The sequence below is a fragment of the Gallinula chloropus genome (genome assembly GCF_964237585.1).
Source record: "Gallinula chloropus genome assembly, chromosome: 2".
Classification (NCBI taxonomy): Eukaryota; Metazoa; Chordata; class Aves; order Gruiformes; family Rallidae; genus Gallinula; species Gallinula chloropus.
The window spans coordinates 111,166,772-111,310,328 of NC_140086.1; the positions used below are offsets into that span (position 1 = coordinate 111,166,772).

The 143,557-nt window shown below is 42.3% G+C and overlaps 5 protein-coding genes across 8 annotated transcripts in view; 2 read left to right on the plus strand and 3 right to left on the minus strand.

The window, feature by feature from the left end:
* Positions 1 to 13,390: 13,390 nt before the first annotated feature.
* Positions 13,391 to 17,181, minus strand: LSM5 (LSM5 homolog, U6 small nuclear RNA and mRNA degradation associated). 3 transcript variants are annotated; one of them, XM_084280337.1, is made up of 5 exons: positions 17,032 to 17,181; positions 16,043 to 16,138; positions 15,795 to 15,822; positions 15,145 to 15,217; positions 13,391 to 13,508 (listed from the first exon to the last, which is right to left on the minus strand). In XM_084280337.1, exons 1-5 carry the CDS (start codon positions 17,075 to 17,077, stop codon positions 13,476 to 13,478), a joined length of 276 nt encoding a protein of 91 aa, XP_084136463.1. In that variant the 5' UTR covers positions 17,078 to 17,181; the 3' UTR covers positions 13,391 to 13,475. The 3 variants fall into 3 exon arrangements, with proteins under 3 accessions (XP_084136463.1, XP_084136464.1, XP_084136462.1); XM_084280338.1 differs by lacking the exon at positions 17,032 to 17,181 and adding an exon at positions 16,308 to 16,476; XM_084280336.1 differs by lacking the exon at positions 17,032 to 17,181 and having other exon boundaries at positions 16,043 to 16,241.
* Positions 17,182 to 34,055: 16,874 nt separating this feature from the next.
* AVL9 (AVL9 cell migration associated) lies at positions 34,056 to 71,097 on the plus strand (the record flags this gene model as incomplete). Its single annotated transcript, XM_084280186.1, has 16 exons — positions 34,056 to 34,148; positions 48,728 to 48,848; positions 51,128 to 51,213; positions 52,913 to 52,984; positions 53,629 to 53,718; positions 54,055 to 54,121; positions 54,791 to 54,831; positions 55,935 to 55,973; positions 60,544 to 60,613; positions 61,228 to 61,772; positions 64,593 to 64,727; positions 65,518 to 65,737; positions 66,919 to 67,036; positions 68,014 to 68,067; positions 70,087 to 70,175; positions 71,003 to 71,097. 16 exons carry the CDS (start codon positions 34,056 to 34,058, stop codon positions 71,095 to 71,097), a joined length of 1,935 nt encoding a protein of 644 aa, XP_084136312.1.
* An 8,592-nt stretch (positions 71,098 to 79,689) lies between these two features.
* KBTBD2 (kelch repeat and BTB domain containing 2) lies at positions 79,690 to 93,121 on the minus strand. The gene is made up of 4 exons (XM_084260447.1): positions 92,999 to 93,121; positions 85,549 to 86,078; positions 82,574 to 82,739; positions 79,690 to 82,161 (listed from the first exon to the last, which is right to left on the minus strand). Exons 2-4 carry the CDS (start codon positions 85,716 to 85,718, stop codon positions 80,626 to 80,628), a joined length of 1,872 nt encoding a protein of 623 aa, XP_084116573.1. The 5' UTR covers positions 85,719 to 86,078; positions 92,999 to 93,121; the 3' UTR covers positions 79,690 to 80,625.
* Positions 93,122 to 107,742: 14,621 nt separating this feature from the next.
* Positions 107,743 to 113,898, minus strand: RP9 (RP9 pre-mRNA splicing factor). Its single transcript, XM_084279871.1, has 6 exons — positions 113,644 to 113,898; positions 112,427 to 112,457; positions 111,551 to 111,680; positions 111,139 to 111,230; positions 109,612 to 109,673; positions 107,743 to 108,491 (listed from the first exon to the last, which is right to left on the minus strand). Exons 1-6 carry the CDS (start codon positions 113,838 to 113,840, stop codon positions 108,269 to 108,271), a joined length of 735 nt encoding a protein of 244 aa, XP_084135997.1. The 5' UTR covers positions 113,841 to 113,898; the 3' UTR covers positions 107,743 to 108,268.
* A 17,220-nt stretch (positions 113,899 to 131,118) lies between these two features.
* The window catches only part of FKBP9 (FKBP prolyl isomerase 9), a gene marked incomplete at its 5' end in the record, with an annotated part of 19,492 nt that continues 7,053 nt past the window's right edge, over positions 131,119 to 143,557 (plus strand). The window contains 7 exons of one of the 2 annotated variants that reach the window (XM_084260851.1): positions 131,119 to 131,372; positions 135,172 to 135,317; positions 136,189 to 136,378; positions 137,071 to 137,222; positions 138,470 to 138,659; positions 140,736 to 140,881; positions 142,131 to 142,317. In XM_084260851.1, the coding sequence (XP_084116977.1) occupies positions 131,119 to 131,372; positions 135,172 to 135,317; positions 136,189 to 136,378; positions 137,071 to 137,222; positions 138,470 to 138,659; positions 140,736 to 140,881; positions 142,131 to 142,317 (1,265 nt within the window). The remainder of the gene's footprint in view (positions 131,373 to 135,171; positions 135,318 to 136,188; positions 136,379 to 137,070; positions 137,223 to 138,469; positions 138,660 to 140,735; positions 140,882 to 142,130; positions 142,318 to 143,557) is intronic. The other variant, XM_084260852.1, reaches the window with a different exon arrangement.

Below are 143,557 nucleotides of genomic sequence, written 5' to 3' on the forward strand. Positions count from 1 at the left end.
CTCTTTTCTCTTTTCCATAAGCACAAGAAGATGGGGTTGGGAATAGAAAGGCTTAGCTTTTCTTCTAGAACAACCCCACCTCCACCTTTTCCTCAGTTTTGGTGTGTGGTGAAACTCAAATTGCACATAGGCATTATAATTCAATCTTTAATTACGTAATCCTATGCATGTGGGTTCTTGCTGTTCCCCACCCCTCATCAGCACCACCAACAATCTCTAAATCCAGGATTTCCATGCAGCCCCTTCACTCCAGTAGTAGGTGCTCCAGACACCTACTACAGAGGCCCTGTGCACACCACCTAAAGAACAGCCTACAATTTGTGCCTGAGCTGGGCCATCTCGGATTTCAAGAGGCACAAGACAAATACTCAGTTTTGGTGAATCACCAGCAAAAACCTGCCTTACAGTCACTACACCGACAGAGTGGCAGGAGAGATACTACAGGATTAAGGACTGAGAGTGAATTATTTTCCTGAAATGCAAATTGTGGTCTGTCACAAGACATGGAGTTCTGTTTCTGTCTCTGCCTGAAACAGTCTTCTGGTGCTGTCTTTCAGCCTAAAGGAAAATAAGCGTTGCAGGGTCACTGGCTTCCTCACGATTTTTTAACTCTTTGTTAGATTTGCCTGACTATAAAAGACTGAGGTGCTTAAGGAAGCAAAGGTAATGCAAGCTCTGTGAAAGGGAGCCTTCATGAGTTCCCTCGGAGGAGCGAGCCGCTTTCTGTCAGGAGCTACATTTCATCCCTGGTCGAGGCAGGCAAAGCAGGACCAGCAGATGCACGACACCAAAGTCTGCCCCCGTACAAAGAAGGGAAGAGTAACATCGCTCAGCAACCAAAGAACACGTGTGGGGGAGGAAGACTAATGCCGGAGTGGGGAGGGAGGGAGGGAGGGGAGAGAAGGAAGTGCACTCACTCTGCTCCATCAGCAGCGCAGCCATTTTAATTACAGTTATCTGGACAAGTATTAAAACATACACAGAGTATAGTGCCTGCTTTTGAACAGGCTTTCAGGCAGCAAAGCCAGGTCCACAATGCAAGGGTGGACGGGGCCTTCACATTCTTGCTTCATCTGCTGCTTTTCTCTTTCCTCATGAGGGGAAACTACATCATCCACCATTAGGCTAATCTTCCCCCCCATCCCCAACTTACCAACATTGAGGCTCAGTTTTACACCTACAACTGTTCTATTCAACCAATACAAGTCCTCTGGACAGCACCATTTCCCTGGACTGTACATCCCTGTAGCACTCCAGCTTTACAGCTACCAGCCTTTGAACACTCACAAGTCACTCAAAGGAGTATTCTAAAGTTTTCAGCAAATGGAAACTGTTTACACGGATTAACTTTTCATTTTCACTGAAAACTATTTAAATAATTGTTTCTAGCCTTTGGCCAGCTTTCTAGAAGGTTCCTGTGTGAGGTGAATGATTTGGAAGACAACAAGCATTTAAACTGCTCCATCGGTGAGTGCATAAATACATTTATTTAGAACAGTTACTGCTGTTGTGCTGTTGACTTTCCTTAAATACCTGATTTTGAGCTTGCTGTGGGCCTTCCCCCATCTACTGCAGAATAAGTTTCAAGGTGAAAAGTTAATTCCATCTCTAAAGTTGGAATTTATTAGACATTGTAAAGCCCAGGGGAAATCAAGAATTGTTTCTAGGTCTGGGTAGTTTAAGAAGTCCTTTTCCAGGAACATGCAGGCCACACTCCAAGCCCCTCTTCCCCTCTAGACAGCCATTTCTCATTCCCCTGATGCCCAGATGCCTTCACTACGATGCCACGAGAAGGCAGCAGGACTTGACACCTTCTCAGCAGGGGTAACATTTAGACACCTAAAATAAGCCAAGGCCGTTCTGGAATATTTTTTAGGGGAAAAAAAGGGTCTTTAGCCACTTATGCAAACAAGTGGGGTTACACAACTAACAGGACTTTTTTTTAAAGTGGCATCTTCTGATTCTTTGGTCTGACAATTAGTTTATAAATCAGGAGGTTGTAAGCCGTGATTTGTGTATTCTGCATATCTGTTTTCCTGCAACATCCCATCCCTATGTGTGCGATTATATTCTCCACAGTTGTATTAAATTCAGAAGCCACGGTGATCTCAAATGTTAAGAATGAAGAGTCATTTCCTCTAACACAAATCGCTGTGAGCACATTATACTCAGGAGAGCAGAGCCTCACCATCCCTAAGAATACAGCTGCTGTCGTGGCTTTGCCCCAGCCCAGACCTGAGCACCATGTAGCCTCTCGCTCTCTGAGAGGGGGTGAGGGGCAGGAGGAATTAGGAGGGGGGAGGAAAAAAAAACCCCACCCCTAAACCTCACAGGCTGGGTAATAAGGATAGTTGGGTGATAGTTTACTGGGAGAGCAGAGAGAGATATAAGAACAACAGTACTTGATATCATAATATACAAAACTGGTGCTACACGATGCAGTTTCTCACTGAACCACGCAACTCAGGATGTACAGCTCAGAGCCATCCCCAAAACAGAACATCCCCACGTGTCCTGGAGCTGAGTGCTCCTCCACCCACCAGCCCCCCTTCATGCTGAGCTCTTTGGGCTAGTTTGGATCACCTGCCCTGGCTGTGTCCCCTCCCAGTTTCCTGGGTGCCCCCCCACCTTCTCCTTAGCAGGGCAGTACGAACAACTGAAAAGTCCCTGACTGCTTGGCAACAACCAAAAACATCCCTGTGTTATCAGCACTGCTCCCATCCTAACTCCCAAACAGGGCATTCCACCAGATGCTAGAAGAAAATTAACTCTCCCCTAGCTGAAACCAGGACAGCTGCATAGGTTAAATAATAAATCTTTGCTAATAGTAAACTGTCGATATACCCTCTGGCAGATACTCATTTACATATTTAGCTACACAAGCCTCAAATAAGACTGTTCTGTGCATGCAATTTCAGACAGAGAACACAAAAGCCAACACACATGCAGCAGACAATTAACATGCTTGGAATTAAAAGAACTGGCTGAAGATGGAGCATAACCAAAGAGCAGTGAAGAGATACTCCAAAGACAGTTTTGTTATCAGATGTTTTCCTACTGCTTTCCTCTAAATGTTCATATTTGTAAATAAAGCTTTTGTGCTCTTGTCTTCCTGAGCTTCCCACTCTTGGTGAACTGCGAAACATCAGTGAAAAACTGAAATACCACCCTCATTTTACACTATGCTATTAAAAGAAAACACCACCATGTAGTAGTTTGGTCAAACAGCATTGGTAGTAGTGGATGCCTTTCCTTTGCAGAAAATAAATACTTCAAGGTGCTGGCTGTCTTCTGCACTAATTTCTCCAAACATTTGCAGAATCCAGCATCAAGTCATTTGAAGCTCTGTATACACAATCTAGAATGATTCACTACTAAGTATGTGAGTATCAGCTATACATATACATCAAATAATGTGTATCCAGTATGACTAGACCACAGAAATTCAGCTACTTCTTTCCACTTGTACAGCCATGATGTCCTTTTGGTTCATCTGGAACGATTACCATAATATGCAACAATCACAATAAGTTTGATTTAGAAATTGCTTGGCACAAGCCTCTTGCATGACACACTGAAGGGCAGAGTAAATAACAGAGTTCCTTTTGCCTTCAAATGCACTAGCATTTCCCTTTCAAGATTGCCTTGCTGCTTGGTCTTTGATACAAGCCTGACTGGGGGCAGGGAAAGCAGCAATGCATGAGGTGTAATTAAACCGAGAGACCCATCCGCTTTGTCACTTGGGACCATTGCCATAGCAAAATGCTTTTTATAGGCAGCAGCCTAAGAAACACATGCCAATTATCTGAACTAAAGCAGATAACGCTGTGCCTGAGCGTTCACGACACCATCCCATCCTCTGGGAGACTCCAGCGTGTCAAAGAAGTAAAGAGAAAGATAGGAGAAAAAGAAACATAAAAATCAGGTGCAAGTAGAGGGTCGTCTCTTCTTCGTTAGGCAGGAACACGGATTAAGTTAAACCAGCTCTGCCCTAAAAGGACCCAGCTCTAAGGCCCCAGAACCAGTTTTTACGCTCCATCCTGCTGTAGCTGCAGAGGACAACCAAATCTTACCAGAGAACCATAGCCTACTTTCAGCTAGATATTTAATGTTAAAGAGAAAACATTGTTATAGGGATCTGAGAGATGTCAATCCTGTAAATTACTCTTTTGCATCATTTTGGTGAGCAGCAAAAATCCCTGGAATTTGTTTGCTTTTCTTTAGGTCAGCAAGGGTCTTAGCGCTAGCATGTAAGGCAGAGAAGCTTATAGCATATACACCTACCCTCCCTAGGAGTAATTCCCTTTTAATCTCAAAGGGAAGCAACTTTTCCCCAAGGTACAGCTAAATCTTTGCAAGAGGAAACTATTAGCTTTAAATTTGGTGTGAATTTCAACTATTTATAAGGCTTAACAGTATGGATGACTTCAGGAGGAAACAGCAAAGGTTTTCCACTTTTAAAGCTGCCCCTGCTGTTTGCATAAGCTGCTAATTTAACTCTGGAGCAAAAATTACATGCTCTTTGAGTATACATCTGAGAAAACACCTGTTGACTTCATGTGACAAATACCTTCCCTTTTATCCAACCTGAAACCTCAGGAATAAGCACAGTGACATTTTATGTGAAAAGCTGACTTCGGTTTAATGTTCAATCCTTTGTGTTCAGTAATAGATCCTTCAGCTTGAAAAGCACATCGGTTTTCTGTAACACAGATAACCAGGGCTTACACAGTCAGACCATTCATTTACAAGGCTACCAAAACAATCACAAAAAGACCAAATCCCCTTTGCTTACACAGTGAGCCTCACTTCAAAGTGCTATGAAAAAAATCACTTTTTCTCTAAAACCATAATCCTTTTCTTCCCCCTGAAACAGCCTTACAGCTTAATCTTTCAAGTTACTTTTTCAAATTTTGATTTTTTTTTTCCTAATGAACAGCAGCCCAGGAAAACTCTGAATTGTTTAGGCAAAATAGGTATTCGCTACATTTGCACTTGATCACCATCCCATTTCTTCCCCACAGGTGAAGTGTAACCAACGTACTCCCAAAAGCCATACAGAAGGAGAAAGCACAGATTCTGCTCTGTGTAGTAACAAGCAGGTGGAGGAGCTGCTACTGCTTTGAAAACTCTATCAGCTCTGCTGTGCCGATGTTGAAATGAGAAAAAAAACAGCCCTTATTGTTTCAATATTGAGGTCCACATTTTCTCATTTGCAAAGCAGATCCCTTGCTTTAGGAGTCTGGCCAGAATTATCTAGAACAAGCATTATTTTAGCATAGGAACTGTTTGTTAGCTGATAAAACAGTCACTATGTCTTGATTGAAAATACCACATGATTTCAATGCATTTCTGTCTCAAGGGACCCAGTTTCATTTTATTTTCCAATAACACATTCTTATCTCATTCATGTTCCTGACTTTGAGATGAGTAGCATACAATTTCTTCAGTGTCTACCTATCACACAGGGAAGCCAACAAATTTCTTTTCCATGCTTACAAGCAGTTCACTCCAGTCATTAACTGGCCCCAAACAAGGAGGGAAACACAAAACGAGCAAGAAATACAAGAAAGACCTTTAGTCTTAGGCAACCCAGACAAACTCGTGCAACTTTCTCCCCAACTGATGTGAAAAGAATGCTGTTTGGCTGCTGCTCAAACTGATAATGCACAAATTATTTGCCAAAGGCTAAGGCAGAACAGCCAGCAACTTTGGAAAACACTTTGATACCAAAAATCAGACGTTACAGCTCAAGATCTGAGGAAACAGCATCAATGACTAAGCTAGCTCTAATATGGAAGGCACTGTAAGCAACAGTTGTGTAAGTCGTTAATAATTTATCACGGCTCTCTTTCAAATGCTGACATTTTCCATGACTTGGATTATACCTATTATTAGGAGACCATATATCACCTATCACACAAGCATAACTTTGTTGCCTTTGAAATAAAAGCTGCTAGACAATATACAACAGAAGGTCACACAAGGGAGGGAAGTACACGGTGACTTTGTGGTCATTTTGGAATTGGGCACCTGACATTAGTTTCCAAGTCTCTCTCCACATCATTTCACCACCTTTCGCTAAGATCCAGCAGCAGTTCTCTCCTGTGCCTCAAGCTTTCCTTTAGTCAGCTAAAGCCCACGGAGCTGTGCTGAAAACTTGAAGACCAGTACACCAGCCCCATGTCCTGTTTCTGTTATGTCCCTATCAGGTACTGTTTCTTACTACTTAAAAGGCCCCATGATTCCTTGTCACACATCACACTTGAGTTGGTACATCTACACATTATTTTTGCAGCATTGCATTTCAACAGGGTTGCTGTTGAACCCTGTACTGCATTTCAAGAGGGGTTTAGTGTAACCAGGGAGAGTCTACATAAAGTCCAAGAAGGTGCTCAGTGATCTACAAAAGTCTGGCCTCCAAGTAGCAATTGCAAATCAGCTGCTTAACCCAGAAAGGGGAATACTGAAGAGAAATAAGAAGTTTTAAAAATCTACAAGGCAGCTATAAAGAGAAACATGTATGTACATCCAATGCACTGTAGGACACAGAAAACAGGGCTTAAATTACAACCTGAAAAACCTGTGGTATGTAGGAATCTTTGGAACAGCAGTAATAATTACAAAGTGCTAAGAGTAAGTTGGACAAGCATTTGTCAACAAGGGTACAGAAACCTGATCATTCAGCTTCATTTTTGTTTCCCTCCTCTGGACATGCTCCAACAGGTCCTTGTCCTTCTTGTGCTGAGGGCTCCAGAGCTGGACACAGTATTCCAGGTGGGGTCTCACCAGAGCAGGGCAGAGGGGCAGAATCACCTCTCTCAATCTGCTGGCCACACTTCTTTTGATGCAGCCCAGGATGCAATTGGCCTTCTGGGCTGCAGATGCACATTAGTAGCTCATGGCCAGCTTCTCATCCAAAAGTACTCCCAAGTCCCTTTCCTCAGGGCTGTTTTCCAGCACATCATCTCCTAACCTGCATGGATAATGGGGATTGTCCCAACCCAGGTGCAGGACTCTGGAATGCAGGGGATGAGCCCCACCCTGGGAAAACCACCTGCCTGAGCGCAGTGTCTCCCCCTGCCAGGCATATTTAGCAGGAATAGTAGATACATGCTCAAAAATGCAGAAGAACTGACTGGAGCAATCCGTAATTGGTAGACCAAGGACTCTGCAACAGCATGCAACCCAGATCAACATGCATCTATGGGGAAGGGATGTTCAGAGAGATTGTTCTGATTAAACAAAATACACAGCAAGGGCATTGCAAGGTACTTGGAACATGTTACTCATAAGCCACTGAAACAATGTCTGCAACAGTCAGAACATTGGCAAACCAGTGTCTGGAAACCAATATGCACTGTCTGTTGCCAGTTGCAAAACAAAGACATTGCCATCAGCAGAAGCGCACAGAACACTGTAAAAGAAGCTTTCAAGCATCACACACAAGACTGTCATTCTCAATACAGTTTACGAAGTTATACGATTGTAAAATAACTTGTGAGAACGAGAATCCTTGGATTAATTTGGTTTTAAAATTACATTTTGTTTTGGTGCTTTTTATTCCAAGTGTTTCAGAAGTAACTCCTGGTAAAGCAGTTCTCACATACTGCAGATACACACGCTGTGTTTCTCCCACTGGGAGGCACATATAAAAATACTCTTATCTATATATGTTAGAACGACTGAGGTCACAGGAGAATCTGTATTTTTCCACCCGTGAAAAGGAAGGGGCCAGGTGCTTCGTGCCTCCTATGTAGCCAGGACGTGCAGTTGCCTGGTAACTTGTTCCAAGCTACTGCATATTAATCACACATACATGTAGGAAGACAAAGCTGACCAGTTTATCAGCCAAAAATAGTTTACAGCAGCACAGTAGTTTATAGCAATTCAGGAAACTTAACCCCAAATTTAGTAGAATTTAGGTATGTGCTGTATCACTTGATTGTAACTCTTATAAATGAAAAGGAAAGGGTACGACGAAGTTATTTGTATGTGACTATAGAGCATAGAAAAGGCATAGTCTAAAAAATCCAAGTATGAATTATTAGCAATAGTTACCTTTGCCATATGGCATCATGTAACGTCTCAGGCTCAACAAGCATAAATTGATAGACCATCATGACTTGAAAATTTTACAGAAGTTCTAATAGCATACCCAAAACGGACTCGTTTCAGCGTTTGGGCTGTATTTACTGTCTTCAGTAAATACATATCTTAATTCTAACACAGGATAAACAAGATCTACAAAACTCCTCTTGAAAGAACGAAACTGTTCCAATTCTACCATTCACTCCTATTTAACATATCAAATCGTGTAAATAAAAGTAACTTTGGCCAACCCCTCCCTCCAGCCACAAACCATAACCATATACAGCCCTTACATCATACTACACAAGATCCTGTTCTGTTCCAGCCATATCATTCTTATAAGCTTTTCAAAATCATCTAAATCAACAGGTTTTTCAGGCATAAAGGCAGAATCCAACAGCAGTTGAACATCTTAAAACCTTCAGCGTAATACTTCCAATCACTGATGATGTCTTTATTGTCCTTAATGAGCTCTAGGGCCTGCAAGAAACACTGAATTGGTGAGCTTTGGTTCTGTAACATCACTCTCCCAATAATTTCCAGATCAAAGATCCAGTCCCCCGTTAAGATGATCAAATACAATTTTGATTTCAGATGACAAGTAATCACAACACCGCATTAGGTAGAGTATAAAAACTTAACAGGTTCAGAGAATGCATTAGGTTCTATGGGAAGGTCCCTTCCAACCTAACCCATCCTATGATTCTCTGATTCTCAACAAGTTTAGGTCAGTGTATTCTGCTGAAGTCAGTGACATCAAATGCACTACCACTTGAAAGAAATCTTTCAGTGAGCCTCAGACCTGGAAAAATACCTTGAAAAGTGTCCACTATTTTTAATAAAAATACTCTGTATTTCCCATGATCTCTTGACATTGAAGAGCCAGGTCAGGTTCAGATTAGATGTTAGGAAAAAAAATTTTCACTGAAAGAGTTGTCAGGGCCTGGAACAGGCTGCCCAGGGAGGGGGTTGAGTCACCAGCCCTGGATATGTTTAAAAAAAGGGTAGCTGAAGTACTTAGGGATATGGTTTAGCATCAGACAAGAATGATTGGACTTGATGATCTTAAAGGTCTTTTCCAAACTTGTAATTCTGTGATTCTGTCATTCTGTGAAAGTAAATGTTCATGTCTTACTACTGCTAAATATACTCTTACTTTACATTGATTTTAATATAAAAGGGGCAACTGATTTTCACAGCTACTCACAAAAAATTAAGCAAATAAGTAATTTAAACCTTGGAAAAAAATGTATAAAGATTATCAAAACTCTTAAAATAAAATAGCTACATTTACCTACTAATGTAGGAAACTATAGACAAACTTCAGATGACCAAAAATGCAAAGGATAGGCTAAAGTAGAAAAATTTTTTACAAATTATGAGGCAATTAAAACAAAAAAAGAGAGAGAACAGCTCAGAACACTGACAGACAACAGACTTTTTATCTCCACTTCCTCCATCCATCTTCTTTCCTTAAAAAAAAAAATTCCAATTGTGAAATATGTTGTCAGTGATGTGGTAGAAGCCAGAAGTTTAAATGAATTCGGAGAGGATTGGCTGAATTCTAAGATGTGTGCCAACACTACCATCATAGAAAGGCATCAGAATCATGTTGAAATGCAAACAGCTATTTTAATAGCTACACAATCCACTAAATTTCTCTTTAACCCTGCAGTATATTTACAAACATTGGAAAGGTTACTGCATTGCAAGGAACTCAACTTAGAGCACTTTGTTTTGAGAGCACTGTGGCACAGCAGCTGGTGGCAGTGAAGTCTGGGCAACTTACGCATTCCAGCTGGATGCAAAAACAGTTCTGAGGTGGACTGCTGACCCTACCCAGCATTTGCAACTGATGTAGGAGTGTGTGACAAACTTGACTTATTTGCCCTTAACCGATGGTCTACACATCTTAAAATAATTCTTGAGGTGGGGTACTGGTTTGACTACCCTTCATACCAAACCTTCCTTCAAACGTAGGCTTCCGTTCTTCTCAGGGTTATTGTGTGAGCAGAAGACAAACCTTGCATAACCACTGAAATCAGTGGGTAAATCAGAAGCTTTAGCAGCATCAGAAATTGGCCTCAGATATCTTACATAAAGCAAATGTTTTGTTATTCCAACCTTTTTTTAGCAAGCTTTAGCACTGTTGCACCACATGCTCACAGTCACACCTGTTCTTCCTGAGGCCGCCGCGCAACAGCTTAGTATTTTAAAAACCATCACTGTAACTCTGTACTTGATACAGGTTTAACCCCCCCCCTTAAAGTCTGATGAGAGAGCAAAGCTGCAAGTGCTACAAAACCAGGCAGACTTGCTTGTTCTTGCCAAAGAGAAAGCAATGCAGCATTATTAAACAAAAATACTATTGCCTGTCTTTAGGTATCCATAAAGCTATGAACACAAGCTGTGTGATGGCTTGTTAGCATCAGCATTTGAACACAGACGTGAAAAAATGTTCATCAATTAAATTCCTAACTGTATGAACTAATTGCTGGCGAAACATTTATTAAAAGCCAACTGTAAACTGGAAATCTCTTTCCATATCACACAGTAAAAAGAATTGGTGCATCCTGAAAAAAGCTGTTAGGCAGGGAAAGCCTGTACAGTTAGTTACAGGACAAGCAATTAAACATCTAGCATTTTGATTTCTTTATTTCACTAGTGTGATTCCTTTTTTATTAACCCCATTAGAATAGTTAGACAAACATGGAAACTTGGGTTACTTTAAAGTCTTGGTAGCGCTGAAATACAGGTGAGCAAAATGACAGATGGGGGAGAGCACTTTGCACTTTAGACTTCCTTACACACCGGCACACACGTCTGTAGCCCCTCCATGACTGCCAGCAGCTCTCTTAACTCTGCCCGCAAGTAAACTGGAATAGTAGGTAGAAAGGGACCACGTCCACACTACAACAGTTAGCCATGGAGCAAAACTAAAGATTGCTGCAGCCAGTGCCATCCTAAACACCACCACCAAAATACTGCAAGGAGACAATACTGTGCATGCCAAAAGCATGAAGAAACGGTTTTCACTTGATGGTTATCCTGCTCTAAACTTTAAGTATCATAAGCTCTTAGATATTTTTAAAACATAAGGTTATTATTTTAAATGTCGTACTTGCAGTGGCACCCTAAGTATCGTTTTGGAGAGCACCACAGTGTCCACAACTTCAACAGGACTGTGCAGAATGATTAAACACTAGATTTCTACAGGAGGAAAACCAAAACCGACCATCCCTCACCACATTGAAAAGCTTATTACCTGCACTTCCAAAGCAATAGGCTACAAAACTACTGAATGCAAAGTAAAACAGACCCATTAGGAGTATTTTGTATTCTCAGCTGAAACTTAAAAAAAAAAAATCTTTCCTTCTGTATTATAAAGGATTAACAGCATTTGGACACACAGGAACTGTCTTTAGAGTGATGTCTGCAGACCTCCAAGTCATGAATGAAAATGCCTCCCTAAAAGATAAGTCTTAGCACTTCCTCTGGAAGGGTGAAAAAAAAAAAAACACAGAGAAGGAGGAAGTGAAGCAATAGTAAGATTTGAGGTTTTTTCCAGAGATGGCAAAACCCTGAGACAACAAGATGTTTGTGCTGTCAGAATAAAAATCCAAAAGGAAACAAAATAGTTTACCTTTCCCTTTGCGAAGTTGCTTTTGAGTCAAGACCCGCTCTTCTCTCCTAAGCATGAAAGCTCTCCTCAGTTTAAGACTATTTTCAAATTACTGAGTGAAGTAGAAATTAAGTACACACACTGCAACATGTATAGTATCTCAGTGACAAGAAAAGCCCCAACACTATCATACTTACACTGGCAAGAAATCTTTGATGAGTTCTGATGAAAAGACTCAACTTATTACTAGGAAATAAAGTGTTTGGGGCCAAAACAAACAGATGACATTCCAACAAACTGCAAGTTAAACCCAGGGGTTTTAACTGATGTATTGGAAAAAGCTTGAGAAGGAAAAGACAAAAGTTAAAGAACATTCAGGAGTCAATGGTGTGGATTGTCACAGTGCAATCTAAACATTACAACTGCAGAACACGCAAGTCAAAAGCAGCATGCACCCTGGGAGAGTCTCTTTCCCCTTCAATAAGCTAAAGCAAGATGTTCTCACTATACTTCAAGCTTAAGACACAGCTAGCAGAAGGAAGCTTTTCTGTCAGATAAAGCAAGGCAAAAAGATCTCGTATTTCCTTGCAGTCTCTTGCCTCTGAGGCCCCTTCTTAAATTCTTCTTTCTTCTTCTGGTGATGGGGAGGCAAAGAATGTCCTCTCTATGTAAGCCCATACTGCACCCTGCTTGTTTACAGTAAGAGCAGGCACCTGTGATTCCTCTTCAAAGACATTCACACACAGAAAACAGTTGAACAGTGTATTACAAAAGCATCAGCTGCAGAGGATATGATTTAGAATCAGGTATCATTTTGTTCATGTTGACAAAAATAAAACCTGCAATTCCTGATTTTATAAAAATTCTGCTATAGAGTTAGCTGCTGTCAAGGTTTTATATTACAGATCAGATGCAGCCAGAAGGTTGACTCTAAAATGTCTGCTTGGAACAATTCAAGTAGGCACGGGCAGCTCCCAGCCCATTTAAGTATACACAGCACCACTTAGTGGTGAAAGTCATCGCCATTGACATGAAGTTTTAATTTTTCTTCTCCCCTTTCCACCAGCTTGAGCCCGAAATAGGTCTGCTCTGCCTGTCCTCGCTTGCCAAATACCATTACCATGCCTCTGCTGTAAGACCAAGCAAAAAGAAGTCCAAGAGAGCTGAACATCCAGGCCAGCAGCACCAAAGGCTGTGGAGCAACAGGAACAGATGCTTTCAGAATAACTTTTAGAACTGCACAGCGCTCTTAACACATGCTCCCTGGTGCCACTGCCCCCAGCAGAGTTTAAACACACAATTCAGCCTAGTATTTGTCTGTACTCCAAAGAACAGCAATCTCTTGGCTCACCACTTGTATTTTTTTTTGAATACACTCAAGTCATAAAAAAAATTCAACAGATGCAGACAAACTGAAGACTGACAGCAACCGAAACATAAGGATTCATTTTCCATTCCATCAGCCAGTTATAACACTACCTCTAACTGGTGCACATACATAACAGAACACAGCAACTAACAAAAAAAAAAGCCTTTTATTCAGAACAGATTGGTGAGTCTTCACAAAAAAGTCATGATTTCAACTTACAAAAGTCAACATAAGCGATGCACCTTTCCCGAGAAGGAAATCCTTGTCAACTCCAAAAGTGTGTAAACAGAACAAAACCCACACCAAACCCCACCCATACCCCAAAAATCTCTATTTAGATTATATATATATGTATATATGTGACATGTATTCATAGATGACAAGTGTATCAATTTACACCTCAGGTCCTTCTCCTCCAGGAACCAGCTATAAAAGAATAAGAGTTTTGTGTTAGTGCCATAGATTTGAGTTTTACAGGCCTGTATGGGACAGTTCTTGCTTTACAACATCCTAGCAGATGAAGACTTTGCAGCAGAACACAAAAATGGTTTCCAGATTCAGTATTATCTCCCTCTCCCAACAAAGGAAGTCGGTTACTGCCAGAGAAGCGCATGCCAGAAACAATCTCCAAAATGCAAAGAACATTTAACAAAACACAAAGGAGATCCCAGCTAACATACATTTTGGGTATTTTGTCTGTTATCCACTTCAGGGAGATGATTCTGTCTAGAAACTACAAAGAGCACGCTTCCTTACGCAACAAGTTTCTCCAACTGCTGATTCTTCCCCAGACTGTTGCTACATTGGGAAGTTGGACTCCTCTTTCCAACCTGTATTGCTAAGCAGAGCCCAAAACCTAATAATGCTCCTGAATCCCTTTACAGGCAGCAGGGAACAAGTGTGCACAGCATTTACCTGTGAAGGAAGTGTATAATGGAACAGCTGCTTTTTGGACTGAAGAAAGAATCTAAAGGCATCTTCCTGATGAAGGAGGATGCATCACCAAAAGGGACACCACAAGATCTAATACAGAATCCTATCTATGTCTTGCTGAAAATCTTCACTCTAAGAATCACTGCCCTCTGCTTCAAGGAGCGGTACACCAACAGCTTAACTGGATGGTAGCAATTTTACCCCACGTGGGAAGTCAGAACATGCATTATCCTTTAAAGAAGAACCACCAAAGCAGAAAAAGGCTTAGAAATTAGGTCAAGATGGCCCTTGCTCAGACACACAGCAAGAGGCAAGGTACAGAAGACAGCAAAATGGAGGTTAGCCCTGATTCACAAAGAGCTGACTTAGACTCAGGTCCCACAAAAATCAGGAACATCCTTATGCAAGAAGTCAAAAATTTGCAGCCATCTATGTAAACAAGCAAAAAACTGCCATGGTCTGCTTTTGTGGTATATAGGAAGTTGCATAACTTGGCTTTGGGACATATATCACCCTATGCTTCAGTACTGCTCTGTGCACATCAGTGCATCGTAAACTACAAATCATGGTGCTTTTAATTTGGTATAATCCAACACACTTCCAGATCCTTTTTCCAGAGCACATAAAAGGTATGGGTCTTGGGGCATCGCATGATTATCATCACCACCACATGACTCAAAAATTGTAAGCACTCAAACGGCTGCAAACACATCTACACATGCAATAATGGGTGAAATGTAGATGTGACCCCCCCCCCCACACACACACACACACTGCTGCAGGCAAACACTCATGAGTTCACAGCCACTGTATGAACCAGCCTGCCAGGTGCATAACACATCAGTGACTCCCTTGCACACCTGAAGGCCAGAAAAATGCATCACCAAAATAAAATTCAGGCCATGCTCTTTTGATGTTAAGTTTTGTAATGGTAAAATGAACCAATCCAGGCAATAGGATCACTTTTCCAGCATCATGCATACACACATAAACCCCAGAAGCTACTTCAAAGTACCTTATGTAATGGAACTGTCTGGAAAGCTGGGTGTGAAGCAGTTCAACTCAATTACTAATTAACTTAAAGGTACAGAAAATGAATGCATGCAGCCTTTTAACAATGATGACTTACCATTGTTATGTTATTTCCATTTAGCAAGATCTGGTCTAGCTTTGTGATTCTTCTGCCCTCGGGTGTAATCTCACTAAAGTGGTGTTAAAAAAAGTAAGTAAGAACACAAAACCAGTATCAGTGATACTAGCTTTGATTGCAAAACATTAAGATAATGTTTCCTGGAAATAATAAATGTGTTAGCCACACTACAGAGTAATCTTGATAAACTGACCACCTAGGTAAAGAAAAGATCCTTATATATTTCTGCATAAAGATACATATTCACCCTCCTTATCCTGGCAACTTCTTGAATACCTCAAATACTCAAAATAGGTTCCAAAGAGCAATGTGGCATGACATAGTAATAAACACTTATCCTTTCATCTGCTGTTTATATCTTTACCTAGAAATACCTTAAGGAAACATAAAAGCAAACTAAGTACTGTGAAGTTCAACACACAGCCCACGCAAAATTTAGGAATACCAATTAGGAATCTGACTGTAAGTCATGCAACGACTACTCTATGACACAGCTGTCCTGAATAGGTCACAACTGAAGTCCGTGGTATAAACTGTCCAGTGGCAAGTATTCCAAAAACAGAAAACACAATATTTTCCCCCATTAAGTCAAACTTTAATAGGCACAAGAGGCAGAAAATAATACTTACAATTCTGTAACATCTTCTAACACCATATCTGAAAATCCAGTTTCAAGGAAAATAAGGCCCAAAACTTTAAAACAAAAATTATTTTATTTTACACTGAACTGTGATTTTATCTGTAAAATAAAATAATCAGAATAATAGTACAATTGATCCATAGAAAAACGACCTATCCTGTGTCACCAAACCTCTTGACAGTAATAAATGAATTGAGCTGGAAGCATCCAGCCCTAAACTGTTCCATCAAAGGATACTGACAAAGTCATCGAATCCAAGAAGGGTTCCCACAATTTCTTTATCGCTCTTCATCACAATGTGAATGCGTGAGCCTATGCATTTGTCCACAAGTTCTGTAAACAATAAACAAAACCAACCCCAGAACGGTAAAAGAGGTCGTTTCATTGAACAGACACTTTTTGAAGGCAACAAACGACACTGTGGCGACAAAAGTAATTGCCACGGAACTGGGAAAAAAACCCAAAAAATAAGGAAGAGACACACACGCGCAGCACCCCTTACCCCCAAATGTCCTCGCAGACTTCCCCGCTGCTATGACATGAACAAGGTTCGGAGGCAATAAGCCACCACGCTGCAGGAACGCATCCCTTCCACCGAGAACAGCTCCTCCTCCCCAGCCGGGCTCTGCCCCCCACCCAAACCGCAGCCCAAGACCCGCCTCCCCCGGCACTTCGCAGCGCCTCTACGCTGCCTCGGGCCCCGACCGCGCCGCTCGCCGGGCCTGGTGCGGGCCCTGAGCAGCGAGAGACCCCGCGGCCTCAGGCAAACCCCCGCCTGACGAGCCGGGAAGGCCGCCCCGCCCCGCGCCGCCCGCACCCCCGGGTGGCCAGGGGAGGGTTCCTCCCTTCTCTCGGACGATAACGCCGGGCACCATGGGCAGCCCCCCCCCACCCTACCCCCCTCCCGAGCGCGAAGGCGAGGGGCGCCGCCTCCCACCTCCAGCCTTCGCGGGGCCGCAGCCAGGCCCCTCGCACCACCGTCCCCACTACCCCATCCACCCGCTCCCGCCTCCACACGCGCACCGGCGGCCCGGGCCTGGCGGGGGAGCCACGCCTCCCCGCCTCGCCGCCTCCATTCAAGCTTCCCGCCGAGCGGCAGCACGGCTCCCGCTGCACCAAGGCGCCCGCCAGCCGCCCCTTCCTCCCCGCCCACCCGCGAGTCACGGGGCGGGAACCCCTCCCCCGCCACCGGGGCAGCGCGGAACCGTCGCGGCGGCGCCGAGTACCGAGCGGCAGGAGCTGAGACGGGTTAGTGGTCGCGTTCGCCGCCATGTTGGATCCAGACCCGATCAATCGCTACCGCTCCCGAGCAGATATGACGGGCCGCCTGCAGGGACCGGCCCGCCAGCCCCAACGAGCGGATTGCAGAGCCGTCTCCCCGCCGCCCGCCCCGCTCTTGTTTCCTTAGGGACGGTGGGCGGGCGCTGCCGTGGGAGCACCCGCGTCTCCTGCGCCGTGGATGCTTCCAAAGAGAGATTTAACGGGGAAAAGCCTTTTCCCGCTCCCTCCTTCTCCCGCCGGCGTTTCCGTGGGCTGTTGGTACACGCGCGACCGCTGGGCCCGGCAGCCCCAGGGTGTCAGGCCGCCCTGAGCGTTCTTTCCAAGTGCAGGGGGAGGGTTTTTATATCCCAGGGTTGCTCATTAATTTGCGCCAGGAGGGGCTGTCGGAAGCCCTTTTGTGTGCACACAGCTGGCTTGGGGGCCCTGGCAGTTCAATCACGCTTTGCTTGCGTGGTGCTACGGTATAAAATCAAACTGGTGTTTCAAAACACGGTATAAAATCAAACTGGTGTTTTCTGGAGTCATTTCGGAAGAACCGAGTCTGAATACACCCCATCCCCAGCCTCCAGAAACCTTTCGGAGGCTGGAGAGCTGCTGGTATCACAGGGCCGTGAGCTCGAGTCCCAGATGTGGTCAGTTCCCAGGTAACTGAACACTCAGACTTTCCGTTCCTGAAGTGGAATACAGCCTCTGACCTCAGGAGATGCTGCTGCCCTGCTGGGCTCCGTGGAGGGTGCTTCACTCGGACCCAGAGCAGATGTAACCACGTTGGACTTGCCACAAGGCTGGCGAGCCTCCCTGGAGCGCAGGGAGCATGAACTGTGTGAGTCATCACAGGCAGGACACATGAGCGACGACAAAACCACGGATAAAACACAAAGAGTAAATTTATTTTTGTGACCTCACCAACTGGGGGACCCCCGAAAGCAGCACCCAGGCAGGGGCACATGAGCGGGGATGTGGGCACTGCTGAGCTCAGTCTGTGCTACAGCACTGCCGACCCTGCTGTTTGATCCTGTTTCTCAGGGAGTCGAGCAGGTGTAGCTCACTTCTCTGCTCTGATCTTCTCTTCAGCAGGGCATGGATTTCAAGCGCGTCTAACAGGGTGCCTCTAAGTCTTCCATAAGCTTGTGTTATCTAAACACAGATGTTCTACTTGTCAAGCACACAAGGATAAACAACAATTAGTATGACATAAGTATTTTTCTACACCCCAGCTGCAAGTCACTTGAGCGTGTTTATAACCCTCCTTGCCAACCTTTCCATTATTATCCGACATTCAAACCGCCTTGCTCAAGGGACCACGTCTGTCGGGGCTGGAGAAGCTGGAGGTGTCCATTTGGGCTCGTGGGGTGTATGGCAGGGTAACTTAATACAGAAAAAGGAATAAACATACCCTACAACAGTGTTTTGGATTGGGGGTCTCAGCCATCCATCCTGCCAGGGGATTAATCTCCTCAGACAGCCAGGTGCCACCAGTAGCTTGTTTCATTTGATGCTTGAAATCTTGAAGGTGTTGAGTACGTCCTTTACACTGGCTGTTTCATCAGCTATGCAGAAGCAGCACACACCTTCAAAATGGGAGCAGTGTTTTCTTGCCGAAAAAGGATGCCATAAAAGACTGGCCACCACCAATCGATGCTGTAAAGTTCCTTGGCATAAAGCCATTATCTACCCAGAAGGAATAACAATGAGGAACATAAATATCAAAAGCACTTAGCATAGTATAATTCTGTAATCCAGCTACTGAAGTTGGCATGCCAATAAAACACGTCAAATGATGTGCAGCTGTTAATCAGTACAATACAAAAGGCAGATGAGCTAGTGGCAGTCAAAGCTAACCAAATCTAAGGATTTTTATATGATCTTGCAGAAATGCATCCAGGGCATGTACTTGTAGTAGAAGATTACATGGCATGCCGAGACAGCCTGTGATAGGGGAGGAAAATTACGAATATTCTGGACATTTAATTAAAAAAACCTGCTTGAGTAAAATACAAAGTCCAGTGTTGTCAATTTTTAGTACTGGTTAGCTTTCTTGATTGTCCCTACAACATCCCATTCATTCTTTCAGTCAAGCCATTAACTTGGGGTGGCAGGCAATGTGGAATACCCAATCTATCCCAAGCCCTTGAGCCCAGCCTCAGACATATCCACTAATGTGTGTTCTTTGGTCACTTTATATTTGGTGAGGAGGTCCATATTAAGAAGTTGTTCTAATGCCTCAGTTGTGCTACGTAGATTAGTATATTTTGTGGCTTTAGCAAAAAACAGCCTTAGCACTGTATCCACAGCAGTGAATGCATATCGACAGGGGCAGGCAGCCCACGTAATCAGCCCATGTAATGTCATTCAAGTCCCACTGACCCCATTTTAGCTTTCCCCACAGGCTATATAATGTTCTTAAATGGAGCTGCATAGAAATAGTAGAGTTATGTGCATGTGCTTTATAAACACGTAATGGCATCGGGGCTCGATTGTGAGCAATGTCCCATGTGCGTGCAGTATGAGCTGATCGATGACCACAACGTGTACGTGTATTTATAGCTTCAATATGTACTCTGGCGGAGGTCATATCATCTACTGACCTACAGGGGCACCACGCAAAGAGCAGGGAACAGCTTCAACAGGGAAACTTGGGGGCGGAGGGGCTGTGCCCACAGGCACACCAGTCAAACCACCACGTAGCACTACCCTGTTTAGAGATCCACCAGAGCTGGTGACTATCTAGTGATGGCATGTGGTTTGACAGTACTTATTTATTTTTTCTCCCTACTTTTCTTACAAAGCATGGTGCTAAGGGTATTGTCCAAATGCCTCTTCAGCACTGACATGGGGCATCAACCACCTCTCTGGGAAGCTTCTTCCAAGGTATGACCACCCTCTCAGTAAGGAAATGTTTCCTTATGTCAGGTCTGAACTTCTGACGGATGCAGCTTGGAGCAATTCCAGTATGCCCTGGAAGTGGGTCGCAGGAAGAAGAGCTCAGCATCTCGCTCTCCACATCTCCTCTGCAGGAATAGAGAGCAGGGAGGTCACCCCTCAGCCTCCTTCTCTCCAAACTAGACATGCCCAAAGTCCCAAGCAACTCATCAGAGGACATGCCTGTCAGCCTTTTTCCATTTCTGGTACCCTCCTTGGGACACCTTCAATTACTTAAACAGTCTTTTTCTTTTTGTGGGGCCCAGAGTTGCACACAATGCTCAAAGTGAGGCTGCACCAGTGCTGATTACAGTGGGATAAACATGTCTTTTGACCAGCTGGTAATGCTGTGTCTGATGCACCCCAGGATGCAGTTTGCCCTCTTGGCTGCCAGGGCACGCTGCACTGCTGACTCCTGCTGAGCCTCCTGCCAACCAGCCCACACCTCTCTGCCTGCCCTTCCCCCCTCACCTCGTGGACTAGCAAGTGTCCCCGGGGGGGGTTTTGCCTCCTCCACAGCTTTGAGCATGGCCCCTTGCCAGGGCTTCTTTGGGCCCTTGTTGCTCGGGCCTGCTGCTCATGCTCCACAAAGGTGGCCCTCGTGCCTCGCATCCGGGGGGAGGAAGGTCTCTGGACTGTCAGATCCAGCTCCAAGGGAGGCTGTCTTCTTGTCCTCTGTAGCACTGAGCACAGCCCCTACTCAGGGCTCCCCTAGGCCCTTTTGGCTAAGTTCTTGCCTGCTGCTCTGGCACCTCCAAGGTACCAGTCAGGCCCTGCCTCTCTCGGGTTCTCTTGCCCATGGCAGGTTCATAGCGGGAGCAAACTCTGCTCTTCCCTTGGCTCCATTTCCCCAGGAGTTCTTGCTTGTGCAAAACAGCCTGGAAGTGCCTGGAAGGGCTCTGGCCTTGCTGCACCATCAGGAAGGAGCTGCTGCTTTTCCCCTCTGCCTGTGGGCAACACAGGCCCAGGGCAGGCACTTTCAAGGGAGCGTTTTTCATGTGTTACTGGCCAAGAAACACAGCGGAGCAAGTTTGGGAATGCCAGAAGGATGCTTTTGTCATCACTGGGTGCCATACTTTGAAAAGTATCCCATGGTACCATACAACACCTCCACTTTTTTGACTTCTTTCATAGTCATCATTGTCTTCGACATCTTTGACATCTTCATTGTCTTTGTTGTCGTCTTCCTCATTGTCTTCATCATTGTCATTGAGCTCATCATCTTCATCATCATCTGCATCATCATCTTCATCTCCTTTCATCACCTTTGTCAACGTCATCTTCGCCATCTTCAGTATCATCATCTTTGTTGTCTTCTTTAAACATCATCACCGTCTGAGTCATCATTGTCTTCTTTCATCTTTGTCATTGCCTTCATGTTCTGTCATCATTTTTGTCATTGTCTTAATCTTCTGCTTTCATAATCATCATTCATCGTCTTTGTCTTGACCTTTCGTCATCGTCTCTGTCTTTCTTTGTCATCATTGTCTTTGCCTCCTTTTTTTTTGTCATCGTCTTTGCTCTGCACACTTTTAGGTGTTTCTCCTTGTCCATTTTGAATCTACAAGGTACAGATACAGAAGTTGGGCTGATCAACCTGCCGGCAAGGAGACGGATGGGATCACACGCACACAGGCACGTTCTCCTCAGCCTCGACTACAGCCACTGCAATACAGCTTCCGCTTGTGATGCAAGATGCTGCATGCGACCCACGGGAAAAAAATCACAGGCAACCAGATTTAGAAATTAGAACATTTCTCCATTAGAACATTTCTCCATTAGAAAATGACGTGTGTTTACAGCAGACTGTTTCTTAACTACACATTAATTAGTGGCTGCTTCCAGCAAAGCCCCCCTGACCCCGGTAAAACACGATCTCTATGGAACATAAAGAAACATCACTCTGCTGCCTTTAAAGAAAAAGCATCACTGAACTCTACATGGAGAAAACATTGCACTCCTACCTACTGCCCGTCACACGCTGTAAAGAGCTGCAAGGGAAGGGCTGATTCGCTAGCTGTGCCAGAGGAAACAGTTGGGTATGCAAGCCACAGCAACAGAACACGGGTACCAGCATTAAACCACCAACACACAGAGAGTCCCTAATAGAGCACCCAGTGGGGCACCCAATCGGGGCCAAACCCAGCACTGAGGTGGGAGGTGTCTAATGATGAGAGAGTCAGTGCCAGAGAGAATGCACCTCCCTCTGATTCAAGGTGAGAGCATCCCAGTCAGGACCGGCACTGGAAGTAAGTCTGGACTGGCAATAAATCCAGTGTCTTTTCACAATAGAGGGGCACTGCTGGGTTCAGCACTTCCCTCTCCTGAAGGTGGATCTGCCTTTTTTCTAGTCCAAACAGTTAACAAATTAGAGTTCACAGTGTGGAAGGGGTGTAGATGCTCTTCCCAAACAGAGGAGGAAGCTGGGGCACACAAGAAGGATTTGGGGAAGGGAATTGGGCAAGTCAGCAATACTGAAAGGACGGTACCTGGTGGCTTATGCTGAAACTCTCTCTGCTGCATTTATATTCACTACCTCCTTCTGGTAACGGTGGTCTGCAGACTCAGAACAAGGATCACACAGAATAAGGGATGCAGAATTTGTGGTTTGCAGGTACTTATTAATGAATCAATGGGTTAGAAGTGGTCTGGTGTTGGAGAAATGGACGAACCCCCCCGTAAGCACTGTTCATTAAAAACATACAAGGGACCACTGCAAACATGCCAAAGTGTATAAAAAGTGAGCTACTTTTGAAACTAGATCTGCTTCCATGAGATGAGATTTATAGCTGTAGTGTGACATGACTGTTTCATTCCACAGTTTCTCCTTGGAGCACTGTTTTTCTTCCCTCAGAAAAGCAGGACCTCTCCAAAGTCTCTCCAAAGAGCAAGGCCTCTAAACGCCACCTGCAAGAAAATCCTAGGTAAATCACTTTCAGGGATTGTCCCTTCTTGTTCTTGGGCAGGGCTGTAATCCTTACAAAGGCAATACAGCGTTTTGAACACTCTCACACTCCTGCTTCTTCTCTTCCTTCCTTACACCCCAGCTTTGCCCAGGGAAACAGCCTGCTGAGGTGGTGGCTGCAAAAGAGCAGCTTGGAGACAGCTTGGAGAACTGGAACAGCACAGAAATGTGCTGCTGCTCCTTGGTATTCATCTATGGAGCCACACCAACCCTCATCTGCTGGCACAGCAGCCACTGATGAAAGTATCTGTAGTAAAACTTTGTAAGTGCTTTGCTTGCAGTTTGGAGGTCTTTTTCTTGGTGATTTCTCGTTCTCTTCCTGCAGCCTTCCTCTGCCTTTTACTGACTGGGAATTGCATATCTAGGAATGCCTTTGGGTGCTGGGTGGAGGGCTGGCAGGTGGGGCTTGGGTGGGCGGGGCTCCAGCGGACGGAGCTTTGATGGGCGTTGCTGATGTGGGAGGGGCTCGTGTGGGTGGAGCTGCGGTGGGCAGGGCTTCACACCAGGCATCACTGCCACCTCACGGGGCTGTCACCCGGCAACGCAGCAGTTACCGTGTCCCTGGGCAGGCTGCTGCCCTGTCCCGCAAACAGAGCTGTTGCCGGGGCAGATGGAAGAAGACATCTCAGAGGATGTCCTCAGGAGCTACTGCTGGAATTCCTCAGGGAGGAAGACCTGGATGAGGCTATACTGGAGGTGCTTTACTGCAGCAGGGCTACCCTGGAATCTTACCTGATGGATACAAATCTTGCTTCAGCCTTGGGGAACAGGCAGAAGCCCCTCACAGCATGGAAACCATCACCTATTCCTGGAGGTGCCTGAGGCTCTCAGGCCTTTTCCACTGGAGAGCCATGGCCAGCGCCAGGGAATGCCTTCTGGAGATGCTACACCATCCTCACCTGCCATCGAGCCAGGGGCAGCAGCGCAGCTGTAAGAAATGGGATGTATGGAAGTGGCAAGGCTCCTGCTGCTTTGCAGCGCCTGCTGGTGTTCCCAACGAGCGCAAGGGAAGGACACTTGTCCCCGAGGTCCATCAGGCCGGGGACACCTGGCCACTCAGGGCAGCTCCTGAGATGGCTCCAGGCTGAGGGAGAACAGGGCTAGGGCATCTCCTGGGAGGCGTGACCAGCCGGTGGGAGGAGGGAGCCGGTCTTGCGCACATGCTCAGGGACTAGCTGATCACCAGCTCTGCTGCTGGGGTCAGGAAGGAATTTTCCCCCGGGGTGGACTGGCACTGGTCCCCGGGGGTTTTTTGCCTTCCTCTGCAGCACTGAGCAGGACCCCTTCTCAGGGCCCCTCCGGCCCATCTGGGCTGGCTCACTGCCTGCTGCTGCTCGTGCTCCACAAATTGCCACAAAAAGGGCACAAATTTGGCAGAATTCAGCTAAAAAAAAAAAAAGGCAAAAAAGGCAGAAATTGGCACAAATGGCACAATTTAGCAAAAAATGCCATAAATTGCCACAAATTACCACAAAAGTCACAAAAAAGGCACAAAATTGCAAAAAATGCACAAAATGGAACAAAAAAGGCACAATTTTCCAGAATTCAGCACAATTGGCAGAAACTGGCACAAAGGAAGGCACAAATTGCCACAAAAAAGGCAAAAATTGCCACAATAATGGCATAAAAAGGGCACAAACTAGCACCAGAAAGGCACAAACTAGCACCAAAAAGGCACATATTAGAACTAAAAAGGCACAAATTTCCGCCATTCCTCACAATTTGGCACAAATTGGCACAAAAAAGTCACAATAAGGGCACAAATTGGCACAAAAATGCACAAATTGGAACAAAAAAGGCAAAATTGTCCATAGTTTGGCACAATTGGCAGAAATTGGCACAATTCAGCACAGTTCGAAAAAATTGCCACATTTTGGCACAAAAAGGCATAGAAAAGGCACAAATTGGAACAAAAAAGGCACAAATTTCCACAATTCAGCAGAATTCAGCACAAATTGGAACAAAAAAGGCAAAAAATGCCACAAATTTCCACAAAAATGGCACCAAAAGGGCAGAAATCAGCACAAATTGGCAAAATTTGCCACAAGTTGCCACAAAAAGCTCATAATTTGTAAAAGAAAAGCAAAAAAGGCAGAAATTGGCACAAATTGGCACAATTAGTCAAAAATTGTCTCAAATTGCCACAAAAAGGGCACAATAAATGCACAAAAATGCACAAAAAAGGCACAATTTGGCACAAAGTGGCAGAAAAAAGGCACAAATTGCCACAGTTCTGCACAATTCAGCAAAAATTGGCAGACATTGCCACTAAAAAGGTCACAAAAATGGCACAAATTGGCACAAAAATGCATAATTTGGAACAAAAAAAGGTACAAATGTATACTATTCTGCAAAAAAGGCACAAATTGGCACACAAAAGGCACAAATGGCACACAAAAGGCAAAAATTCCCAGAAATTGCCACAAAAATGGCACAAAAAGGGCAGAAAAAGGTTCTGCAAAAATTGTCACAAATTGGCAGAAAAAGGCACTAAAAAGGCACAAATTGGAACAAAAAAGGCACAAATCTCCACAATTCAGCACAATTTGGCACAAATTGGCATGAAGAAGGCACAAATTAGTACCAAAATAAAGGCAAAAACTGCCGCAAACTGCCGCAAAAACGGCACAAAAAGGGCACCAAAACGGCACAATTCGACACAATTTGGCAAAAATAGCAGTGAATTGCCACAAATTTGGCACAAAAAGGGTACAATTCAGACCAATTCAGGGAAAAAAAGCTAAAAAGGTAGAAATTGGCAGAAATTGGCACAATTCATCCAAAATTGCTGCAAAAATGGGGGGAAAAAGCACCAAAATGCACAAAAAAGGCACAATTTGGCAGAAATTGGCAAAAAAAAAGAGCACAAATTGCCACAATTGAGCACAATTCAGGATAATTCAGCAAGAATTGGCAAATGGCAAAAATTGGCAAAAGGCAAATGGCAAAAGGCAAATGGTGAATGGCACAGCCAAAGACAAAAGAAAATGGCAAAAGCCATGACAGTACACAGTTGTCATGGCAAAAGAAAGTAAGAAAAAATAAAATGAAATGACAGATGCATAATTGTCTTGGTGTTCTTCAAATATTTTTTTAGAACTGACTAGCTCTTGGCATTCCAGGCAAATCACGGTCTCATCATTACTAGATTGATAGTGAGCAGAGGGAATAGAATAGCGTACAGTAGCGTGGAAATGAATGGAAAGTTGGAATGAAATGGAATAGAATGGAATGGAATGGGAATGGTGTAGAATAGTTCAGATGGAAGGCACCTACAAGGCCCATCTTGTCCAACTGGCCTGACCACCAGGGCTCACCAAAGTTAAAGCATGGACATAAGGGCGTTGTGCAAATGCCTCAAACACTGACAGGGCTGAGAGAGGGGGCACCCCTCCAGGAAGCCTGGTCCAGGGTTTTACTGGCCCCTTGGCAAAGAAGTGTTTCTTAATGTCATGTCTGACCCTGCCTCTCTGTTTCATGATAGTCATGATATTAGTAAAGATCCTTTCAAAATAGAGGCTTGAAATACAATGAGCGGATGCTCGTATCAGCACCCCCAGGCTCCTCCCTTGTTGCAGTGCTGCTGTCCAGCTACTCTCCTCCCTGCGGCTGGTGGATCCCCAGGCATGTCCACAGCTGGGAGAGCTCAAGCTACAGCTCTGCCCTGCACATCTCTAGGGTTCCAGAATGGAAACAAAGGAAGTGTAGGAGCAAGATTTCCCTTGAAACCTTCCTGTCCACATCCTTTCAGTACTTAGTTTACCAGCAAAGTGGTGGCATCTCCATCCCTGGAGGTATTTAGGAGACAGTTAGATGTGGTGCTTAGGGACATGGCTTAGTGGTGGTTTTGGCAGGTTAGGGTGATGGTTGGACTTGATGATCTAAAGGGTCCCTTCCAACCAAGACAATTCTATGATTCTATGATTATTTTGTGACTCAAGCAGATCATCTTTTTGATGAGCTGAGGCGTGTCTTTCTTTTAAAGGACAGCTCTTTACACATTGCCAAACTTGTTGCCCTGTATCTGGCCCCCATATAAGGCATTTTTGTACACACCAATCCTGCCGGGCCCACGTAACCACACTGAGAGGCTTTTGTATACAACCCAACTGTCAGTGTGTAAGCAATGCCCACACTGCCAGGAGATATGACTCCTGGAAGCAGAGCATATGGAACTGCTCTCCACTGCCTTTGCCCAGTCGCTGTGTATGTCGGTAAACCAAGCGCCTTTTCTGCGCTCTTCCAATAACTTGTCATAAGGGGGAGCTTCCTCCACAGGAGATGTAGGGATTTCTCCAAGAAGAGCTTCTCCTAGCCGGGCAAATGATTAAGCAATATAGTTCCTAGGAGAGTGGTGCGTGGAGTGGTTACCTGTGCTTTTCCCAGTAGAAATCGTTCCAGAATGAAGTTTCCATTTCCAATGCGTAGCCGCCTGAGCTACTTCTGCATGGGCCCTAACAGAAGCATCAGAAACCCACCCATGAGCGTGTACAGTCCTGCTGCCTTGGCCTGTGATTCTTTCAATTTCTTGCAGTGCCCAAACTACAGCTAAAACTTGTTTTTCCCTTGGGGTATCATGTACAGCAGATCCTTGTAATGCCTTGAACCAAAAAGAATGAGTTCTTTCTGATTTTTTCAGCCCACAGTCCCCACCAGGCTCTATCATCTAGAACTGTTAATTCTGATTCGAAAGGATATCCTCGCCAAGGAGTGTGTAATTGTATAATTGTGCATGCACAACCAAAAACATTTTTGCAGTCATCAAAGGTTTCTCACTGTTGCTTGGTCCACTGCCAAATGATTTTCCAAGTTAATTTCTGCAGAGCATGCATTAACATGGCCAGATATGGAATAAAAGTTTTGCAATACCCTAAAAGTCCCAAGAAAGTCTGTAGCTCTTCTACTGTGGTTGATACAGGAAATCACCAGAGTGTTTGCTGTGCCTTCTTTGGTATTTCTCTAATGTGTCCACACCAAACTATCTCCAAGAATTGTACAACAGTACAAGGGCCCTGTATTTTCATGAGATCAATCACCCGGCCTCGGTCCTGTAAATATGCTTGCAGCAACTCGGTAGCTACTTCAGTGGCTTCTTGTGACTCTGCCATGATCGACAGATCATCAATATAATGCTAAACAGTAACGGTACCTGACCGCAGTGCTACATCAGCTGTCATCATCTGGCGGCAAATGGAGGGACTGTGTTTGTATCCCCAAAGCAATACTTTGCAAGTGTATTGCTCCTGTTGCCAGGTAAAGGTAAACTGGTTTGGGCTTCCTGAAGCAATGGCTATCGTCCAGAAAGTGTGAGTGACATCTATCTCTACCTTCCAGGGTCATAAATTTTGCTAAGTGTTTCTGTAAGAGTAACCTGCAAGTGAGGGGGTGACTTTACTCAGTTCTCTATAATCTACAGTCCTTCTCAAGGGACTCAACCTTCAAGGCCAGGTTGGATGGTACTCTGGGCAACCTTGTGTACATCCAGGCCTGGAGGTTGGTGGCCCTGGCTGTGGCAGGGGGGTTGGAGCTCTATGATCCTTGGGGTCCCTTCCAACCCATGCCATTCTATGATTCTATGATTCAAGTGCCATCTGGCTCTCTAACAGGACAAATTGGATTATTAAAAGTAAGTCATGGTTTCCTAAAAAATTCTCTCTTGTTGAAGCGCCTGGATGATTTGAGAAAGCTCCTCTCCCCGCAGAACATGATAGTGTTTTACAGTCACCATCTTGGCGGCCACGGACAACTCAACAGGACCCCACTTTGAGAATCCATGCAAGATGGTTATAGATCGAATAGTGAATCCTGCTTGCCAAGTCTTGAAGCAGAAGCAACCATCAAAGATGCAACTGTTCATCCTGCCAACACACCAATGCCCAAAATATATTCTTTAACTGGGGCAATTAACAACATTGTGGTAAACGAAGGGGCATTTCCTATTAACCTTAGCTCAGAGGGCAGGGGTTAGATTTCCCCCTAATCTGCAGACCTGTGATAGAGCTTTTCATATTAATATTACTATGTAAACCAGTAACTTCAGCTCCAGTATCCACCAGACCTAACAGATGTAAAATCACCCCTAGGAAGGAAAGTAGGGGCATCAGTTTCCCGGATGGAAACGGTGGCAATTTTGGAGGACCTACCAAGCCTTCCTTTCTGCTATTTTGGCATTTGTCAGGTAGTGCCTTGCTGTGAGATGGCAGGTGAGGCTGAGGGTGGGCACAGGGAGGCAGTTGGCTTTTTTGTGTCCGCGCTAACTTTTGTTGGCAAAACATTTCTGATGTTGCAATCCCTTTTATTTCTGATCATGGGATGCTGCCTTCTACAAGACCATTCCACATTTGTTTCTTCATCATCTGTGATGAACCTTGCTTTCCCACCCCAACCCCCTACTCATAGAGAGGAGTCATCTCCTCTGCCCTGAGCCCTGGGGAAGGGGAGGAGAAGAGCTGACATCTTCTGGCCGGCAGCATCATTGCACCAGGAGGAGTCCTTAGGCTTGCTGGAGACCACCAGACGCAGATGGAGACCACCAAGAATTGTTGGAGACCACCGGACGCCACTGAACACCACCAGAAACTGCCAGACACCTCTAAAAGCATGAGAGACCACCAGACACCATTGGATGCTGCTGGAGACCACTGAGAACCACTGGACACTACTGGGTGTTGATGAGGACTGTCAGAGACTGCAGGACACCTTGGAGTGTGTTGCACTCCCCTGTAGCACCACGGAGGTTTTGTCAGTCCGAGGCTGAGAAAGCCAGTGTGGGGTGGCTGTCCTCAGCCAGCTCTCGCCTCGACTACAATATGGGTGGGTGAAAAAGCCCTCACACTGCACTGGCAATAGCAACCGACCATCAGAGAAGGTAGATGCCCCATCCCTGGAAACATTCAAGGTGGAGAGACAGCTCTTCCTTTGCAGAAGCACAAGACTTTGGTTCTGACAGGAAGAAGTTTTGGCGAGACTGACCAATGAAAAATTTTAAAACCCCAACAAAATCCAGAATAAACCCACAGTGCAAAAACATAAAAACATCCTCCTCTCTTATTTGGCACTTTTGAGACCTTATGATGAGACCTGTGTACCATTCTGGTCTGCTCAAGCAGACATGGTGTGGGCCCAGCCCAATGCCATCAAGAGGGTGAGGGGCTGGGGCACAAGGGCAGGCTGAGGGAACTGCTGCTATACAGCGGGGAGGAGGCTCAGCGCTGGGTCTGACTGGTCATCTTCCAAAACATGGAAATTGGTTTCCTCACCCAATACCAGATAGAAAATTAGCCTGTTTATCTCCCATTTCACCATGGCTAGTGATAGTAGTCAGAACAGCAAAGGCCTTGTTAGGAACAAAAAAAAAAAAGCCAGTTTCATTGCCCCCAGCTTGCACCCCTACTCTCTTTGGTAGGATACAAGCCATGGGCTCATCTCTCCTACCTGCTTCCCAAGTCTTACTGATCAAAGAGCAAGTAGGAGAGCATTCAAATGTGAGTGCTCTTTGCCAGTGTGCACAGAAGCAGCACTGCATCTCTGTTTCACAAGATGTGAGAAAACAACTTCATCTTAATGGTAGGAATAAAACATGGAAGTAGAGCTTTGCTGTGAAAACTGGTTCTACAGGAAAAAGGACTTCTGCGCTCTTCAGCTCCTCTGGCTTTAAGGTCCTGAACTCCACAGCCAGTAGGCAGTGGACCATGAGGACAATTACTGTTTTACACCTGGGTTTCTAATGAACAGCATTATTTGATTTACTCCCTGGTGAAGCCATGGAGCGGGTGGGCAGGTATCCAGCATGGGTTTCCGGAGCCCAGGGCTTGCAGCAAACCAGGGAACAGACAACCGTGATGGTCTTGCGCACCCCAAGGACTTCATATGAAGTTTGCTGTGTAAGGAATTAAAAACATTGGGACTTTTTGGTTTGGTTTGTAGTGGTTTATGTTGGCATTGGTTGGTTTTTTTTCATCTGCTACATAATCGCTCTCCTTCTTAGAGCAAAAATTCCAAACTATTCCCTTGCTCGGTCATCTATTTTCACGTCCTTCCAGTTCTCTCCCTTTTTTAACATCTTGCCTAGTTTTATTGTGCTCAGAGCACTCATTCATTCAAGGGTGAGTTCCAACTACATTGCTAACAAACCAAGACCAGCAAGGTGGAAAAAGGCAGTTCTGCACACACACAGGCGGGAGGCCTGCTGCACTTGGGCAGACACTCGACTGCAGGGTTGTAAAGAGTCACAAAATGCACTATTACAACCCACAACAGTCACAAAATTCACTATTACTGCCCACAGACAATTAACAACATTCACTATTACAGCCCACTGGTGATTCATGGCACATACCACAACTCACAGGCACACCGAATACTACATGTGTGTTAGCCAACCACCTGTGACAACAACTTTAAAGCATATCAAATATTCACTTACCCATCTCTCCAGGTAAGGGTTCTAAATAGGTTACATTAGCCAACATCTTGGCCAAGGGTGAAGGGTCTCCTCACCCACCAGCTGCATAGTTGGAGAAGTGGCTCCTAGGACAGTGCCTGAGAAGATAATACCACCTGGGGTGTTTGTCATTAGTAGTGTTCCCCCTTACTTTTATTTATTCATGGGTGAGGTCCACTTCCGTATGCTCTATCTTTCGCATACCTTTGTCTGGGTCCAGCAGAAACCAACAGGAAACCCTCAGCATTTTCATTCACCTTAATGACTGTGCCCTTCACATGGCAAGTGTTTTTCCCTCTTACTGCGTTTTCCCATTTTTTGCATAAAATAATTATTTGAGCTGTTTTTCTTTTACTTAGCTAATGGTTATTTTTCCATATTTTATATTCATACTTAAGAGTTTTATCTTTGTAAAAATGTTTTCCCAGATTTTAATACTCTGAGACATTAATTAAATGTACATCTGAACAATTCTTCTGTAGTCTTTTCTCTTTCCTATTTCTTTTACATACATTTCCAAGTCAGGCATAATTCCAACAAGTGTTATGATCCTTACTGCACACAACTCAACATTCTTCTGAAATTCAGGACAAGAACTTAAGAAAAAATCCCTACTGCAAACACAAAATGAGATTGCCACCCAAAAGAAATGCTTTTCTTCAACAGAAATTCCAGAGTTACTATTTTTTGTCTACATGCTTATCTCCAGAAATACACAATTTTGTTTGTTAGGAAGCTGGGCTATGCCTAACAAATCCAGCACAACTCACAGCTACCACAGACACTGCTCTCTGATGTTACTTCCAGACATATATTATTATACTGTCCAGGTAAAGCCTGTCCATTTCAAAGAGCCTCACTGCACATGAACCAAGTTGAGAACTCCTTATTGCTACGAAAATCAGAATGACTAGAAAATTACAAATAATATAGTAATGATATTGTAACTGGTTGTACTTAAGTAAAATATTACCTCTGAGCAATAGAAGAACTCACGGGGCTGAGTTTTCAGTGCTGTTTATTAGCTATGTGCTGAGAAAGGAAATTCCAGCTGAGAATTTTCCCATGAGCTTACATTTCATAGCAGTTCTCACCTTCCTTTCTTTCTCATAAATACACGCTGTGAAATAGATACACCGTGTGAGCTGTGAAAACAAAACCAGATGATGCCAGTTTGCCTAGAACTTGCTGATGTTGTCAGTCCAACATTTTTATTGACTTGGGAAAGAAAATTTCGATTGGGGGGGAAAAAAAATCATCTGTTCAGAGAAATAATAAGCTGCATTTATCCATCAGTATCACTGCACTGCAATGCCTCTGTAATGCAAAATCCATAGCGGTAAGAATGATGCCAGACTGCACTTTACTCAATGAACTGAGTATGAGCTATAAACACTACCATGCATCTTCCAGGGCAATATCTCATTATTGCTGGAAATAATGGACAATATGTCATTGTTTTTCTTTTTTGTTAAATGATACTAAACAGTAAGTTACAGGCTAAAACTAGTAAAAAATTATTCACTTGACAGAGCTGGATTCTTCCATTTAGCTTATCCCATGTTCCCTACAGTATATTTTTTCCTACAATGGCACTTCTGTTGCAGCCGAAGAACAACATGTAATTACACGCTTTATTGTTATAATTTGAGCCTCTGGGTATTGTGTTAGTGATGAGATTTTCTTTAAGTACCATTCTTCTACAGTTCTCTTGAAAAAGAATCTCTTCCTCCAATTTCCTCTGAGAATCTTTAAGAGTACGAGTCTCTGGCAAATGCTCTTGTTTTAAATAACCAGAATTGAATCATAACAAAGGTTAAAGAGGGTGCATGGTCTGAGGAAGATTTTAATTTTTTTTTCCCTCACACACTGAATTTGCCAAGTGCTTTTGGACAAGCCTTTGGACTGCCTTTCAAGGGTAGTGATGTGTGTTTAGCAGCAGAATACTGCGAATGGAAGAAGCCTTGATTCTTCTCATTCTTTTTAACCTTAAGCAACCAACCTGACACACTTGAACTGAAACCATCCCAGGCTTCACTTTGCACTGCCGTTAATCTGCACGACTTCACGCTGGAAGGATGCGCTGTCCTCTGCGCTTCGGGGGACGGGCTTCGCGAGGAAACCTTCCCAGAAAAGACGACCATAAGAAGGAGGAGGCACTGTTAAGGCCTGGCAGCACCATCAGCGCCTGCGGGGAGCTGGGGGAGGACCGGCAGGCAAGCCTCAGCCGAGGTCCGGTGGGCTACCAACGCCCGAGCGACTCCACGATGTGTTTTCCTGACCGCGGGATAAAACGAACCCTCTGGCCCTGGGAGTCCCTTCGATGAAGCGAGCTTTCCTGCAGCAGCCCTTAAGCGGCTGGGCGCGGGCTTCTACCCGCACTCCGCTCCCCACAACCTAGCGCACCTCCTGAGGCAACAAACCCAAGCAAACCCCCACTCTGAGAGAGAGGGAGGGCGGGAGGAAGGGAGGAGCGGGAAAAGGGAGGCGCTGCCGACGGCGCCCCGCCTTCCCGCGGCTGGGCCTTGCGGAAGCGCAGGCGGCCAGGGCTCTGTCCCCGTCGGACCCTTTGGCGGCAGGAGGCGGAGCGATAGCCCGGGCACGGCGGCATCCTCCAGAGCGGCCATCGCCGGGGCTCCATGGAGAAGCGGGGTGCGCCGCGCGCCGCCCCCCCGCGGGGCCCGGTGCTGCACATCGTGGTGGTGGGCTTCCACCACAAGAAGGGCTGCCAGGTGATGGGGCGCGGGTGCCGCCCGCCTCCTCTCCCGCCGGCGGGTGCCCCTAGTCTCTCGCCTCTCCCCTCTGCTCCTGCCCGTCCCTCCCTGCCCTACCCCGGGTCCCCTCCCCGTCGCCGGCCGCCTCCTGCCCGGCTGCTGCTCTCACTCTGCAGCGGGGCGGCCTGTCAGGAGCCCCGTGGGGAAGGCTTGAGCACCTGCGGGAGGGGGCGCGTCTGATGGCGCCGGGGTGGTGGTGGTGGTGGTGGTGGAGCGTTTGCTTTAGCTCAAGGGGGAGGGTAAGGGAGCGCTTTGAAACCTGCCGAGGCGCCGCGAAGCACGTTAGGGCCCCCGCTGGTTGCGGCCTCCCCCTTCCCCAGCGGAAGGGTCCGGGGGGTTCCCTCAGCCTTGGGACGCGGGGCGGGGGCTGCCTGGCGGGGCCGTGACTCAGCCCGCTCCGGGCCGTTAATGTTTATTGCGCTGCGGACGTGACTGCGCCCTGTCCTGCCTCGGCGCTCCCGCCGGGGGGCGAGGCGGAGCGAGGGCCGGCGGGGTGAGGTCCCCGCCGCCGGCCTGCAACCCCCTACCCTGTTTCCCTTCAAAAGCTAAGGGACGGCTCCGGTCACGATACTTCATGAGCTTCTTGAGTGTTTAATACGTTCTGACAGGGAACTGCTTTCTGTCGCTGCCGGCCCAGCCAGGCAGCACAGCAGCAGCGTTGAACTCTCACAGGTACTTGTACCCAAGGAGCCTCATGGCCCGAGGGTACAAACCCGCTGCTGTTTTTTTCTTTGCTTGCCTCTTCTCTTTCATAAACGCCTGACTGCTTCTTGTGGCCTGTAAGGTGGAGTAATGTTATGTATTTCGTAGGTATTTTATGCTCTGGCTTTGTTTTTTTTTAACCCTTGAAACGGGAGGTGATGTGGCCCCGCTGGGCTGCACACCCAGTGGCTTTGCTGTGCCCGGAGCAGATAAATATAATGTTGGACTTGCAGGGAGGCTTCTTCTATGGGGCGCCCTTAATCTTTAGAAAAATGTCCAGGGCAGCAGCAAATCTCGTTGTTGTGTGAGAATTGGTCTGACATGAGCGCGTTTCATACTGTGTAGCAAAGAAGTTAATCTTTGCTGATGCTTCAGGAAGCAAAATAAGCACAGCATGGTGACATATAAAACAGTTCCTTGTACCAACAGAGGCTGAAGCACAAGTACAGTAATTCATTGTGTGCATCCTTCAGTCTCTCCTTCTGAAAGACCTGCGTGTTTTTGTAACGCATCCTTTTTCCTCAGGGTGTCTGGGAGCTGGGCACATGTGCGTGTTCACAGGATTAGTTCCTACAAAGTAATTGGATCATCCAGGTTGAAGGTTTTGCAATATTTATCAGTCACTTTCTTGTCAGAGACCATTAAGAGATGAGCATTAGTTGGGCGTCTGTAGGAGGATGAGTGCATTTTTGCCCTCTTCTTGTTGGCCTCTTAGAAAAGACAGACTGGAGACAAAAACAGAGGTGGCTTTTGTCGCTTCTGCTCTTCTTTTGGGCCTGTATTTCTTCCCTTGTAACATTACGCAATGTTGATGCAAAGAAGAAAATGAAACAAACAAACAAAAAAGTCAAGCCCAGACTATAAATTAGGGGCAGTGAATTTTATCTTGCTGACAGGAAAACGTTTCTTGAAATATATTTTCATGTGTTGTCAAAAATTGGGTGTGAGTACCTCTGAACCAAAGTCATCTTTACGTATCTCAAGAAACGAACCTGGGCTTTTGGAGAGGAAGATGGTTGGGGAAGGGTAAGGGGTAGCTGTGTCACAGAGATAATAACTGCACTAAAGTTATGATAGTGGGTAGAACTGCAATCAGCCAGGTTTCCTAAGGGAAATCTAACCAGATACCTAATTTTAAATATATTCTGCCTCTGATTTAGCAGATCTGTTACTGAACTATAAAAATAGTTTCCTCGAAGAACTGGAGGCAGGGAGCTGCACAGTTATAGCCTAATGAGTTTGACATCAGTACTATGTGAGGCTCTAGAGAATTAGTGAAGGAAAGAATTAATTAACAACATGAAACTAAACAGACTTGAGTCCTACAGGCATTGACTAAAGGTGGAGTGTGCCTGCCCAACCTACATCTTTTGTATGAATAAATGATAGATTTACTGTATCTGTAAAAGAAACGAAGTAGTTTGAATCTACCTGGAACTTGATAATAGATTGCACAGAACTAACAACAGCAACAACAATAATAAGAAAGGTGGTTTGGTTCTTTTTAAGGTGGAGAAACTGCAAAATTAGTACAAGAGATGGTACTTGGGTAAGAACAGGAAGCAGCAATAGGTTTGTGTCAGAGGAAGAACTGCTGGTCTGGAAGATGCACTGAGTTTGGGCCCATACCAGTGGCTCTGGCATCATTTCCACAGTAAAATCTAACTATGATGAGCAAACTTGAGGAATCGGTATTAAAAAGGAAGACTGGAATGTCATGCAAGAGCTGGATGAGAAGGAATGCTGGAATGATAGAGTTGGGGTGCATTACAAAGTCATGCAATAGGAATGAATAGTAACAGTATAGATTTGGGAGTTAACATGAGGAGACCTCTGGAAGAGGAAAGAGACTGCGTGTGATCAAGAACAAGTCATGGAAGTGGTGTGATTTGTGGGCGAGAGTGGCAACAAATGTAGTCCTGTAGTTTAGTAATATGTTTATTGAGGTACTAAAATTCTGATCCACCTTTAAGAAAAATGGATTTGGATTCTCTCTGATTTCTAGGAGTGTATGAAATGATCCTTGGGCAGTTTGTTTTCAAGAAGAATGTAGAAGAGGTTGGCTAGGTAGGCAAACAAAATCAATTTTGAGGCTGTCTTTATACAAAGACTCTAAGCTGCCTCTGCGAATATGGGAACTTTCTCCCTTTTTCCTCTCCTGCCTCTGCACAGCTGGAAAGCAGAGGCAGTTGTGTGGTAAGGTGGATGGGAACTGAGGGGACAAAAAAAGCAAACCTTGTTTTTGTGGGTTGGTTTTGAGGCGATTGGTTCATGGGTTCTGTTGGCTGAGCAGAGATCTGCAGAAGAGAGCTGCTTGGACACAAGGAGAACAGCAAGGGACTGGAAAAGAGTGTCTTCAAAGTGGCCATCTGGGACTTCTCTTTCTCTTGGCCACATTTGCTCATGGCATTTGGAATATTCATTGAACCACTGTATTACATGCGGTCTGACACGGAGGCTGTCAGAAAGTGAAGAAGAAGGAGGAAAAACCCAACTGTTTAAGCTGAAAGACTGTTAGCACAAGAACGAGTGGCTGTGAACTGTCTGTGAACGCACAGCATGTTGCTTTTCTGCAATCAGTAGTTTCTCATATGCAGGATTTCGAAGTAATTTTCAACCAGCAGTAATTCAGAGTGGATTTGGAGAGCTTCAGATTGAGAGGTCATGCAGCTAGCCTGCCTGTCATAACAGGTACTTACCTGGTTTGCCTGAGAAGGCTGCTTTTGGGTTCTGTGTTTCTCCACAGTCTTACTAGGAAATGGATGTGGAGTTAGGCAGGTGTCTTGATGCTAGGTGTTTTTGTTAGTTGACGCTCCCTCTGAAGCTTGGTCATTGAAGCATACGGCTCTTCCTGTTGATTAACTTAACAGTCTGTGTAATGTTTAACCTGTAGAGCAAGGACTTTTATGTGCAGTTAGGAAACTTATAGAAACATCTTCTTATACGGACTTGAAAAACAATCCATACACATTTGTTTACAAAAGAGAAGGAAAGTCAGGGAATTGGTCTGTTTCTTTTCTTTCGACTGAGTGCACGAATGTGATGAGTGTTCCTCATGCTCCTTTCAAGGGCCCACTGATCTGCCATGGATCTTCCTGCTGACTGAAGTAGCATTATGTCGGAGACAAAGCCAAGGTTTACCAGGTGCACCTTGTTTCATCTGAGGGTACAGTTTCCTGGGCAGTTGTTAAGAATCTGGAGTTGCCAATCATTGTTAGGGAGGCTTTGTTCTGTGTGCATGCAGCACATTGCATTTTGCAAATTAAAAATCCTGAATGCATTGGAAGAAGATTTCTCTAGCAAATGTGGATGGCACAAGCTTTTGGAGAAGCTGCAGGCTTTTGTTTTTTTACATGAGCAGATTGCCAGTCTGCTTCTTCAGGCCTCTTAGTTACTGACTGAGATTTTCAGAGTGCTGGCTGCTCTATCTCTTTGCCAAGGAGAAGAGGTGGTTAAGGCAGAGTGGTTGGAGAACAGGAGGAGGAGCTTGGCTGGAAGCAAGGTCCACTGACTATTTGACACTCTCTCAATGAGCCGTTGAAGCAAGCATCATGACAGGTTTCTGTGCTTTCTGTGTAAGGCTGACTTGTTACAGGAACCCTCCTTGGCCTGTAATCAATCAGCAGATTTCCTGAAATGGGCAGAGCATGTGAGTGGTATTCATTCAATCATGGTTTTCATTCACTTGAAAATAAATTACAGATATTAAATTAGCACTCAAAAAAACACCCAACGCTTTTTTGATACCTGTTTGCTACTGATAAGAAAGGAACAGCAAACACAGCTCTTTGTCATATGTTGTTGCTCATACTTTTGTCCATTCATCATGGGTTTGGTGTGGTAGGAACTTCTCTGGTGCTACTCATGAAAGCATTGGGGCATATATTTGTAGCCTGCCCCAGAAACAGTGTTCTGGAGTATCTGTAGCTAGCCAACTAGTTGCAGAGTTTGTCTAGCAAATACAAGTTGTGTGTTGAAAAAAAGATACATGAAGACACCTTTGCTTTATGGTGAAGGTGGAACGCTGAGTGTCATGAGGTGTAGTTCTCCACTAGTGATCCTGTGTGCCGCAACCCTCATTCGAGCTCTTTGTCTTCAAGCTTTATTTACATAGGGAGGCAGAGAGATAATAGTCTCTGTGGGTGTAGGAAGGCTTAAAATATCTCAGGTGTTTTAAAAGTCATTAGTCTTGAAGGCAAAGTTAAAATGAGAACTGATGTGAAAAGGAGAGGAAAGAAAGTTTTGGCAAAGCTAGAAAAATTTACGTGCAAGAGAGTTACAAGTGTCTGTAAGCCCACTGCTTGGCTGCTGCTGAAGTAGATGTTCCTTTTACTACTGTAATGCCTGACCTGACACAAGAATCCCCATCTCCTACTGATGCTATGAGGTTTTGAGGCTGTTGCATCCAAGTCAACTTGGACCCTGTGTCACCACCAGCCATAACCTCACTTTAATTTGTGGCAAGGCCCAGTTTTTCTGCACTTGGGGTCCTGAGCAGTTCTGTAAATCGCCTCTGACCTTGTGCAGCAGATGATAGTTGTCTTGCATGTCCTTCTAAGGGCTTGACTGTCTTCCAAACTGCTCCTGATTTAAATACATGCACTTCAAACTGTGTTGTAGAAAAGGATAATAAAAGGGTAGGTAGTGGGGAAGGTACTGTGTGTGTCATGGTCTGCTCATGTTGGTGAGCAGTCCCAAGCTCACATGGCTTGGGATCCTTGCTCTAAAACAGCAGCAGCTGATCTTGACCCATTTCTTTGTGCACGTCGAGAATGACTTTTCAAACTTGATGTCACAGACATGAGAGTGGATTATTGTGCACACTGAAAGGCATTTTCTTGTGGAATCCTAAAGTTTGCCCTAAAATATGTCAAAGTGCTTGAACGTATTGACATAAGTGTGATGTTTTCTTTCTCCAAAGTAGTGTTTCAGTTTCGGGTCTGTGTGGGTATATTTTTGTGTTTGAAGACCAATTCCCCTGTCTTGCCTGACTGCATGTTTTTCTTCCTGGCATGCAAAGGAAACTCGAGTTCAGGAATGAAACAGCTGACACCTAAGTTTTAAAGAAAAGCCTGAGTATGGTCTTTGAGAAGGAAGAATGCACTTTAAGACTTCTTCCCTTCCCTATGTGCCTCTCCTGTCATTTGAGAGCTTTGAGGACTTGAGCTCCAGAAGGAAATGCTTCTTCTGATGCACATAACAGGCCTTGATCAATCCATGCATGTGGCCTATTTTCACTTAAGCCTAGGGAGCCTGTGTCTCCAAGCAGAATTGTCTAGTTGAGCTTGACTTTATTTGCAGAATTAGGAGATGTCTGAGGAACTGGTGTTCAATCTTCTCTTTTTGTCAACTCCTTTTGAGAAATGCCTGCATTTCCAGGTCTCCTGTGTCCTGGATTTTTTCCAAGAGGGAAATAGTGAAATCGCTCCCTTTCCTGCTTTCTGTGGGCAGCCCTTCTGGAGGCATCTCTCTTTTCTTTTTTGAAGAGGAACACTTCCAGCCTGTCTCAGTCCCCATTTGTCTGCTGATTGTCTTGGAAGACTACTTTACTGGAGAATTACGTTTTTTTTTTTTTTCCTCTTGATCTCTGCCAGCCCAGTGATTCTGTTAGATGGGCTTGACGCTTTCTTAACCGTGTAAAAGAATTGTATCCTCTGATGTCTTTAAAATCCTTATGTCTTTGATTTGGGGGAGTACAGTAGGCAGCTACTGTGCAGTAGGTAATCTTCTCTAGTGATTAAACAAGGTCTTTTAAAAGAAACCCCAGAAACAAAAAATAACTTGAAAAGGAGCTAGGCTGGAATCAAACTGAAGGGATTTGTTCCTGGCTCTGTTGATGATAACCTGTAAACATTAGCATAATTTCATTGTTTTTATTCCCTGCTTGTAATAATATTATCTAAGCACTTTAAAGGACCATTATGAGCATGAAATTGCTTGATGCCGCTAAATTAATCATAGCATACATCGAGTATCAAAGATTAGTTTATTGTCTAAAATACATGGATTTGCTTATGTTCCACAGGTTGAAACTTTGAAATCAGCTTTTAGCTTTTATTAGAAAGGCTACTCAAATTAGCATGAGATGCTAATCGTTTGTAATACACAATGTGTTACTACGTACACATCTAACTGCTGTCTCTCACTTCTGTAAACAATACCACAGATTCTGATCTAGTGTGTAGAATTAATGACTGGTTCCACCCATTGCATATCTATGTAATCCACTTAATTACTATATTGTGTTTATTGTTCAAGAAAAACTCCAGACAGGGTGGGTTTCTGTTTGGATTTTTTTGTTTTATTTCTTTGTTAAGTTTTTCAAGTTGGAAGGAGTGCTGTGGTTTGATAATCTTGCAGTTGCTTCCTTGAAGGCCCAGACAGGAAGTAAAGTATTTCTTTGAAGGTTTCCATACTGGATATTTTCTCCATAGTTGTCCTTGATGTGCGAATCGGGAGAAGGTTCCTGAATACCAGTTTGCAGTTATATAACCCTTCCCACAGCCCTCATTATTAACTTTCATCTTGTGATCTGCCTGTTCTTTGTATGTGTCATAACGTCCAAGGAGTTATTTAAACATTCTGTACTAGGAAACTTGACCTTTCTTTTGAGTAAATAAATTAACGCTGTCAGTGAAATGTGTCTTTCTCTACCTCTGCCACACCTTTTGTCTACCTATTTCAGAATGCTTTCAAACAGTAGCTTGGGTTCTTGGCACTTGTATAAAAGTGGCAATGTATTATAGATAGCTGTGTAACAGAGGGAGGTTCAGTAAAATCACTGAACAGCGGTCATTTGAGTTGGTGTAAATCTGAACTTGGAAATCTCAACTTTGCATTCCCTGTGCTAACGTTGCCTTTTATTGTGATACATGTCTGATTTTTGGTAATCAGCCCCCTAGCTATGTGGTGCTGAATTATTACACCTAGGCAGGTAGGTATCCCCACAGAAAGTAGGGATACAAGATGTGACAGTGGGTTCTTTGCCTGCTCTGACATGCTGGGGGATAGTGCATGGGTCTGCCAGCTTCACTGGCGTTACTGAGAGCAGAGCATGTCAGAATCATGGAATCACAGAGCACTTTGGCTTGGAAGGGACCTCAAAGATCATCTAGTTCCAACCCCCATGTTGCTCTGGCTGTGTAACTTCCCAGCCTTGTACTTGGTAGTGAGACAGATTTGTCCACACTCAGGAGTAAACCTAATGTTGACACTTGTAAGGAAGGAGCAGACTCAGCATGATCTCTTCTGGGACCATCAGACATCCTGAGGTAAAGAACCTGAATGCTTGTGGGCCGTAAGACAAGGGATCAGTCGCTTGGGCTGATCAGTTCAACAGTATGTGATAATATGTCTGTGTCTAAACTGAAGAGTAAACATGCTTTAAAGCATACCTACAGCCCCAGTCCTCCCATTTCCCAGAAAAAGGAGGATTCACAGTACCATTTGACAACTTCCTGCTGGCCTGTGTGGGCTCCATCTCCTTGGGAACCAGAGCATGCAACTGAGTAACTATACTACTTGCTGTGTCAGGCAGAGGTAATTCGAGAGTAAGAACCTTCTAATTTCTTTAAGGAAGCTGCCCTCTCTGGTGCCTTCTATCTTCTTAAGAGTTCATCCCGTGTCAATTCTAACTTCCCATAAGACAATAATGTCTTGTCATGAGGACACGGTGTTCCCCAGAGAGCCCCCTGAGCTGGAGGTGGGAGGTGGCTGCAATAAGGGTGTGTTCTGTGGAGGGGTTTTGTTTGTTGTTTGGTTTCTTTGAAGAGACTGATAAGAGCAAAAGTTTCAAAACACAGGATTTATGTCTGACTTGAACTGTATGACTGTAGAAACAAAGTGTCAAGTACTTGGAAAGAGTCTTGCTAGTCTGACTTGGAAAACAAATACAAAGCTTTCAGTCTTCATGTCCTTTAAGGGCCCAAGAGTCAAAACTGTACTAACCTATTTAGAGTTTTTGAAGCAAACTCGATTGGGATTTTTTGTGTGTATGTCACAATAGAAATTGTTTCTTAGAAATTGTGCACTGCTCTGTAGCTTTATGATATGGGTACATGAGGAAGTTAAGGATTTCAGGAACTGGAAGGATGTAAAAGTCTTTGCCCTGCCTCTTTGTAATACATGGATTTCCTTTGTTGTTGCTGTGTATTTAAGGGATTTTAAAACATATTTATATAAATATGTATCATACATATTTATTCTACATATACATATAAATATGCATGTGTATTATAGTTATTATACATATTTATAAAACATATAATTTATATTTAAAAATGTGTTGCAAGAGATCATTATATTACTGTACTGCATAGGCACTATTGTTATATGGACAGGCTCTTCAACTTGTGGATCCTGACCTGTTGGTTCTGCCATACAACAGTGGGCAAAGTTTGTCATTTAAATCTGATTAAATTGTGATTTAAATAATAAACTGTTCTCAGTGCTGAAAGACTAACAATGTTCTTAGATTTTCATCTGGCTGCATCCTGCAGTTACACTGATTCAGATAAAATCATTGGTGTGCTGGTTTTCTCTGGATCTGACTGCTAGAACTAATATATCAAGAAAACTTGTTTTCAAAATCCCTGCTTTCAGTGAATAACAAATACTGACTTATTTGAAATGAAGGAACAAGTTTTAGGCATAATTTTAATTTTTTGGGTCTTTTTGGTCACTGCTGCTTAGTATTATACTTACTGCTACTCAACATCCTTCTGCTTTTCTTTCTTAAATGAGAGGAAGAGTTGGTATCCTTGAAGTGAAATGTGTTTAAATGCATTAAGGAGGCAAAAGTTTTTCTAAGTAGGAATGTAATGAGTAGGGTTTGCTGATCTCATTTTCTTCATTTGAAGCAATTATTCTACCTATTTATGCAGTACAAGCAATGGGAGAGATCATCTAAGCAATTGTTCGGATAATGGAATGAGTTCCCTCCCTGTAAAGTAGATTCTGCAACTGGCTGAAAGCATCTTTGTTTTTAACATAATACTGTCTTTTTAAACAGTAAGGATCTGAGATTAAACCCTCTCTCCATATAACCAATAGAAGAACTTTTCAGAATTTTTTCATTTCTAGTCTGAAATCTTCCAAAACACCCATACTAAAGAGAGCTGATAGTGCACTGGGTAAGAGTGGTTAACTTGTACATGGAGTAGTTCAAACATGTGGCAGTACATGGAGTGGGAAGGATGAGGAATTAATACTATCACTGTTTAGTGTTCACCGAGCATCTTAATGTGCTGGCCAACACTTAATACTTTTCACCGGTAAGGAAGACAACCTTACCCATATATAAAGTTCACCAAATATTCATGCCAACTACCAATCTAATGTTTGAGCGGGATAGTTTAGGTGGATGTGCACATATATTTTGAGAGTTCCTCTTTCATCAATGTTCTCTTAACCTTTCTTCTAATTGTCTACATTTAATTTAGTAGAAGACAATATCAACGCATTTAAAATGAAAAAAATATCATGTTCCTGAATGTGGGAAGTGAAATACATTCTTCCCTGGTGTACTCATCTTGTCTTTCTGTGAGTTAATGAATATCTAGTAAATTTATTCTGTTGAGGATGTCTCTCTAAAGACAAGGAACCAAACCAAGTTGCCTGGAGGGGTTTCTTTCATTGCACGAACAAGATAGCGCTATGTATTGGTAGGTGGTTTGCATCCAAACAGTTAGATTCAATACAAACTGCTTGTAAAAGGTTAATTAATGAAACAGAATTACAGAAAAATAAAAGTGTCAGTTCCAGAAATTCAATCGTACTTCAGTTTAGGGAGCATTTTAAAATCAAATGTTATTTTAACTTGGTAATCCACAAGAGTTTTAGTATTTTGTGTAGTGAAGAGCACAGTTCTCTTTCTCCACTAAATCACAACGCAATGTTCTCTATTGATTTTATTTCTGAAATCCATCAAGAGCTCTCTGCTTACAGAACCAGCCAATGTGAACAGGCAGAAAGCGTTGCCATCAAAACCCCTTGACAGGCTTAATCAATATTTCCAGCTGTAATGAAGATCTCTGATGCTTGGAAGAGGGAGAAATGAGTGGACTTTCTATTTCATACTTTTATGTAGCTTATTCTGAAGTCTCTGGGGAGTTCAGCTTTGAATTTGAATTTAATTTTGTTGAGGACTGTGTTTAATTTACTTGAGGAGACGAAAAAGTGGAAAATCTGCTCTGGCAGTCAGCTTGGAAAACTTGGATGTATTGCTTTGTGCCCTCTGACTTCTGAGCTTTATTAGAGGGCTTTATTTCGCATATTTGCAGGCATTTTTTGTAATGCATACATGTATTCATGGCAAACAGGAAAACCAAAGTTCATGTTTATGCATGTGCATGCATATATGTGTGGATTTACATAAAAATCCATTGTATTTAAATAAAAAATGAGCTCCTCTTTCTTCATTCTGAGAAGAGAGAGAAAAAGAGCTGTGAGGCAAGTCTATTCTGTAGTCCCCTCCCCCATCATAGTTGGTTATGGGTTTAATGTGGAAGATGATGGGGGGGGGGGGAAACCCCACCACTTTTTAAAGTTGCTTTAACTAGGAACACTATACTGTGCATTCTGAACACACAGGATGAGAGAAGAATTTTACTGATGTTCCAGTTGCTCAGAAGCAATAGAACTGAGATTCTACCTCATTGTTAGCACTTTTGTACATGTGCACTGCTCAGTGTCAAGATGTTCAAGAATGGTGGGGTTTTGCCTTTATGGCTACTCAATGTTAGTACAGTAGTTTGGTTTTAAAACAATGTTGGATTTTCTTCTGTGAAAAAAAATTGTGACAGCAATTGATGCAAGTCTGGAAATTGAGCCACAGAAATGAAGCAGAATTAGGTCTAGGGGATGAGGAACAGCTAATGATGAGTTTCATCTGTATTAATTCAGCCATCTGCAAGTTAGAAGTCTGAGCTAGCTCCCTTCAGAGAGGATAGAAAGAAATAGATCAGATGAATCATCCTCTGTAGGTGTCTCTCTTTCTCCAACTATGCAGAATACTTAGGATTTAGGGTTTTGACCTGTGGTCAGCTGACGTGAATTCAACCTGCAGTGACTACTTGTGAGAAAGTTTGACTTAACTCTTTGAAATGAAATCCCTGGGAATTCTGAAGTTGTAGGAGGGGTGTGAGGAAGTTTTCCAGGGTCTTGCATGCTGTCTTTGCTGTTGGATCGTCTCTTTCCTTTTTCTGCTTTGTTACTTACACCCTTGCAGCCTCTGTACTGTGAGGTGGTGTTTCTGCAAGCAGTGATCCATTCATCTACACAAATGTGATTGCTCCTTAGAAAGCAGGGTACATCCTACAGGGATCTTCTTGGGGACAGGGAGGGATAGTATGTCATAATGCAAATCAGGTCTATCGTAAAGTATGTATTTAAAATAGATTATTTAGGGCCACTGAAGCAATCTTAATTCTGCTTCATCTGAGTTTTGTGATCCCCTCTCACACATACACATGCATGCAGAAGTCTCTGTATTGGAGCACATATTTTTGAAAGAAGCAGGCTAATGTGAAACAAGATCATCGGTGTCACTAATGCTCGTTTAGTTTGTTGAATTTGGAACAGCCAGAGCCTGCAGAAATCCCTGTTGCTGGGAGCATCTGATAACAGCCAAGTTGTTGATAGCATATTGTGAGCTAGAACAAAGGAGTTCTTCAGCAAATTTCAAGCTGCCACAGGAGCCAGGTCTCCTGTCTTTGTTCTGGACATTGAAAAGGAATATTCCTTACTGAGTATGTGTTTTTCATACAGCTTAAATTTTCCTACCCTTCTTTCCTTTAAATATATCTTTCAATACATTATTTTAGTTGGAATGCAAAATACAAATCTAATTCTGTAAGTGCTGGGAAGTAATGATCTCTTAGATCCTTACTTACAGTATTTCCCTCTCAGGAAGGTACTCGCTGAAATCTAAGGGACTTGGGGATTTTGCTGTATTTCATAGGAAGAAGCTCCCACAGAGGGTGAATCTGAACTTCTCTCTTACCGGTCATGTAGTGAAATAAAAGACATGATTTGGGATTTTGTGTAGATGCTCCTTGAAATTACCTATGTTTTAAAACTCAGGAACCATGCTTTATTAAGTAACTAAGGTTACTCCCCCTGCAACAACCCAGTAATAATTCTGTAAACAGTGTTTCCAGTCAGCCAGTTTGAATTTGGACAGCATCAAATTGTATGGTACAGTCCTCTTCTGTATTTGCATGAAGCTTCTAACACTTTGAATTTTCTTACAGCCTGTGATTTGAAATCAACAGCAGGGAATTGTCAGGATTTGTGTGTACTAAATGCCAGGCAGTTTCTCTGCTCCTTGTATGGATGCTAATTCCACTGTCGGTCTCTCCTTTGGATGTCAGAAGCGCTTCTGTTTTGCTCAATGGCATGTTTTGTTTATTGACATGTTTTGTTTAAAAGGTTCTGTGGATTCTTGATAACTAACTACGAGGCAAGGTCTGGATTCCCTCCTCCTTCCCCTGCCCAAATTAATCCTTTTTCAGTCGCATGTCTTTTTTTTTCCCACCTCCTTGGTTAATGATTCCTTGTGGGTCACCTCCCTTTAGCTCAGAACTTTGGTCATTCACTATCCCCCCCTTTTTTTTTTTCTGTGTGTATTTTCGAGATTTCTTTTTTTAATTTGAGGAATATAAAAATCTGAATACAGTAAGTAGCCAGGCTGATTTTGTGGCATTTTCTGGTGCTCTGTGCTTGTTTCCAAGTTGGCAACACTTACAGAAAGAGTGACACCATGCGTTAAGGTGAAGAATTTTTCTTGATTTGTTTCCAGTTTCTTCAGTACTCTCATCCTTTACACTGTTTTTATTTTATCATCCTTCAGATTGTAAAATTTCCTGTGTGCTTGCTTTGCTTTGTTGTGTGTTTTTATTTCCCACATAAACATACATGGAAAACTTCCATGCGTATGTTTTGCAGCTCACTAGTTTATAGCTAAATGTCCTTCTAGAGAAGTTGTGGTATCTTTAAGCAGTTTCTTTTATTGATAAATTTGTGTTCAGATTTTGTCCAGTAATTAAGAAACGCATATCTGGAAAAAAGGAGTTGTTGAAGGTGGCTTGAGACCCAGGGTGGGCCTCCATAAGAAGATAAAATGAAAGGATAGTACCGTGAAGAAGCTGGGTATGAGGATCTGTGGTGGCTGTCTAGTGTAGTGCAAGGAGTAGAAAGGTCCTCCCTACTTCTAGGAGAAAGATGTGAACAATCAGTAAATGAAAGACGAAATGAAATGGTAACATTGAAAAGCGGGATTTTTTGGGGAAAGGAAGAAGAGGTACTTCAGGCCAAGATGTAGAACGCATTGCAGTCAAGGGCATAAAAATCTTTAACAGCAGTATTTTGCTGTCCATGTAGTTTCTGAGATGAGTCAACACCCAGTAGGGTGCAATAGAGACAGGGGTGTGTTAGTGTTCCCTAGTCACAAGCACTTGAGGGACTGAGAGGACAAGTCAGATTTCAAGATGTGTGTGTCCCTGCTGACATTGCAGGTGCAGCAGTGTGCTGCTGGCAACCTGCATACCAGGGAGAGAAGGTAGTCAGTTGCAGGGTCGTGTTTTGTGGTTGAAGATCTGTTTTGTATTTCTCTTGAGGAGCAATTAGGCTGTATGGAAGCCCAATCTGCTCAGGGCCTGTCAGACCACGTGTGAGTCAGTCCATGGTGCTTTGGAGGAAAAGACAAGGGTGATAGTAGGGAAAAAAACTTTAATACTGTTGCTAGAGAAAAGGTGATAGGCTGAATCATGGAGACTTGCTTGTTTGGTAGCAATAATCTGTTCTCTCTTTGCTCTCCTTCTGTTTGTGTTTTTCAGGTGGAATTTTCCTATCCTCCCCTAAAGCCTGGAGAAGGACACGATAGCCACAGCTTACCAGAGGAATGGAAGTACTTGCCATTTCTCGCCTTACCAGATGGTGCTCACAACTATCAGGAAGGTAAGAAACAGAGAGGAAGTTGTATCTACTACTACTAATACTGCAGCCAAAACAAAAATCCTCATATCTAAACAGTTGATCAATGATTCTTTTCACTATTAGACTTCCTGTACTTTTTGTTTAAGCTGCAGAATACATTGGCAATGACAATTCAGAGTTTAAAGTGAAAGTAGGTCATAAAGCTCTACCTCCTACATCAAGAAATCATATATCAGTAAAAGCCTAGGTGGTATCTGTGTGTAGTTTTAGTGCAAAACAAGGCTACCAGCTTTCTTTGAACCAGGAGTAAAATCTTGAGTGTAACCTAATCCAGTTTTGAGGTAAGGGAAAAATGAAATTCTAAAATTCAGCTTTGCAGTGCATGTAGTTACTATGATTTATATTTTTCCCTCCACTAATGTAGAGATTTTTAGTGACCTAGACGTCATTCAGTGTCTAACCAGCAAATGTAAAGGGCAGGAACAGGAGCTTTAGTGTATTTGTTAGGAGCCAGAAGAAAGAATGCTTTTGCCCCGTGGTTACCAGCAAGCTCATCGCAGTGTTTTGGGGTAGGGGCTTGTTTTGTTTTGAGGTTTGTTTGTGTTGTATTGCATTTATTTCTTTTTTAATTCAACAGCAGTTCATTTTATGTGTGTGACATTTATACACATGTTCAGTGTTTTGGTTTTCTTGGGTTTTTTTTTTCTACAGAGCGGGAAATGAGGAAGTAATTTAAAACAGGAGAATCACAGAAACCCTTGAAACCTACTTTTAATAAGACTTTCGGGGGGTTTATTCAACTTGATGTACTTAGCTTCCTAATTCTCCAGCTTCTGTACGCCTCATTTGGAAGCAAAGGAAGTCCTGTCAAAATAATCCCCTTCATAGCAGCAATAAGAAAGAGTCTTTCTGACTCTGCTCTGCGTCATGATTTTTGTTCAGTTTCTGTATTGCTGAATATGTAACAAGAAGTAGGCTACATTTAAAGGCAGGAAAAATCATATGGAGCTGCACTTAACCCGTTCTCCCTTGGCTCAGTACCATCCCACTTAGTGCTCAAGTTTGAGCAGCGTTATCGCTGCACTGAAAGATTATCAGTGTGTATTTTTTGTTAAGGGGGAAAAAAAAAAAGGCTTGGCAAACAAAACAACACTAGTATATATCATTATGTTTGGTAGGCAAGAATAACACATGCACTTGAAACAAGCAAATATATTTCAGATAATAGTTACAGTACATTTACAGTAACTTTATTAGACATTTATTTTGTTGAATTTTAAACTAATACCCACTGATAGATGCGTTTTTGGAAAGAGGATGACTTCATACAGGAAATTATCTTAAAGACTTCCTAAAACGCTAGGTGATCTCCATAATACAATTAAATTTGTTCAAAGGAGTAAGTTTTATTATAAACAGGCCCTCTTTCTGTTAGTCTTACTGGGTGTGGTGATGTCTCTTCCCTTCATTTTGTTGCAGTGAAGCAAACAAAAAAAGTAATGACTGGTTTCAGAAGGGATTTCACTCATATTTTGAAAAGCAAATAGTTGCAATGTTCTCTCCTTTACTTAGGATTTAGCAACTTTTTTGCAGTAGTAGCAAGTGTGTATGTATATGTATGTGTGGGTGTATGTATCTCAAGCCGTAAACCCCTTTTCTCCTGTCATATTGTATAGAGATTTCTTCCTTTCGTGTCACACTTGCACAGAGACAGTCACTATTTTGAGTCAAACTGGGATTCACAAATCCTTTTTGTTATCATAGTGGTACTGGTGCATGGTGATCTACATTTGCAGTCATAGCAGCTGCTCTACTCTTTCAACTGTGTGTATCCTCCATGATGGGTTTGGATTTTTTTCATATCTTCATTGCATTTGCCACATGAAGTACATCACACAACTGTACACCTTGCTTCATAGTACCTTGTCTTTGCCCCTCTGTACTGAATGGGGTGAGCAGCATGCCTGCAGGTTTCAGTGGTGCTTCCCTGCTGCCAGTAGCTGCCTCCAAGTCAGTGAGCTTACAGGAGCTTGGTGAGGCTAAACATGGGGCTATTGTCAGAACAGCCATATGGGCACAGCTGGCAATGCTTCCACAATGCATCTTGCAATTTGGAAATTACTTTGGGTGCAGGTGGAGAGAGAGAGATAAATAGCTATTTCTTATTTGCCTGAAGTCTTGGGAAAATAGCTTACCAGTATCTTCAGTGGTAAACCTTTTATTTATAGCAGATGTTGAAAACAGGAACGATCAATTCTTGTTAATGACTTATAAAAACAGCCTTTTTGGGTTTTTTATAGATACGGTGTTTTTCCATTTGCCACCAAGATGTGGGGATCGAACCACAGTATACGGCGTCTCTTGCTACAGGCAGATTGAAGCCAAGGTAACTTTACAAGCTGTGAAGCATATTAATGAAATAACAGGCTTGATGTGCTAACGACCCCAAAATGCAGGGGCTTGCATTACACCAATAGTCAAACTGTATGATCAGCGTACATTAAAAATCTGTGAAAGTGTGCACAACAGGTAGCTACAGAACTTGAGAACTATTTCTTTCCCTCCTGTCAGCAGGCATATTGTTATCTTTGGAAATGTTCAAGGCAATTGAAAAACAGGTTTTGGTTCTTGAGAGCTAATCCAAGCATCAGCACCAAGTAGCAAAATGAAGCTGATGGTCTAATGGGTGTCCAAGTTGTGCTTCTGGGAAGTGGGCCTCCTGGGTGGAAAAAGTTTAAATCTCTCTAGTATGTGACCATGAAGAATTTTAAGAGTGTTTCCTGGGATCTGACCATGCAAATGTAGTGATATTTCTCTTCCCCCACCTCCTTTGCCAAAAGTACGCTTGCAGAGTAGAAGATAATTTTCCCATTCATTGTAGCTGGTTACCAATATGGAACTCTGATCAATTTTTCAGCTTTTTATTAATAAGAGTTACAGTGTGCACCTGATCACACTGAGGAAATCATCCACTCCATCTTCTAGAACCTGCCCATGTTTTCAGAAGTAGTAGCATTTGTGTGATGTGTGCACTTCCAATTGAGAAGTTACACTCCTATTACTCCCATTTCCAGTGAAATGCCAAGAATCTGGAATACCACGTGGATCTGACTTTTAAATGAGCCTTGTATTCTGATGACATAACATTAAATCAGAGAACGTCATTTAATGATATCTTGATTATATGCCAAGTTCCAGTTTATGCTGTTGGATACATTTTGCAGATGCAGATTTAAATTCTGTTTCTTCTGAGCTAAATCCATGTTGGTTTTAGTTCACTCACTATCTTTGGTGCCAGTCTTCACTGTATTCTGTGACTAGAGTTTTGCTGTATTTAACTATGCAATAACTTGGCTTTGTGCTCTTGAATCAAGCTTATGCTGTTTAGTAACCAATTAAGAAGTTAAATACATATTTAAAATCAAATCTTTGAAGCAAGTAGAGTCTAAAACAATGTGTTTCATATGAGACACTAGTGCTCTTTCCATCTGTCCTTTTTGGAGTGTGGGCTGCAGTCCCCACGCTTGCTGTTTTGTACAATTAAGTGAATCACTTGGCTGTATTTCTGCCCCCACCTTTTTTAGGTCTGCTGTTAAATGCTGTGACCATTTGGTCTTGCTGAGAACGTAGCTGATTCTGCAGATGACACCTCTTTTATTTCATGGGTGGCTCAAAGCAAATCCTTAAGTATAAAGCAAACAAACAATTTTTAGGCAAAGTCTTTTCAACCTGGTCCATTTTCACAGATAAGAGAAGAACAAGTGGTGGTGTGGCTTCTACTCTGTTACGTTATTTTGAGTCTAAATGCCATTGTCTTTTCCATGCTAGTGTCTTTTAAACACTCCTCTGCCTTTCGCCACAGCTGGATCTTTGCTGTGCACAGTGGGACGAGAATACAATTCTGACATATTGGTGTTACAACCATTTTTACTAGGTTTCATGTGGTTTGGATATTCCACTGTTGAAGGCAGCCAGTTATCTGATTTTGTTTAAGTAGGGGGCTGGTAGGTGGCAAATAGACCCATGAAAGAATTCTTTTGATGTTGTGTGTGGGTAAAAACACTCTTAATGCTTCTATTTCTCAGGCATTAAAAGTACGGCAAGCAGACATCACCCGAGAAACCGTACAGAAAAGTGTCTGTGTTCTCAGTCAGCTGGTAAGATTGATTGTTTAACTCCCAAAACACTTCAAAATAACTTATTAAAAATTATTTGATTTCTGTATTTTTATTTAGAACTTTTGACTCCAATCATCTCTTTAAATCACTGCAGAGGGTAGGTAACAAAATACTAAAGTAAAGTTGAATCAGAAGGCTGTGGTATTTGAGTGAGTGGCCTTGAATTGGCACCTCTTTGGATGAGTAATTTTAAAAGTGTCTGCCTGTTGTCTGGGACCAGGATATTTTCCACAGCAGGATTGAGGATTTTGGCTGTTGTAATAACTGGAGAGAGTGGCTGTTGATATCTATGAGAGGTTTTAAGATAGTCACACATACAGCATACTATTGTTTTGAAGGAATATCCTTTATTTTTATATATGTAGCTAAAATTACAGGCTTAAAGATGAAGAAAGCTGTTACTGCATGAGAGGTGATAAAGCAGGAAAGTACTTATCCAGCAAGATGTTCAGTGGCCGTGTGGCATGTGCAAATGGAGAAGCATGCTGCGAGTTAGCAACTACTCAACTCTATATGTAGTAATGTGTCTATATTGCAACATAAGAATGGGAGAAGATGGAAATTCAAAATGAGTGACTAAATAAGGCCTTTTTCCTTGCTTTTGTGTTTGTTTTTCTTTCAAGCCTTTGTACGGGTTACTTCAGGCAAAGCTGCAGCTCATTACACACGCCTATTTTGAAGAAAAAGACTTCTCACAAATTTCAATTCTAAAGGTAACTTAAGTAATAGCCACACAGAATAAGGCCTTCAGTGGTTTTAATTAGTACTCAAATATTCTGTTTGCATAGGTCATTCAACTCTCGTAATGAATTAATGTGAACTAAATGAACTACCCTAATCTGGCAGAGGGTCAACTTTCTGATTTGTAATGAAATACAGTATTGTCAGCCTGTATTTCCATTGACTCCATTAGGAAAATTTTACCTCTTTTTTCCCTGGAATAAGATAATGAAATCCTTGAAAAAGTAAACTCTATTAAATCTGGATTTTGTGTGACCATGTGCCATTAATGACTTCTGGGTGTTTTGCCTTTGTTCTAACTTTAACAGGAACTTTACGATCATATGAATAGTTCCTTGGGCAGTACCTTGCTAGAAGGGTCACAGGTTTATCTTGGTAAGTGATTTTTTTTGTACAAGCAGCAGAGATAACGTTACGCTAATCAACACATTCTCTTCCTGAGCTAATTTATGCGTGTTAACAGGTTAAGCAGTAAAGGTCTGTGTGCCTGCACAGTATTCTGTTATGCATCCCTTTAATAATGGATTTAAATAAATGTCAAATAAATGTAGTGCTGCTTTCATAATAGGAGTCAGTTACAGGTTGAAAGCCGTGTTACCTCTTGACCTGGCAGTCTGGCAAGCAACTGTTTGGCTACTTTTGGGAAACAGCACCTTCTTAATTTTTACGTGGAATTATCTGATGGTGTGGGGTGCCCAAGCTGTCACCTACCTGGTATTTGTGAGATCTCGCATTTGATTCTGGCTCTTCCCTGTGTTTTCCAAATGCACAGTGCAGTATTCAGTGTTTCCATAATGCTGTGTGACAGCCAGCAGGTGTAATTCGGAGTGTGACTGTTCACATTATTATTGTCTGCTTTGTAGATTTAACTCTTGCTCCTACTCAAAAAAAAAAAAAAAAATGCTGTGAGTTCTGCTGTTGAAACAACCAGGTTCACATAGAATGCACAATGCCCTCCCTCCCCCTAGAAAGTGGTGACAAAGAAATGTTGATATTTCTGTTAGCCACTAAACTGTAATAATTGCTCTCTGTTTGTTATCTCAGGTCTCTCTCCTCGGGACCTTGTTCTTCACTTCAGACACAAGGTTGGTGCTCTCTACTAGATATATCAAGTACAGCACTGCTTTTGTGGAGTGAAATGCTTTGTTAGGAATTGAAAGGTAAACATGTCTATGCATACCTGAGCTAGGAGTAAGAGGACTGTTTTCTAAGTACTTCTGGTTACAGCTTCCTGATTTCCCTTCCCCTTCCACCTACATGACTCCAGTGAAAGTAAGTTCCGGACTGCAAAGTTTTGTCTGCTGGATTCGCTGGAGTTTTCTAGGTTTGTGTGACACTTCCTTAGTCCTGTCCTGAAGTGCAAGTAGTGTCTCAGTTATGGTCTTCTTTCTGTTTCTTGCTTCTCATCAGATGAATGTGATAGAAGAATGTTGCTAATGTTTGTGCAGACAAAACTTGGAGCTTTTTTTTTCCTGTATATTTTTGCAGCTTCTGCCATCGTAGAACCTGGGTGGGCTTGCACCTCTCCTTCTTCTTCCTAGTGACTATAGAAATTGAGTGTGTGTCCTGTACCTAAGCTACAAATAGCATTTACAGTCTTCTGTTAACTGAGAGGCATCAAGGAAACAATCCAAGAATATGGATGTCTTGGTATATTTGCACAGGTTCAGGAGATTTTTGGTGCAGAACTAATTTTTGTTTAACTTCAAATGTCTACCAGTCACACGACAGAAGCATTCATGTTTTCCATTGAGTGTAGAGAATCTGGAGGGCCACTTCTGATGCAGCCTTATCTGTAAATGCATAAAATTAGGTGAGGTGAATGCTGTTCTTGGTATTCTGCTGAATTCTTTTCTGTGAAGGAGCTCTTTTTATGTTTATGTGGTTTTACTGTTGTTTTTTTGTTGGGGGGGTTGTTTGGTTGGTTTTGTTTTTTTAATTCTGGAATTGCACAACATGTTCTTTCTTATAAATAGCCTTTGATTTGAATTACACAGTTCTTGTTTATGCAGATCTTTTTTCTATGCATCTCATGCTATTTATAGAGCACTCAGGTGGAAAAAGGGTATTGGAACACAGTTCTGCAGTTATTAACATGCAATCTTGAATAAGAGGTTATGTTTGCACACTGTTTTTGATACATGGCACTGGTTCTCTCACCATATTTTTTCCTTTTTGTGTTTTTCAGGTCTTGATCCTTTTTAAATTGATTCTTCTAGAGAAAAAGGTAATGTTTTGTACTCTGAGGCAGGTAACTGATACAGAAATGGAATGCTTAATTTCTTTCTGAATAAGTTATGTAGAATATAGTAGTGAAAAGGACAGTAAAATACAAGTATCTAAAGTAATATGAAAACCTTTTGGTCCAAATTTTAATTGAGAAATTCTGCTCAAAGTAACTACTGTGTGTTGACATATAAATTTGCCTCCACTTCTATCCACACTCTACCTCATTAATAGCTGTCCCAACCAGGGAAAGTAAAATGTGAGTGGAGAAACTTAACACGTTTTAAAAGAAAGGAAAAGATACACATAATGCAAGTAAGTACGTGTGTGAAGGAACTGATAGGATATGCTATCCTGTACACTTTAGGGAGCATAGAGCTTTGCAGGATTCAGTAAATAGAACTTCTGCTTCAGTTTTTAATTAGCCATGCCAAAGGAAATGAGTGCTACAAGTGTTCTTCAAACATGAATTGCATGAACACCTGCAGGAGACCATGTGAAGAGCTGTATGTGTTAGGTCAGGCTGAACTCTAATTATAATATGATAAAAACCATTTTTTTGGGGGCAAACATACTGACTCAGAAGCGGTGCTGTCTTAGCACACCAAGTGGGATAAGCAAAATGTATATGCAGTTGTGAAATAGTAAGTAGAATCATAGAATGTGTTATGTTGGAAGGGAGCTTTTAAAGGTCATCTAGTCCAATCCCCCTGCAGTAAGCAGGGACATCTTCATTAGATCAGGTTGCTCAGAGCCCCATCAAGCCTGATCTTGAATATCTCCAGGGATGGGGCCTCTACAACCTCTCAGGGCAACTTGTTCCACTGATGTATCACCCTAATATTGAAAAACTGTTTCCTAATATCCAACCGAAATCTACCCTTTTCAAGTTTCAAACCATTCCCCCTTGTCCTATCACTATATGCCCTCGTGAACTGTTTTCCCCAGCTTTCTTACAGGGAACTCTCCGATTTTGGAAGGCCACTATAAGGTTCCCCTGGAGCCTTCTGTTCTCCAGGCTGAACAAGCCCAGTTCTATCAGCCTGTCTTAATAGGAGAGGTGCTCCAGCCCTTTGATAATTTTTGTGTCCCTCCTCTGGATGTACTTCAACAGGTCTGTGTCCTCCTTGTGCTGAGGGCTCCAAAGCTGGACACAGTATTCCAGGTGGGGTCTCACCAGAGCAGGGCAGAGGGGCAGAATCACCTCTCTTGATCTGCTGACCATACTTCTTTTGATGCAGCCCAGGATGCAGTTGGCCTTCTGCTCATGGCCAGCTTCTCATCCGCGAGTACCCCCAAGTCCTTTTCCTCAGGACCCTACACTTGGCTTTGTTGATACCTCATGAGGTTCACCTGGGCCCACTTTTCCAGTCTGTCCAGGTCCCTCTGGCACATTAATCTCACCACTCAGCTTGGTGTCATCAGTGAACTTCCTGAGGGTGTGCTCAATCCCACTGTCAATGCCATTGAAAAAGATAATAAACAGCACTGGTCCCAGTACAGACCCTTGAGGAACTCCTCTTATGTCATGGTCATATTTATTTTCTTCTTCCGTGTGTATATATATATATGGAACAAAAACTTTCAGTGAAATGGTTATCTGTCAGCTTCCAGAGACATTTTATGCAGGAATTTTGTTTTGTTTCATTTTTAAATTTTTCTTAAAGATTCACTTCAATTTCCCAAATTTCACTTCTTCATCGAATCTGCTGTGTTAAAACCTGACTTCTTCAGGGTGCTGAGAAGGAACATGAGAATTTCCCATTAGCTGCAACTGGAACTCAATAGGACTTAATCTGTAAGGTATCAAAACCAGTTGTGGTTTTGATAGATCAAAACCACAACTACTTAAGGCCTGGGTAGCTTTTGTGAAGCAGTAAATATGGCTTTTAAAAACAGAAGTAGCAGCTAAAAGCTTTTGCACTTGTCACTTAATTCTGTAAATGGGATACACCTTGATAGCTCTGAGTGCTTATTGAGGAGAATAAATCAGCTTCTGCATTAGAGAGCTAAAGACTGCTGCATTAAAGGCTATGCAAAAGGTATACTTCAGAAAATGCTATTATGGCATAGTAGGAGTGCACCTGTAGACATGTATGTAATGAAGACAATATGCAAGCTTTTCCCCAAAAATAACTAATTTAATACATTCTGAAAGGCTACAGTGATTTTTTTTTTTTCTTTATAAGCATTAGTGGAAAAAATCTTAACTGAAAAATTGTTGATCTATTAAAAAACTTATTATAGCATTTCATCAGGTCAGTTCAGTGTTTAGTCATAGATAAACAAAATACTGTGCTGAGCTACAGTTCTTTTCTAAAGCTGCTCAAACCACAACACACAAATGCACAGGAAAAGGGGAGAGGGAGGTTTTTCCAAGTATGTTCATGTGACTCAAACATACTGAATTGCTTTGAAAATAACTAGATGCTTATTAAATAAACCTGCAGGTTGTTTTGGTTTTGTTTTTCCCTGAGCTCAAACAGGAAGGCAACACTTGCTATTTCAAAAGGAAGAATTTTGGGTTTCTGGTACTGCCTCTTTTCTGGCAAATGTCAAAGTTCCAGAAGAACTGTGGGAATGTGTATGTTCAAAGACCTTAAATATAATGTGCAAGAAGTCACTAGTAATGCCAATTTTCCTTGAGCTAAAAAGAGCCTTAATGCCACAGGCTGATTTCCTTTAATCTGTAGCAATGTGGTTGATGCTAAAGGAATTTCTTTTTCACCTCTCAGCTTGTTTTTAGGCAGGAAGACTACTTCCAGATGCTGATCATTTGACTTCCTACTGCCAGGACCACCCAGTTTTCTGATGTAAATGTTGTAGGGCATATAATGGGGATGAGAGGGGTCGTGAAGTGTTCATCCATACAGATGGCAGAGGGACTTGATGGCATAAATACTGAAAAGTGTTTGGCTTAAGTAAGCAGTATGTTCAAACAAGAAACTAAACTGGAATAAATTCCTTGACAACAAGGTGGTACTTTATAGACTTAATTATTTTTGTAAGCTTAAAAATAAGTTGGGCTTAGATGTATGTGGTATCTAAGAATCTAAACCTGTGGGGTTATTGTAGGGTTTCTGCTGTAGTTCCTTGCTATTATATCAGGCATCTTTCATACCTGCATATTACAGAGCGGCATCTTAAAAGAAGTTAGATGGTTTTATTCCCATTGGAGTCAGCAGATGTTCTTTCCTCAGATGAGCTACTCGTTCTTCTCATCATGGTTTTACTGTGGCTCTTGCAATGTGAATGCACCTATGTTGAAAGCAGAAAAAAGAAAAATTGTACAAGATAATATACATAGTCTGGCTTTAGCTGTAATATACATAGTCTGGCTTTAGCTGAGGTACCATTAAACATCATTTGGTTTGTGTTAGGACTGAATAGGTCTTTCTCTTGGTTCCATCAATTCACCGGATTGTAGACTTGCAAATAACAGGTAGAACAAGAGTTACTATTCATCAGTTGCTTCCAAAGAGTCTTCCTAGCTTGCAGCAGAAGTCTTTTATTAAGTCAAAATCCACAACTTGCACTTCTGATTTCATCATTCACCTATTGCAATAATAAAATGCATTCACCTATTGAACTGTCTTGAAGTGTCATCAAGTTGGATTGCTCTGTATTCCTTTGCAGTGTTGTCTCCTTGTAACGACCATGTATGTTTAGCCAGTATTGTGCTGCTTGAGGATCTAAAAAAAGCATTGTTAAATGAGTTGGCTTTCGTGGGGTGGGTGGGTTGGTTGGTTTGTTTTGGGTTTGGGGTTTGGGGTTTTTTCTTTCTTCTCCCTGAAGGCCTGTCTTGGAGGAAACCCAGTAGTAATATTCAGTCTGCTTTGTGTTTCTTCTTTCATTGCTAGCCTCTGACACTCCCCTTTTGAATTCCTAACTAATTTACTAATCCCAGTCTCTCTGATTTAATTAAGGAGATTCTGTTTCCGCATCTTATGCCTTAAGTGCTTTACCAAAGTTAATATCAGTCATGTCTTCTGTTTGCAAAACATCTTTTTTTTTTTTTTAATCACAGGAAGATACTGGTAATAAATTTATGCTGCATTTATCCTGTTTTTCATTTATCTACCTATCTTTAATATATTTTCTTACATGTTTTCGCATAGGGTTTTTTGCATATGTCAGAATTCTGGAGTGGAGATTATTTGGCCTGTTATAAATCAAACAAAGGTTTTGATGAGCTACAAATGAACAAGAATTTATGTGGAGTGCCAGGAACAATTTTTTTTTCTGTCAGTCATTCAGTAACTATCATTTTGAATGACTGACAGAAAAATCTGAATGATTGACAAGTATATGTAACACACACATGTATATTTATATAACATATATATTACAAATACTACAAAATGCAAGGGTACAACAGAGATATTTCATATTTACTTTGAACTTTGTTGGTAAGCTGACTTCATAAAATAACATCAAAAGCAGTGCCTTGAGTAGTTTGCATCTGCTCTTTGTCATGCTTAACCGTAATTGTGTTCTTCCCACTCTCTTGTCCCTAATTTCCCTTTCCTCTCTCTATGTCTTCTCCCCACCCCCTTCCCCTGTGCCACCAGGTGCTGTTTTATATTTCTCCAGTAAATAGATTGGTGGGAGCTCTGATGACTGTCCTGTCGTTATTTCCTGGTAAGAAGAGAAGTTTGGATTACTTTTTATACACTTTCTGGTGATAACTGAGACCGAGTGTACCGCTTCATTTGGAAAACAACTTATGTGACAGTAGAGTTACATTTACTGCCTGAAAAATGGGTGATTTGTATACATGTCTGTGGACTGTGTACATCTCCTAATACCACTTCCACTCCATGGGTTATTTCTTGTGTGTAATTAGAGCCACTGGATCTTCTGGGTAACATAGGTAGGACCCTGAATAGCTGAGACATTCCTGTTAAGTCCCTTAAAAAAAACAAAAATGCAAGCCTTTCCCTTCTACGTGCACAGGAAAACAAATTAAAAAACCTCCCCTAACTCCTAACCTTGCTAATTCTTAGCTTCTAACTAATCTTCTCAAAGCAAAAAAGTTCTGGCAGATTCTTCAGGAGAGATAGTGTAATTTTTGGGGGGCAGGGGGGTTTTCTTCATTTTGTTTTTCAATGCACACGCCCCACCTCACCCAAAGTAGTGTTTTAAAATATGTGACTTCCGTGATGCACACAAGAGAACTTTGTTGATTTTCTGTAACAAAAGCCACTCAGATTTCTGTTGAGATGCTGATATTCGTGCTTGCTGCCACTTTGCAGGGATGATTGAACACGGTCTTACTGACTGCTCGCAGTACAGACCGCGAAAGAGCGTCTCGGAGGATGCTGACTTGCAGGAGAGCACATCGCGGCCAGATGACTATGTTTCCGTGTCCGCTGCTGATGTTTCAAACGCCAACTTTGACATGGGAAAGGGAGGCAGGAAGATGGCAGGGAACCATTCACTGGAAGGTCAAAAAGCAAACGTGCCTTTCTCCCAGTCAGAGAAGACTTGCAATGGAGCTCAGTCCTCCAACGGTGCTGTGCAGCGCCTGAAAGTTCCTTCCCGCGCTTCTCCAGCGTCCTCTGAAAGCGACTGGGAGACCTTAGATCCCAGCATTTTGGAGGAGTCTCACCTGAAAGAGGAACGTGAAAGTACAGCACCAGAACGGGCTGAAAACCTTCCAAGCGAAGGCCTGAGCTCAGAAGGCTTCCCAATCACAGTGCAGCCCCAGGCAAACATGGGACATGCGGTGCTTGTTCCAGGACTGATATCTGGCCTGGAAGAGGACCAGTATGGTATGCCACTGGCTATTTTCACAAAGGTAAACATGCTGTTCGTGGTACCTGGTAATTCACAAAAACTTGGGTTATTCAGAAGTGGCTAATAATTTTGGTTACCCAACTCCAAATGGACAGTAGGGTACTACAAAGCATGTAAGTACAGTCTTTGGCAAGGAGCTGTGTTTTTAGGGTGGGGGGAAAGCTTGGGTGCACCTCTGAGAAGGGGGGGTGTGTGCACCCATGCATTCCTCTTTTCCTTCATGTTTAATTATATACTGTTTTCAATTCTACGTGATGGTGACCTGCAACCTCACTGTGGTTCACATAAATGGCATGTATCAGTAACTGCTGTTTTCTTCTGCTCTGAAGAACTGTTGATCTAACCTATATAGGACAAGATTGGAGTAATTAAGAGGTGTTTGCATACCTTAATCTAAACTAAGCTGTATCTTGGCTGACACCTAAGCCTATGCTTTCCTCTTTTAATTTATTTATGTATATATGTGTATTTGTAAATGTGTGTGTATTTATATATACACAAAATGTGTATATAAATGTTTGTATATATACACACACAAATATATACATACTTATTTATAATTTCACCCTTCTTTACATGATAACTCTTCCTGGTCACCTGTGGCACTTTCCCTGTGTGTGTGGTGCTGCACTGCTGAATTTTAAGATGCCTAACTGAACTCCAGGTATTCCAGAGTCTTTCTAAAGACTCCAGTGGGCATTGTCAGACAACAAACAATACATTTACTAGGGCTCATTTCCCACAAAAAAAAACCCTGGGAAAATACGTCCCTTTTAAAGATCCTTTTGTTACTGAAAGAAGTGGTAATAACTTTTTATGTAAAACCTTTTAGTTTGCCCAGAAAGTAGGACATTCAGATTTATTTCCTCAAGCTGGTTAGGTTCAAGGTGGTGTTTCTTCCCTTGGAGGTGCTCAGTTGCATTTCCTTGCAGGACATGGTGTTTGATGATTGTGTTTGAGCTTCTCACAGTAACTTTCATTGGAAGTGGTGTGCTCTGTGAGCAGGTCAAATGTCATTGCCCTGTATCACCACACATCACTGTTGGTAAATGCTTTTTCAAAAAAATGTGTTTGTCCTTATGGTCTAATTAAAAGAAGAGACTGTAAATTATATTTACTGATGTTTAAAATACTAGATTGTAATCGAGAAGAAAATAATTGATATGGAGGCCTATGAGTGCAAATTTAATTTGCTACTAAGCTCATAAAATGGAAGAGTAAACAACTTTAAGGAAGCTGACAGTCTCTACGTGTTTACCTTCTGTTCCACAAAGAAACTTTTCATTTGAGTTCATCCAAATGTAATTAAAGCACAAAAGGCTTTACGTCTCTAAGGTATCAGAAAAATGTGATTCGAAGTTAATAGTTTAACCACTTACTGGAAAGTTTCAGTCTCTTCTAGAGCTCTCATGTCAGGGTTGTTTTATGTCGTGCTGTGGAAAGACTAATAAATCTGGCAAATTTGAATGGGAGGAAATTTTGCCAGATGGCACAATACATTATCCAAGTACAGCTGAGGATAAAGAAAAATAGGTTGTGATATTTGTTTCTTTAGTACCAGTTCTGTAAGATCTAATACTCATTTCATTTGCACTCTTTTAAAATGAGTGGAACACTTTTACAGAAATAAAAGTTGTTATAATTAGAGACAAATGTGAATTTGGGAACTGACACATGATACTTTTAAATAGTGAAAGATTCCCAAGAATTCATTACTTGAATATACACTAATTAAACCTTCCTTTGCCAGCTTATTAAGCTATATATTTTGAAAATATTTCCATTTATGTTGGTGATTCCTCTTCAGAGCACTGTTGTTCCTTTGACACAGGCTGTTTGCTTTCATCTGATAAGTGTCATCTGGAAAGCCATCCCTGTGCCTAGTACAACAAAGGGGAATAATTGTGCTCCTTCCTTCCTTCCATGTGTTTCCAATTACCAGGGACTGTGTGATACGGTCCGTGTGCTCTTTGTTTCTGTCCAGCAATACCGTTGGCCCTTCTGGGTTTCTACTAGTGACTAAATTGCATCGTGCGTTATGCTATTGAACAGCTGGAGTTAGGCTTTAGTATTAGACTTCAGGGGTGTATTGGTCCTATATTTAAAATTTTTAAAATATAAATTACAATACCTACAACTGCTTTTTGATGATCTTTCAATGACTTATCTTGAAGCTTTTTTTTTTCAGAATGTTTGCTTGTTTTTGTTTTGTTTTGCTTTTTCAATGGGAATGTAGGATACTAGATTAAGTTTTACAGGCATGGAGTGGCTAAAAATCACAGTGTATTACTTTCTGACCTACTCTTTCTTAAAGCAGGCATGCATATCCTTATCAAAAATTGATTGGTGTCTTTGGAGCCTGGAATTCTACACCTACAAAATGCAGACAGCGCTCTGTAGTGTTCCTGCATTATGTGCCTTGGGACTACCAGAAGGCATCACCATACACAAGAGGAGAGATGACTCTTTCTCTCCATTGACTGCTTGTCTCTGAACTGACCTAAGATCTCATTCTTGTTTTCTGCTGCTTATTCTGTTGCTTTATAAACACATTTGATTCCCGTCCTTTGCCTTGCATTTCAGTTTCAGTCCTGAGACTGAAAGGCAGCACAACCTCCTAAAAAAAGTAATTCACAAACAATCTGGTTGCTTTGCTTTGCAGATGTAATCTAGCAAAACAATAATCATGGATGAAATTGTAATAACCAAGGTTTGTTCTGGGTGGAATGTGCTGGCTTTTGTTAGTAAAAACTCTGAAATTAGACTCTTTTTTTCTTTCCCTTTTATGATATTAAACCTCTAAATACCTCTGTTGGTTTAGGGGTACCTTTGTTTGCCCTACATGGCGCTGCAGCAGCATCATCTCCTGTCGGATGTAGCAGTCCGGGGCTTCGTTGCAGGAGCCACAAATATCCTGTTCCGTCAGCAGAAACACCTGAGTGATGCAATCGTGGAAGTATGAATCTTTGCATTCGAACTTCTTGAACTAGAGAAGAGGGGTGGGGGGAACCAGAGGTTGTGTTTTAAATATAGCTTTTAAGTTTCACATTCATGCCCCAATTTTGAATTGTTTCTCCATGAAAGAAAATCTTAACTGCAGAAGCTTATTACATTTATATCATTGATTAGGATAGAATTAGATAAACTGCAAAACTAATACCTGATTTTCTGGGTATTCTTTTATCCAATATTTAAATTCAGAGGGGACTAACTACATTTTTATTTTATTGCTGGTGTAACTTCTCATGTCATCAGCTTTCTTCATGACTTTGTAAGAAGGGCTTCAGAAATAAGTGCTCGCAGCTGAGAAACGAGCAGTCAGGTAATAAAGCACATGGCTATTGGATTCCTTCTGATTTAATCGAGAGGTTAAAAAAATAGTGTCTAAAAAACCCACACTCAGTTCTGGCAAATAGATAAAACTATATCATCAGCATTCGGTAACCAGCTTAACAAACTGAAGTGATAATCAAAGAGCCTCTAGGAACAAAGATGTGAACAGCAGACTTGACCTGCCAAGTCCTGTCAAATAAGCAGCTTTTTACAATGTGCCAGGAAGACAATTGGATTCTGGTTGTATCAGAGCAGTGTCTGACTTTCTGGAAACAATTCATTCTTTATTTGGCCACTTGTTTCTCCTTGACCCTTTGAGGCACTGTGGGTTTTGATTTAGGCAGTGATATAGAGCAGCATATATAAGCTGGTTTATTTAGATAAATTTTCACCCTTTAAATTATTTCCAACAGGTAGAAGATGCTCATGTACAAATCCATGATCCAGAACTCCGTAAGATCCTGAACCCGACCACTGCTGACCTGAGATTTGCCGATTACTTGGTGAAGCACGTCACTGAGAACAGAGACGATGTTTTCCTTGATGGCACTGGGTGGGAAGGAGGAGATGAGTGGATCCGGGCTCAGTTCAGTGCTTATCTTCATGCACTGCTTGCTGCTGTGCTGCAACCAGGTAGAACAGACACCTTGTTTAGCATCTGAGATGAGGGCGGGTGTCATAAGCATTTGTTCAGTTGCATTAAATGTGGGGCCTTATCATTAGGTCACCCTTTGTCTAATGTTTCATTTTAGGCTGTTTTATCAGTTGTCCTTGGCTAACCTTGTTATTCCTTGGCAAGCTTGTTACTATTTCTTACTTACTGTCTCCTTCTCCTTGATTTAATTAAGCTTTCCTCTTAAGTAGAAGTACCTCAAATCCCTTACACAATGAGACTTTTACAAACCTGAGTGTCTCACAGACTCTACGGCAACCTGAACTTAATTTTGGGGAGCTAATTGAGTTCAAGGGGACATGAAGTTAAGTGGCTGCTTGCAGGAAGTTTTACTAGGCTGTTCCATCTTTTCTCTTCCTGACACGATCTTAAGTTTAGTTTGTTTAGTTTGCCCAGCACTGATCTTATTGGCTCCATTCTTGTCATGGTTATTCTCTGTTCACATCAAGTAAGTGATTCAGATCTTGTTCTGTGGTATTTGTGATAGTACATCCGTGATAGTATTTGTGATGGGATTGAGAACTTGATTTTAAGGCCTGGAAATTGCCAAGTTCTTTGACAGTTCTTTAATATTTTAAGATGATTACTTGGTTGATATGAAGTGTCAGGATTTTCTGGAAACTTGTACTACTTCACTGTCAGACTCTAAAATTATTTCCTATACAGTTCAGTGTTTTAAAGGGGATGTTGTTACAGTAAATTTATTCCACAGTAGTTCATACTGCAGCTTTGGAGTGGATTTGGGGTTTGCTAAACATGAATGAGTAGCAACATGGTACAGCAAAGCCTGGTGAATCCAACCTATATCTATAGCAAATGATGTCAAGAGGCCTATGTATGGATGACTTTTTTTTCCCCACTTGACCTCTCTACTTAGAACTTTGTAAATTAATTTAAAAAAAATTAAGCTTGCTTTTTTGTTGTTTTTGTTGCACTTATCCTGGCATTGTATAGTTGAGACACACTAAAATGAACATAATGAAATATTTTTGATTGCCTAGTTCCTGGTAGTAGAGTTTTAATTGTCTTTGATTTTATAAGAGCCTGGAAAATTCAAATTTTTCTTTACAAGAAAAAAAAAATAATGTCTTGTAGTACATCTCTAATGAATTCCTGCAAATTCTCATGTTTATTTTATCAGACAATGAGAAGACTTTGTCAGACTTCGGAACGGCATTTGTAGCAGCCTGGAAAAATACCCACAACTACAGAGTGTGGAATAGCAACAAACATCCTGCTCTTGCAGAGGTGAATTCTAGGTAAGGAAACTTCTGGGTGGTTTGGTTTTTTAAGCAGCATTCAACATGGAGAGCTCCTAGTGTGTCTATTCCAGGCACACTGTTCTGTAGGATTACAGCATTCCCCTTGTTCTTGCTATAAAGTGAAGCCTTGACAAGCCAGAATAAAAACTCAGTAGCCTTGGTGACTATTAAGCATTGAATCAAAAGCCCTGAGTGTGAAATGTTGGGACACTATTCTGTAGGTGCAAAACCTGAGTATTTGTGTTCTTCAATACTTTTAATTCTGTGCTGTAGTTTCATGAAGAACAATATATCCAGAATCTGTAGAACTGAAACTTGAACTAGTTGATGTCTGGCTGTCCCCAGCTATGGAAAGTTGGCCATTTCTCAAGAATTGCCCTCAGGTGGTTTTGCTCTTTATTAATTGCTTCTGGGTGTCCAGGGAATAGCTCTGTCCAGGGTTGTCACTGATGGGGGTGGAGGGTGGAGTGCTATGTTGCATCTTCCATGCTTTGGATTGGTTTACGTGTAGTTTCACTCAGAGCTGAGATGGTGCCAGGCTTGGTTGGCTGGGCCAACGTGTGTTGTTTAGTCTGGGTTATTACTGTACTGCAGGGAGTACTGCTTGGATTTACTTTGTCAGCCACTGTAGTGAAGAAGGTTTTTCTTTAGACATACAAAGCTCTTTTGGTCTAATAAGGGATTTTAAAAAATATTATTTTTTGTTTGCTCTGTATTGCTAGGAGAGGAGGTGCCTCTGCCTTAGTGTGAAAAGATTGTTAAGATCTGGTCTGTAAATAGAAATCACCTCACAGGTAGTTCATAAGAAATCTAAGGTTGATTAGTCACTGAGACCCAGCCTTCTCTAAAGTATGTAGCAGTCTATCTACAAAAGGTTATGGGTTTTGTAGGCCTCAGAGGGGAGTACAGCCAATCATGTGATACGGCTTTATCATGAAAAAAATAAGTACTTAATGTCTTTCCTCCTCTTCTAGCCACCCGTTCCAGGGACAGTACTCTGTATCAGATGTTAAATTAAGATTGTCACAGTAAGTATATAGTACTTTGAATTGTGGAATTTTTTAATTTTTTTTTTTTAAATGTGGTCAAATGTTAACCACTGTGTAACCACTGCTGTGATGGGCAAAACAAAATAATGATTTAAATTGGCTGTGTACATGGAACTACACTCAATGTTCTTTTGCAAAACATCACCACATCTAAAGATGGAACGTTTGCCTGAAATAGCACATTAGCACTGTTTTTCCCTATTTTGTGTTGGATTTTACACAGGAGAGGCCTGATTTTTTTGAAATGCAATTATATGGCTTTCATCTATTTATTTTTACATTGTAAACTAAAGCTGTTAAAACTTTTGTCTGTGTTGTTCTTATCTTGACTTTGTCTCATTATTAGGAGAAAACAGCTTTTTTTAAAAAAACTTAGCTGGTTTTTAATACAGCCTGGTTGTAAAACAGTCGAAGTTCACTGTCTATATCCTGAGACATTGTTCAGTTTCTTCAATCTAGAAGCTAAAAATGATTTTTTACACAATTTTTGTACCACACTCAATTGAACTTTAAGCTGATCTCAGCTCTTACCTGTAGTATTCAAGTCTAAAATTCAGCGGTGCTTCTTATTCCTGTAGCTGTTCAGCTTTAGCTGAAGCCGGATTTCAGCCCTGGGCGTTGCAGTTAACTATTTCTCCTTCTTTATGCACCAAGTAAAATAGATTGATCTGTCACTTGACTATTTTGACCATAAAACATCAGAGACCGTTTTTTTCAGATGCATGTAAATAAGCAATATATAACGCTGCTGATCCTGCACCTGCCTTGACTGTAGCCAGTTGTTTTCTGTACGCTGTTGAGTAGACTCAAACCACATGCTACAGCAGAACAACAGCTTGAGGAATAATAAGGCTCAGGCTTCAGCCTGCTGAATCTTTTTGTTGCTTTTGCTGACCAGTGACAGATTAAATTTCCGTGATGGCGATTGAGAATGCAAATGAATCAAGATTTATCTCAAGGTAATTGCCTTCAATAAGGTGCATGCCGATAGCAGCTCTTAGTATTATTATTAATGGATGGTCTTTGTAGAAAGATTTAATTTGAAAGATGTGGAGGTCTCTATAACCTTATACTTGTCCTATTGTGTTTGAAAGGGGAGATATTAACTCTGCTGGGTAGCCTGAAATTAACATAAAGGGACCGGTGGCCCTCAGTGTGTCTCTAATAATAATTATTTTTACAACAGTGCCTTTATTCTGTACATGTGACTTTGCTATCAGCTACTCATCAAAATTACCTGCTTTTTTTGCACACTGAGCCTTACCTTTTTCTTGGTGTACTCCTTTCCACTTTTCACGTCTACACTGAAGATTTTGAAAGTGGAAAAAGAATGTGGCATGTTGTGTTGTTAAGTTTTACTTAAATGGGTTTCCAAAGAATTGTAACAAATATGTGAACTTGAATGTTACAATTTAAAACTAAATCAGGTTATTTTCAAGCGATTACACTTGTGCAGTAGAACTGATTGTTTTTATGCTTTCCTTGGCAAGTGATGGTGGTATCTGTTGTCTTTCTGCATTTCTTTAACAAAAGCATGAATGCAAACTGCACTTATCAAAAGTTTAATCTGAGAGCAAGATACAAATCAAATTCTATTTAGAAAAAAGAATGATGGGCAACACGTACTGTTTAAAGCCTGTATGTTAGGGATAAAATTTCTCAAAACTTCTGCAAATCTGACTCTGTAATTTAGAACAGAAATGCACTTTGGTAAACGTTTAGGAAAGGTATAAAATGTGTCATGTAAGAACGAACCTTTGGGCATTTTTGATGCCTTTCTTGCTGACAGTATTTTGTCTTCATCCAAGAAGCTCACCTAACTCATCGATGTGGATAAGATGCATGCAGGAATTACGGGCTTGATCATATATAAAACTATATATATAGTCTGTGATATAAGTGTGTGTGTTGATACATATTTAAAATGTGTATTTTATTGGCACCTGGAAGTGGTAAGAAGTTAGTCAACTGACAGTCTTCAGTATCTCTCTTGCTTAGCTCCGTGCAAAACAGCGAACGTGGAAAGAAGTTTGGGAATGTGATGGTTTCCACCAGCCGAAACGTTGTGCAGACAGGAAAAGCTGTAGGTAAGAAACGTGTATAAAACCAGCTCATATCTGAGCCCTGGTTTTGTCTTTAAGAAGCATCCTGTATCTCAGTTTTAATCCAAGTGGACCTTTTAACATACATAGAAACCAGAGCAACATTTTGAGGAGGGGTAAAGCTGCCGACTGTGGGCCTGTATATTTTTTTAATAGACAAAGAATTTGGTGTAAATTCCTCTTCTGCTGTGGGCTGGAAATGAGTGTGGGAAGAGACATGTTGAGGTAAAAGCTTTCATGTAACCTAGAAATGCTTAGACCACATCACCTTCTGCACTGAGCTATTCTCATTTTTATATCTGCTCAACTGAAACGATAGTGAGAGCTGGATGTGATCAGAGGAAGACCTTGTGTCAGTTTCTGCAGGTTTTGAAACAGTCTGTAATTTTCTGGAAAAGCACGTGTTGTGCTTGAATGGGGGCAATGTTGCTCTTTCATCTTGTAGTGTGGGATAACTTGAGTTCACCCACCAAAGAGTCTGGTAATTGTTCTGCAGTAGCTTTGCCAAAAATTGTTTAGCTTCCTCTTTTTAATCCACTGGAGTCTTTCTACTCTCTCTGCTGTCATACGCTCTGGCAAGGAGCGCCTTTGGGTCCGAAACCTAGCAAGCCTGCCAGGGCAAAGGACAGCGTAGGCCGTTTCTGCTGAGCTACTGTCTTCACAGTCCTTGAGTATTTTCTGGCACAGGCTCTGGATTTGGATTTGAAATCCCAAATTGGACAAGCGATGGTGTGATTATTTTTTTAGTAGCAGTTTTATTTCTTTGTAGCATCACAGCAATGATACAGCTACTACTATTGACCTTCTTGCAGGCCAGTCGGTTGGAGGAGCCTTCACAAGCGCCAAGTCAGCTATGTCATCATGGTTTTCCACTTTCACGCAGTCGACTCAAAGCCTCGGGGACTGAGTGGTGGTTTTGCACAATGCTGCTGAGTATTTCAGGTACAATGCTTTCTCTGAGCTGCAGAAAGACTGCTCCCAGACACAGGGGTGAACCTTAACTTCCCAGGACCAAAACAAGGTATATGTTGCTTACAAGCAGACGTGGAATGTTACCCTTCGGTTTGACTAGAAGTACAGAAGAATGATGAGTGTCTCCACACAGTGGGATGGCATTTGCAGTATATTGGTTGTACTAAAATGACTACTTTTCTTCAAAACTGAGCCTTTATAAAGACGTTAGAAAACCGGGCTTGTTGCGAGCCGAATGTGTTTGACTTTAGATTTGTACATTTTCTTGGATGTTGAAAATATTTATGTAAACCGGTTATATTTTTCAATCCAAATAGCCAAATGTTTGTGAATTCTTGTTAGAAATAAGCAGAGTATAAATACCGATTTCTCTTTCAGGTTGGATCTGAGAGCACCTCTGCAGAAAGTATACAGTGGAAACCCTTCAAGGGTTCCAAGCCAGGTGGCATTTTCTCACTTTCACCTGCAAACTAAAATCAACAGGGTGCAGAGTAAGGCTGTAGCTGATTGGTTGGGTGGGGTTTTTTTTTCTCCCCTTTCTCCTTTGTAGCCATGTACAGTTGTTTGCATTAATCTGTCTCTCTTTGTGTCCCCACATCTGTGTGACGGTTGCAAAATCAGTATTTTCTTGCCATCCTGCACTAGGCCTCATAACAGGGCGCAAGCTTTGGCTGGGTTTTTACCTTGTGATGTGAACGGGATTCCAGGTGGAGAGACCTCTCCAGGAAGAGGATTACAAAGTAATTCTCCCAAATTGGGATTGGAGCACAGACGGTTTTGTGAGATCTTGCTCTACTAGGATGTAATTACACCATCAATGTAGTTACACGCATAGGAATACGAAGTACTAAACCCACCTAAAACTACCACAGTAGCAAACTCTGCCTGGCATTCTTCACACACCCCCCACTCCCCCCTCCCCATTAAAGCTACGAGGACTCTTCCAAACGATAATCAGCTATATGGATTTTCTGTCGACTCAGGGAATGTTCTGTTTGGGTAACTCTTTCTTTCATGAGGAAGGTAACACTAAAATCAAGTGAGTAACCAAAACGGCTTCGTTCGTATCCTTGTGTGAAGAAATGTAACAGAAGAGATGTGGCATAATGCTCTATTTTGTATGTAATGTGCAAGCCCTGTCTTCTGCATCCATGCCTGTTCCACTTCCTACATTTCCTCATGCTGAGAGGGGGATGATTTCCCATTTCTTGCACTGTGTGTGCCTTCTAACATCCCCATGTAATAGCTGTCAACTTTTTCTATGTGACTTTATCACGTGTCCCAGCTTTCTGTACCTCTTAGTTTATTGCCTCATCAGCACCTGTCAGCATTTTGCCATGTTTTTTTACGGGGCCAAGATTCCAAGTCATGGTTATTTCTGCTACTCCTCAAATAAAAGACAGCAGTTCTACAAGAGACAAACAAGAAGGCTTGAATGTAATTTGTTTGAAGAAATTAAGTTTAATTTCTTTAGGTGCATTTGAAAAGCTAATAGAAAAGCCACACTCTCACCAAGAAATTAAAGTCTAGCAACTTATTTTTTAAGTTTTATTGCTTCAAACAGCAATTTGAAAGCACAGGATCTGGCTCAAAGCCTTTGTTATTTTTTTTTTTTTTTTCCTCAGGACAAACTAGATGGAATGCCTGTGGAAAACCTGAGAGTGTGCAATTAGTTTGTGAGTTTCACTTGAGAAGGGCAAAACAGACCTCTCAAACTCTCCTGATCTTCTGACGTACAAGTAAACTGTACCTATGGAAGTGCAGCTAATCACTACTGGTGTCTCTGTCTGTGTACCTCCTAAAACTTCCCACGCCCTGTTTCTGTTTTATTCCACAACTCCCGAAGAGACATTTGTATCCTTGCAAAGGGGACGTATTGCTTGACAGGCAGGAAGAGCTCAGGCCACGTTTCATTCACAAAGAGCCCAGAGCTTTCGGACTGAGCATGAAGATAAGAAAACAATGGCTTGCTTTTGTGAAATGGCTGAGATATTTATTACCTGCTGTCTGGGATTTCAGTGCTCAGGCTTCATCTTGTAGTGAAGACTGAATAAAGGCGCAAAAAGGATTTAAGGTGCCTGTAATACTAACTTGAGCAACTTGAAGTACACTAGGTAAGTGTAGGCTTAGGGGCTCACAGAGGTGAGCTTGAGGAGCCAGCGGTTGGCGTTTGTATGTACAAGGTATAGAAACAGGACCTTCAGGGACCCTTTTTCAGTATCCTCCTTTGTCACCTCCTCACCTGAGTTTCTTCTGTAGAATTCTCCTATCCCCAAAATTTGCATAGCCACTTTGTTAGCGCTCTGTGTACCCCTTACTCCCACAGACTCCCTTGCTGGCCCAGGGATATTAGAAAACTGACATTTTTTTATGATTTTTTTTGGGTAGATTGATCTGAGGAAAGGCAGAACGAGGTGCCCTCAGCAGTGCTAAGCTGATGGGCTTGCTGCTTTGTGCAGGGACTCTGTTAGGGTAACTTGATGCTATTTCTTTTATGGGCAAGAAGATGTGACAGATCTTTCTCTGCAGTCTTTTCCCCACAGTCCCAGCCGTCTCTGGTGGAGAGCCAAACATACAGCCTGATTGAGAGTATTTTCCTTTCTTTACAAATGACAGAGTAAGAAACCATAATAATTCTCAATCTTCTCTGTCTTTCTAAGAACTGGCATCCTGCTAGCAAGCTGGGCTGTGTTTTAAACTCATACTGAGACTCGTGCAGCGGGTGGGGGTGAAGTGATCTTCGTAATATGTGGACTTCATTAACATGCACTGATTGCTCTTCGACATTTGCTTACCCTGACTTTGGGGCTCTAGGAGGGCATGTGGCCACTGAGGTTCATCTAAGCTCATGTCCTCTTCTTAATGGACGTTACCCCTTCAGTTAAATCCAATGCACATGCAACTTGTTTTCCTCCCCTCTATTGTAAAAGTTCCAGCCCGAGCATTATTACTTATGCAGAAGGATTTAGGCAGTCGACTTGCATTTTAAAGACCATGACATCCATTTCTGTGCTGCAAGAAACACCGAGTTCTGAATGAATAGGTGACGGTACCTCTAACGAGTCAAGTGTGCAGCAGTTGTTACAGCTGTGTCGCGGTGTATGTTGCAAAGGTGCTTCTGGCTGTTGGTGCGCAGCATGAACTGACTTACAGGTAATACAGCAGCGTGCCTCAACTTTCTGGCATCAGCCTCTGCTTTCTGTATGTGCTGGCGTTTGAGGAACTGCCTATTGAGCACAGATGCAAGTTCCCAAAACCTCACGGGACTAAGTGGTGTTGATGTAATATTTCACTTGACTAAAATGTTCAGCAGTTGTCACAGTTTTCAAAACCTTAATTCCTGTGCACATCTGACACCCGTTTCCTCAAATATCACGGTGTAATGGTCATTTTTAGATCAGTGTTCTGGTACACTTCCCACTTGTTTGACCTTGTACATCTGGTTTAAGCACCTTTGTAATTAAATACAGTATTTTGCCTAAACAAGCTTCTGATTTCCATAGAAATCATTACCAAGCAGAGAAACTCACGTGGCAGTATTTAATTGTGAAAGTGAAGGTGTGAATGCAGTTTTTCAACACAGAAACTGTTGCTTGATAGCTGAACATACAAGTAGTTTATTTGATTTGTCTTGTGCTGCTTGAAAAACAAATACATCCAGCCTGTATAATGTCTCTCTGCTCAAAAAGCTGTAAATCCCACCAGAAGACACTTGCAGGTGTCTGGTTTTGACATTGATACCGGCTGATAATACACTGGCTGTCTCTTTCAAATCTGTCTTCACCTTTAAGCTGATGGTGAATGCTGCTTTTAGCAAATTTAGGGGAAGAGGATCCCCTAGTGTGACTTTTTATTCCCTGTTTGGGCACTGCTCGTTGTGAGTTGATCGAAGTCTTCAGTAGAGCGCAGACCTCTCTTACCTCGGTATGAGCTTTTAGGTATGCCTCTCAAATTCTCATGTAGACTTAGACTCAAAATAGCAGGTAGTTCATGTGGGCTGTGGCACCTGGCTACAATGAGATGCTGAGTAAATTAATTACTGCACATCCAGTTCCCTGCTGCGGTGAGCTGTTTCAGAGCTTCTATGGTAACTGTCCCTGCACCTGGCTGGGAATGAGTGGGTGAGCTGCTGCTCCCCGTGCGAGGAAGAGAACTGCCTTGAACAACGTTCAGATGCGAATTAGATGATGCTTATGTCTAGAAAACAGTTGCACTTCTCTAAAACTTGTTAAAATTTTTGACCATGTGCAAGTAGTGGTGCAAACACGCTGGAAGATACATTCACATCATGGTGTTTATGCTGTGTGATTTTTATTTTTCTACTTTGTTGCAGCTATTTAGTTTTCATTAAAAAGGGCGACACAGAGCATACTCATTAAAGGCAGAAGCACTACGTTATTGTACTATGATTAAAGATGTATGACAAATTGCTTCCTGGTGTTTGTGAGTCTTTAATGCTGTAGTAGAGATTGACTTACACAAGTGGGCACAGGGCTTTAGTTCTGTGACGGTTCTGGTCTTGACCCCATACTTCATCAAACACTAGCAGTAGTGTTTGGATTTGTTTAAAAATAAATGGAGACGGGTCACTGCTGTCTGTTAGTGAACCTTACTCAGACTGCTTTGCTGCCTGCAAGTTGGAATCATAGGTGCATAACGTCTGTATGCACGTGGCTTCATCTCAGTTGGGATGGAACTGGCAGCCCGGCTGGGGTGTCATGTCCTTCTGTATACTTTCAAAATTATCTGATGGTAAATACTCCTCGTGTGATACTGTTCCAAAAGCAACTAATAGAAATAAGATTTTGTTGTTACTTTCCTGCCTGCATTTACTAATCCCAGTGAAAGCATCACTGGTATTTGCCTCCATCCTAGCAGAGTATTCCTACGCATTCCTCTTTTCCTGTCCTAATCACCAAGAAAGTAGAGCTGCCTTCTAGATCACGTGAGCATAAAGAAAAAACAATCAATCAAATAAGAATGTTTAGGCTGAAGGAAGAACACTTCTCTAAACTGAAGGCCAAGATAGAGATGTTATATTGTCTTAAAAACATGGAGAGTGGGATCACTTTCATGCCATATGAAAGAGATGGAAATGAAAGAGGGGAAAATACTGAAGAAGCAAATTCGGGTGGTGTCTCACCCCTTCCTTACAAAACACACACAGAAACACAATGGGGAATTTGAAAGTTCAAGCATATCAGACAGGGGTTAAGTAACGCTGAGCTTTTACTGTATTGCCCAGCATGACCTGAGTTACTGACCTTCGCTGCTCTTAGTGGTGTGGGCATGTAGTTTGATGCATGTGAGGCTGTGCCAAGGAGCTGGCTCAAGATTATGTCCACTCCTATATTGTGGAACTCATCTCTGCCTTTTCACTGCTCAGTTACGTTAGCTAGCTTTACCTCGTGCACTTCCTAAGTAAAACCTCAGCAGTCAATAAGATTTAGCTTGCTGTTTAGTGCATAAATCTGAATAAAATGTCAAATTGCATTGCTACTTTTTTATTACCTTTTATTGTCCTGTTTACTGTCTCTTTACTGCATTAGTATGACCAGAGGGCATGTATAGATTCAGTAGCTTCCTATTTTAAGAGATGAAGTCATGTAATGCTTCATGTGACTAGTCATACTTCAGCACTTCAGGGTGGTTTACATACAGTGCTTAAACCCCATCTTTGCTGAAATAAAGGTTCTCCTGGGTTGGACACAATCCTTTAGATCACCCTGGAAGTCCAACCATAGCCTATCCCTGACCAGCCACCCTCTAGATCACGTCAGCTGCAAGCCACAGTGGTCCAATCCATGTGGTTTAGAGCATGAAGGGAGAGAAACACCCCCAGATACTTCAATTACATTCATCTTCAGTGTTGCTCTTTTCTTACACTCTCAGCTGCTGGTTCCGGCTGTTTACCAACCCCAGCCATAGCAGACCTTGGGAGGGCTTCAAGGAGGTACAGCTTTCATAGAATGCCTGCCAGCAGCATGACTGATTCCTTCCTGCTAGTACGCCTTCTCCAGGCTAGAAGCTCTGTGAGTAAGAACTCGGCCTCACTGCATTGTAATCACTGTTAATGTTGTAGGAGGGGGAGAATGTTAAAAATAATTTAAAAATAACCCTGCCCGACTAATGACGAGTATGAAGTGGAAACAAACTGGTTTTAAGAGCGAGCCTACTTTGGAGCCTGCCTAAATTTGTAACTCCTTTCAAGTGGGAGTCCAAATCCAACAAGAGAAAAGCAGTGTGGAAGTAGTGGCTCTAAGTGGGAACCGGAGGAGAAAAACACGAGCCTGCTCACAAGGTCAATGGTCTGCAAGCCTGGCCACAGGCATTCCTTAGCTGTACTGCAGAGGGGCAGGTGCTAGTGCCTCTTGATGAAAGATTGAGAAGCAAATGAGAAATGTTGTGAAAAGCAGCACTCTAAAGCAGGGAGTGTCTTGAGAGAAAACAGAGCACTTCAGAACTTTATCAAATTATTTTTCCCCTAAATTAACTGTCCAGGTGATTCTGTTCTCCAGAAAGCTTGACCCAAGTCACTGCCCTGGATCTGTCAGGTCACCTTAGAACAAAAATTGAACTTGCACTTTGGTACGTAGTCTGACAACTGCAAAAATGAGTGGATGCATTAAAAATCAGCAGAGGCCAGATCACTCCTTTTCATTACTCCAGGTAGGGGGAACTGACAGCATGTAGGGCTAACCTGAAAGTAGCTCCTCCAGAGCAGCAGCAAGGCCTTTGAAAAATAATACAGCAGGCTGATTCATTGAAACTTGTACATAAATACTTCAAAGCCAAGTACAGGTTGAATAGGCTAGTATTAGGCTGAAGGGCTGTAGTAAGAGACTAGTGCAGAACTCCATGAAGGCTTTAATCAAATTTGCTCTAGTTACAAAGTGAGAACTACATTTCTTTCAGCCGTTGTCCTTATTCCCACAGAAACCCTTCTCTAACTCAACCACTAGTGACCACTTCCAGGCACATGACAATGCTTTGCTTGCAGTTTCCTTCTCGGATTATGCAAGGAAAGTTTAGACTTGAGAATAGCATTTGCCAGCTGTGTTTTCCTTTGGGGTTCAGTACTGACTGCAGCAACTAGTTGTGTAAGTACATCTTTAACAGAGGCACTAGAGAACTGTTCAGTGCTTGACTAATGCTATCTTTAACTGCTGGATTAATATTAAATTAATTTTAAATGAGGTTCTGCATCATCTTAGACCACAGGAAATAGAAGAAATGCAGGTAATACCTGGGAGCAGTACAGTATCTAAGGACAGAGACTAGAAGGAAGTCCTGCCAGCTGCCTGCATGTTAAGAGATGTTCTGAAACGTACAGTAGGCTGAAGTGAGAATGAGCCACAGAACTGAGCAGTCCCTTTGGGCTGAACTTAGCACTAAGATACCTCTCATCTTTTGGCTGACGTACACAATTCTCCACACCACCTCTCTTTCTTGTAATGCCTGCTCCCTCGCTCAGGCTTGGAACTGCATGTCCCAGGCTCCATGAAAGCCATACCAACAGACCTAGCAGCAATAGCCCATGAATCACTCCCCCCCCCCCTTATCTAAGCAACTTGGGTGTTTAAAAAAAAATAATGGTTGATGTAATGGTAAATGCATGTTATGTCACCTTCATATAAAAAATTAGTAGCTTGCCTCTTTCTGTTGGCATCATCATTAATCTGAGACCTGTAAATCCTTACACGGTACAAAACACTGAAGCATTAGGAAGATTTTTATATAAGGCAGGTTTACATAAAGTCCCTTTCGTAATTGTACAAGACAAAACTTGGTAAATCCACTTCATACCTGCCACAGAAATAGACATGTCATCTTTGTTGAAAGCTCTAATTGTTTTAACTAGAGGAACAGCAAGAATTACAAAAAACTCAGCAACAGCCTGGACAACAAATTTGCTTTTAATACTGAAGACTGCAAATAGGTGTCCCATCTCCTGTGCTTATGGGAAAAGCCCCTCGTTACCTCCTTACTGCTTGTTCCTCACTTTAAGCGGAATAGAACTCGACCTACCACCGGAGAAGAGCAGACTGACAAAAGTCAGAGTGAAGGGATTCAAGCTCCGTCTGAACCTCATTTTGACTTCTACATCCAATTTCCAGCCTTCACTGACCAGTAAGCACATTCAACTAATCATGTCTCCAGGCTTTTCAGAGCTTAACTATTTCAAGTTGCCTTCGGCAAACTACTTGCTAGAAGTGTGCCTGCGGTAGGAGGGTGTCATAACTGCATCAACCAGAAAGCACACTCAAACTTGCTTGGATTCAGTCTTTTTTAATAAATTAATGTCATTCAAAATACAGTGCCAGAACATGATGCAGCTGAACATGCTAGTAGGGTTTGTAATGAAGCACCTGTGTTAGGTTGGCGGCGCCCCGCTACTGCTAGTGGTTCCTGGGATTAATGCCAGAGCAGCACTAGTCACCTGCTCTCCTGCACACGCAGCACAGGATATTCCTGAACAGTTTGCCCCCACCCCCATCCCTCCCCCCAAAGTAAAAAACCTGACAGCTAAGGGATATCTATACACAATCACACTACAGTAATGCTTGTTATTAAATTAACAGAAAATAAAGACCTGGTTATTCCACACTAAAACTTTGTTTTACAATGGAAAAATACATCAGCAGCAGGAAGTAATATACATGAGCCAATGTTACTGTAATACAGAATGTGGAGGCATTTACTGATTAAAGCTCCACACAGACCCGCACTATGGGGGCTGGCAATTCCTATTGCAAGCCCAGCAACTTAAGTCCACACCTGGTAAACTACCAGCTGCTTGGAAGACCTGTATTCTAAATAGACAGGTATAAGTTAGTGAAAATAGAATACATGCACCTAATAATACAGCTTGACTGAACCTGCAGTCATTTTGCCCTGCGTGTTACCTTACAATGGAAGATCTACCCTTCCTACCACAGGTAGATCCATGGGATTTGCTTCTGTTTCTTGAAATGGCATTACTATACCAACATGGATATTAGTATTAGGTAAGTGCAGCGCAGCCCTTTAATTAGGCCGCACTGACGGTTCTATAACTAGCACTTTTGTAGAATATCCAGAAGTAGTTCAAATATAACTGGAAGATACTTTTGAAAGAGTTGTGACCTCATCCTAGATACAGTAACTACTTTTTTCTCTGAAGCTAGTTTTCCTGAAATGAGGCTTCATAGGACTAGAAATTAGTTCTTTAGACAAGTCAGATGCTTAAGCTCATGATATACATATACATTTCTCAATTACCAGATAATAGTATTTCAGATTATGGAAGCATACCTGCTCATTTCACTGACTCATACTGAACGGCGGCGAGTATTAGGTAGGGCATAAAAATACAACTCATGAAGGACAGGTTTGATGTTTCTGTTTCCAGACCTGATCTTTCACAACTATTTATTTCAAGATAACTGAGAACAGAATCAGTTGCGCAGTCTAAGTTTGGGAGCTATACAGGTGGCAACGTAACCATCTCCCCATCCAGGTCAAACTCATCACTTCCGTCGGGTGAGAAGAGATAGGTTGGAGGTTTCCATGGAGACTCTTCAAGGCAAGAGGGGTACAGCTTTCCTACAGTGCACCGGAAGTCTTTCCCCAAGTCCCACAGCACGCGCTCCGAGATGTGCTGTCTTAGAAACCAGCGATCGAGTTCCAGGTCGTACTGATAGGTGGCATACTTGGCTCTCTCATTCATGTGGGTTTCTCGTATAAAGACACACAAGGAATTAGAGATGACAACAGCTCTAACACATGGGTCAGAATACCGCTTGGCAGGGATATTGGCTGCCATTCTCCATTCATTTTTATTCACATCATAGATTTCCACTGTTACAGAAGACCCATCTACAGTACTGCTTGGGAGCCTTATGCCAGAATTGCTGGCAATATGTAGTCCTCCGATGTAGAATATTTTATCACCAAAAGCAGCAGCTGAAGCAAAACATCTACTTGTTTGTCGCATAGCCATTTCCACCCAAGCATCTGACCTGGGGAAATAGCAGTACATCAAGTTGTGTGCCATTACATAAATGCAGTTGTGAACTGCTACTGCTGTGCTCCACTGCCACGCGCATGGCAACGGGCTTACCATGGTCCACTCATCTTTCTCAGTGTCATATCTCTCCACAGTTCTCCTGTTGAGCTCTCCACCGACACTATCTCCCCCGATTGCATAGATGTATCCTTCACAGCAGACCAGGGATGGCTTTATACGAACAAAGAGCATCGGTGTCTTTGGAAACCAAGTGTTTTGCTGAGCATCAAACCAGTAAAAGCAGTTCACAGTTCTGAAGGCAGCCTGGAGTTTGCTGCTTTTGCTGTGGTTGGTTTTTGTGTTTTTCAGAGGAACTTGCCCCCCTGCTATATAGATGTCATTATCGGGAGTTACAAGTGTCCCAACCTTATGCAGGTCAGCAGGAGGGTTGCAGAGTTTGTAAACCTTTTCTGCCTGGGGGCTGTAACAGACAGAAGAATAGAGACTACCAGGGTTTTCAGCAGCAGCTTCAATGAATATCATCATTTCCTCTTTAGTCATACCAAGTCTGGGCTTGAAAAACTTGGGCATTGATTTGTACAGTCCTTGCACCACCACTGACTTATCGTTAGGTGGTAAGCCTTGAAACCAGGCTCGCTGCGTTACTTCTGAAAGTGCATCGATTCGGATTTGGCTAAGAACAGAGGACAAGTACTGTGATCGTGATTCTGTGTTGTATTCCAGCCATAACATAGCAGCCTCACGAACAGTCTCCTCCTTTTCCACATTTAAATTGTCACTGCTTAAAATATCTATCAGTAGATCATGTGACAGTTGCATGAAAGCCTCCTGGTGGTACACAGCTGTGAACTTGTGCTCTACCATTCTTTTAGCACTCTGTTTTAACTCTTCGCAGCTGAAGAGATCAGCAAAACTTAATAGACGCACACAATTTTCTGCATTAATTTTTTTGATTAGGTATTCTCTACACCGTTGTAACACATCATCTACCTGCAATGCAAAGAAGAAACAAGCTAAGTATGAGCACATGCAACCACTTCCTTCATATACCAGCAGCAGATAAAACTACCTACATTTAGTGCTGAACACAAGTCTAGGCCTGGAACACTACATACTTACTCAACTGCTTCATAGAGATCAGGCACATCACATGACCATATCTGCTAGAGAAACTAGTTTTCTACAAGTTAGAAGTGCACTGGTTTACTTCCACCCTCCACAGGGACCATAAAGCAAGGAAGGACGGGTACATGATACATACCTGGAAGAAACCACTGCCTATACTGCGCAAACTGAAAGGGGCATTTTGAAACAACTGGACAGAAGAGACTCTTAACAAGATAAAAGAAAAAAAATGGTCTGGAGATTAGAAGAAGTTATTTCAAACTCAAAACATTCCTACCTGTAAGAAGCAGGCAGTTTCATAAAGCTGTTCTACTGTGCTGTCGCTTATTGCCAGGTTACCCGTGTATGCGTAAGTGATGATGATCTGCAGAGTGGCTGCATCCACATTCCTCAGGTGTACGTGTGTTTGTTTACTTTCACTCAGCCCACTCATGAACATGGCTCTGAGGAGGTATACACATGAAGACAAGGATCAACGGTTAAGTACAGCGATCTTCAACAGTCATCTCTAAGTCTTAAGTGAAGGTGAAGAGTCTCTTTAGTTGCCTGTTTACAGGTGCTCAGTGTTTACCTTAGGTTGCCATCTAGTATTTAAGATAAAGCATTTGTACAGAACATTCAACAACTAAAATAGGTGCCTTCTGTAGAAATATTTTACATTTATGCAAATTCTTCTGTTAATCGGCAGAGAACTCTTAATGACATTAAAGTTTTAATGATGCAATTTAAAACTTTTTCTGTATTAGGTGGTGAAAGGGAAGAAACATCCTCCAGAAAACACTGTTAAAACATTTACAGGTAGATTTTAAATTCTTGAACAAAGGCAGCAGATTTATGCAACGGACTGAGCTAAGTCATACCCAAAAGCATGCTCCTCTGGGAGGAGGTAAAAGTTAGCTCAGAAAATGGAGCAAGGACTAGCACTCCATTAAGTATTATGCATAATACTGTGCAGAAAACTTCCAAGTTGTTAGAAAAACACTCAATGACAGGGAAAAAAAAAAAAAAAAAAATCAGACTTGGTCTGAAAAAAACCCCAACAAATCAAGCCCAAACAGAAACCCACAGAACAAATCACCAGTGCTTATTTCCACTACATCTTCCTGATCTTCCTGAAAAAGCACAAAGACAATACAGAAAAGGTTACTGTTTCCACAATGCTTTGTATACTTATTGCCCATTCTGATTTTTTAAATTGCAACACAATTAAGAACTAAAGAACTTCAGGTACTTTCCAATTTTCTTAACATGTGGAACATTGATTTTAAAACCTTTATATTAATTCAGGTTTGGCCTTTATGGTTGTGTTCAAAATTCAGCTCTTATTTGTTAGGGACCTTCTAGGAAATCAGATATGAGCGAAGTTAGAAGTGATGGTGAGAGCACCCTACAGTCCTGCCTCCAGCTGGAGAGGTGAAAGGGACATGGGAGATACACTCCATAAGCAAAGCCACTCCAAGAAGCATCTGATACAAAGACAGTGCCCCACCACCGTTCCCTCCTGTCCCACCCCCTTTTCTCTGTCTTCTTCTAAGTTCCTGAACTCAGGGCAACCTGCATTTTCGGAGGGACGACTGAGTGGCCAAGTGAGTATCAACTTGTGCACCCACAGAGATTCCTCTTCATAGCAAGAAAGAGGCAGCTGTGAGAGAATCAAGCTATAGCACACACTAACACACTGCTAAGCAGCCTGTGCCAGAGCTAGGCTGCTGCAGCACAGCGTTCAAGTACAAAGAGGTAAGGTGACTGCAGTGGTACACAATGGCTGGGTCACAGCAAGAGATGCTTTTCTCTTCTTTCCCTCTCTCCCCACAGCCTCCTTCAGGGCTATCAATTTTTCATAATAAAGCTAAATTTAGGAAGCTGAGCATCTTTTTTGTAAACCAAAGCAGAGAAGAAAAACAGAACATGACAAAACCACAAGCTTGATACTTCTTTTAACCAGTGCCAAAACCTCATTCCATAAATAATAAACAAACACATACAAATAAGAGATCTGAATGCATATTCAGTCCATGCAGCACACTGCGTGGACTCGTGACAGCTTTCCAACCTGATGATTAGCCACCCACATTAAATCTGGCCGCATTTCCAGCGCCTGTTATTTTACAGGCTGTGGAACTATGTCATCTGCACAAGACCAATGGCAATAATCATTATCTAGTGATCACACAATACTTGTGGCTAAAAATTGTACCAGGCTCATCCGAGATGGAGAAATTAGCACAAAAATCATCAACAACAAAAACTTCTGTGAAAGTAATAAATGAATCCCCAAGTAGTTCTATACAAGAAGGCATAGAAAGTAACAGAACCCATTTTAGAAGTGTTCTGTATAGTGAGCCCATCTCAAGGAGAAAACAGAATTTGCAAGCCCTTCCTTGATTAAACAGGAGAGAGGAGTGATAATCCTTCAAATAATGCATCAGGAACGTAACACCAAGACTAGTTTCAAGCTTCAAAATTCCTTCCAGAGAAGCAAATTAATTATACTGTACTGTCAACAAAAAATGATTAATCACCACAGAAAATGCACGATGCCTCATCTTCTAGGTGTTACTATGAAGGTATGTGCAAAAAGTAGTAGCACCTGCCATACCTTATTAATAAAAAGAAAAAAAGAAAAAGGGGACAACTGGGAAGCAGGAGCTACTACAATAAAATCTGCAACAGCATCTCAAGGAGAGGGGGCACCAAATTGTTGCACTGCAGCAACTCCCAGACAAGAGAGGAGTTCTAGCTTCTTTGCTGAGCAGAAACAGCCAGATGATTCAGGAAAGGAAGCCACAAACTCACACAGCAAGCCCTACTTTTAGCAGAGGCTTCTGCTGAGAAACTACAGCTAATAAACATGACAACGGAAGTCCTACAGCCAAATCTCAATTGTTACCCTTGTTACCCTACCTTGAGGGGAGCAGGGGGGAACCTCTTAAATATTTAAAGATTAAGTAGGAAGAAGAGGTACTAATTCTTCAGACTCAGTTACTCCCTAAAGAAAAAGAACCATCACAACTGTAACTGTTGGGGTGTTTTTTCCCCAGATTACTGTAAAAGGTGCAGTACCTATCTACAGTAAGTCACAAGATGCTGGAAAATGTATTTTACCCTTCTGGTGCTGACAAGTAATAATATTCAGATATTTTTACTTCACTGATCTTTAAAACTCTCTGCAACACATTCATTGTTAATTAAGTAACACTACACTCAAAAACAGATTTTCTAGAATTAACAGATCCTAGTTTGAATAGTTACCTGAAATATGAGCTGCACGTTGCAAGAACCATCTTATGGCAGGGAAATTCAGTGCCCTCAACAATCAACACTATGTCAGTTAGCAACTGCTGTTCATAAAAGAATTTCAACTGCTCCAGCAAGGATACAGCATACTCGCTATTTATCTGCCTTTCGTCCTGGGTAGACATGACTGTATTCCATTAATATTTCCAGGACCAGAGAGAAAAGTCAAGGTCTTCAACAGAGAAAGGTCAGTTCAACGTTTCTGAAGTAACCAGGGAAGAAACCACAGGAGGTCTGTAGCCTTCAGAAGTGATACTGATTAAAAAAGGCAGTGTTATCTTGGACTGCTGAACCAATGTTGCAGACTTTGACCTACTGTTAGGTCATCATGCTTTGACTTGATGTCACAATCTGTTCAGAGGCTTTTTCAAGAGTGTCTGCAGAGGTCCTGTTGAGATCTATGACGCAGCAGATGAATGATCAAAAGAGAAGTCTGAGGTAGATTTTGTGGTAACATCTCGTGATCAGCAGCTGCACTTGAACAACTGAAAGCAGAAAAATAAAATTAGTTTACATGTGAGCACTTTTTCAAAAACCTTTCATAGTTACCCCTGAAAACTAACAAACTCATTTCTAAATTACTTACTTGCATGAGAACTCTTCTTGAGAAAAAAATTAAACAAAAGTATCAGACATGAAAAGCAGAAGAGTTTGTACATTAATTCTCATTGAGACCTAGACTCACGAAATGATTTATTTTGTCAACACAGCTTCCAAGACTGAAGATGTAAAATGAGGTTCAATAAGACTTTATCTTCCAAGAACTACCCACCAAATAAATCTGTGCGTTCCCTTCAACCACTGATAAGATGCCACGTGTTTTTTTCATTTCCATATTAAACAGCTACTTCTCCTGCTTCCATGGCTTTGTCTACATAAAGCTTATCAATACCAGGCCACTAAAAATATAAATGCAGTTTCTTCAGCATTTCATCATTCTCCAACTAAACTGCAATCATCAGCAGCAGCCCAACATTCTACTAGAGAACAAGCAGAGCCAGAGTTTAAGGACTAAAAAACCCCCAAAACTCAACAACTTATATTCACTCCAGTGCTTATTTGGTTCATCTTCCCTCTGCAGAAGGGCTTCACCTATTAACATTTTACATCCTTTTGCTTCTTCTGAGTCATTTCCATATAGCCAGGTAAGCACAACTGCTGTGGACTGGAGAAAAGAAAAATAAGGAGATAACAGGAACAAAGGGATAATGAAATAATAGGGGTCAAAACCTTTTGAGTGGTTATAAAGCAATGGCCACAGGTTACCAAAGTCTCTTTTCTTGCTTGGATATTTCTCCTCCTCTTAAAAATGGGGTCAGCCTTTATCTTCCACATGAACACAAAACCGTAATTAAGAATGGGATAGTTGTGACAGTAAGATCGCCACCATAAAGAACACCAGAGTAACAAATCTATCAAATACTTCCAGATTTATTTGTTCTTGCACTGTTGTTCTGCATTACAAAAGTCAAAGAATAATCAGAAACATGGTTATCTCATGTCTCAGACCTCAATGTCATTGTAGCTCATGATGAGCAGTGAATGCAGAAATACCTTACTTGAAACGACATACTTCAAATTCCAGACAAAACCACACAACTTCGTGTAAGATAAAGGCTGTAAAAACACCTGCCAGCCATATCAAAAATCTGCTGTTTTAACAGAGCCCTGCCCATAAGACAATTCAAAGACAGTTGTCTTTTAGCATTCATTCACTTGACACAAATATGCTTAATTAATGCCACTTTAATTGCTACAAATTTAGTGTCACTTTTTCAGTGAAGAAATATACACAAACAGGAGTCTCAGACTTAGTTTTCACTGCTTGTGGAAAACAGTCAAAATACTATAACCAATATTTGCTGTTTGTGCAGGTGAAGCTAGTTAATTAAAACAATAAAAGAGGTGTTAACATTTGGGGGAGAAAGAAAGAGAGACTAGTATCTGCTATAACAACAGCTGTCACCTTCAGTCTTGACTTCAGACCTTCAAGTTTCAAGTGCAGTTAACCACTGAAGTCACTAAACCTCGATTATATCAAGGATATACAAAGATACTGCTTGTTTACAGCCACAACTTTCTGCTTCAAGTCACAGCTTTTCACCAAATCTGTATGCATCCTATCTCTGCACCACTGACCACTATCCTGGTTACCTGATAACAGCTTAACATGCAACCTAATCCACTGACAGATTTTGCACTGAACTTTAAATGGCTGCAGAGACACACAGACTTCCTAAGCGTGCCAGGCCCACAGAACACATAGTTCATGGCTCTACTGGTATCCTGGGTCTCTCTACAGCATTGTTTTTCCTGGCTTAGGAGTAAAAGTTTCAAGAACAATACAAGCTGGTGGATTAAGATCTGTTTAGGCAAAGCATCAGGAGTATTAAGCTTTAGCAGAAGGCAGCATTCATTCCCTAACTTCCTGTTCCGATGTGATTTTAAAGAATGTAAATCTTTAGGAACAGGAAAGAAAGAGCAAAACTAATACACACTGTTTTAGTCATCAGGTAAGAGAACCAGTCAAGGATGCCATGGAGAAATTGATATACACCTGCTAGTAAGATTAAAGACATTTTTGGCAGCATGTGGCTGACAGTCAATAACTGAAAAAGCAGACCTGTTCAACAGAAGACGAGTTGAAACTGTGAAATTAATTGCTATAAATAGCTGGAACATTTGAGCATGACCCTCAGCAGCAGAAAAGATTGAGGAGATGATGAGAGTCTTGTTGCAGAACAGTTACATGACACGAGCTACCTCTGAACTGTAAATTTACAAAGCTGGAGTCCTTGGTTTACAGCTGATCTGAAACTGTACCATTTCCACAATGTGCTGCAGGGAAATAAACATGGTAGGAACACACTACATGCATGATACATGTTTTCCACATCCATGCTGTGTTTTTCTGCCTATGATAACCATTGTCTGAAGAAAAAAACTTTGCATTTGTTATGACCTTAGGACTCCCATCCCTTCCTAGTGAAACCATAAATACACCTCAGGAGAACAATAAATGCATTGAGGATCTCTGAATTTCTGTTCTAAAATTTACTGTAATTTCTATTGTCATTTGCCCAAGAGAAGTCAGTCTGCTTAGAAGATTATGGTAAGTGGTATAAGAACATAGTTTTGTGCTTGAAAAGTCATCCAAAACTACCTACCTCTCTCACACCTTGCTGAAGAAAGAGTTCAAGACTATTTTAAATGAGTTAATTCTCCTTACTTTAGAAGCTGAAAACCCGAGGCACTAAAAATAAGAATCAGCTTGTCTAAAGCCACATACTTGCCAAAGAAGAACTGTTAAGATGCTCAGTTTTCCCCAGTCCCAACCTAACATCTCTCACACTGCACTGTGCTTAGATCTCAGCTAACTGAAAAACTGTGAGCTTCAGAAGATGCCCACAGATACAATAGTCCCCTGGAGCTCTCATAACTACACAGCAGTGAACTTTTCTGACTTATGGATGAAAAGAACTATGGCTGACCTTAGCTAAATATCCAGCACCGAAATTCTGATAGAATAAAAATAACCCTTGAATCTCAGTTCTATGAGTAAGAACTTTCCCTTTCAACAGTGTCACTGGAACGACCGTTTTGTTCAGGGTAGCTTCTTGGAAGTCAGCTGTCTAAAACAGGACTGGCAGGTAGCTACGGGAAGGCCACAGCAGTACTGGATTGCAAACTAAACCAAAATGCTGTCGGGTGATCCAAAGTAACCCCCTATCAAGCTTGGAGAGCAACATTAAATAACAGGTTGATAAGAGGGTTTAGGTTTAAGTAATTATTCCTTTTAGCCTAAGCAATTTTATTGGAGTGTCTACAGCACTTGTTCATGTACTTCAAATCTGAATGAGACCATTCCAAAAATTAGTCATCAAATGTTAATGAGTATTGGGACAGGCTATTAATTGCCCTACCTGAATCTCTTTATCTTTTGAGGTCAGACAAAGAGTAACAAAGATACATCCTGCACTATACATATGGAAGAGTTAATACTGTATTTCAATGTGTAACACAGAATGAATAATAATATGGACTATTTAAAATTAAATTAGTAGGGAAAAGTATAGGATATGTATGTATGATATTCAAATGAACTAATAGAAAATAAAAAAATGCATAATTTTTTTCAAATACAAAGGGCAAAATAAATACTTTTTTTTTAATAACTAGGATATTGAAAATCCCACTAAGAAGTCTGTCAGATTAGATGTCTAACTTCCAGTAAGATTCTGGGAAACACTTAAAGACCTATGAAAGTCTCCCAGGTTCCTATATGCCCTGTAAATACAACTCAAATTCTAGCTTCACTAACTGCAATTAACACGTTAATAAACTCAAAACTTATTTCCCTGGACATTCAAATTATTTAACCTATTTTCAGCTAATAAAAAAAGCTTTAAATGTTACTTTTGTGCACTTTTAATCGAATTCCTATTTCCATCCAAGGGCAGCTTCATACAAATCACAAGCAAAAACATGTCTGAAGTGAGTCATTCACTATTTTTAACATAATAAAATGTCAGAATTAAGAACTGAACAACAGTAAGCCAAGCTACACAAGCATTCATGTGTGTAGAGACAGCAATCCTCCCAGCCAGCAATGAAATTACCAAGCTGAGGCACTTTAATACTTAGTTACTATTAATGATATTTGGAGTCACAAATCAACATGTTTCAAAATGATTATGCCAACTAACAGCAAGGAGGAACACAAGTACTAAAAATGACTGAAATAAATTATTTAAATCAATACACCTAGCCAAGAGATCTCAATGATAGGAAAGAAAGAAGAAAGAGGAGTTAGAAGCTCTAGATTCTCAAGTAATGTATCAAATTTGCACCCTTGGCAGTGTAAAAGAAATAGGTAATTGATAAAGCAGTTCCAGACTTGAAAGTTTTCCTCTTACAAAGCCATCAAAGGTGTCTTTGATAGCACTGCCATCCAGAAACCTGAGGACATCAAGGAGATTCTAATAAGGCAATGACATGAAATTTCACAAAAAACAAGGACCAAGTTATTCCTACAGCATTATCATCTCAAAAGTTTGGATTCACTTGAAAACTACTACTAGCTTTCCATACATATTATGTTTGGGATGCGAGCTACAACTTTGAAGGAGGTGAGCCTTCTGAAACTACGCAAAAGCTAGAGTCTAGAAGTGGCAGCTTCTCCACACTAACAACATGTTTGGTCACAATGCACTCCTCACGACCAGTTTCTTTCCTGTTTTTCTGCTCCTAAAGGAAGTTATACACTAAAGGAAATACCTGCTCAGAAATAAAATTAGCCCAAGATAAACCAACAACTTAACTTGGCAACTGGCCTTCCACGCTAAGCATAGGTAGTTTCCATCCCCAAGGGCGTTTCTGTTTTGTTGAAAGACTTGACCTGTTTTGGAAAATTAAGCTTTGGAAAAAAAAAAAAAAGCAGGCCACAGATGTCTACAGTAAGATCCAGCCGTATATCATGTATGTATAGAAAGGTGGTCTGTTTAACTTAAATTACATTTCATAAGTATGTCACTCCCTTAAATATTCACTGTATGATGATTGAAATTCAACTATAAATTCAAGCATTTCTGCATTGAGACATTAGATTAATAATTAAAGTAGCTTAACTAACTGTTAGTTCCCAAAAGGTTGTCTTATAGTGATATCTAATGCATATAAAATTGTCAAAATGCAAGAGTCTCTAAGTTATGGAAATTTTAGGATTTGTACCAATTCTAGTCTGTTTCATAACCTCTTGACCAAAACAAAGGCAATTGCCTAAAAAAACCCAACCAAACTACCACCACCACAACAGAACCACCAAACAAAAAATCTTAGCAAAGCCAACAACCTGGCCAACAAATAGTCAAAATACTAAATAAGGAGTGACATCTTTTCTTCCACCTTGGTCTGTTCCTGCAAGGTGCTAGTTATACTCAGTGCTGTGCAATAGGACCCTTCCACCGCACACACAAAAATAACTAGGAAAGAGGTCAGACACCTATACCCTGGCCATGAGCCTATATGATTTACACAAGTTAACATATATTATACATTAAAAATTACGCATTTTTCCTGGTACCTTTATGAGAAACTAAGCTAAGTTGCTAGTGTGATTTAAGGATCTCCTAAATCTATCATCTTGAACAAAATTCATGTAGATACAGCCCTGGGTGAGCTCACAACAACATACAGCCTTTCAGGTCCACCATGATCACAAGGTAATATAGAAAGCCAAACTGTAGCTCTGCAAGAAAACATCTAAAAACACAGCTACAGCATAACTCCATTACCACTTCATAATCAGTTATTTCAAAAACAGCAGGTGTATATCCTGTTCATAACAGAAATAATAGTAAATACTGGAAAAATCTTAGGCATGCAGACAGCTAACATCAAAGCTATACTATACACGTATTTAGACTGTGAAGCTCACTAAGAATTGCCTGACTCCTTAAATTCACTTGTAAACACTGAATCCCACCCTCTGTCGCTGTAGGTACTAACACTGTGTATACATATGCGCACAACTAGACATACTGGCAAACAACGTACACCGACAGTGCCACTACTGTGCTTTTCTCCTAGAAGACTTCATCGTGTCTTGCCCTTTCAAGCATCCCTAAACAAACCCAGCGAAATCGCAAACACCCAATCTGCTCTGCTGAGAAGGGGCAGCAAACGCTGAAAGCCCTACTGCCCACCCCAGAACAGGCCTGAGTTTACAGTCTCCTCCTGCCTGCAGGACACATCGACATGATACTAGAAAGGGAGCACATTCTTTCCCCCTTTCCTCACACCCAGATGCGTCGTTCCGTCCTTTCGCTGCGTTAATTCCCCTCCTGCTTCCCTGAGGAGCCCCCGCCAGACCTAAGGAAGGGGACACCCTTCCTGCTGCACGAGTATCGCCACACTCCGGGGGTCAGGGACGGCCCCGCCGGCCGCACGACTAAGACCCCAGAGCGTTTCCCCCCCCCGGCTCTCCCATGCCAAGCGCCGGCCCCAAGGGCACGGAAGCGGTCCCACCAGCCACCTCGCCTTCTTCCTCGGGTTGCAGCCGCCGCGGGTCTCCGCCGGCGGTCAGCGGGGCCCGGGAGCCTCTGCTGCCAGGCGGGAGCGGCCCCAGGTCGCAGAAGGGGCGGGCGGGAGCCGCACCCAGGCAGGAGGAGCAGCAGGCTGCCGCTGAACCCCCCGTGGGCCTCCCTGCCGCGGGAGCGCCGCCCGCCGCCGGGGCCGAGGACCCCTCGCGGCGAGGGACGGCCTACCCTCGCTCCAGCCCCGCAGGCCGCCGCTGAGGAAACGGCCCGACGAACGCGCCAGACGAGGGCGGCCGCCACCACCTCCCGGCGCGGCGGGACGCGAGCGCGGGACAGCCGCCGTGTCCCCCCCACCCCCCCAGACAAACCTCCGACCGCCGCTTCCTCTTCTGCCTCAGCGTCCCGAGCGCGGGCGGCCAGGGGCGAGGGGCCCGGGGAAGCGGGGTGGGGGGGAAGAGAGGGAGGAGGATCCGGTCTCACCCGGGCTGCGGAGGCGGCGGCCACTAGCCGCGCAGGCGCGCTGCCCTCCGCCTCCTCACCGCCACAGCATCACCGCCGCTCGGCGGCCGTTACGATGCGCCGCGCGCTGCCGCGCCTGCCCGCCTCTCCTGCGCACGCTCAGAGCGGGAAGAGCCAAAGGCGGAGGGAGGGGAGAGCTGGGGGGCCCCCACGCCAGGTCCGGCGCCTCGGCCCGCCCCCATTTCCTGTTCCTCTCCCCCGAGCTTCCCCTGCCTAGGGGCGCACCCGCGCGCCGAGGAAACGGCCGCCGCTGCGGCGCTTCCGACAGCGCAGGCGGGGTTGGCGCACGTCCGCGGCGGGAGCGGGCGCGCCTGCCCAACGGCGTCAGGCGCGCAAGGCGGCGTGTAGCGCCCTCTGCTGGGAGGAGCGGCTCGCTGCAGGCCGGAGGCCTGTGGTGTTAACGGTTAAAGGCGGGTCTCGGCCAGGCCTTGTCCCTCTCCGCAGCAGCTACCTACCTGTTCCCCCGGGGTCCTTCCGCGGGCTGAGGCACCACGCAGCTTAAACACCCTTCAGCCAAACGCAGGAGGCTCAGAGGGGAGGTTTGCTTACCTCTTGAGCAAACATCGCCTGAGGGGCGTGGGGCAGTGGTCCGGCCATAGAAGGGAAGCAACAGGGCAAGGGAAGCAGGAGGAGACTGAAGTCTGGTCCAAGGGAAAGGCAAATCCTGAGTACAGACAGCTTAAAAAACAACTAGGGAGCAGTTCCAAAGTTCCAATTTTATTTTTTTTTTAATTTCCCTTTGGGTCCATCCCCGAAAGACTAGGATTTTAACTCAAAAGTTGAAAGCATAAGGGGTTAAAGAGTTAAAATGACGCGAGAGACCTGCACACAATAGCTGCCCACCAGTGGAAAATAAAAGCTTTGACTTGCAAAGTCTGTGAAACACGATCAGTAATCTTTCCCAGGCATTTTACAATTGTTTCCTTAGTGCGGAGGACGAGTTTAATCTGGATGTTATAGAAAGGAAAAAAAAACAAAACCCAAAACAACCAAAACAAAAGAGAAACAACAGGAATTTCCCACCAGTCTCCAAGCATCCATACCTCTGCGTTTCCTCTAGTCACTCACTTGCATAGGGCACTCCTCACATTTTCTTCTCTCCCCGTCTCCCAGGATCTGTCCTTCACTGGATGTGAAGCTGTGAAGTGGCCATTCAGGTTCTCATGCCCAGTACAGACCCAGGGCAGAGCCAAATTTCAAGCTCCCCGTTTCATAGATTTCTGTTATACGGTGGAGTACCCTGTACTGGAACAAGCACTTCCCTTGTTGGTATGGAAAGAACATCGTGTTTGTCAATCCACTGAGCCCTGTTAGGATAGAGGAGCGTTGTGTCCTTTACTGAGTACCGAACAACTGGTAAACTTTAGAAACAAATATAAATTTTGCTTCACGTTATCTGGCTGGTTGCTGTTCTGTTGGGGTTTTTCTACCCACAAAAAAAAAAAAAAAAGTGTTTTCAATATAATATACTGAGAAGTGCTTTAAACACAAGATGGGTAGTATTTCCCTTTGTTTTGTTGTGCTGTTTGCTTGAGGTTTTTAAATGTAAATTCCAACATTACAAAAGGGAAATACTGGTTTTATTTAGCACTGCAGCTTAAACATCTGCAAGGTGAAGCTCCTAGCTTTCTGTACACTAGCTGAAGGCATTTGCCATAATTCCTCATGTTTTGATTCTCCCACACATCGATGGGAAAAGGCCCACACGTCACCCTTAAATGAGCCTCAGGTGGAAAGGGGAGTGGACAAGTAGCAGCTGGCTGCTATAAAGATGGTGAGCTGGGGGGTTAGTTAGTTTTTTGCTGGGCTGTAAGTAACGATACCAGCAGCAGCATGGACCTTAATTTTGGGGGGGCTCTAATGGGGTAGGACTAGCTTAACCTTTTTGTGGGGTTTGTTGTTTTGTTTTTTTTTTTTCTTTCTTTTGTGTATTCTTCTCTGCTAAAGGTCAAAATAATTCTGAGAGGTAATGACGGGGGGGAGGGGGAGGGGGAGGGGGAGGGTGTCTTGTAGGCGTTTTAGTGCTTAGAGAGCTGGATCAGCCTGTTCTCGATGGAAACTGAAGAGGGCTCTATTGTTTCTGAAAGCTTTCTGAACCTCTAGGCTGAACTGCATGCTACTCTACAACAGGTCTTGAATTAACTTGTTTTTTCTGTAACTTTGAAGTGCTTAAGTTCTCTAAGGAGTTGTACCCCTGAGTCTTTTGGTCTCTGTAGTCACTATATCTTTTGTGTTATGTTGGTTTCTTTAATTCTTGCTTATAAGCAATATGTGACAGTGATGTATTATTACTTGTATGAGTTGGAATGAACTGAATGTGGTGTATAAATTAACTGAAGAAATATGTAAGTGTGTGAGGGAAGTTTGGTCGTACAAACTCTGTGTAGCTTTGAACTTGAACTTGTGCATCAGGATTTTGGGGGTTCTGTTAATTGAATTTCATCTTAGGAAGCATTGTGTCACTGAAATATTTGGCTAATTATGTTAACTATCATTGTTTTAAGCATGCTATAAAGCATGGATCATGAATTAATAGAGCTCTTTGTGTCACTGCAAGTGCAACCTATGCATTGGTATTGAGAAGCATTTTCTCCATTGACCAGCAAAGATCTGATTGTGGGAAGCCTCCTATAGTGGTGGCTGCTGGTTTGGTTTTGGGTTGTATTTTTGGGGGGTTTTTTTGGGAGGTTGTCTCTTGTATGGGATTTATTTTTTTTGTACTGAACCTTAATTCTTAGTTGGCTGGAATATGACTTATATGGTATGTGTATATACAGCTACATTAAAGGTGATGGTCCTGTTGCTGTAAAACATGCTAGAACTGGCTAGAAGTACAAATACTGAGAGCTGCGTATAAAGGCTTGCTTAGTAAAGGAAAACTAAAATCTTTGACCTGGACAGTAATGTCCACTTTCTACTTATTATTTGGAAAATAGTAGCTTTCTTCAAAAAAGACCTGGTTTTGTTGGGCTGGCAGATGTGTGTCTACTGAATTCTGACAGAGCATAAAAACTGTTAGGTCACACAGTTTAAGTGCTTAATCCCGCTCCTTTATCTCTTTCAGTATTTAAAAAAAAAAACCCAAAATGAATACTGCTTCAACTTCAGAAAATGGATCATATCCCACAAACCATGCAAGACCTTTTTTTTACGCACAGCCAACAGTACAACAGCCTTATCCAAGTTCATGGTACCTCAGTCATGCATACAGCCCGTACTGTGTACCTGCTTCAGGTAAGGTAAATGAGAGCTGTCTGCTGTAGCTTTGCTTGCTAAACTTACTGTGCAAATGTGTGTCTACATTAACAAGTTTACAGAGAGTTTAATTTTGGCTTAATGTAATGCTTTAGTTGTTAAAGATGGAATCTATCAAGTATTAGTTAAATGTGTAGTTTGTGTGCTGCAAAGCATCTGGTTTTAGAAAATGGAAGCTAAGCAAAATATTAAGTAATGGTTACCTTAAAGATACAGCACTCTAGAATATGCCTATCAATTATGATGTGAGTTCAATGTGTGTATTGTATGTATGGATATATATACACACACAGAAGTGATTGTTAAATATGTATTGTAAATGGTATACCTATGTTAACTTCCATCTGGAGTTGCTTCTTTCAAAAATAATGGTGTAGTGTAGTCCATAAAATACCAGAAAAATACAGAGAGCTAGTCAGTATAACTTCCAAGAAATAAAATCAAGCTCTGGCTAAACTGTAGCTGTTCAGATAAGCTGTTTCATAACAAGGGCCTCTATGGGTTTCTGCACCAGACATGCTTCCGAGCATTGACAGGAGGAGTGTTTTACATACCTATGTGTTTGATCTTGTAGCTGTCTCTGTATGCAAGCAGCTATTGTTTCAGAAAGAAGACATACTTTTTTTTTTATCCCAAATGTCTAGGCTTACGAAATGGAAATCCATATTTTCCATTTTATTCTGTTGCGCTCCATGAGTACCCTGGATTTTTTGTTCCACAGCATCCAGTGCATGCAAGAATTAACAGAAGGCCTTATTTTAATGCTCCCTCACCTTCCCCTATGTTTTATCATGCAACAAGATTTAGACATTATAGTACCCATGGAAGAAAAATGGAGACGAAAGAAACACAGACTGATCCTAGACAGCCTGAAAACAAGCAAAAGAAGCATCAAGAGAACCGTACAGAAACGAAAGGTTGTGATGCAGGAAAAATGGCTTGTGTTTCTTCTGGTATAGGTACAGAGACTGAAAGTACTTCAGAGAAACAAGATTCATCTGCATCTTCCATTGTGGTAGACAGAGAGTTTCATAACAAGAGCCCTTCCAGCTCTACACAGTATAGAAATCTTCCTACTGGAAGCTATGCCTTTGAGAAGGAAGAAGTGAGGATAGAATATGGAAATGGCTCTCCAGCTATTCAGCTGTGGAAGTCCTTTAAAGAAACTATCCCTTTGTATGATGTGGCAAGTGGTAAACCAGTCCCAGAGAATATAGTGCAGCGTGACTTATTTTCTGTTAGCTCATGTGAAGGAATGATATATAGCCCTCATGAAGGGGAGAAAATGGTCCCAGGAGCTTCCTTAGATGAGAGAAAACCTGTTCTCCCCTCAAAACAGAGTGTTGAAACTGTGCAAGAAAACGAGGGGCAAAATAATGAAGTGAAGTTGGATGCAGAAAAGCAAGTGAATACAAGTCAATGGGCAAAATCCCCCTCAGGTGAAACCATGGCAGTGCAAATCACAGAGCTGGCAAGAACTGTTAGCATAGATCAACCAGCAGTACGACAGGATGTGGTAGTAGCTAAGAAATCTAGTGCTAAAAAATCTACAGGCTCAAGAACTTCTCAAGAAGAGCCCAGCTTTATTCAGCAAGCAGGACTACTTCCATCTAGTATGGAGGTGAGTGACTTAAGTGTTCAGCAGAAGAAGCTGAATCTAAGCCACAGCATGACCAATGAAAGTCAAACGGATAGAAGTGTTTGGTGTGACGAATCAATTGAGAAATACGTTCCCTCTGACAGCTGGTTGGCTTGTTTGGATGGTGTGGACACAAACTACAACTATGATGTTTGCTTGCCACAACAGAAACACCAAAGTGTACTCAGTCTTTCTTCTGATGACATGTCCTCTAGAGAGGAAGACTCATCAATTGATAATTCCCCAGTGTCTTATTTTGTCCCTGACTATGTGCTTCAGAAAAGCACGTATACTTTCCAGAAAAATACAGAGGGTTTAAAGAAAGAGAAAATTAAAAGTGCTGGGTCACTTAATGAAGATGAAGCAGTAAGAAGGGAGCAGAATGATCAAGATGTCAAAAACTCTTCAACTATGAAGATTAAGGAGGCTTCTAGTAAAGGTAGAAATCTGGGAGCCCTTCCTAGATCTTCTAGTCAGAAAAATACCACTTTTCTCAAGAAAAAAGCAGTTAGGAGTTCATCAGAAGTTGAGGACTCTGATGAATTCTCTGTGAGGGGAGAAGAGGACAATGAAGAAGGATACGATGAAGGAGATGACTTGGATGAAATTGAATATTTCTTTCAAGAAGCAATTCCGTATGGAATCTTGGCGCCTAGTAAAGGATGTTTCTACCAAGTTGGCCAGAGGGTTCTTTGGAGACCACCTAAAAATGTCATACCGGCTCAATTTATTAGCTGTCCTACTCAAGAGAAGACAAAAACTAGGAGTGGGATTGGTGAAAGCATTGGTGTAGTCTACAAGCCAAAGGAGGAAGAACAAGATGAACTTGTATACAGCAACTATGGATGTTATGGAAGAAAGAGGCCTACAGCAAGAAGAGGAGGACTTGAACACCAGAGAATGCTGCGGAAACTCTTGGGAGGTAACCTAATTGCTGAGGACAATTTGCTGTTTAGTAGAACACACAAAGAACACCTAATTACAGGTCAGGTATTTTTTTGAGGCAGAAGGGGTTTGGTGTAACTTTTCACTGATTGCATGAAGATTCTGCATCTTCACAACTAGCACAGAGTTTTGCAGAAACTCTCCTCTCAACTAGATTTGATATGATTAATTGCCACTAATGCCAGAAAGCTAATTAATTTGAACAGCTTAAGGTCATAGGCACTACACATTTACCACTGTTTAGTAACAGCTTGGAAACTCAGGGTTTAAATTTATACAAATATTCTGACTCTTCCATCAGAGACCCATATTAGGTGGGTTAAAAAGAATTAAGTTCACTATAATCTGGTGGCCATACCCTGTGTAACTTCTCTGCAGGAGAGGAGTTAAAGCATTAATTTTCTTTATTGTAGCTGCTGCTTTCTAACAGCAGAACTGTTGTTGTTAACAGTATTTTCATAAATCAGTGTGAACCTGTCTACAGAAGAGCCTTTTATTAAATCAGAGGTAGATATTAGTAGAAATTGGATTAATCTGAACTGAATAAGCAGTTGTCAGTCAGGGATCATAACTTGTTATGTGGGTACTCCTGTAAGTAGCTGATGTTTAATACAGCCTTGTATGCATCTAAAACAGAGATCTACTTCTAAAAGCAGCTTGAGTGTTCTTAAACTACTTTTTTGTACAAAATCTGTAGACTTAAAGCTGCTTGTAATTTTTTGTCAAGGGTGGTCTCTGGAAAACTATGGATTTTAATACTCTTAAAATAAGATTCAGTGTCTAGCTTTGTATTCTCACTTGTCTTGTGGCTAAAACAGTATGTTAACATTAGCAAAACTAAATACTGACCTTGGATCAAATTTCTTTTTAAATTAGGAAGGCTGTTAAGGGAGAACGTGGGGATACCACCTGAAGAGTATTGGATTAGAAGTGGTGCTAAACCCAAATTTACCAGACATGGTAGTCTCTCACCCCTGGTCATGAGCCAGGAACAAGGTACAACTTCCTCAATGTATGGTTTGTTTTTTTTAAGGAATGTTTAGAGGGATGATACAAAACAGCAAGCTTATATCTGGATAAGAACTGAAGATAAACCTAATCCTCACTGCTCTGATATTAGTGAAAAGTCACTGCATCTCTGGGTATATTATGTACTTCTTAAGCCAAAATATGAATAAGGGTGCATTATTGCTACCTTTTTAAAATCAAAAATCAAATAAAATATGGGAAATCAAATGCTTTATGGCCAAGCAAAGCCTTTGGTCATGCAAAGTTGCTACTGCCATAAATTGTATTCTTTACCTGGATAATGCTTTTCTTGAGTGTGTATGCAGTGATAGGTCCTAGTCTTGAGTAGAACATGGAAGAGATCAGGTAGGATAGCTACAAAAGCCAATGTTCAGAGAAACTAGCACAAACCAAGAGTTGCCCTGTGACTGCTAAAGGATGTCTGAGTGCAAATCATCTCCATGTAGTTAAGGAGGTGATGAACAAATAGAAGTTATTTTAACAAAGTATAAGGTTAGAAAGAGATAGGATATATCGTCCTGAAGCAGAACGGGTTTGGGGTTTTTTTACAATCTAAGTCTACTTGGAATTCAGATCTGTTTCTAGGTGCTCTTTCAGAGTTGTTTCTTACTATTACATGCTGTCAGAACTATAGAATTTGCTGTAGTCCAAGTATTACTACTTCCCTGGGTTACGTGCTTCCAAGTATCATGTAATCAGTCTCTCAAGTAACAGTGTGAAGTTATCTTCAGAACAGATTGACTGTTGAGTAATAATGTAAATCAAGGTTCCTGTATTGACAAGCTAGCAGACTATTTTTAGATTGTATTCCTTAGAGTTCTTCTGCATTGTCTTCCTGCTTGACTGTGCTGAGGTTTGAGATTTGCCTCCTGCCTTGCAGGGTTTTTATTCCACACACTTCTTCAAAATGTTGTGGTGTTTTTATGCTAGCCTGCTACAAAAAGCTGAACCCCCTTTATTTTAGCAGCACCTTTCTTAGCTACTTACAAGTCAGAAAAATAATAAAATAGTTCTAAAAATAATTTTTACCTTTAACTTTCAATATACCACTTCCACCTCAAAGTCATAGAGTTGCCATGCTAAGGATGTTTAGCCTATGAGTTTCTTAACCTGCATAGGTTAGAAAAGGAAGAAAAAGCAGGGAGAAACAATCACATTCAGTATTAGGAAGCAGGAATTGGTTTCTTATGGAAGCTGTTCATTCCTCAAAGTAGTAGTAAAACTAAATCCTTCTAATATTGCTTACCTTAGGACTGGTTTCTTAAAATTAATCCTAAAGTGCCCTGCAAGTAAGGGGGTTTGGCTAAACAAGATATGTAATATATGCTAATTTGACTGTGTGCGGTGTGTACATGTGGTATGTAACTTAACATGTCTGAAAAATTGAGTTTTTCAAAGACAATGGGTGAGTTGGGCCACTTGAACAACTATCAGCTAGTCTTGAACACTTGAAAAGTTAACTATAGCTTAGTTACCTAACTCTCACTAATTTTTGTCACATTAACACCTATTGAAGTTATGACCCACAACAAAATGCATCCAGAACTATGGTTAGATGGTGATTAAATATTGTAGACATAAGACTGTTGCTTGACCTAGATAATGCCACTAAAATAGGCACGTAGAGGGAAGGGAGAAAGAGGAATGCTGCAGGCTAGTGAGGGAAAGTAAAGCTGAAGTTTGCTTCAAGACTTGCTTTCAAGAAGTAACACGAGATGTATTTTGCTTTTCAGAGTACCCTCTTTTGGTTAAACCAAAGAAGAAAAGACTAGGCAAGCCACCTTCAAAACGCAGGGACACCAGATGTGAGGTGGAAGAAGCAGCATGGGAGATACCTAAAAGGGGTGTGTGCAAAGGTTGGTATATTGTTACAGGCTACAAAAATGACTGCTAAAAGCAGCTTCATTACTGTGTCAGTAATTAAGCTCTCAGTTTTCACTGGAAGGATAGTGGAAAGTTTGTGAAATAATAGCAAATGTATGCAGGCAAGAGGAGGGAAAATGTTAAACTTTGAACAGTTGTTCAACTTGCTATGAATACTGTTGTAGCTTTTGCCAGGTTATGTTCCTTCTCATTATTTAAGGGAAGGTGGCAGGATGGGGTGGAGATGCTGGGACAGCTGATCCAAACTGACCGAAGGCATATTCCTTACAATATGATGTCATGTTCTGTGTATAACTTGGGGGAGTTGGCCAGGTGGGGGATTGCTGCTCAGAGGTGGGCTGGGAGTCAGTCACTGGGTGCTGAGCAATTGCATTGTGCATCACCTCTTCTGCATATTCTTTACTGTCCTCCTAAACTCTATTTATTTCAATTCATAAGTTTTACTATTTCTCCTCCATCCTGCTGCATGGGAGAGTGAGCAAATGGCTGTGTACTGTTTAGCTGCCTGTCTGGTTAAGCATTTTTTATTATTTTTTTCCCTTTTAGACCGTGGAACAAGGAAGTCCCTCTATAAAAGAAGATAACTGCAAATATTGGGGCGGGGAGCAGGGGGAATGTATCAAGGTTTGCATAAATCCAGTACTCTGTCTTGCATATTTTGTAAGTTACTGTGCATCCTTAAATGTTAAGTAGTACTGTGAAGTCTGAGGACACTGTTAAAATGCAATTAAGTATTTAACACTAAACTCACCTTTTTACAACTTGCACTTCCAGTATTTAAATAATAAATTTAACAGAATTGCACTTTGAGGCTTCTTGTATTCCATTTATCCATGGAAGCAAAAAAGTTTGGATATATACATGCAACAATACTGTCATAGCATACCATTTACTGATGCTCTGTTCTGGAGCTCTGGAATTGTGAATCCTGTCAGTATCATCTCTTCTCATAGTTGTTTTATCCACATGATGTGGTTATAGCTACTGGATTCTCTTGTATCAGCTGGATTTTTTTTGGTTGGATTATTTTTATCAAAATGTAAAGGAATATAGTTAAAGCTCTAGCAAGTCAAGTAGTGACTTGCAATTTCAAGGCAGTACCTCAGTTCATACTCTCTCCAAATGCAAATTTGGACGAAACAGAATGCACTGAGTTGATGTGATGCTTCCCCCCTCCTTTTCCTCTTGAGACTTGATTCCTCCGTGGAGACACTGAGTTGGAGATCTGTTTCACCTTCAAAGTCTGTAAGTTTTTTACAATAGTGGTGTGCCCTGCTCCTTGACTTCTTACTGATATTGTATAGGACAGTTGATATGGTCCTTGGCAGCTCACTACAGAAAAGTCTCTATAGAGCTGAGATGATAGAACTAGGTCTCTACTGAGTTATCTTATGAATAATGGAAATAGAATGATCTAGATGAGGTGGATAGCTCAAAAGTGTGTAAGCTAGCATCATCATGTAAGAACAAATAGGATACTGCCATTCTTGGATGACTCCCACATAAAGTGATAGTGTAAATGAAAAAAGTAGAACTGTAAAAGTAACCTACATGGATAAAGTCAGCATTTCCTTTGACTGCAGTCAAGTTTTGTGCCTACCTATTAGTAGCCTGGCTTGTAACTGAGGTTATGGTGATCCCTTTGAGGTATATTGAAGTTTCCTGATACAGTTGGTGATTGCTCTTTTTGATAGCACTTGCTTTCTTGTGAAAGAGCCACTGTAATTATAGGCTTTACCCCAAGCTGTCAGGGGAGAGGATCCACTTTAACAATGTGGTGCCAAGCTTTTATTTTTCTCTACCCTGATCACTGCAAGAAAATAAGAAATAAAATTCTTCTTTGGGTTTTGTGCAACACAACCTGTTGTACCAGAACATCAAAGAATAAAATGAGGGAGGGAATGCAAGCATGGAGCTTCTCAATGATTTAGAAAATACAGGGCTGCTGCTCTCAGATATTTAATCCAGAAATGTGCCCCTCTTAGAGGGGGATAGATTTCCTTCTGATAGGGAGAATGAGTGGTAAAATCTCTTCAAGACTTTAAGTGATGACTGGAGAATAATTCTTAGTTATAACTGACCTCTTACATAAGGACTGACTACTACTTCTTAAACTTGAGTATAGCTTTGGGATTCAATACTACAGCAATTCTGCTGATACTGAAGTGTTTGGGGTTTTTGCTGCTTGTCTAATAAAGGGATATTCATGAACTTAGAGTTAGGTGGCACTCTTGAGAGATTTTTAGGAATGCCTAATATTTCACATGCCCCCCCCCCGCAAGATTGTTTGTCATTCTTTCACAGGTCTTGTACTAGTCTGTGTGCTTTCTACCAGAGGTAAGAAGCAATATAGGGCCTAGTAATGCTAGCTCTGAAGAATGTCACAGGGAGTAGGAGTGTTTAGACAGCTCTCTAAAAATAAATGGAATTGTAAATAATAGCTTACAAATCTTGTAGTGTAGCCATGCTATGGATCCACCCCAATGCTTAAAGTAGTATGCATAAATGTTCTAGTGTTCAAGAAATAATTCTTGAATAATGTTGTGGGGTCTACTCTACTCTTGATTGTACCAGTCCTGTGACCATAAAACTTAATCCTCTACTTAGTTTTTTTTTTTCTTCACTCAGTAGCATGGTGACTTGTGGACTGCATCTTGAGCCAACTGGTTTAAACTGTACTTAACATTCAGAAAGGCTGTGAAGTACAAACTGAACTTGGAAAAGCTGTGAATTGAAGTGCAGGCTCTTATTCAGCCAGGTAGCTACCCGCACTGATACTTGAGATCTTAATTTGTTACAGATGGACATACGTGTCAGCTTCTGTTACTGCTGAAGCTAGGTTGCCCAGTGATGAGTAACTGCAGCGCTGGCAGTATTATGAGCTTGTAACTGTAGCAGTACTATGCTGCCTTTTGAAGCTTCTGCATGCTTTCTGCAGCAGAACCTAGCCGAGCACAGCTGAAGAACCTATTTGCTGCCTGGCACATCGGTGACAGGCTTTAGAGGCCCCAGAGACTGCCATACTGGGATCTGTGCTTGGACAGACATGCTGTCTGTGACTCAGACTTTCTCAGTTGTTACGTGTAGCTAACTAAAACCTCTGTTGCAAAATGGGTGTGGTGTAATCACTGAAGTAGAGCCAGTGGGTTATGTTGGTTTGCCAGGGTTTAATGCAGTATTTTAATATTCCATTTGTTAGCACCTGGGTGGCATGGAACTTTCCCCTTTACAACATCCTGTTTTCTGCCTTGTGTTTTAAAAGATTAATTACAGGTCTTCACTAAAATCAAATTATGGCAGATGGGAGCCAATGGTGAACCCCCTCTTCTCACCCCCCCCCTCTTATTGCATGCTGCCTGTAGGCATACCAAGGAAAAACAAATGTACTGTTTGAGCATCCTCTTATTCCTGATTCACTGCTGCAATATCACTCAAAAAAAACTATAAGCCCAAGTAATTTCATGGTGAAGAAGACAGATGTCAGTACTTCCAGTGAAATAATCTTTTGACAATTGTTCACATTACTAAGATAACCAGATGAGGAAGCTGAAGACCTGTAGGCAGCACAGCCTCACAAGCTGTGGTGCAGCTGTGTTTCACACTTTAGATTAATGGGACTATACAATTATGCTATTACTATCAGTCAGGCTTCAACGGAACTTCCTAGAGAAGCTGATTTCCATTTGAAAGAAGGCAAGGATTGATAGGGGGGAAAATGTTTCAACAAAACCTGGGAAATAGTCCAATGGTTAAGACTTCATAAATAAGGCTAATCATTCTTCCAAGACTGTAGCTTTCTATCCTGCTTTATGGATTTATTACTACATAGAATAAGCTTTCATTACTGTAAATGGATGTTGGTATTTATCTCTAGTCTATACCTCTCTAAAAGACCTAGAGTCTGTTCAATGCTAATTTTGGTGCTGTTTAAAATGTTAAATGATAAAATGAATCTCTTCTCAGCACTCTAGCACAGGCTGCCAGGCAGCACTACTAGGAATCTTACTCCATTGTGAAACTATTAGAGCCAATTTCAAAATTAAAACTACTTTTTTAGTTCTTTACTGAAACTCAGAAAATCTTTATGGGTTTTGATAGAGACTTACAAAACTGGAAGTGTGGAGAAAATGAATGAGTCAATTGTCCACATGCATCCTATTAAAGAATTAGGCTGTGTGAAATGGAACTAGTAGGGAGCACTAATTAACCTTAATTGACCATGAGTAGAAAAAAAGACAGTGGGTTAAACAGACCTTTCGTCTGGCACACAAGTGATCTGGAATCTTAAAACAAGCTTTCAAATTGCACTTCATAAAGTTAGAGAATGGTCTTTTACACTATTTTTGTTTGGTCACACAATAACCCTTGGTAGGTAAAAGGCGAAGGACTGCATTAACAAGGTATGGCATGACAGACTAATGGGAAAAATGAGTTTGGTTTTACTGAACTAAACTTCAGAATAAGCTTAAATGACAAAAGATGAAGTGACTTAGATTTTGAGGTTAGCTGTGCTTTAGACAAGCTTGAGTGACAACTCTCTTGGAATGCATCAGGTGAACACTGGCTGTCCAATCACCCATGCTCTAAATACATGGATTTTCTGAGCACCAAATGTGGCAAGAAAGAACCATAAACCTCCTCATGCTATTTCAGCTGTTAAATCTTCTGGTGAAAGAGGCAGGACCTTTGAATTTGTTGCTGATGCAGGAATCACTGGTATGTCCCATCACAGGGAAATCTGCTAAATAATCTTGGATAAAACAGGATTCCACATTCAAACTTTAGGAATAATATTCTTTGTGTAAATAGTCCTTGACTACCTTATTTTGACCTAGAACATGCAGTAAATGACTGGCAAGGACTGGGGGTTTAATGTCACTAAATGACTCTGAACATGTAGGAGGGGGAAAGCACATTATAATGTATGCTTTCCTCTGTCCTCTTTTCCAAAGCTCTCAGGAGGGGGGAAAAAAAAAGGCTTAAATGCATTTTAGTCTGTAGCTCCTTGATTTTTAGTATATGAAGTCTGTTAGGACTTCATGTTCAGGGCTTTTTCAATGTAACCATAAGCAGAGAGATTATCTTCCATGTCAGTCCTTCCTGGTCCTTTCAAATCAAATCTATTTTTCTTTTTTCTCTTGGTACTCTGCAATCTGTACCATCTGGGTCCTCAAATCACAGCTTTGTACTGCTGTACCTTGCTGTTTTAAAAGATGTTGTTTCCTCTATTAAAGCTTATAGCTATCTCAATCTTTTTAGCTAAGTCCACCTTCCAAGCTTATTTAAAAAGAAAAGTGTGGTCAGCCCACAAGGCCAATTAAGTACATAGAACTTTCCCTTCCTCCTGCTTACAAGTTCTTTACTACTGTTCTGTGGCTTATGTACATACAGTTGAAACCCATCTTGAAAGACTCACTCATTTATAATCTTGTGGAATAACTCATAAAAACATTATTAAATAATTCTAGTAAACATAAGTTGGGAGTTTACTTCCCCAAGCCTTCTAAAAAGGAAAAAAAAAACCCTCAAATGTATTAAAACAACTGATACTGAAGTGTATCTAGAAGTTAATATTTTTCATTTATAAGATGAACAGCCCCTTTTTAAATAATTAATATCACTCTTTACAATAAAGTTGAACATCATACACTGGGGTCCCACTTCTTGGTTTGGAGAACACTTGAGTATTGCAGAACTGCATGTATTAATGGCAACAACACTGAGATTTTGTAAAACACACAAAAAACATTCAAACAAATCTTGCTGACACTGCAGTTTTCTCTGGAGTAAATCCCCTTGATTACCACTTCCCACCCCCACTCCCCCCTTCAGCAGTGCTCTTTATTTCCCTAGCTGCCAGTACTAGGATAAGTACAAACTCCAGCACACAGGCAGTGTGCAATACAGTACAACCTGCTGCTCATGAGTGCTGTAAGTGAACCATCAGCGCACTGCATGGTGTCAAACTGCAGTCCCATTACAATGAGGCATTGTATGTAATAGAACAACTTCATGGAGAAAAGACACTTCAATAGATGCTCTATGGATTTGTTGGTGATAGCCTGGTAGCCACTGCTTTCTGCTGACAGTCCCATGTGGAAATGCAGAGGCCCCATTTGACCAGAGCCAGCACAGGTTTTACAGTACAAAGATACAGCTGAGAGAGTGTTGTTTAATGCAGCTCTCTCCTTTCTGGCTGCAGCACTGCAAAGGGGCAGAAGAGGACAGTCAGCGTAGGATGCTGTATGCATCTATCTCTCTGTTCTGAGTTTAATAAAGCCCTTTCTGGTGGTTTCTTCCTCGTTCTTTGGATCTTTCCTTGCAGTTCACATGTAGGGATCAATAAGCCTGCAGCAGGTGACTGCTGTCAGTCAGACTCTGACTTCTCATTAGATTTAGATGATTTATGCTTTCTCTTTTTCTTCTTCTTCTTTTCTTTTTTTTTCTTTTCCTTCTTTCTCTTTTTTTTCTTGTGTTTATCCCTACATTCTGAGGAAGTGGAGCTGCTGCTATCATCATCCTCATCACTGTCATCACTATTATCATCATCTGAGGTAGAGTCCTCCAGGAGCTGCTTCAGTTGCTGTATCCTGAGTTTAAAAAAACAAGTGAGTAAGAATCCTTTCTAGCTTTCTTCTACCCATAACAATTCATTCTAGCTTTCATGTTTGCTTTCTAGATTGAGAAATGGAAGCTGCATGCAAAGGGCAGGGGAACGTTTCCTCTTTTGCTGAATTACACCCGTTACAGATTTGACGAGCTGATACAAGCAACCTCTTTTGAGACAAGCAGGCATTCTCAAGAACTTCCCATCCCAGAGGGTATCAAAACCAGACTAGCTTACTGGCCAGTGTTTATTCGTGCAAGATAATGAGGCAATAGCTATCACCAGACCACTGTAAGAAGTTCTACACTTATCCAAACACAGATGCATTTTGGGATTATGATACCATGAAACACATTGCTCTGCTGATAGATGATGTCAGCAAAGCTGATGAATATACTTTACTTTAGGTGCAGAGGTACTATTGATAGGAACTCTTTCTTTGAACTTCAATGGATTACTGACAAATGGGGACAGATTACTTGCTTATTTCATTGCTGTCCTCAGTATCCTCTTCAAGGATTTAAAACAAACAAATAAACCAAAACCAAACACACCTGCAGCAGCAGCACTACTCTATGGGCTACCTATTGTTCATTCATTTTTTTCACCACTGCAGTTCAAATAAAAAAAAAAAAAACAACTTTAAAACATCTGCTGCTTTATGTTCCTCACAAGAGGAATGAGTGCTGAGGACTAGCTCTCTAAATCCAGCCCTTCGTGTCTACTGAAGGCCCTTTGCTGTACCAAGTTTCAGAAGAGATCTCAGTGAATTCAGCAGAAAGAAAAAGAAAAAAACAAAACACACCCTTTTGTTAGGTCTAAAATAAAATTAAACCCAAGTGCCTGAATATTATGGCATAAATTAATGTGATTCCTCTTTAAACTTTGTTTTGGGGAAAAAACAAAGAAGCTAATAGAATTAAAGAGGCAGGGAGTATACTACTGCAATGCGTTAGTCTCTGTCAACACAAAGAAACTGCCATTAAAGAAATATTCTGAGTTGGTAAGGGTAGCTTATATCAAGATTTCTCCTATACGTTAGTATCATGTTAGCAAAATTAAAACCAAATTGAAAATGCAGTTTAGTATAGAAACACACCCACCTCATTTCTTTCTCATGACGTTTATTTTCCCTTATTATGTCATACATTGGATCTTCATGTGCCTTTAAAGGGGAAAACAGAGTCCAATGCTGGTAAAGTATTCATCACTGACTGTTGTATTCTTAAATTAAAAACCAAAACCCAATGCAATGCAATGCAAGAGGCTAGTATCAAAAGATGAAATGCATTTAGCAAGCTTCTAATTCTTAAGTATACAATTAGACTTAACATCCTTCATCTGAATTGTGGTGGGTTTTTTTACTTCAGGAAAAGCTTAACTAGTTACATTACCAATGAAGGAAATTCCCTTAGGTACACTACCTCTCTCCCTCTCTAATCACAGTTAACTAAAAGAACCCTGTACATACACTATAGGAATATCTAGACATAGAAAGAATATTGAAGTTCAGAATAATGAGCTTATAGTGCCCTTATAGCATGTTTTAAAAATTTGGATACAAACACAAAAGAATAGAGGAGCAAGGAATAGAAGACAAATGGGTAATGAAGTTGGAGTTGTCCTAACCTGCTATGTTGCTACCATTACTGGTTCTTAAATATATATAGACTTTTTATTAAACAGGCAATGCAGCAAAAGATTGTTGTGAACAAAGATAGCAAAGAGACTTTGCAGATATTTAAGGCGAGTTCATGGCGTGCAAGAATGCAGCAAAAAGCAGGGTTATCTTTTCTGTTGGAAGATTAAGCAAACAAGTTCAATAGAGAAAAGCTTTCGGGTGCTGAGTGGAGGTGGGAATTATGTCAGCAGCAGAAGAAAGATGTTGAGAATGCACCATGAATGGCGCTGGACTTAGAGCAAGAATTTGATGCAACACAGAAGTCTGAGGAAAAATGAAGAATAGAGGCAATCTGGTCACAGGAGCAGGCTAAAAATACTCTTTGCAGCAGCATTTTGATTGGACAGAGTAAGTCCAGATAGCATTTTTCAAGGATAGAAATGAGGGCAAAAGACATAAATCGCCGAGTGCTTGAAATATAGTTTAACGGGAGACGTTAGAGAGGTCACGCAGAAGGAATCTGCAGGGCTGAGATGCAGCCTCACGTAGCAAGAGATCAGGCTTGTAGGCAATGACTGGATTACAGACCTAGACAACAGGCTTCATGATGTGGCTGTTCACAGTCAGAGTGGAAGGCCTGAAGCAGCTGTAATGTGGGCAGCTCAAGCTTGACTAAACATTTTTTGTTACGTTGACATTTTATCGTAAAAACTTATGCTGTAAAGGTGGACTGAATATAATGGCTGAATCAGGTTCTTGAAGATTTTCAATTTAAATGTAAATATTACTAATTTTCCTCTTGAAGAGTAGATTTTCTGCAAAGTAGTCAAACATCCAACCACATCTGTAGCTTTTTCTTTATTAGGAGATTTTCGGCATCTATATTATACTAGAGACAGAGGAAAAGTCCTTAATAGAGCATCATCTGACAGGCTTTTCACTTGCACTATTATGCATCATCAATATAAAAAAAAACCACAAGCAATGATACTACAGTAGTCGTACTCACCACTCTAAATTGTTCCAATTTCTGATTGCCTTTAATAAAGAATGGGCATTCTTTATCTCCTGTTCTATGTCCATAACGTTTACACCTCCAACCTTTAAAAAAAATAAAAGCAGCACCAGTGAATTGCATCTCTGAGCCAGATCAGAAGAAAAACAGAACAAAACCCCAAACCATATTTGTGTAAAATACTTTAAGTTTGTTAGAATAAATATAGAGCTATACATATTATCTTGACAAGTGTCCATAAAATACAAAGCTATTACAAGTCTTCAAGGTACCGGTTGCTTTGGTATTAGTATGACGCCAATCTACTTGGACTGTGTCATCTATCCACCTGTCATTCTGCCCTCCCCCAGAGTAAACTGATGACTCTATGAAGGTTGAGGGCCATCTGGAATATTTTCAGCCTTACACTGCATGACTTTGACTTCTTTTCCCAAAGGCATCCAAAGCCCTTTTGTCGGGGCATGTGCCAGGAATTCTCGTGCACTCTCATTGCCTGGAACATCAGGAATGCAGTCTTCTGGTTTCGTTTCATTCTCCTACAGAAAAAGATAAAGACCACAAAATCACAGTTGTTGGGTTTTGAGGTTTTTTTAACTTTGTAAACATTAATAGTCCAAGTGTGCAGGCCTTGACTTATTAGAAAACCTATTTTCCCTGGAACATTTCTTTTTCTTGTAACACACAAAGGATCTAAAATACCTGAGCTCTTTAAAAGCATTAAGAATTTTCTTATTCCCTCATGATTGAATTTTCCAGTCTGGACTTTACTACCATATTGATTATTCCCATTTATTTTCCTGCTAACAAGACATAACAATTAAATAGAGCCTTTATAACACAGAGTAGTACTTTTAGGTTAAAAGCACTAGATTATGGCTTAGGTATATACATTTGGCAAAAGTAATGATCATTATGAAAGTATTCTTCGACAAATATTTGAGCATAAGCAATGGAGAATAATCCTGGAAATATATTGCTCAAGCTGAAAATCCGCTTCATTATAAATGACCTCCCTCCATCTGCACTATTAAATAGCACATTAAGTGGGCGTGCTAAGAGGTGATGAAATAACTGATATCATCCTATCTGATTCTGGGCATTTCAGTCTGGATTCACCAAGTCAAAAAGATCAGCTGAGGAACTTGGGAGTTTTTCCCTGGAAGCACCTACTTCTCCCTGTAGTTCACATAGGAAACAGACACTTACATGATAAAAGCCTAAAAGACAGGTTGTGTGAAAGTCCCTTATAATGCTAAAAATTTACTGCAATCTATTTACCAACCTTAATTAGCCCCGGGGGAGGTTTCTCATAGCTGAAAAGCAACAGAAATATCGTTACTCTGCAGCTTAGCACAGACAAATTCACAAAAAGCAGCATTTCAATGGTACAGATTTAAAACCTTCGCCTTAACATTTTACTTTATTGATAATCAAGAGCTACAGCAGAACACAGATACCTGGATGCAAGCAGACTGAAACACAGCATTCGCCCTATCACCACACATGTCTCTTGCAAACATCCTTCAGGTTCATCATATTCTTGCGCGAGAACAACTCGTTTCCATCTCACTGCTTTACGGGGATGCATGGTACCTCCAATTTCACTTCAGTTACCACACATGCACAATACTTTCCTCTTTTTCTGTAGCACCCCTCCCTCAAGATCTCACCGATCCAAATTTCTTTACCCCAGCACTGCTGAACCACAGACAGCTGAAAATACCGTCAGGCTATTCTTTACACCTAGCTTTGTCAGCCAAACCCAGTGTGTAATAATTTCCTTTTCTCTCTGTGTACCAAACCTGAAGGCAGAACCCTGCTGACCGAAGCACCACCTTTCCTGCAGCGTTTCTCTGGAGGTAACAGTGGGCCTAAGGTTTATTAAAACCCAAGTAGCGAGCATGTGTTACACAGAGCACAGCAACGGAGAAAGTGCCTGTGCTTAGAAGTCAAATGCCAAGTCACTACGAAATGATCTCTATAACAACAACTTTATGAGGGCTATTCAATGCAAACGAACAGATGAACCACCTCTGCTCCTAAGCTGCAACTCCCAGACTTCCAGGAACCTGGAAGAGGCCCATTTTTCCCACCAACAAATCGTTACGAAGTCACCGGGCGGTGTTGCCCAGCGGCCCCGCACGGCGCTGCCCTAACGCACCAGCCGGCTGCCCTGCCAAGGCTGCTCCGAGACGCGGAAGGAAGGAACTGAAGCACAGAACTGCTCACACATAAAAACGGGGCATCGCTTTAACAGAGCTAGAGAATGGCCGCTGCAGGATGGGAGCGGACCCCTGCCTTCCCGCGGGGCCAGGGGCAAAATAAAACCAACCCCCAACCTACACCCCAACCCTGCACTGGAAATGAGCCCCAAATGCCGGCGGGGTGGGATCGGAACAGAGCGGGGGACAACCAGGGCGAGCCCGGAGACTGCGAGCCCTCCAACCCTCTGGGCAGGGGCGGGAGCCACGGGCAAGCCTCCCCTCTTCCGCTCCTTACAAGGACTCCAAGTGCTGGAGCTTCTGGAGCTGCTGCGCCTCCTGCCTCTTCCGTTTCCTCTCATGCCGGTCCTGCGCCCTGCCGCCGCTCGCCGCGGACTCCGGGTGGCTCTTGTGCCGCGCCTGGCTGCCCCTCGCTGCGTCTTCCTCCGCCCCCTCTTCCTCCACCTCCTGTCCCATTCGCACCGTGTGGGACATCGGCGCGGCGGGCTAAGCCGCGGGCGGACAGCAAGGCGGCGGCGGCGGCGACGCCCTCTCCCCGCCCTCCACGCTGCGCATTTCGGTTTCACTTCCCCTCCCGGCCAAGCGCGGACTTCCTCCGGCGGCGGTGGCGCGGCCCGGCATGGCAGCGCCCCCTCCGCCTGCCGCCGCGGCTGCCCGCGCCGGGAGCTCCCCTGCTTTTCCCCGCTCCCCCCTCCTTCCACGGGCACGGGTGGGCGTGAGGAGCCGATCCGCTCGGCCCTACCACAGCCCGCCACCGCCTCAGGCAGCCCCGCTGCGGTGAGGCGGCGTGAGGTGGCAGGGCGGCCTCACCGGGCTACCTGTCGCTCACATACCCCCCAGCCCCCCGTGCCCATTCTGGGGACTTAAAACTATGTTGTGCCCTTGTTAGAAATGACAAAGGTCCTAAAAACAGGACTTGAGGCAGACACTCTAGTGAAACAGTAATTTATTAAACATTCTTGCAAGAACGGGTGACCTAACAAAGTAGGCACACCTTTGGTCAGAGTTTGTAGCACTTTTATAGCATATCCTTATTCAAAAATCATTAGGTTACCTCACACACCTATACATATTCATAACCTGTCCTGCTTTATATTAAAATGAGTTCCAAGAAGTTACTTCCATCAACTCCTCCCCACTGCGCCTGCGCACTGCTGTTTGGTGGTGGTCGTTGAGGGTCGTGGGGATGAAGTCGGATGGCTCCTCTTCGTCACCGCAAGTAACCTTCTGTCTTGCGCAGACTCAGTTACCCCTTGACTCTGATCCAAACTACAAGTTTGGTTTCAGCAGGTTTTGTATATCTTCAAGGACAAGGGGGAGCTTGAACTAGTTACAATGAAATGCTTTGACTGCATTTGTGACCAATTAGAGACAAGCAAGGAATTCATCGAACAGATAAGGAGGAGGGGGGTGCTGGAACTTGTCAAAGAAGTAATTTTATATCCACAGAACACATAGTCCTTGAGTGTGTATTTTACTTAAAATACGGTGTTAGACTCAAACTTATGTCCCAATTGATGTTTCTTCTTTATCAGTGAGGCAGAGTCGTTCAAGCAAGGCATTGTTTGTGGGAGGTCACCACTGTGGCACTTCAAGCTATCCTGTTAGCAAGTCTTCCTTAACCCTTTACAAGCATCTTAATGCAGTATTTCAGCAATGTTGAGACATAAGTCCACAGCTTTCCCACCCCATCACCCATTACTTAGCAAGCTTTAGATGGGTCTCCAGGCCTAGTCAAAACCGGCTGGAGTCTTCTTTTTTGTCATGCGCCATCATCATGGCAGAAATACTGGGTTCACTGGATTTACACATGCGTGAGCTTCCTTTTCTAGTACTTTCTCTGGGGAGGTGGTGAGGGAAAACTGCGCCTGCGCGTTTTCCAAAGCACACAGTTAGGTGAACACGCAGTTGAGCAGGAGAGCCATACAAAATGGCCGGCGTTAGAGAAGACGAGACCTCAAACCCCCTGCCTGAATCACAGGATGCGTCTACAACTCCACGAGTGGTAAATTTTCCTTTCTACAGCACTATAGCCAGGCAGTAGGGGCAATGTCCTTGCTATGGCTATAGTGGTATATTGTTCCCTTGCCATTAGACTTTCCGGCTGTCGCCTTCCGAACGAGTGCAGTTCTACCCACCAGAACAACCAGACAGGTGGGTATTACTGAGACTAAAAGGTCTCTTCAAGCTCAGATAATTTAGAAAGAATCAAGATTTTCTTTTTCTGTTAATTGTTTTAATTCCAGGCAGACGACCCGGGCTTCTGCTGAAAATGATGTGGACATTTGGGAGCGGCGCTTTAAAATTGAATGTTATCTGTTGTCCGGACTTATTATTATTTTGATTATTTTTCTTATTGTGGCTGGTTTCTATTGTTGTTATAGTTGTGTACACCAATAAAGTTCAGTTTTGTTCAATCAGCTGTGAGTTTCTATATATCCTAAATTCTTCTACAGAGAATACAATAACCCTTTTCAATTTGCAAAAGCAACATTTCCTAGCATTTTCCACACCCTCAAAACACTAATATTTATTTTTAAACACACACACACACAACTTTAAAAAAAGCAAACCTGAACCCAAAACGCTTCAGTGCCACAATTATTTACACACCAGTGCTGGGGGTAGAGTATGGGTGGTTCCAGGGGAAATAGGATACAGGACCAGCCATGATGTAATGGTGAGCAGTTGGCCTAGGTTGCAGAGGCAGCTGGGAGGGTTGCCTCCGTGCTGAGGCCTCAGGGATGGTTGGGGATGCAGCTGAGGGGTGGCTGGGAGCCACAGAGAGCAGCCAGGTGTACCAGGGTGGTCCCCATTGTAGTGTTCCTGGGCTGTACTTGCCAGGGGCTGAAATGTGTGCAGATGGAGGGTCAGGGCTATCTCTTCAAGCATCCGGAAGGCACAGGTTGGGTTGGGGTTTTTTGGTTTTGTTTTTTTTTTTTTTTCTTTTGTGGTATTATCTGTTTGTTTGGGGTTTTTTGTTTGGTTGGGTTTTTTTGTTTTGTTTTTTAATAGACAGGTTGGTGCCTGGAGGTACCTGTAGGTTCTGGAGTGAGGTCTATCCAAAGGCCCAGGGAGGCCCGCCTCGGGCCATACTGCTGCAGCCAGAGCTGCCCGATCAACGAAGGGCAACTCCTTCCTCTTCAGCATATGAGCACCCTGTATTGCTCCAAATACCATTTCACAGGAACTGCAATGAGTGGTTTGTTTCAAACAGCCTGTCTTGCAAGATAACAGTACCCACAGAGGCAGGGTAATGTTTTGTGGACTGGCTCTCACCTCACAAGGGGCTTGATCCTGTAAACATCTGCGTGGCACTGGACTAGGGCCTCCATCCTCCAAAGGTTGGGAGGGCCCGTAGAGTCTGCCCAAAGATATGCCAGACCTCCTCAGAAGGGTGGGGCCAGGTACCATAAAAGATGCAGATTTGGGACATTTGGTGCATGCCTGTCATTCAAGGACTACAACTTTATGATGATCTATGCCACATCCCTGGGTGGTGATAACTTATTTTTTCTCTTTTACTCTCTTTCTCGATCTTTCACTCTCTCTGTCCTGGTTCTGGCCAGGCTAGAGTTAGTCTTCCCCAGCAGCCAGCAGAGGTGTGCTGAGTTAGCCCAGACTGTTTTCCACACCACCTGACATCACTCCCCCATAAGAGGGGCTAGTTAGGGGTAGTCACATCTGAGTGCTTCAGGGCAGTCTGTGTGTGGCCAAGGTAGCAGCAGGGTGTCGTGTGGTGTCGAGTTGGTGCTCTGTGTTATTGCTGGCTATAAGTGAAATTTGCTGGTATTGTTCCCCTTTCACAGTGCTTTTTGTCAGTAAACTGTCTTTATCTCAACCCATGAATACTCTGTCTGTTTCTCCTCTGGGAGTGGGGTGTGGTGCTCAGCCACTGTTCAGGGCTGAACCACTACACTCTCTCAACTTCAAACCTTAACCTTGGTATATAATAGTAACAGCACTTCCAATTTTGCGAAATTCTATTAATTGTAATCTGTTGCTCTGAGTATATAGTATGGTGTGGTTTTATTTGCAAGTGTTATAATTGTACTTGCTTTTAAGTGAAGTTGTGCTTTGCTTGGACCTCCTGGATAATTGCTGTTACCCCTGAGTACTGCATACAGGATTATAGAAGCTCATTTTGTCAGTGTGGCTGTTAAGAGATTAGCTAAGAGAGGGTTGACCTGGCCCTTGGGGCAGGTAGAAAAGGTTAACTCTATGTGTACCCGTCTGTTGGGATGGGACAGACAGTTCTGAATCTCCCTGGTTTGCCCACCTAGTGGGACCTGACGCACCTCTAGAGAGACCAGTCGGCCCCCAGATCTTTACAGTTTCCTGCTCCAGCCATGATTTTTCTGTTGTGGGATGAGAAATTGAGGTAGGTCAGGTCTTGGAAAGCAAAGCTTAAAAAGCTACTTCAATCTCACGCTGAAGTTTGAGGTACATGAGTTTTCTGGGCTTGCTTAAGAGCTGACTGAAACACAAAAAGTGTATCTAAGAAGTCCAGGAGTTGAAGGTGTTTTTTTAACTGATCATTTTAGCGCTTCAAAAGTGCGCATCAAAGGCAAAGGGTGCTGTTTCATTACTATTACAGCATCCTGTGGTTCTAAAGTGCATTAAGATGATACTGGTCACTAAACCCCTTATGTTTTACATGGGAAGTATCAATCTTGGGGTTTATTTAACAATGTAATATTATTAAACAAGTGCTGCTTTAATATTATTTTAGATTCTACTTGGCAAAACTTTACATATTTGGGATGAAAAGTCACATGTCTCATTTCTTACTTGCATTCAGTTACGTGGCTGCCATTTTAAGTTCAGCTCCTGGGAACCTGGTTTTTTTCCAGTTAATTCTGTCACAGTATCTTGCAAGGATTCAGTGCTTAGTTTAAGAGACTTAAAATAATTTAGCTTTTGCATGTCCTGCCACTTAGACATATTATTGATGAAGATTTTTGTTTTGCTCACCAAACTTTGTAGGTTTGCTGGCACTGGAAAGGATGCAGTGGCCATTCTACTGGAAAGCAACTCTCATCAGTAAAGCGATGTAAACCTGCAGATGCACTTCTCAAGGAAACACAACTTCTGCTCTTCACAACCTAATTCCAACGTATCTGCTTGGCTAAGATGTCATGAGATGGTGTGTAAGTTGTGAGAGAACCTTTGTCACTCGTGCAGTGGGTCTGTAGTTACCTTGCGTGTGTTGCTTAGTGGTGGGCCTTCTGGGACTGTTGTTAGCCTTTTTCTAGGCCTAATCTGAGGAGAAGAGGCTGAGTTGCTGCCATCTCTTGAAACTACAGATCACAGCAGTTAACCCAGGGTGCAAAGTCAGTTTATTTGCTAATCTGAGTTAAATATCTGTGTGTTGGTGCCTAATGTGAGGCAAACAGAAGATGCTGTGATTTTAAGGTAACGCACCTCAGAGCAGGTTAAAGAGTTGACTTGATGTTTGCTGGAGGCTAAGAGGTTTGCTGCTGTGGCACCGCTAGCGTGTGGTAACATGCCAAATCGCAATCAGTCCCATATGTTGTCATGTATTTTCAGGCAACAAGCGAGGAAGGAGAAATATTTTGAGGTGTTGTAATTACATGTAAAGTGTCTGGAAGAATGTGAGACACAATATCAATTTTTCACTCTAATTAGAAAATGGCAATAGTTACTAAAAGTTAAGTACCAGCTGGACTGATGCCCACTGAATAGAGACTTTATTTTGGCAGCAAAGTCAAGTGATATAATGGACATTTTTAGACCACCCCACCCCCCTTTCATTCCAGTGTTATTTTGCTTTTTTCAAGTGCCTTTTTACGTTGCTCTCAAACCAACAGAGTAGTCACCCTGGAACAGCTTTACAGTGTGTTAGGACAGTGGCAGAAAACCCAATTAAATCTAAGATGGAGAGTTTCCAGTTGATGAATGGTATTCTGTGGGAGGGATGTGTGCCCTAGCAAAAGAGACAGGAGTTCTCCAGAAACCCTGCAAGTCTTGCTTTTGTACACGCTTGGCTGAAGTAAGAAGAATTCTGCCAGTTTAAGCAGTTAAGGGCCTGTCTTAGACAACCTCAGATTCAATGACTTCAGCCTCGACAGAGTAACTGACACAAGTTCAGGAAACAAGTGCATAGTCTGAACAGAAGTGTGGGGATGCAAGTGGAGGCAGAAGGATGGACCACGGTATATTATCCTCCTTTTACCATTAAGACAGTGAGAACTTGGCTGCATTCTTTGCGCCCCCATGGCTTGTATATGCAGGCCCTAATTTCTGAGCTGATTGGGGCATTTGTGTAATGCCCTTTACTGCAGTAAAGGGTACAGAGAAGGTAGAATTAGTTAGGTACCTAAATGTGCTCAGCCACAATGGATTAAATGTGTTCTTTCTTTGGTTTGATACAAATAGCTTTCTAGTGCATTTCCTCATCTGTCTTAGAAATTAACTTTATCACTTTATTACCAGCACAGAATTATTTTGCTGCAAGGTCAGACTTTATTACCTCCCATTTTTAATAGAAGGAGATTATTTAAAGCTGTAGGTAGCTCCAAAGTTTCTTTATCCTCCTCTGCTGAGAAAAGCCCTGGATTCCTGTGACTGTTGCACAGTCATATCCTTAGGTAAGGTCAAAATATATTGAATTGAGGAGAAGGAGGGAGTGGGGAAAGTATAATGGTTATTTTAAATTCTACTTATTCTTGAGGAAAAATTCTCAGTATCTGTAAATTGCTTAAATCTGCTCTGTTTAGAGGGTTTTATATTAGCAAAGGCTTTGGTTCCTTGTACTTAGTAAGGTATTTGTTTGGAGGTTTGGTTTGGGTTTGTTTATTTATTGGAATGTAATGCTTCAGACGGTCCAAGAAGTTAATTTTTGGGAAGATCCTTTTGTACCATAAGAGCTGAGTGTCATGGCGCTGTAATTCCAGCTTCACCAAAGCATTTAAGCAAAAACCTTGGAACTGTTGTGCCAACATGAAGTATTTTAAGGACTGTACCTTCCTCTATATCCACTACAACTCTTTTTTTTTATAAACAACTCAGTGTTTCAACTACAAGTGATAATACCTGGGCCAAATTAATTTACATCGATGTTATCCCATGGGCATCAGACTGTAACCCTGGCAGAATGTCAGCCAATCTGTTTTTTCTCCCATTTTTGGCTGGCTGGAGCTTTGGGCCAGGATCTGTTTCTTATTATGTGTCAGATATTACGCACAGGAGAGGAATCCAGAACCCGTGTTAGGCTCCATGTGAAGTTAAGCACCTCCTAATGGGATCCAGAAGAAGCAGCAGGCTGAGCAAAGCAGTCTAAATCCAGCATGGTCAGCCCATGGTTGCCTGAAGCTAGCTGACAGGAGACATTCAGTCTTGTATCTGGACCATTTCTGACCTCAGAAGAGCAGTGACACTTCTAACCTCTTGGGAACCTCAGCTGTGAAGAGAAATGGTGACATCCTTTCTTAGAGAGAAATTAAAAGTTTTGTTTGAAGTGGAAGTGCTGGAAGTTTCTCTTGTACACTAGCTTAACAATTGGAAAAGGAGAGACTTGGATTTGGTTCTGTCCCTAGTCTAGATATTCAGTGACAGTAGCTCATGTGTCACTGGGTAAAAGTCCCGACCATCAGTCTGTGTTGGTTGGGACCACCTGCCATTTGTGTTCCACTCTTTGGAAGCAGTAGCGAAAAGCATTTGAGACTGATGGGGTCAGAAGGACAAGTGTGTTTGAACTTGGCTGTGAATACACTGAGGGGTGCCCATCCCAACCCCTGCTGCTCTACTTTCTGTAAGATGCAAAATCAATTCTCCAAGCAGGGGCAGGAGCCCAGTTCTCCCTTTGTTAGCACCACTGCACCAGGTGACAGTGTTGTGCTCCTACTTGTGGCTTCTCAGATTAATCTCATTCACTGCTGAGCACTGCTGCTGTAAGAAGCAGTGCTGCCCATGGTGTTTGCTGCCACAGGTTATGATGTAAAGGGGGGAGCAAACGTCTGTCATGGCTATAGCTGTGTTTTGTACAGTCCTGATTGTGTCAAGTGTTCAAGACTGTAAATGACAAGCCTTTAGGAAGAATATCAAAGTTTTGGATCCCAACCAAACACAGGTATGACCTAAGCACTGAATCACTTCTTCCTGTAAAGACTAGGGTACTAGCTAGGGTATACAAATATAGGCACTTGCAGGAAAGTGTTGCAGCTAAGCAAGGAAGTGTCTGCGGAAATTAAGGTTGGACAGAAGTGGAGCAGAGTTATTTGAACTGCAGCTTTAGTTTGAGGTCCTTTTATAAGGCTACATCCTGTTTTAAGCATTCAAGTCTCTATTGGATTTATCCCAGAGACTGGTAAATTCATACTTAACGGAGGAATTATAGTCTCTTTTGTAAATTCTGCCCTCCAAGCCTCTGGTAGTCGTTTGCATGGATGAACTGCCTCCAGCCTCCTGCTGCCTTATTGATTACTTGGAGTTTAGAGTCAGAAGGTCAGCCGTTCCATCCCAATTGTAATGCTTACTGTCTCTTTAAATCCCCACTCAAAGCAAATACTCTGTCTTTAATTATTTTTAACTCACTTAGGACTTTAGATATGAAATCATGAACTTAGATTTTTCATGAGTTGTTTTCCCTTTGCTTTCTGCTCTTTATAAATAAATACAAATAAATGTATATAGTCCCAGCCAGTTTATGTGAAGTACCATTGACACTTTTTCAAGTGTGTCTGTAGTACACTGCTGATATAGCATTGTACGTCTGGGTGTATGTTGACCTGGGGTCTCTTCTGCTAATAGAAGGGGCCAAGTATATCATTACAGAGGCAAAGCTTCATGTAGCCTTCAGTGAACTTTGCCTGGGTAAGGACTGAGCACACTGGAGAATGGTATGAGTAGCAGAGGCGCTCAGTAGCTGACGGTGCCTTATATAACAATAGTAGGGAAGGGAGATTTTGGCTGACAATCCTTGGACTGCCTCCCAGCTTCTTAGAAAATGTATCATCCTCTGTGGGATCGCTTGTGCCCAAGCTGAGTGGGCAGGACTTTGGTTACATAAGAAACAGCCAGATGCAATGAAATCCATAATTCTCTATTTATCTGCTTTTGACAGATGAGAGGTTGAGTCAGGATCACTGCAATTTGAACCCCTTATTAGAGGGATGATAATTATTCCAGATTGGATGTTCCTCATGCATTAAATCTATATATACTGCTGCTTAACCCCCAATGTGTGTAGTCTTACTGTCATCAAAGTTGGCAGGAGTTTTGCTATTGACTCCAGTGGGGATTGAGGCCAGATTCTTTGCTTGGTAGCCAGGTTTGGTTTTTTTCATAACTGCAGGAAATTCCTCTTTCTGAGCTTTGGCTATATTCTTAAATCAGTGATCAATTTGAAAGAACTTTTCCCTTGCAAAAGCAGATTCCTTTCCTAAATTTTGCCTCCTGAAATTCCATAATAGAGTGACTGATAAAACAGCTCCCATTTAAATAATGCCCAGTGTATTGAGTAAAATAGGCAAATTCAGCTTCAGTGCCAGCATCTAGCCTCTGAGTTGCCAACTTTCCAGTGGAACACTGATTGAGTTGCCTAAAAAGGCTCCAGTGTTTCTGAGTGGGTCACAAACTACAGAAATAAAGCGATGAAAAACACAATGTAAAAAGATGATGATGATTCCTGGTTCTGCTTGTCACCTCTATTAAATAGGAAGATGACTTTCTCTTGTTAAAGCAGCTCATCTCTTGGTTCCCTGCACAACAGCTGTTCTCACTTAACCACAGTTTCTTTGCAAAAATCCTCCAAAGTTCGCAGCTCTTTAAGCTTAACATACTTGCCATATGTCAACTTCCCAAGAGCTTCTTTCTAGGTAACTGTAAAGAAGTGAATGGAAAAATCTCAGTTCTAGATGCTGTTCTTTCCCTGCCCCTCTCAAGATGGTGACATAGGCAGACTAGTGTAGCAGCTATGAGGCAAGGGATAGTTAAGCAAGGTGACCCAGGAGTGTCTCTAGCAGGAATGAGAGAACAATTCTGATGCTGGAACTGTTGAAACTCATGCCAAACACATGAAAATAACCTTTTCCACTGGTGGGCTAGTATTTTTATTTCATTATGTTAGTTTTGGTCTGAATGACATCCAGAAACCCTACCTCATAGTTACTTTTGCTTGAAAGTTACTGCCAGCTGGAGCTATATAGATACAGAAATGGAAGGATAAATATATCATTATAGATAGAGAAAACACATTTGTTCCTAATCCAATCTGTGTCTAGGCAGATTCATGCATGGCCTATGCTTCTATATGTTACTAGTGGAGTGTGTGTGGGGGGGGAAAAAAACCAACAAACCCCAAATAAACTCCCAACTCCCCCAAAAAACAATTAGATTCAGCATCCTCTAATAGGGCTTTCTTCTGCCAGCCTAGTGCAGTGCTTTTTGGTCATGCTTCAATAAACTAAGAAATGAGAGCTGTTTTGCCCAGTTATAAAGTAATAATGTACCAGTGATATTGCCAAAATAAGTATATGTTGGCTACAGGTGGTTAGGCTGTGTTGATAAAACATTAGTTAAATTATCTGGAAACCACAGCTTGAAGGCTGTGCAGGAAAAAACAGGGCGGTTTAGGTCTCCCAAAATAAAAAAGCACAAGATAACAATGGAGGCCTTAAATTCAGGCACAGGGGAAAAACAGAGGCCTCAGGACTGTAGACACAAATCACAAGTCACTAAAGAAATTAAGTCTTAGGAGTTGAGTCAATTGATTTTGGTTTAAGAAACAGAACAAAGAACAAGTCTAAAACATAGGTAAAGCCCAGAACATGTAGTAAACTGAGATGTAATACAGAATTGAGGGGCAACAAAAAGAACAAATTAACAGCCTGTTAGCTAACATGTAAAAATGACCCCAAGCAGACCTAAAGCAAGGAGGAAGAAATGCCCAACATCATTCTTTTCTTGGCAAAGAGGAAGGATAAGGCATAAATAGAAGCACTGTAATCCTAGTGAAGAACTTGATGCCGACAACTTACTATAACCAACCTTTGCTTTTCTAAAGACCAGTTTTACTGACTTTTTGAGCCCAGTGGAAGGGTGAGCATGGTATTAGAGAGAGGCATCGATAGTATTAAGTTTGTGTGTAGTAGTTTTAATTGTACCACTTTCGAATGTACTGGCTAATTTGGACTATAGGATTGTAACCAGATCAGTAATAACTTTCATTTGCAGAGACTTCAATTCTTGGCTTTATGTCTATGGAGTGTTTCTTTAGCCCACAAAGCTTGCACTGGACATCTGGTCTGGACCCTAAACATAAAGACAGACGATAAAACTTGGCTGCAACAATTGGTGGAGAAGGCAGGGGGAAAAAGGCTGCTGCAACAGCCCAGTAAAACAGGAATGGGATCAGACTGTGCCCAGCATTCAGTATGGTCTTACCAGCTCTATGCAGACATCTAAAGACAGTTGTGTGATGATAAAGCATGCAAATTTGTAAGCCTGTGCCTGTCACTGTCCTTTAGACACAGATCAGATGACTGGAAGGGGTTATTGGAAGATCACCTTACATTTACTCCTCAGATGGACTCTTTTCTGTTAAGAATTAGCTCAGAAATGCAGTTACTGTCCTATGAATCCATGTGAACCTGCTTTCCTAAAGAATGTTGAAAACTAGTAGCACAAGTGAAGTGTTAAGAGTCAATGTCTACATACACAACTTAATCTCAAAATGCAAAATGTAAATAAAAATTTAATGCAAGGGTCACAAAGTACTTACTAACTAGGGGAGATGATGGAAGTGATCTTCTTGCACTGGATCCCTGATAAGCACCTGCTTTAATGCTCACCTATGCTCATCAGAGCCAGTGAGCACCATTCTGTAACGCCTACATCAGGCAGCTTCTATGGGGTTCACACATAAATATTAATGAAGGAGAGGAAAAATAACAAGGTGTCCTCTTTCCAGTTTGCTTAGGCAGTGGCTGCTGCCAGCTACAGACAGCGCTGCTATGCAGGGAAGTGACTGACCTGATTTGCCTCTTTCTGGATCACTTCTGCAAATAGTCTTTTTACCCAAGACAGGCAAGCAGTGTGCTCACTTCAAAATGCCAGCTGGTTTTACTTCTGGTACAACTGATACCCTTACACCTCAGGAAAGTTCGCATAGTTTATTTAGTGCCAAGTTGTCTGCAGAGGAGCTGTTTCCTCTTCCCCTCCCAGCATACACAGAAGGCATTTTATAGGCAAAACGCTATAGGCACTGGATGGCTGGATGTGGGGGTGGGGGGCAGACTGGAGCTTGGATAGAAGGGTTCTGTCTTTCTGGGTGGGAGTCGTAGTCCACACCTAATTTATAAATCAAGTCCACTAAGGCAGCTCTGTTTAAAAACATGTTGGAACAAACCACTATTATTTCTAATGAGAGTGCCATAATAGTTCTAGCAGACAGAGTACTGATCAGGTGTGATAAGACTTAGGCTTGATAACTTAGTTACCTGATTGCTACTGCTTGCTTTTCAGACTGTATTCTTTGTTGCTTCTTAAGAAACCTTTTAGTCTTCAAATAAATGTGGAATGTTTCTGCTCTATTTAAAATTTGGTGAAGACCCGTTCTGTAAAATATTACCATTTTTTGGATTACATTTGTTTTCAGTGAATCTAAGAAAAACAGTGGGATCCTTGTTGTAGTAACCACTTATTTCTGCGCAGTTTGAGCAACGCAGTTTTGAGGTTGTGCATGTTGCACAGGAATGTTTGGTGAGCCTGTTTTCCAAAGCTTGTACAGAACACTGAAGTCTAACTCAGTGGTTTTCTGATTTATTTTTTAACTTGTTTCTTTTTCGTGATGTGCAGGGTCCCAGATCGTTTCTGTTGCAGATGCAAACCCCTGCTCATTGGGAATTTACACCAGTGTACAGCAGGCTTCCTTACTGCTTGTGTGCAAACCTATAGAAATCCACAAGCTGAGAGCCTGTGGCTTAACCACACGTATGTATCCTTCGTTAGGGATATCTAAGTCTTGCTGCAGCTCACAACAAGCACTCCATTGTTTCAAAAGCATTCTCTGACATGGTGGGTACCTGCAATGTGTTTAGAATATTCTTTAATTTACATGAGTCTAATAATTGGTCATCCAGCACACTTCTCATTTTGTCTCCAGATACATTAGGTATGTCACTTAGGACCAGATGTTTAAAATTGACCCCTTCCACAGATGATTTTTTTTCTGAAAATCTGATAACTCATTTTCACACTTGCTTTACTAAAGCAAGTTAAAATTTCAGCTTTTCTGGAAAAAAAGAATTTTTTTTTTTATCTCTGTGGTCTCTATTTTCAGTGGTATTTAGGTCTGAAAACCCTTTCCTTTTTCTGAAATGAGGATAATGGCATTTTCATATTTAACACATACATATGTATTGCCTGATAAATGCATGAAGACTGAATGGGAATGGGTAGCATTTAAATACATAGTTGTGAGAAATGGTAGGAAAACCCTGATGTATAGGGTATCTTCTCTGCAGATTTTTGGCCCATTTGGAATGACAAGCTGATGAGCACTAGGACAGCTCTGTCCATGTATGTAATTATGTTGTGATCTCTAACAGGTCAAGTTACTTACTGGGGGCAACGAAGACTTGGTCTGGAAGAAGGCACTGGTTTTACAGCATTGCCTGCTGTTTGTTTGACTTTCACCACAACATCTGTAGTGGGTGGAGCTGAAGTAAACTGAAGATGAATTGTAATAAATTAAATTTACACCCAGTATCACCAATTGAAACTATCCATTTCTCTCATGCTCTGAGCACTTCTGTGGTTACTGCTAAACCACTACTAATAATAAATTGGAATAAATTCTGCATTTTAAATAGCCTGCTGATATGGCAAAATTAAGCCAGCATGATGAGTACTGTGTCACAGGAAACCCAAGTCACCTGGATCACTTTGGTCACCATGATTGAGGGTCATGGCATGACCTTGTGAGTTACATCATTGACAGTAAATTACACATGGTTAAATTATGGGTAGCTGATAGAATGTAGATTAAAATAGTTTGGGTGCAACAGCAGTTTCAAGTGCTCTGAATTTATCATGTAGCTGCATAAAATAAGAATAGAACTTGTTTAGAATGCTGTTTGCTAAAGCTAGTACTTAGTGAGAAAGTTTTGTGGATATAGTTTAGCTGTATTTAATACTCAAAACTAGTGTTGAGGCACTATGGTTTTGTGGTTTTTAAAGCATCTGAAGATCTCAATGAGCATTACAGATCTTTAGGAGGAGAAAATAGTGTTGACCTATAATAGATGTGTTGATTTTTTTTCCTTGCTTGTAATTCAGATCAGCAGGGAGATGGTTCTTTAACATTAGTTGTAACCCAAAACTATTCTCTAAAGAGCTGCTTAGGAGTTTGAAAAAGAGTACACATCAAGGCAAACAGCTGTGGAAAACTGGAGAAGATAAAACTAATTCATAGTCCCCTCACATGAGTCACCTGCACATTATACACCAAAACCAGCATTACACTGGGATCTTTCTGAATATTAGAAGGATGTTTTTTTTTAACTGAATTTTGCATCGATTCAAGCTTTGTTTCCCACTGCTCTCACTTTTTTTACTTCTGGTACCCAAGTTCTCTCTACATTTGCCTGTCATCATTTCAAGGTATTTGCAGTCTGCACCATTTGACACATTCTTTCTAAGAAAAACAAAGGACTCCCTCTGTTTTTCTTGATCTATAATTTATAGAGTATTTAGAAAACACTGTAAATATACTCTATACTTCTGTCACTCTGTATACTAACTTTTTAGAAAACCCTCATATGAAAACACAGTACGTCCAGGGACTGAATCTTCAGGCCTGTAATCTCAGCTGTATGGTGGGTAATTGAAAACAGTTAGTGGTTAAGAATTGACTAGGTCCAGCGGCTACTCAGCACAATATTTCACTAGTCACAGCCTCTTCTGTGTTTGTATGACTGACTGTGTTGCAAACGTTTTAATTTACATTAGGCCCACCATATCATGACTGCCTGGTGCTGGGCTTCAGGCACATTCCAAGGAGCAGAACAGCATCTCAGGTTACACACAAGTGAGTGGCATGTTGCCTACCTCAGCCTCAAGCTGAGGCTTTAGCTCCTTTTCCTGTGTTACCATAAATTAATCTTTATGTGAAGTGACTCAGCAGCATGCTCCTCAGCTTTTCTCAGTGTTTGAGACATGATTTGTACCAGTAGTGCATGAAGGAATTTTCCTATCTGTCCTCTTGGCACTTGGGCTCTTGAGTTTCTGATAGCAATGCTGCTGTGATATGCAGGTAAAGAATGAGAGCTGGCATTTTACTGCCTTGCCCTTGAAAAGATTTGGGAACAGCATCAAGTCTTTGAGATGTATTTTAGATTGATACAGTGTAGCCCACAGCTAGGAGCACTGCAGCCCCTTTTATATGTGGCACACAGCATCCTCCAAAAGGAGCTGCAAAGGCACAAATTCCAGTTCCTTCACCCTCACTTAATGTCTGACCTGTGACATTCCTGAAAGCTAAGTTTTCAGAGAACTGTACTGTGATTTTAAGTCTGTGAGGGATTATCCTCCTTCCAGGACCAGCTTTTTTTAGGAGCTTTAGGCATGTCTCTGCTTATCTCCCTGCTCACACTCTGTTAGTCACTGCTGTGTTTTGGGCTGGCTAAAGATCAAGTGATCTGACAGTGATCAGCATCTCCAAAAAATGCTTCTGGGGAAGCTGGGTTAGTGTTCAAACAAACTGGCTTATAAATTTGGGGGCTGTGTGTTTATGTATGCATTGAAAAAATAGCAACAAGTTTAAAAACTACATTTCTAAGGGAAATACTAGGCAGCTTTTGCATTCTTGTGCTCCCTGAACAAAGCTAGGAAGACAGAAAGCAATGCATCTCCCTGACTGACAACTCTCTTGAGCTCTGTGGAGAGCATGGTGTGTCAGGGAGGATGGAGTGGAGGCATGAAGCATGCAGGCTTGGTAACACAAAAGGGACACGTGCCTCTCTTAGGAGTTAATATAAACTGGCAATGCTTACAGCACTCTGGAGGCAATGGTTAATTACATCAGAAGTGGAGAACTGTTACTGTCAGAGATGATGATTGATGAGTACAAAACAGCATAAATAATAAGAGTCCAATGAATTGTTTTGAAAACAGAACTTCTTAAATAAATGGGCATAAATGAGTTTGTCACTGCCTGGCAAAAAGAAGTGCCAAACACAGGGTAAGCTTTGTCTTTGTTGGTTGTACCAATGTATTCTGACAGTGAATGATGACTTCTTAAGAAAATAAGGTGTGTCCATACAAACCAACACCAAAATAAGCTATTTAAATCTAGGCCACTGCCAGACAATTTACATGGCTTGTTTAAAGGATACTTCACATAACTGACTTGGAACGTGCAGCGGGACTGTTACTGGAAGGAGGATGTGATGTGTTACCTTTAAGCAGCTGCCAGAGTTGCTAACTCTCTTTCATCGGCTAGGTCATTGCACAGCATCCATTTTCTAGTGATATGTCAATATTCTACAAGGGTGTGTTGGAAACCACATTGAAAACATCTGATCTGGTTGCGTCCCTTCTGCTTGCTGGGGTGATGCAGCTGGGTGAAGGGAGGTCATGCAGGGAAGGGGGAGCTGGGTCTGTGAGCTGTCATCTCCCGAACTGTGATGCTCTGGCATTTACTGGCACACTGGTTTTAGTGGTTTCTCTTCCCAAGTTGTCTTGCCTGAGTGTGGGCTGTGCTTGTTTAATAACTTATCAATAGCAAAATATTATCATTGATCATTCTTAAAGAAATTCTATTCCGGGGTGTGCCTGCATTTCCAACAAGCTGCCCCAAACCTGCTGCAGTGTTTCTGAAACACAGGGACTTTTAACTTTGTCTTGCTGGGGGTTTGATGTTTCACTTGCAAGTAAGTACTGAGCCATTCCGTGCTTCTTCCCTGAAACCAGTTAGAGGGATGGAGAACTCTGCCTGCGAGATCAAAGAGAGCAGGGGATAGCTGCCCGCCCGGGCGCCGGTGCCATACTGGGAGCTTGTCAGCGCCTCGTTCTCTGTCGTTTGCCACGATTCCCTGAAGGGCTATTGCAAAAATACCCGTGACAGCGCTGGTGCGTGTCACGGAGTTGATGCCAGCGCCAACTCGCGTGTCTTAGGAGCTTCGCTATCCAAAGGAACGTTTGCGATGGGCTTTTAAACCTTCCAACAGCCGAAGTCGCTCCGGGAGTCGGCAGGCCGCGATGCGAGCGCCGTAGCGGAAAGCCCCGGTGTTGGGCTCGCTGGCCGCGCCCTCGGCCCAGCCCTGGGCAGCCAGCACCGCTCCAAGAGCTGCGGCTGGTCGGCGGCGGGGGAAAGGGAGCGGGGATGTGGCACAGTGGGATCGGAGCCCGCCCGCCTCCCGTGCCGCATTCAGGAGCGAAGAAGCGCCGGGGAGGGCGACCCGCCGGCAGCGCCACGTCGCACCGCGGCCCCCCATCCTCCCTCCCCCGCCCGGGCGGGGGGACGGACTCGAAGGAGAGGGGGAGGTGTGGGGGGGTAGCGGTCCCAGCGCTTCTCCGCTTCAAACTACGCAGCCCCGCGGCGGGGGTGGAGGGAGCCGGCGCCGAAGCGGCTCCTCCCCCGTCCCGGGTGGGAGCTCTTCATCCACGTTTGCAAGTTTGCAGCGGCGGGAGGAGGAGCGGGAGGGCTGCGGCGGGCGGCCTCCCTCTCAGCTCCCTCCCTCCCCTCGTCGCTTAGTGCACTCTGAGGCTGCCCCGTTCGCGGCCCTCCATGGCGGGGCCGGCGGCCGTGCGGCGGCGGGGCCCGGGCTGCGGCGCCCTGCTGCTGCTGCCGGCGCTGCTGGTGAGCTGGGCGGCGTGCCAGGCGCCCCCGGTGCCCGCCGCCGATCCCCTCTGGGACGGCGCCGATGTCAGTATCGAGCGGCGCTTCGTGCCCGAGAGCTGCCCGCGGGCCGTGCGGCCCGGAGACTTCGTGCGCTACCACTACCTCGGCGCCTTCCCCGACGGCACGCGCTTCGACTCCAGGTCTGGCTTCCTCCCGCCTTCGGCATCCGTCTCCCCTCGGCGTGCAGCCCCTCGGGGGTTTGGGTGTTGTGAGGGTGGGCTTTTGGGAGAGGAGGGGAGCGAGAGGTGCGGTCCCTGCGAAAGGTGGTTTTGGGGGTCTTCGGAGAGGGTGGCGGTGGGTGCAGGCTGCTGCTGAAGTGGAGTTCGGGTCCCGTTGCTCTTCCGGCCTGCGTACTGCCGTAGCCCATGAGCCATTTTGGGGTGACCGGTTGGATGCTGCCCAGTGGCAAGCTGGTCAGTATCAGACAGGTGAGAATGCAGGACGAACAGGCCACCATGGGAAGATGTCTCTGAAACCTGGAAGGGCAGAGAGCTGGGGTGTGACTGCTGGGGTCTGGGGGTGAGACCTCTGCGGTGGTTCGGTTTGCAGTGGTTTGTGTGTCCTGATGGATCCCCACCACGTTTTTCCAGGTGCTCCCTCAGGTGCTGACCGCGAGCTTTCTGCTCCAAAAGAGAAGACTGTAAGGATATTCAGTTAGCATGGTAAACAGGAATGTATATGGTAGTGCAGCCTCTCACAGGCTTTCCCGCCTGTTCCTTTCTGTACGTTTCCTGTCTTCTCCAGGTTCAAGCCTATTTCTGAATCAGGTTCAAGACATTTCTGAATCGTTATATTTTCCAGAAATATAACAATGATCAGGCTGTGCTTACAGAGATACTATTTTTGCATAAGTTACCCTTAAGTAAATGTGCATAAGTTACCCTTAAGTGAAGTGCCAGGCTGCTTCCCTGCTCTTACATTGGGATCAAAAAGCCTAAGGAGCAGGATCAGGAGATTGTGAAGGATGCTGATGCTGCTGACAGTTTGTTTTTTTTTTTCTTGCTTCATTCATTGCCCCTGATCATAGTATTACTTGGAAAGAAAAAACAATGTATTTTTGGTAATCCCGATAATCTTCCTTGTGCTTCAAGGACAATCTACAGCCTGAGGGCAATAACTTAGTAAGCTCAGCTCTTCTTCTGGAGCTGACTGTACTTCAGTACACCAGTAGTGCCAGTTTACCAGCAGTTCTCCGGATAGAGCGCAGGATGTGGTAGCTGGTGATTTAGCTGGTGTTGGTGCAGTTTCAGCACAGCCAGGACAGTGAATTCGTCGGTGACTGACAGCCTCCGAAAAAGAATTCTGAGCTGCAGATGTGAGGATGGACAAAGGCAGCATCCTCATGGCTCATTTTACAAATATGTGACAACTGGAAAAGCAGCTGCGTGCTCAGCAATGTGTTTCTGATTTCCACAGATACGCACTGAGGCTCGCTGGTACGAGCTGAGCTGTACCAGCGGACTTCTGCACCGAGGAGGGTCTTCCCAGGTGTTGGCTCTCCTGGCATCCCAAATTCCTTATGATTTGGCTCCGAGCTATTTGGGGCAGGAACAGGCTGTGCAGGACTGTACAGAATTTATTTCTTTTTGGACCTCCAAAGAGCAGCAAATAAATCATCTGATCTAACTTGAGCATTTGTATGGCCATCTTTATTTCAGAAGAGTGTAAAAAGGCAGGTTTGTTCAGCTCCTGAGGTTTTTCCTGTATGGTAACTAATGTTGACATATAGTTTTCTAATTGCCAAATATGTTTTTTTTTCACATTAATGACCATGGTCTCTCATGGTAAGACAATATACAGTTAGGAAGTTTTTATATTCTAAAAGTTAACGGAAGAAATATTTTGGAGTATTTGTCATAAAATCTTGCGTATTCCCTGCATACAAATTAAAGATATTGAGTTAACTTGTACTAAAATTAGCCTATTAGAAAGCCCAATTTTCTACCTGTCAGAATTTTACTTGGTTTTTTTTTTTTAAAAGTTTACTAAAGTGCTTATCAGCATCAGTTTAGTCAAACACTCCTATGAAACGGTCTAGAAAATACTCTGGGTGTTGAACTAAGAGCAGGTTTACATTGTTTATTCCTCAGCAGCTGAAAACATTCTTGAGGTTGAAAATTTATTTTTCTGCATTGCTAAGTAAAAGGTCACAGTGATGCAGCTCTTCTTGCTACCAGGCTGCTGACGAGGTCTTAGTAATCATGACCAATTAACAAATGAGCCCATTTATACTTTTATTTTTTTCCCAGGTTGGTATTTGCATTTTTACTTCCGTGGCCATAAAATGCTTTGCATTTTTAAATCTGAATTTAATTGGCTAGTCATCTGCTGTTAATTAGTTGAGTCCCGCTAATGAAAACTCACTTCGCTTTGTTATAAGGAATCTGCAGTCAGTCCTGCAGAGCTGCATGGTCTGTTCACTGCTTTGTTCAGTTCTCTGCTTAGCATCAGTGTTTTCTTTAATTATAGGTTTATTTTTGGTTTAAAAAAAGAAAAAAAAAATCTTTGTCAACTGCTACAAAATACCACTCTGAGGTTTATTAGAACCTATTATGTTATTAGTCTTAACATCTTAATTATGTTTTTGTGTGTCTAATAGAATTTGTCAGGAGCTAATTTAAATATTTTCCATCCCTGTCTGGGAGTAGAAATATTTGTGCAACGGAAAACGAATACTCTGTACAGAGGGCTGTCTATTTTAAGGTAAAAGTTTGCCAGAAAAAGAGGGAAGAAACAGAGATCAGTCAGTAAAATATTTGAAGGATTTGAGGCTGTGGGACTGTTAGGAGGCTCAGTATGTTGTGGAAGTGATGTGTACTGTCTTCGAAAGAAAGTTTGACATCATTTCCCTAATGATACTGAGCTGCTGGCTGCTTTCCAGAATATTTTAGCAGACAAAACAGGCACAAGCCTTTATTTTAATTATTTTTCCAGTGCTGCCTCTTATCTGAAGGAAAAAAAAAAAGTCCTTTAAATTATAAAAGGAATTTGAGAAGATGGAAGCAGTAAAAGCTTAAAAATAGGCACAAAGTTTTTGAAATGCTTCCTGCTGAGTGTTTATATGCTACTTAAAAAAATTAAATAACAGCAGTAATGCAGTCACAACAAAGCAGGGGCACTCTGTGGATTTAAGGTAGTCAGACTGCTCCATAAGCTCATATTAGTGTTCTGCTGTGGTAACTGCTGCTGCTCTCTGTGGAAAACTTTGTTATAATTTCTATTATAATATGTTTCTTTTGCCCTTCCTGTGTTGGTGTGTTATCACAGAGGAGATGATTTACCTGGCTATCTTTATGTTTGATCTGGCAAACCCTCTGTTTAAAGCATGCTGCTATATTTTGATTATATAAATCTTAATGGCTGGGAATGTGGAGAAGAAATAAGTAGCCAGTTGGAGATAATAATCAAATAGCAAATCTCACAATTGTTACTTGAAAGCCCATCTTTTCTAGTCTCTTTTCTCTTGTCCCACAGATGTCTCGCATAGTAAAGCTTATTTATCTCCTCTAGTATTTCTGTGGTGTTGGTCACAAAAATCACTGTGCTGAGATCTTACTGTGTGAGCAGTCATATAGCTCACAATGTAGTGAGCAGTCATATAGCAGTCTTGCTATAGTGTTTAATCTTTCTTTCTCATCTGCAGAGTATTAATCTGTAAATTAGCTGTTTACAGTTACAGGCTTCAGGTACCTACAGTGTTTATACATCGCTTGTTGCTAGCATGTGTTTCACATAGGTGGTGAGCAGCGAACAGAAGCAGAGCTGAGTTGGAGTCTCAGAAACATTTAGATTTGCCCCTTCTCTTTGCAGCTGTCTCACAATAAATTTAGGCTAATGGGGCAAGGGGAGGCAAAGTATAGTTAAACTTTCAAAAGTATGTGGTGTGATGATGGTGGGTAAATGAACCACTAACGTTTTTGCTCACTTTTCCCTCTTTAGCTATGACAGGGGATCCACATTCAACGTGTTTGTGGGAAAAGGCCAGCTCATTGCTGGGATGGACAAAGCTCTGGTGGGCATGTGTGTGAACGAGCGGCGGTTTGTGAAGATTCCCCCCAAGCTTGCCTACGGAAGCGAAGGCGTCTGTAAGTGCAGCACTGCTGAGCAGTTAATAAATGGTTGTACAGGTGATTCAGCAGAGCAGATAGAAAGTGGAGTTGCAGAATAGAAGGGCAGAAATTGCGAGTTTCAGAGAGGTCCTCCCCTGCTCAGGGGTGTTTGTCAAGGACCTTCAGCAAACAAACCTGGCTACCGAAGTTTCCTATTTATACCTAACTTGCTGTTAAATACTTGTTGTGTTTTGGCACTGTAGTGCTGCACAAGGTTTTGTCAGTGCCAAAAGCAGTTGTACTCTGCAGACTCGGAGGCAACAAATGCTAAATCAAGAGCAGTTTGTCCAGTGAACATGTTTGATAACAGTTCACATTGCTGGATAAAATCTAGACAAAGAGAAATGCTTTCCAGTACCAGGATGGCAGCTTTTCATGGTGTTGGGAACCAGTGAGGGTATCTCATATTCTTCCCATGTGAAATTGTCCTAGCCTGGTTACAGACGTCAATTTCTTCACTGAAAGAATGGTGAAGAACATTGGAACAGGCTGCCCAGTGAGGTGGTGGAGTCACTGACCCTGGGGGGTGTTCAAAAAATGGGTAGACGTGGCACTTTTTGGATGAGTGGATATGATGGTCTAGGGCTGATGGTTGGACTTGATGATCTTTAAGGACTTTTCCAACCTTGAAAATTCTATGGCTTAGTCCATTTTGCCTAGGTGTGTGAATCTGATTCCTAGCTGGATACTCCTCCTCCCTTATATAGCTGCAACAGTGGCAAGGGGGCAAAAGGAGTAAGTTGCACGTCATGGATTTTATTTAGGGAGTGCTTAGATTGGTTCCCTTTTCGCTGATGCCTTGTGGAAAGAGGGAAATAAAACTGGTTGTGTTGTTTTGGATTTGCAGCTGGTGTGATACCCCCCAATTCTGTGCTGCATTTTGATGTTCTTCTGATTGACCTCTGGAACTCGGAGGATGAAGTGCAGGTTCAGACCTACTTCAAACCTGAGAAGTGTCCTCGGACGGTCCAGGTGTCTGACTTTATTCGGTACCATTACAACGGAACATTCTTGGATGGGACCCTGTTTGATTCGAGGTAAGCAGCTGGGTTCTGTGTCTTCTGATGTCACATTTAAGCATTGCTTCCTCTCCTTCACTACTATAACAGCTCACACTAGTTGCTTGGAAAGGCAAGAAATGAAATGTAAGTGCCAGTAATTTATTCAGGGATTGTGGGACAGCAGTACTGGCTCAAACCAATAAAAGAGTACACTATTTCTTCACAACCATTACAGCCCAAATGCTTTAATTTTTTAAAAATTCAGTCCCCTGTATCTATATTACTATTTGTTGCAGGCAGCTAATGGCTTTTGTAACCACTGCAGTGTAACTGTTCAAGTTAGGTACAAGCTTTACACAGTAAGCAGAGTTCGTGATGAAACTGAGTTGCTAAGGCTTTTGTGCTGAGGTTTTAAATTTACAGCATGTGTACTTAATTAGAGTCCTGTAGAAAATGATGCTTTAATAACAGCTGCCATTATGTTCACGAGCTGCTTTTCAAAACCTCTGTTAGGTTCCTGACATAGCAAAGCACTCTGGGAAACACTACCCGGCCAGCCCGTGGTCTGTCAAGGAACAATAGTTCTTGAGCAGCAAGTTGTGAGTTACATTGTGCATAGCATCTGGCTTCTGAAGATTTAGATGGTTCTTTCCTGTGGCTGGCTGAGGTTTGGGTGTGGTTTTGGTTTTGATTTTGTTGGGGTTTTTTTTTTTTCTCTCCATTTTTAGCCATAATCGGATGCGAACTTACGATACCTACGTGGGAATTGGATGGCTGATTCCTGGCATGGACCAGGGCCTCTTGGGCATGTGCGTAGGAGAGAAGCGCGTGATCACGATACCGCCTTTCCTGGCGTACGGAGAAGAAGGGGATGGTAAAAGTCGCTCTTTTTAAAAATAACTGTTAATTATCTGTTACTTTATTAGTAATTACTTTTAAAATCCAGGTCGTCCATATTTTAAAACAAGCTTCTGCTTGGTGCATCTTACATTTATATGCAGCAGTGTTACCCATTTCAGACAGATGGGACAAAGTGAGGGAGTGAGAGGTTCCAAGTGCGTCCTGTACAGGGTTGAATTGATTAAAGTAAAAGATTTTTTAAGAAAATTAACCAGTAGGTTGCTTAGCAGACATATTGTTGATACAGGTGTAATCTTTATATACTGAAATTTTATTATGGAGACTATAATCTGTGATTTACCATCTAGTGGCTTCAAAGACTGGAAGTCAGATGACTGCCTAATTTTTTCAGTGGCTACCACAGAGAGCAGAAAACTTTTTTCCTAAAGAAAAATGTATTTTTAGTTGCAATTTTATTCCTTTCCACCTCCCTCCCCAACCAATGACCTAGTAATAACAAGATGGATTAATTGTCCTGTGAGACTGTATGCAGCCTGCAGGTCATACATAGAGGTCATCAAATGAGGGGGCAGTTAGGTATAGTTTGGGATTCTTCCTTAAATTGTTTCTCTGCCCTGATGTTTAAAGATGTGTCTGTGGTGTACAAGGTTTCATACTCCTTCCATGATTCATTACCTTTACCTGTGATAGCCATTTCCACAGACAACAGAACTTCGTGGAGTTAAGTTTTAAAATTTTGCCAAGATCTGGAGCTCAGTGGTTGTGATTTGAAGCAACATGTATTATCATTTGTGTGTTGATAGAAAAGCCCTTTTTCACTGAGATACTCTATTTGTCCTTTTTTCCATCATGTGGTCTCCTGTTTTGATATCAACAGGATGGTAAGAGTGGATGTACCAAATTGGTATTCTGATGGTTGTTTTATGCACTTTGATGAAGTGTGTTTGAAATACTGGTAGTCTAAACCATGCACCACAGGTGGAGCTGGTGTGTATTGACCAAGATGAACATGGCTGAAAAGGCTATTGGTTTTGATGAGGCAGGGCCGTCACAACAGCGAAAGGATTAAATAATTGAGCTGGAGAATTAAGTGACAAACCCACACATGAATCAAAGAATGAATGACTAGAAGCAGATTGTGCTAAATTGTTTTGGAAGGGGAGGTGCCTGATATTCACAACAGGTCACTTTTCTTCAACAAGTATGTTTAAGCTGCTTACAAAATACCTCTTTCTTACCACTCTTCTGCTCTTAATGTTTTTGTAGGGAAGGAGATCCCTGGCCAGGCTTCTCTTGTCTTTGATGTGGTGTTGCTGGATCTCCATAACCCTAAAGATGGTGTTACCATTGAGAACCAGCAGGTGCCTGAGTCTTGTGAGCGGAGAAGCCAGACAGGAGACTTTCTCCGGTACCATTACAACGGCACGCTCCTAGATGGCACGTTATTCGATTCCAGGTAACCAAGCCATTGAGCCCTACAGATCCCATTCCCGTTTGGCTTGTCTCTCTTGTCCATAATATACCCAAATACAGTTCTGGTTTTCCCACCTTTTTGACACTTGTGAGTAGAATTGGAGCCTTCCCTTTAAAAACCTCACAGAAAACATTTTCAGGATGGGAAGGAAGGCAAAACCCTCTTTTGTGTTACGATGGTGTCACTGATGCCATCTAGGGGTGGTGGTCCCCCCACCCGGTGAAGCTGTGTACGTTTTCGACATGCCTGCCTGAAACCTCTCTGCCCCGCAGAGTTTATCTGCCAAATAGGTAATACCCCGAACAGAGAGGAAATAAATATGATTTTCACTTTGTGTCCGTAGTGAGGAAGGTGGTGGCTGGCCTGAGGTCAGTCTCAGGACAGCTGTTCCCTTTGAACTTGAAGGCAGTTTGTGTTTTGGAGTCTTTCAAGACTGAGTTCAGCAGCAGCATTTCTGTGATAAAGGAAGAGGGATTGCTGTCACTTCAGGTTCAGGGCTCTTTGTGTACATGAGCCTCAGGTACAGGATCATATGATGAGTAATACTCTTCTAGCCTCCTGTCACTCTCGTTTGCTTTTTAACAAGCAGCACTTCCCCACTCCAGCTTTCAGGCTGGTGCAAGTAGCTAAAATGAGTTGAAAATGAGCCACTGTAAAATGTTTTACAAAATAGCAATGAAAATTGTTGTCATACATCTTCAGCTGCTGCAAGCTGAAGATGAGGATCAGTTTGCAAGCATTAGCTGGGTAGTATTCCATGTGTGCCACTTCCTACCAGGTGTAGCCAGGGAATTGAGATGTACTAAGGTTCAGAAGTACCCTGACTTCCCCATTCAGCTGCCCAGCTTGGTGGGAGGATGCAGGAGACCTGCATCAACAGCTATCACTGGACACCTTAACTCACAGTTTAGGAAAGCTAGTTAATAAAGAACTTGAAGCTTACCTGCAGTGCATCTGCCCTAACCTCTCTTTTTTGAGATGCAAATGAGTTATTGTCTGTAGCAATCAAACAATCTTTTACGATAGCTGTAGTAGATATATTAGCCTTGGAGCTGGCCAGGAAAAAAAATCCCACTGGAACAGGGAGTGTTCCAAAAGCGCTGTGAGTGGCTGGGGTAGAGACCTCAGCTTTTCTTAAAGCTTTTTTTTTTTTCCCCTCCTCAGTGGAGCAGCTCAGCCAGGGCTGTCTGGAATTGGAGCAGTTGAATAAACCTCAGAATTGCATCAGGGTCTGCACTGGTCTTGCTCCTTCCCAGACTTACCTCGTAAAGATGAATTAAAACCTTTCTGCCTTCCCTTCTTTGCGCTGCTCCTTCATGTGGAGAAAGAAAAGCAGAAGAAAGCCTTGAAGAAAGTCAGAAGGCAGACAGGTCCCTGTAACGAGCATCGTTTTGTTGTTGCAGGCTTGCTTTCTTCTGTCCTTAGGTGTTGAAGGCCTTCCTCCAACCTGCGTGTAAGCGACTGGCATGGCTTGGAAGGGAGCGTGTATATACAGTATTGATACTGTCTTCTCATGACTCATTTTAATGCCATGCTTCCTGGGGACAGCCTGTTTATCCCACCTCCTACTTGGAGCAGCTGAACTACATAGCTGTGGCTGCGAAATGAGATGGTCTGAAGGATGTCTCATGAAAACAAACCTGAACTTGATCAAGTTGATAAGCACTTACTGGAGTTGAGTTGGGGTGGGGAAAATTTGAAGGAAAACATTTGATTTATTTGCAGTTAGTTATTAAAGCATGATATTTTTTTTTTTATAGTTTAAAATACATAATTAAGTGAGATTTTCTTTCAATATGTAGTAGAAATTGTGTTTGCAAATAAGCTGTTCCATAGCCAGGGACCTGGTACTGATTTAAAAATGCCTTGTGCATCACTGACTGATGAGACTTGGTGGTCTAGATTAATTGAATGTGGTGATTGCGTTGTGCCTCTCTGGTGCTAATCAATGACTATAACTGGTTTAAGAATTGTGGTGCAGACTTACTGGACCTGTGGCAAGATTCTGTGTTTTCTGGAGTCCACCTGGCGCTGCTAAAATGCACGTGTTTTCCACAGCTATTCACGAAATCGTACGTATGACACCTATGTGGGGAAAGGCTATGTGATTGCTGGGATGGATGAAGGCTTGCTAGGTGTATGCACTGGTGAAAAGAGAAGAATAATCATCCCCCCTCATCTTGGATATGGAGAAGAAGGAAGAGGTGAGCTTGACTGTTCATTTAAATGATGTTTCCTTTATTGTTTAGTGCATCTGTGTGTAGTTAAACTGAATACAGTATGTGTTCCAGTTTTTGGGGGGCATTTGAATGGCTTATGACTTAGTTCATTATTTTTGTGGGCATGCAGCTGTGACAGGATTACACCCAGAATTCGCAAAATTATTTTAATTAGCTAGATGGCAGGATAATAAGGATGCAGAACAATCTCACATGTATCTGGTGACCTGAAATTGTTTGGATAATTAGTGTTTATGGCAGACTGGTACTTGGTGACCTGAATTCATTTGGATAATCAGTGTTTCAGACAGACTGGTACTGGGATGCCAGGAGCTCTGCACTGTGAGATCTTCCTGTGTGTCTTAACAAGCTTTGTATGCTAAAGGAACTTGTGTTTTCTTCCCCATTCCTTCCACAACCACAGATTTTGTGGACTCCTAAGCCGCCTCTGTAAATGGTGGATGTGTGTAGCAGCAAAGTGTCTGTGTATGTATGTATAACATACAGTTAAGATTGCTTTGGGAAAGCCCATTGCTGCTAAAAAATTTGCTGTGAGAGATTGAATGTGATAACCCTTCTAGCCAATCAGTTTTATGGCTGGTGTTTCTAAAGGTGCCTCCTGGGATGTTACTTGGAAAAAGTGAGTTGTCAGAAAAGTCAGTTTTCCAGGAGTGCAAAATTTGATGCTGTTGATTTGGGAATTGGACTCCTGCAAAACAGCCTGTGTGTGCCTGTCAGTCCTGATAGTGCAACTGCACATTATCCTGAGAAGCTGGGGGAGGAAGCTGCCTGCTCTCAGGATATTTTAAGGAGTTGTAACCTGTTAGGCATAAGGGCATTCCTGGGAGCACGAGAAGTCCTGTGAGAAGTTTGACTGGTGATGCATCAGTGCACGGCACACAATTCAGTCATTGAGGATGGGATGATCACAGGAAACACATGGCTGTGGCTTCACTTCTGTGTAACTCTCACATGCAGAATGTGGGGAACCTTGTCTTTCGCTGTTGAACGGAGTGCGTTTGGTGCTTTTCCCCTGGTTCTTTCCTGCGCTGGATGCAGCTTGTGTCTCCTGCATACAGAGGAGATGTAACCCTTTAGTTCTGACCAAGGAGAGCCAAATGACTCTCTGGCAGATGCAGTGGGAATATGTATTCCAGCAGGGTGCAGTGCCTGGTCATCATAAGCCTGTTTGGATTCTTCTTTCTCTACTTACCTAATTTGCTTCCTTATTTAGGAAAGATTCCAGGATCTGCAGTGCTGGTCTTTGACATCCACGTGGTTGACTTCCACAACCCCTCAGATTCGGTCAGCATTACCGTTAACTACAAGCCTTCCAACTGTACTGTACTGAGTAAGAAGGGAGATTACTTGAAGTATCACTACAACGCTTCGCTGCTGGATGGTACTTTGCTAGACTCGACGTAAGTAGATCTCCTGGCAAAGAAGATGTCCCTAGCAGCTGTGAGAGCAGAAAGAACTGCCTGTGGAGTGGTTTGGCAGGGAATAAAGATCTTTTAAGTTGCTGAGTATTTAGGTTGAATGTATTTTTCTTTTTCTGTCTGCCTGTCTCGTGTATGGGAGGAGGAAAAGAAAAAGACAGTCTGTCATGGGAACAAAGAGGATGTAGGAGTATGATGGAGAAGAGCATAAAGTCTCCAAGTGGAGTGAAGAAACGGGCTGTCTGCATGGCAGTCGGTTTAAATGGGCTCATTCAGGTGTCAGGACCAGGAATACTGGCGCAGCACAGGGCTCTGTGTGAGCCAACTGCCAACATGTATTCAGGTTCTTGGGTAGGATTTGTCTTCTGTGCTGAGAGACGCCTGGTAGAGGTAGTTGGTGTAGTCTTGTTGAAGCCAGTTTGATTTTTAATAAATCCTGCTTTGTAGTAAGTGGTCACTGTCATGTCTGCACTGCACATGAGTGCTAGTTTTCTGTGTTGTTGTGTTGCCCATAAGGGTCAGCATGGAGAATTATCAGAGGCCTCACAGGTGACTGTGATTACCTTGGTCCTTCCTGTTGATAGTGGGTTTACAAAGGAAGCAGAGGTTGCTCCAGTCTGTCTCATACAGAGCTAAAGCAAGTCTGCCACTCTTCACTGCAGCTACAAGAGTGCTTCTGCTAGCTTTTGTCTGCCTTCATCTTTTCCATAGTGCAAGTCATCTAAATAATATTTTATTTTTGGAAGGGAAGTTGGGAAAAGCTATTTTTAAACAGGTTATAGTGGACAGAGGAAGCAGCCCATAGTTTTTGTGGCGTACAGTATAGCTTGCAGAGCTGAAAAGCTGGCTTACATGGAAGCACGTGATGTGATGCTGTAGGCACGTGTGTATGCAAGTAACGTGTCTGGATTCAAAACACCTTTTATAGGGCAGGAATGCTGAATTCCCCATTTGTAGTGGGAGCCAAGGGATGTTGAGACTCTCTTGTTCAGAGCAGTTTATAGAGAACCAAAGATCATGAGTCTTGTGCTCCTAACTTTAAGGCACACCTCCTAGCCAATCACTTGTTTTCTTTAATAATGCTCTGTTGTACAAGCATGTCCTGTAGTGGTTCAGCCATGCCAAAGAACTAAAGGAAGGAGACTGACAGATGAAAGGGCCCTGCTGTTGTGGGACATACTGAATGAAAAGTCTTAACACCACCACCCTCCTTTGAGAATCA

Bases quoted from the DNA above. Each gene is read 5' to 3' on its own strand.
- LSM5 (XM_084280336.1), bottom strand. From the start codon at position 16,190: ATGAAACGACCTCTTTTACCGTTCTGGGGTTGGTTTTGTTTATTGTTT. The intron at 15,218-15,794 runs GTAAGTATTATT...ACACCACTTTAG, and splicing joins TTAGAAGATGTTACAGAATT to TGAGATTACACCCGAGGGCA. The intron at 13,509-15,144 runs GTAAGTCATCAT...ATTCTTTTATAG, and splicing joins ATGGAAATAACATAACAATG to CTGGTTCCTGGAGGAGAAGG.
- KBTBD2 (XM_084260447.1), bottom strand. From the start codon at position 85,718: ATGTCTACCCAGGACGAAAGGCAGATAAATAGCGAGTATGCTGTATCC. The intron at 82,740-85,548 runs GTAACTATTCAA...ATACCTCCTCAG, and splicing joins ACGTGCAGCTCATATTTCAG to AGCCATGTTCATGAGTGGGC. The intron at 82,162-82,573 runs GTAGGAATGTTT...TTTGCATTGCAG, and splicing joins AAACTGCCTGCTTCTTACAG to GTAGATGATGTGTTACAACG.
- RP9 (XM_084279871.1), bottom strand. From the start codon at position 113,840: ATGTCCCACACGGTGCGAATGGGACAGGAGGTGGAGGAAGAGGGGGCG. The intron at 112,458-113,643 runs GTAAGGAGCGGA...GTTGCTTTTCAG, and splicing joins CTCCAGCACTTGGAGTCCTT to CTATGAGAAACCTCCCCCGG. The intron at 111,231-111,550 runs GTAAGGCTGAAA...TTTTTTTTAAAG, and splicing joins AGAAGTCAAAGTCATGCAGT to GTTGGAGGTGTAAACGTTAT.